Source organism: Sorghum bicolor, chromosome 5, assembly GCF_000003195.3.
Source record: "Sorghum bicolor cultivar BTx623 chromosome 5, Sorghum_bicolor_NCBIv3, whole genome shotgun sequence".
NCBI classification, from domain to species: Eukaryota; Viridiplantae; Streptophyta; class Magnoliopsida; order Poales; family Poaceae; genus Sorghum; species Sorghum bicolor.
Genome location: NC_012874.2, coordinates 69,659,593 through 69,785,605, shown reverse-complemented (window position 1 = coordinate 69,785,605; position 126,013 = coordinate 69,659,593). Strand labels below are relative to the sequence as shown.

Here is a 126,013-nt window from a genome sequence, read left to right as displayed (position 1 = left end):
GGGTTATTCTCTAGTAGTGATGGTATGGATGTCAGTTTTGAGTAATATAATATTTATTGGCAATAGTATCTAAACTTTGTGGCGTCGGAGTTCTAACTCTTTTGATCTTCTATATTTGACTCTTTGAACTTGTATGCGGTGTTACTTGGATCCTTAACTCTTAAATTTTGCTATTTGGATCTCCAAACTTGTGTGTTGGTGTCACTCGGGTTCCTAAAGTTGCATGTCAACACACAAAAGATGCTAAAGTGGCATGCTAATAGTGTGTCAACGTGCAACTCAAGTGATCCAGATGATACCGGTGTACAAGTTTGGGGTCACTGGCGTAGCGAGGGCCATAGTGGGCCATGCCCTCCAACCCAAGCTAGATCAATTTTTAGGCATTGTTTAGATTGGAGATGAAAAATTTTTGGATGTCACATCGGATGTGTCGGAAGGATGTCGGAAGGGGTTTTTAGAAACTAATAAAAAACAAATTATATAGCTCGTCTGAAAATTGCAAGACAAATCTGTTAAGCATAATTAATCTATCATTAGCACACGTAGGTTACTGTAGCACTTCAGGCCAATCATGGACTAACTATTGGCTTAAAAGATTCGTCTCGCGATTTTCTACCAAACTATGCAAACTATGTAATTAGTCCTAGATTTATTTTATCTAGAAACTAGACCTGTTTGAAAGGCTTTTCTAGATAAAATAAAATTATTGTAGTTTCTGGGGAATATTTTGAACCTTGCAGAAATAAACTAGGAGTTGATGAAACCAGTATTTCTGCCTGCTTGAAACTCTACCAAGGTCTTGGACCTTGTTTACTTCCTCACCGAAAAACTTTTTACCCATCATATCGAATCTTTGGACACATACATGGAGCATTATATGTAGACGAAAACAAAAACTAATTACATAACTTGTCTGTAAATCATAAGACGAATTTTTTAAGCCTAACTAGTCTATAATTAGATACTAGTTGTCAAATAAAACGAAAATGTTACAGTAGCTAGATCCAAAAACTTTTCGAAACTAAACAAGGTCGGTGCGCCGCGAGTAAAGTTCTTCTTTTGGCTTGCACTGCATCGACGCCTGTGGACAGCGGAGCGGAGAAAGCGCCATGGTTTACAGGACGATGATGCATGCGTCTTATGTTGCCAGGAACCTGAGGACGCAGATCACCTTCTGTTGGGCTGCGTCGTTGCCAGGCAGCTCTGGTTTGCTCTCCTGTCGCCTCTTGGGCTGGCCTCGCTCCAAGCTTCTAGAGAAGACACTTTGATTTATTGGTGGCTACGCTCCAGAAGCTCGTTGCCCACTGATTCTAGGCCAACGTTCGACGTCGTGACACTTCTCGTCTCTTGGTCCATCTAGAAAGAACGGAACAGCAGAACGTTCAGCGGAGTTCTTCGAAGCTTTCGCGACATGGTGCTCACTGTCCTACACGAGACTGAGGATTGGGTCTCGGCTGGGTTTCTACCGGTTGGAGAGGCCTTTGTACGCTGGTCGCATCTCAGTGCTGCTCTGTAATAGCAACTTAATGTAATTCAGTTCCTTCTTTGTTTTTCTTGTTGGTGCTTTGCTTTGAGTGGCTACTCGCCGCTGTCTCCCGGGCACCCTTTGTTGTTTTAAAAAAACTCCCTTTCTCTTAATGAAAAACGGGTGTTTTCACCCGGTCGAGAAAAAAAAATGATATTCCCAAATTTAAAGTATGGGCCAGGCTTGGGATGTGCTTCAATCTGCCTTGGGCCGAACTGCTGGAGTCGATGTGGGCCTAAATTTATTAACAAGGCCCATCAGCTCGGATGAGCTTAACCTGAGGTTGATGGTGTCTGCACTCTGCACCAAGGAACGTCCGTCACCTTTTTCTCCAATCAAATTGCTCCGTATGTATTTGTACCAATTAAGCTGAAGATACACGTATATATGTGTGATGATTTACCAGAAAGACGTTTCTCTCAGCTCTCTCTATCTATTCCCAAATGAATTTTTTTTTTCGCGGCTATGTTTGTGTCTGTTTTTCATTAAGAGGAAGATATATTCCCAAATGATTGAGACCTTCATTCACACAAGCAGCGGCGACAGGCAGGCAAGGTAGCAGAAGGTCAAGGCCGGAGGAGCCGTGAACACGAATACATACACGTCGATCCATTCCTCATTCGTCACTGAACGCTGATAGATGATAGAGAGAGCAGCCAATGATGTGTGTTTGTGAATATGTCATGTCACCACCGGTCTGCATGGCATGGCATAGCAGATATGGATATTGTCCTCCGTCACATCAAATGTTTAGACATATACATAAAGTACTAAATGTAGAATATTTACAAAACTAAGGATATGACTAAAGAGTAATTTGCGAGACGAATCTTTTAAACCTAATTAGTCCATGATTGGACACTAATTACTAAATAAAACGAAAATGCTAACAATCCCAACAAACGCCCCCTAAGCAATACGTATACGTACAGAGCCCGATACGTACCGCTATGTCCTATTCGCTTGAACTTATATATCGAATCTGCCAGCTATTCAACGATATTTTTCTTTTATAATAAATTAGCAAATAGTGTTTGCAGCTATGTCTTTTCTGCTGTGGTCTGGATGAGTCTACTTCACTCAACTCGTCGTGGATCGATCTCCTCCGCTCCCTTCATCAGTCGTCACCCACACCAACTGCAAGCCCTGTACGTACGTACGTACGTACGTATGGACCATGGAGGCGTAGGGTAGCACAGTACCATCTTATCGTCTAGCATCTGTCTGTTTTGATTGGCTCAGCAGTGGGCCCACAGGTCAGCGTCATATGGGCTGTGTGCTATTGTAGCTACAGCGACAGCAGGTATAGGCTGAGGCCTTGTTTAGTTATGAAAAAATTTCGGATTTCGCTACTGTAGCACTTTCGTTTTTATTTGATAAATATTGTCTAATCATAAACTAACTAGGATCAAAAGATTCGTCTCGTGACTTACAGACAAACTGTGTAATTAGTTTTTGTTTTCGTCTATATTTAATGCTTCAGGCATGTGCCGCAAGATTTGATGTGACAGGAAATCTTGAAAACTTTTTGGATTTCAGTGTGAACTAAACAAGGCCTGAGTCATAAGCCGGTGCCAACTGCCAACCTCTTGGCTTCACAATCACAGGTACAGGCTACACACCCGGCCGCTACAGCGAAATTCCATGAGATGAAGCAATCCAATTCCCCCAGTTGGGTCATGGAAGAGATCACGACACATCAGGGTGGAATGATCGAATAGGTGATGCACGAACGCATGGAAGAATGCAAGTTCCCAGTTTGTATGGCGTTGATGAGGGCTTTATGAGACGTTGGCCGTTGGGAATTGATCGATAACGGCAGGTGATGACGTGGAAACAGAATACCCTCAAGAGTAGTAGTATAGATTATACTTTACTCTACAATGTGCTCCAATGCAACAACCAGCAGGCAACACCATGCTGATGTTCAGATAACAGAGTGTCATGACTCATGAGTCAAAACAATATATAGGATGGTAGCCCGCCGTGCCCTATGTTTTAGCAATTAGCACCTGCTTAAGAGTAGTAGCTAACTGCAGTTATTTATCACAAATCCAATTCCACGATCGTTCATCACTAAGGAATCCAGCGAACCATCAGCTACTCCCACAACTTTCCTTATTTGGAAATGATAATTTCCGCAACTTTCCATTTTTAGAAGGTAACTAAGTTATACATATATGTTATAGAACATAACTTATTTCTATAAATTATACTAAGAACTTGGTATAACACTTTGCAAAACTTATCACCATATGACTTATACCATATAACTTACAACTTATGCCAAAACTTTAAAACACAGAATTATAAAACATTTTTTTAATTTTTCTTTTGTCTTTTTTTCTCTTTTTATTTTTTATATAAGTCTATCAATTTTTTCTTTTTATATATGCTGTCAACCCTTATTTTATTTGGGCGATCGTTCACTTAGATTTGATGTAACAAAGATTCAAACTACCTCTCCTTCTAGCTGGTCTTTCCATAACCACCGCTGATGTCATAAAAAAGTAAAATATTTATTTTAAAATGCTAGATGTAAATTTTAACCATATAATTTGTAATTATTAACTTTCTGCACGTAACTTTTATGTCTAACTTTCTGTACGCAACTTTTATATCTAACTTTATACGTGTAAGTGTGTAACTAGTAGATATTAACTTATAATTATTATCTTTTATGTCTAACTTTTTGCAAAGCTATTTGATTTATTATGTTTTGTGCTTAACTTTCAGTTATTAACTTATATGTTAAAATTGGTTTAATTAAACTATATGCTTAAGTTTTAATTGTAACTTTTTTGAACGTTCGCTAAATTGTCTCGTCATAAATTATGTTGATAAACTTGTTCCATAAAATATTATAGATAAAAGTTATGCGTATAACTTTATCATGTAGTAAGTTATATGTATAAGTTATGTGTGTAACTTTGTCACAATGAAGGTATATGTTAAAGTCACGTATATGAGTTATACGTAAAAGTTTGTTCCATAAGTTATACGTAAAAGTTGTGAGAACAATTTTTCAAAAAAGAAAAGTAGCGAATTTTTTTTGCCTAAAATAGAAAACTTTCCAAAAATAGAAAATTGCGGGATTTTTTTTTGCCAAAAAAGGAAAGTCGTGGGAGCTGTCTGATCGTTCGCTAGATTCAAATCTACTGAACGTTCACTATTTAGTGAGTCCGTTTATCTATTCGTGCACTGAAAACCAAATTCCACTCATCTTTCAGGGGAAAAAAAAAGAACAAAGCTAAATTCCACTGGTCTTTCAGGGGGGGGGGGGGGGGGGAGGAACAAAGCCAAACACATGCAGGACAGGCCATTTAGCAGCTAGACATATATCTCGTTGTTCAGCAGTGTAGGAGTCGTGTTACATATGTGCAGGATATCTTATATCTTCCTTTAACAAGTAACAATGCAGCAGCGGTCCATAAGTACAGGTCAACCCCATCCGCCCTTGGATGTAACTTCTGTCCTATGCGTAGAGCAGTTGATACTGCAAACTGTAGCTAGTGCACCAAGGGACCCTTAACTTAAAGGGCGCATGCCCCATGCCATTAGCATCACCTGTGACCTGTGGTCCATTTTCTCCCCTTTGTAGTTGTAGCTGAAAAGGTAGAGACTAGAGCACTGTCAGAGAAGATAACAGAACAGAGCATATGCTGATATGCACGTTGAAAGGCAGCAAGAATTTAGGGACACAACCCCAGTGGTGACTGGTGAGCACATGATGAAGCAAAGGAAGCAAGGACGGAGGATTGACATGTTTGGTTTCAGAAAGAAAAAAAAACAACAGAATTGGCACGTTGCCATCCCAGGAGGAGGAGGGGACCTGTTTGGATGAGGGACCTGAAAACTTGTTTTGCTGCCTGGCGATTAATTGGTTGGTTTTCTTTGACAGGGCGACTATAGTTTGGATGACAGCACTACGTACGAATATTATCTTTGAACAAATTCTGCTGATACTTTGCTTTTCAGTTTTCACAAGCCTGCAAGTGTAAAGAAGCCTGTAAGGAGATAAGCTAAGAGGTGATCAGGTGAAACATTAGTCGGCACACAAGCAGAGACTTCCAAGGCACGTTACTAACCTCGGCAAGAAAAGAAAAAAAAAATGACGAATCAATCAATTTAACCCTGCTGCCACTGGTTTCGCTGCCGGCATCTGAAATCGTTTTCACCTGCCCGATTCGCTTGCCATTTTAGTCACCCGATCGATGTTGACAACGAGACACGCTCTCCTTCCCTTTTCTGTATCTGTCCCCTTCTTCTCCCTCCTGTTGGTCGTCCCTGCTTTCGTCCCATGGATGGATCATCGTCAGGAAACCGAGGACAGCAGCAGAGACCGACCGTCTGGCCTGGATAAAGAGTAACTGCATGTCTTATTTTTATCCTTTGGGTTGGTTGGTCTAATCGGCGAGTAATTCTTCTACTAAAAGCCACTGTCAATCTATTCAACCTAGCTATTACTGCTCTGAATTGTCTAAGCAAGTAGTAAGCAGGATTGCTTTTTTTGTTTTCAACTCCCTGCTGAGGTGCTGGCTCTTTTTCTGCAGGTTACACCAATCTTCAGAGTAGAGACAAAAACCATTTGGCGGCTGGATGAACTTGTTTAATCACGTGATTAGCATCTTCTTATAGAGTCCTAGACCCCTGTTAAGATCAACAAAACCTAAACTAGGTTGTTGTAATTTGCAGGACAAGTTGTGTGCTAACTGCAATCCATCCTGAATGAACCGCTGTTGTAAAGGCGTTAGGTGACATGAAAAGAAGACATTTTTCATCCACATGTTGCAGTGTTTGGTAGTAGTTAAGTATACGAGTACACCGAACGAACAGGTGCTGGAGAAAACCGTACGCCGTAGAAGGTTTGCTGCCCGATAAATCTGACCATAAAAGGACGGAATTACCAACCCACACGCAAAGATCAACGGTGATTGCACATTAGTCGTACGTAGTACGTTTAATTCGTGAGATGAACGAGTAAAGAAATGCTTTTTTTTCTATTTCACCATTCATTAACCACTCCCTTTGCTTTTACTTGCCATGGAAATTTCCCGGCCTGCCCTAGCTACCCTGCAGAGAATTTGAATTGCTTCGTGAAAAAAAATCACCAAAATCCATCACATATAACCATCACTGACTGAGCCACTGTAGTGTACCACGACCACTGTTTTCATCATCTCTCAAATGCACGAACGAGAGAGACAGAACCACTAGCCGCTCACCTAGCATGGTCATAGGATACAGTTACTTGCATCGGTTTGCCATGCATGGTTATGTGCAACTGTTTAGCGGTGACAATTTCAATCTTGCTTACGTGCCATGTTGCAGAGAGACATGTTCTTGTCTCCGATGGTTTACATTGTTTGGAAAGCAAACTTAGAACTTTGGCAGATTCGCCTTTGTCAAGCATAAAACTACGGTCAGTGCCTTGTCATTAGTTATTGTTTGATCTGATCTTGTAAATGGTTAGCACAAAAAAAAAATCAAACGATAACAGAAACAGCCCAGCCACAGTCAGCCTCATATTAGTTAGTGAGCCTGCCACACAGCGCTCTCTCTGATTATGTTAATTTCGCGGATTTTACTTTTTGAATGTCATTTTAAAGTTGGTGCTTAATTTGACTGTAATGTTATCTTATCATGTGATCCGTATGTTTTTAGTATAAAAGTTTAGTTATCCCGTAGCAACGCACGGACATCCTACCTAATTTTTTTTAAAAAAATAAAAACATGCAATTTTGCTGTAAGTATATATACAGGTACGTACACGTACAGGTTGTTGCAGGTACGTACGAGCACATTTTGAGCTCAGATGATGGCGCCGTTTGCGGCTGTAGGGCAAGAGTGGTTGCATGCTTCCTACGTACGTCTCCTTCCGGTGACATGTTTTGGATAGGGAAATATCCATTTGGTCTTCCAAGTGGTCCTTCATTTCACGCCATGAATATCTCCTCCCCTCTCTTTTTCAAACAAAGAAAAGTGCTGCGAATAAACGGCTAAAGTCGACAGTCTCTTTTTGACAGTACATCAACAACCCAAAAGGTAAAGGCGATCTTTTTTTTTATCAAACCCATTTACAACTTGGTGGTTGGTCATTGTGTGCATGATAGCTCCTCCGGAAAGTGTTCAACGCGCCCTGAGGCAAAAACCATAGATTTTGTGTGGTTAGTTGATCTAAAAGGTGGTTTGGAATGCACCAATTTGACATGTCTAGTTCATTTTTACGGTCAATTTTGCATAAGTCGTGTATAAATTATAAAAGTAGTTCTAATAACTAGAAAGAGAAAGAGGTGCTTTTGGATGGATGAATGAATGAATGGAGATTGGGAAAAGTGAGAACAAGGTGCTCTCCATGCTGGAAAGATGTTGTAATTTCGTACTACGAGTAGTCGGCCATAAAGATCCTAGCTATGTCCTCGCAACAAAAGATACTCTATGGTAACTAACATCAGCCACAAACCTCAGAGTAGTTTATGTGTGATCCTCCCACTAATGCACATGTTCATTGGTCACCCGTTAAATCATTACTGCCTTTGGAGATTGCAAGACCAATAGCAAGGCAGTCACTGATCGATTATGCCGTGCTCTGTCCTTGGCACACACATTTACCAGAGTTTAGTCAGTTTGTTTCACCTGCCTTTCGCACGAATTCAATTCCTCATCAAGACATAAATAAATATATCACCAAAATCCATCACCTATGCTGCAATATCTGAATAATACTCTGTTTTCATCTCTCACATGCACGAACGAGAGAGAGAGAAACCCCGGGAACTGCACACACCGCAGTTACAGTCTTGCGAGTCCACCATTTTTCCTCCCCTTGTAAAAATACACATTAAATTATTAATAATCAAACACACACAAAAAAAATAGTTTTCAGAACTTCAGAAGTCAGTCTTGATGGTTTTCAATTTTTTTTCCCTATCCTAAAAAAATAAGGAAAAAAAAAGAGAAGAGATTCTTTTCGTTTCCTTGCACGACCATCTTCCTCCTCCCGTGCGTGCTGCGGTGGTTGCAACTTGCACAGATGTGCATCAGAGCAGCGCTGCCGCCTGCCTGCCGGTGGCGTTAGCGTGCGTTATATATAACCACACTCCCCCTCCCCCTCACCACCATCTCCACAACCACACACCGCCATTGCCTTCCACCGCACCACCAGCCCGCCGCCGGCATCAGCCATGCGGCGCCGCCCCTTCCTCTCCATCCTCCTCCTCCTCCTCCTCGCCGCGTCGGCGACGACACCAACGCCGGCAGCATCATCATCAGCGCGGGCGGCGTTCGCGTGCGCGCCGGGCGGACCGGCGACGACGCTGCCGTTCTGCCGGCAGTCGCTGCCGCTGCACGCCCGCGCGCGGGACTTGGTGTCGCGGCTGACCCGCGCCGAGAAGGTGCGGCTGCTGGTGAACAACGCGGCGGGCGTGGCGCGGCTTGGCGTGGGCGGGTACGAGTGGTGGTCCGAGGCGCTGCACGGCGTGTCGGACACGGGTCCCGGGGTGAAGTTCGGCGGCGCGTTCCCGGGCGCCACCGCGTTCCCGCAGGTCATCGGCGCCGCCGCCGCGCTCAACGCCACGCTCTGGGAGCTCATCGGACGGGTACGTACTCCTATGACATATGATACGGACGGACTTTTGCTTGCCGCCGCCGCTCACCTCTGGCGGTCTCTGGCGTCGTCGTCCTCGGCTGTCGCGTGTCGCTGGGTGTGCCTGTGCTATGGTTGTCGCGGCCTCCAATGAGAGAGCACTAGTGTTACGTACTAGTACTACTGTACGGGGCTGGTACTGTGCTGCACCAGTGGAGTGGCCCAGCGAGCGTCGCAGTGCGGGCGATCTGCGTTGAATGCTTACGGTCCCTTTTTTTTTTTTGTTGTTGTTGTTGCAAGTGGCTGCTGCTTTTTATTAACCTTTTTGATTGATTTGATTTTAATTCGAGTGGTGCTTTGCATTTTGCATACTTATTTACATACATCCTTTGATTCACTGGCATTTTTTTAGCCGTGGTGGTTTGCTGCAGCTAGCTTTTCTGTCCTCACTGTCAAAAACCGGCACGGTTGTTCGTTAGTGCAGCCGCGTGTTGGCGCCGTCCATGCCATGGCATGGAATGGGACGCCGTGTTTGTACAAATTGGGGTACATGTTTGGTTGTTCCGAAAGGCCTCCAAACCAATGCAGTGCACATGCTATACACGACCTTCGTGACTAGGGTAGTGGCGTCAGTCAGTGTCATAATAGACTCGACTTAGGGAAAAGATTCATGCCTAACGTCGGTTGATTTGCTAAGGCTTTGTTCACTTGACAAAAATTTTGAATTTTGAGGACTAGCACTTTCGTTTGTACTTGGTAAGCTCAAACTGTTTAATTAGTTTTTGTTCTTGCCTATATTTAATACTCTATGCATGTGCCGAAAGATTCGATGTGACAGGAATTTTCTTGGGAACTAAACAAGGCCTAACTTCATTTAAACATGGCCTTGTTTACTTCCAAAACTTTTTGCAAAATATGAATAGTGAAACTTTCGTTTGTATTTGACAAATATTATATAATCATAGACTAACTAGGGTCAAAATATTCGTCTCGTCAATTTCGACCAAACTATGCAATTAGTTTTTATTTTCGTCTATATTTAATACTCGATGCATGCGTCTAAATATTTGATGTGACGGGGAATCTGAAGACTTTTGCAAAATTTTTTAGGAACTAAACAAGGCCATCACTCTTACCGCTTCAACCAGTTGGGTGTTTGTCAGGTACTAGGGCCTTGTTTAGTTTCAAAAAATTTTGCAAAATATGAATAGTAGCACTTTCGTTTGTATTTGAAAAATATTGTCCAATCATGAACTAATTGGGCTCAAAAGATTCGTCTCGTCAATTCCGACCAAACTGTGCAATTAGTTTTTATTTTCGTCCATATTTAATACTCCATGTATGCGTTTAAAGATTTGATGTGACGGATAATCTAAATAATTTTGCAAAATTTTTTCGAGAGCGTTGATGAGTGCGTTAAAATTCACGTTGCGTGCAGAGATTTCAACAGTATTCTTTTTTTTTAAAAAAAAAGTTATCTAGTGTCTAGGCTCTGAAAGTTCGGTACTAGTGGAATGAATTCCTAGTGCAACAGATTGCAATGCTGACGGGAAGGAATTCCCTGCTGGGCGGCTGGGCCAATGGCGAGGGGTGCAGCCATGTGCAAGCCAGCCTAGCCAAATCCAAATCTAACCACCTCTCTTTGAAGCCCACATCCCTCATCATCTCTTATCCTAATCCTAACACACCCCGACAAAAAAAACAAAAATATCCCGGATAATAAAGTAACTAAAAAGTTGACGCATCTGATCTGATCTGAGAAAGACATCATGTGTGGAAAAAAAAGGTACCGTACTAGTAATGCGATGATGAAAGGTTGCCTTGTTTAGTTCTAAAAATTTTGCAAAATTTTTTAAATTTCTGTCACATCAAATCTTTAGACGTATGCATGGAGTATTAAATATAGATGAAAATAAAAATAATTATACAGTTTAGTCGAAATTGACGAGACAAATCTTTTAAGTCTAGTTAGTCCATAATTAGACAATATTTATTAAATACAAACGAAAGTACTACTATTTCTATTTTGCAAAATTTTTTAGAAGTGAACAATTGGTATGGTAACCCATGGACGGACCATAACGACACTAGCAGAACACATCTGCAGCAGAGCAAGTGGTGACCAACATGTCTGCATTTGAGGTTGATGAGGCGCAGAGCAAAGTGGTTTGCAGAAGATAACCAATGTCTGCTAGACTGCTACAGAAGAACTCCATCACGAGCAGCACCACCAATGGCGATGAGCATCGTAACTTGTAGGTTGGGTCATCACGACACCAGCTAGCCCGGTCGCGTGACACCACAGTGCTGCCCTGCACGAACAGCCACGTGATTGGCCAGACCGCCGGGCAGACATGTCAGGCCATCCTGCCTGCCTGCCTCGGCAGCAGTGCACACACCGCCCACTCTCTTCTCCGACCACGGTCCATGGCCATGAAACCATGATCGATGTGGTTGGTGTTCCCCTGGCCTCAGCAGCCGGGTTACGGGAACATGGGCACGTTCCCCGTTCCGAAAACTTCGTCCCGAAACGTAAAACGGGAACATCATGGAACATCGTTCCTAAATGTGGTGGAACACGAATCATATATAGGAACAATCATAGGAACGTCAGTTCTAAACGACTATGGAACTTCGTAGTGTGTGTGCATACTGCGCCGTGTCCGTCCGTGAGCGGTCGGCGAAAAATCAAGATGGTGATTGACTCATTGGCCTAGACCTGCAATGAGTCTTAAGGTTGGAGTTGGACAGCCCTAAATAAAACAAAAATACAATAGTAAACTATATCACGCTAGGAATCGAACTCATTTGATTCAAAACAAAAACTCATTTGATTCAAAACAACACGTAAAACTATCTGAGCCAACCACTACGTCTCAAACACGTTCCTTTAGAAAGTGGAACGCGTTCCGCAACTTAAAGGAACGAGACGAAGCTATATACCCCTACGTTCTATAGTTTATGAAAATGTCGTACCGCGTACCACGTTCCCGTACCACGTACCCTATGTCCCGGAACTTGGCTGCTAAGCCCCTGGCAGCAGTAAAAAAAAAAACTCTCTCTGATGGATCCATTGATCGGTGCAACTGCAGGCGGTGTCGGACGAGGCGCGCGCCATGTACAACGGCGGTCGAGCAGGACTGACCTTCTGGTCCCCGAACGTGAACATCTTCCGTGACCCACGGTGGGGCCGCGGGCAAGAGACCCCCGGCGAGGACCCGGCCATCTCGTCGCGGTACGCCGCCGCGTACGTGCGCGGCCTCCAGCAACCCTACGACCACAACCGGCTGAAGCTCGCCGCCTGCTGCAAGCACTTCACGGCGTACGACCTGGACAGCTGGGGCGGCACGGACCGGTTCCACTTCAACGCCGTCGTGTCCCCGCAGGATCTCGAGGACACCTTCAACGTCCCCTTCCGCGCCTGCGTCGCCGGCGGCCGCGCCGCCAGCGTCATGTGCTCGTATAACCAGGTCAACGGCGTCCCTACCTGCGCCGACCAAGGGTTCCTCCGGGGAACCATCCGGAAGGCGTGGGGCCTGGACGGCTACATCGTCTCCGACTGCGACTCCGTCGACGTCTTCTTCCGCGACCAGCACTACACCCGCACCGCCGAGGACGCCGTCGCCGCCACGCTTCGCGCCGGGCTGGACCTCGACTGCGGGCCTTTCCTCGCGCTCTACACCGAGAACGCCGTCGCGAGGAAGAAGGTCTCCGACGCCGACGTCGACGCCGCGCTGCTCAACACCGTCACCGTCCAGATGCGGCTCGGCATGTTCGACGGCGACCCGGCGTCGGGCCCGTTCGGTCACCTCGGCGCCGCCGACGTGTGCACCAAGGCGCACCAGGACCTGGCCCTCGACGCCGCGCGACAGAGCGTCGTGCTCCTCAAGAACCAGCGCGGGAGGAAGCACCGGGACCGGGACGTCCTCCCGCTCCGCCCCGCCGCGCACCGCGTGGTGGCCGTCGTCGGCCCGCACGCCGACGCCACCGTCGCCATGATCGGGAACTACGCCGGGAAGCCCTGCAGGTACACCACGCCGCTGCAGGGCGTGGCGGCGTACGCGGCGCGGGTCGTGCACCAGGCCGGGTGCGCCGACGTCGCGTGCCAGGGGAAGAACCAGCCCATCGCCGCGGCGGTGGACGCGGCGCGCCAGGCTGACGCCACCGTCGTCGTCGCCGGGCTTGACCAGAAGGTGGAGGCTGAGGGACTCGACCGGACCAGCCTTCTCCTCCCTGGGCGACAGGCCGAGCTCATCTCCGCCGTCGCTAAGGCGGCCAAGGGCCCCGTCATCCTCGTCCTCATGTCCGGCGGACCCATCGACATCGCGTTCGCGCAGAACGACCCCAGGATCGACGGCATCCTCTGGGTGGGATACCCTGGCCAGGCCGGCGGCCAGGCCATCGCCGACGTCATCTTTGGACAACATAACCCAGGTTCAAATTTTGGATTCAACATTCACAAAGTTCACTTTTTGATTGTTTGCACAAGATGCAAACAGAGTCTGACTGAATTCGTGAAAACTTGTATGAACAGGCGGGAAGCTGCCGGTGACATGGTACCCTCAAGACTACCTGGAGAAGGTGCCGATGACGAACATGGCGATGCGGGCGAACCCGGCGCGCGGGTACCCGGGGCGGACGTACCGGTTCTACACGGGGCCGACGATCCACGCGTTCGGGCACGGGCTGAGCTACACGCAGTTCACGCACACGCTGGCGCACGCGCCGGCGCAGCTCACCGTGCGGCTGTCCACCTCGTCGGCGTCCGCGTCCGCGTCCGCGTCCGCCGCCTCCCTCCTGAACGCGACACGGCCGTCGCGCGCCGTGCGGGTGGCGCACGCGCGGTGCGAGGGGCTGACGGTGCCCGTGCACGTGGACGTCAGGAACGTCGGCGACCGCGACGGCGCGCACGCCGTGCTCGTGTACCACGTGGCGCCCTCGTCGTCGTCGTCGTCCGCCCCTGCCGGCACGGACGCGCCGGCGCGGCAGCTGGTGGCGTTCGAGAAGGTGCACGTGCCCGCCGGCGGCGTGGCGCGCGTGGAGATGGGCATCGACGTGTGCGACCGGCTCAGCGTCGCGGACCGGGACGGCGTGCGGCGGATCCCCGTCGGCGAGCACAGGCTGATGATCGGCGAGCTCACGCACTCGGTCACGCTCGGCGTCGAGCAGCTCGGGGCATAGCCGTATACGAGAACGGAAGCAGATCCAGAGGGGTTCTTGAATAATTGTGCTGTGCTGTGTTGTGTTGTTTCTGGTGGGGATTGCCAGGGTGCTTGCTTCTGTCTCTGCAAAGGTGGAGATGGAGATGTACTAGAAGGCACCGGATTACTGAAAAATTGTTGGATTGAAAATCAAAAAACGATTGAAATGGAAGGAAGACAGAAGAATGTCGTTTCTTCCTCAACACTAATGTTTTTAAACACATTCCCAAATGTTCTCTGATGTCAAGATTTGTGTATTTCATGGAGATTACTGTACTACTATGGCTTGTTTAGTTGGTGAAAAATTTTGGCTTTGGCTACTGAAACACTTTCGTTTGTATTCGACAAATAGTATTCAATCATAGACTAATTAGCTTAAAAGATTCGTCTAGCAAATTACAAATAAATTGTGCAATTAGTTTTTATTTCTATCTATATTTAGTGCTCTATACATGTGTCCAAAGATTTAATGTGACGGAGAATCTTGAATTTTTTTGAACTAAACAAGGCCTATGTGATGGGTCATGGGAGCATAAAGCTAGTGAGATCAAGCACTCAAGTCTCTGTATAAAGCCTCAGCTAAAAAGTGGTCATCTGAGCTTGATTCTGAAAAAATGGCATAGGGATTAGCTGGGCATTCCTGAACACTGGTTTCTTTCCTCGTCAGCTAAAAAGTGGTCATCTGCTCTTTCGGTCTCCAAAAAAACAAAAACCATGTGCTCTTCCTCCATTTGTCTTGGGCTCTTGGCCCCAACTGCCCACTGATTTTGACACGCAAAGTTTCAGCTTTGCAAGAAAAATCTCTGCTGCGCCCAGTTAGAATAACATACAATTTAGAACCGAGGAACTCAGCTTATTACGATTTAAAAAAACGTACGAAAGATGTACATGATGACGAGGTTACCCAAAATCCACTGTGAGGTTACTTTCATATGTGATCTCACTGAGAAGACCATGGCTTAGCTACCAAATGCAAGGTCGTCTTGAGCCGCACCGAAAGCTCGTCCTTTGGTGCTGCTGGTGGCCTGCCGGCCGGCAGCTCCCAGCCAAAGTGGTACAGTAGGCTTGCCAGTGCCAGCTCCAGCTCCATGGCCGGCGCGGCAAACCCAACACCAGAGCATCCTCTCCTCCATGATGCTCCAAACGGCACGAACTCGTCAAAGTCCTGCCACAGCAAGTACTCCGTCGTCGTCTTCTTCATGTCGTCGTCGGCGAACCGCTCCGGCATGAACTCGTCCGCGCTGCGCCACACCGTGGGGCCCCGTGAGATGGCCCAGGCGTTGAAGAAGATGTGGGTGCGCGCCGGAACATGGTAGCCGAGGTGCTCCGTGTGCTCCATCGTCTCACGGGGAAGGAGGAGTGGCACTGGCGTGCACAGCCGGAGCATCTCCTTGATCACCTGCTTGTTGTAGGGCAGCAGCTCGAGGTCGTCCTCCGTGACGTCGTCGTCGTCGTTGCCGGCGGCGGCGACGGCCGCCCTGATCTCGGCTTGGACCCTGCGCATCTCGTGTGGGTGGTTGATGAGCTCCGCCATGGCCCAAACCAGCCGCCTTGTGTACGTCGAGTCAGCGGCGGCGGCAGAAAACATGTTCTGTACACGCAATCCATCCTCAGATTTGTAGCAGTTGTTAAGAACATGTATGCACGCGTGGATCATCTTCGTCTCAGTCGACGTCGAATTGGACAGCGAGAGGAGCTGCAGGAAGCTGCTCCTGTTCGTCGCTTCTCTTGCGGTAGCCACATCCATGGCTTCTTCTCGTATGTACCTACTGCACATTGATGACACTTATTATTGGTTGTTAAAAACCTTGATAATTGTCAAATCAAATGTTGTAAGTAATGTCAACTGGACTGCCGCATCAGGGTCAGGGATGATGTACTGTAGTACCTTGTGCCAGCCTCAGGATCTCCCGTCGGCATCGTCAAGTAGCGTAGCTGGTAGAGGGATGTGACATTGTCAGCAATTGCGCCACCGACCATCTTCCCCTCGCGCCATAGCTCCGCATAGTTCTCATAGAAAATGGTGACTATTTTCTTGTCCTTCGCGAGCTGACGAACGCTTATGAGATTCTCTTGGAGTCCAAGGACTAGGTACACATCTTGGATTTTGATGCATTGTGTCAGTATGTCGCCAATTTTATGGACGAGCAGCCGGACGCCATCTGCTGCTCTGACGGCTGTTCCGGCAGGTGGATCCCGAAGGTTACAAAGAATTCTAGCATCGCCCACAGCATGGTGGGTGGCGCCTGAATCCAACCAGAGAATCAGCAGCAGGGGAGGCATTGGTTGTTCGGACAGCACATAAATTTTAGAGACACCCTGCTCTTCACTGGAACCACGGGAGCTTAGAGGCCTTCCACTGTCCACACTGGCCATGGTAAAAAAAACTAGACTTAATAATCAGTAGAAATGTTGTCAAGTCTCGATTCAAACAAGTTCCTTTCTACGACACTGTTACATTTTTAGCAAAAGTTGAAGACGAGCTGTGAATTTCACTAGTTATCAGCTAGTTCTACAAAATGCACTGGCAGATCAGTTTATGCATGACAGCATGTTTTTTTTTGGTTGCACTCGCAGTACAATATATCGCTGATCTTCACTAACTTAAAAATTTCAGACAAGGTGCAGTAGGTGCTGTATTTTTGTGGCGCTTTATTTTTGTAATAACTTAAGAATATACTGCGGATCCTCAGTAACCAAATGACGCTTTATTTTCTAATTTGATATATTAATTAGTTTCGCTGTAATCCTCCTTATTGTAGTAGTAATAGAATCTAATTGCTAAATATTGGTTTTAACTGAAATAAGTGCACAGAATAGATGAATCTGAGTCTCTTATGCAAATGGCTCTGGAAAATTGAAAGAGAACTATGGGAACAGATCATTACACATAAATACCTAAGGAAAGATACTTTTGCTCTGTTAAACACAAGCAGACTGACTCCCCTATTTGGGCTGATGTGTTAAAGGTTAGAGAGATATACTTGGAGGGGAGGAAATTCATCATTGGGGATGGAAAGAAATTCTATTATGGAAAGATAGATGGTTGTATCAACAACCCCTTGCACAGCTCTACCCTGATTTATTTAAGATGGCTCAACAACAGGATATTACTCTTGCTGATGTAAAACATTATAACCACCTTGGTCTCACCTTTTCTAGATGGTTGATTGATGATTGGAATGTTCAGTTGGATACCATCATAGCTGATATGGCTAATATATATAATAATTTGGAAATTTAGTCCTAAAGGCCATTTACAGTCAAATAATGATTCTGGCCCATATCACAAGAAAATCTGGAAGTGTAAGATTCCTGCTAAGATCAAAAATTTTCTCTGGATGGTTTTTGAACAATACAATTCTCACTAAAGATAATATTATCAAAAGAAAGTGGCAAGGTGATCCTACCTGTTATTTCTGTCTTATGGATGAATCTGCTTCTCACTTGTTATTCTATTGTAATATTGCCAAAACAGTTTGGGCAACCTTTGCAACTTGCATCGGTGCTGATGATATTCCTAGCTCTTTGGCCAGTGTTGGTTGTGGGGTGAGATATGGCTCCCTGGTGGTAAGAAATTTCATACTCGGCAAGCTAATTCAGAATCCCATTTCTATTGTTTGTCACGCTTGCTGAACATAAAGCTGAAGCTGAACAAGACTCTGCTGCTGAAGGATGATACTGACAGCCATCAGGAGGAATGAGCATGGCTTGCTGTTCGGATGGCAGTTCTCTTTTGTGACGTTTGACTGGAAGCTTAGTTTCAATAGCCGTGTCATTTAAACTTCTGTAATAAGTCCATTCTAGTGTTTGGTACTTTGGTTCTGAAGGATGCGTGCGCCACTGATGATAGGCAGTTTAGGCACGTGGTGGTAATCATAGATAGTGTTCATTCTCTTAGATGTCTTTACTTACTCTGAAAACTCTTGTTACTCTACATGGTCGTTGTATTTCTGTTATGATGGTAATGGAAATTGGGGAAACCGCCAGTTCAAAAAAGTGCACAGAATAGCAGGGTACATCATAAATAATGACTACAGTATTTGGCAGCAACTACTAAGTTCAGCCAATTCCAAAGATGGCTGCATACAAAGTGTTTTTCATTATTCATCATTGCTTTTGGAGTGAATTGATTAGTCTATGATGTGCAACTAATGTAATGCAATGAATTTCAGCTCCTTCCCTGACAGCATCTACTGTTTGCCAACAATATATAAAAGAAGGGAAAAAAAAGAAAAGAAGATACAGTACTCTTTTTCCGGCATCTGTTGAACTGAACTTTAAGGATTTTGGCCACCAAATGGACTAATGATGCGCAATGCATAAAGCTAACTTATTTCGATGATAAATTTTCAAGGGTTTGACCAATCTAACTCGTGGAACTCAGTGCATGGGGCAGGGCTAATCCCCATCTGCTAACCGCTGGAACAGAGGGAGGGAGAGGGATCATCTGGTGCAAACCTCAGGAACATGTGGATCCTCGACATAGCCATATGCATCAATCGATGCAGAAGCAGACATATCAATATATTCACTTGTCTGAAAAATGTGTGCATCCTCGACAGCGACAGCGACCACCAGTAGTCCCCCTCATCTCCCAATCCATCCTTGCTTGTCATGGTCATCCTGAAACGGGATAGACGGTGGTGAAGGCTGAATTGTGAGGAAGACGTTATCAAGTCCCCTCCTTTCCCCCACAGATGATGCTGCTACCCTCGTTTCTTTTCTAGACGAAGAAAAGATGATCAGCTGGCCAGCTGGGTAAAAAGAAAAAAAAACAAAAACGAACCTGTACTCGCGGAGCTGAGCCATGGCGCGACGCTTGAACGGAAGGTCCCGCCGCCGCGAGGTGAGCCCGCACCCGGAGACGGCACCGGCGCTTTAGGGTTCGAATTTTCCAGACAAAGAAGAGAAGAGAGGAGCAGTGAGCAGAGCAGGTAAAAATATGTGAAGAGAAGGTCAATGGCGTGGGTGTGGGCCCCCGCAGAGCGAGCGAGACACGCAGGTGGTATAGTTACTGGAATGCCCCCCGCCGCGCAAGCATCTCTCGAATCGAACAAGAGAGAGAGGAGAGGAGACAAGAAGAGACTGGAACGCCGGTGGTGGTGCGTCACCTGTGACCTCATGCCGCAGCCCTCCACGGCGCCGTTGCCGGTCGTCGATGCCCCTCCCTCCAGGTACTCCACGGCGCACGGCCCCTCAATCCCCTTTCTTCAGCTTCCCCCTCTTCTTCCTAAATCCTGAGAAAACTGACTCGATTGCATCTCCATCGACGAAGCGGGGTCGACGGGAGGTCGTCGTCGCCCGAGGTCATCCTCGACTCCGGCGCCGCCATGCACGTCACGGGCTGCGGGGAGCTGCTCTCCGGGCCGACGACGAGGCCCGCGCCCCAAGGAAGCAGGTCGTTCCGCACGCGCGGCGGCGAGGTCATGGACGCCGTCGCCGTCGGGTCCGTGGCCACGCGGCGGTTCCTCGTGCATCAGGTCTATCAGGTCCCTGGGCTGCCGCTGGGCCGGGGGCAGCGCGCCGTCGTCGTCCTGTCCGTGCGCCAGCTCACGCGGCTGGGCCTCGCCGTCACCTTCGGCTGCGAGGCCTGTGACGTCAGGGACCGCGGCACCGGCGCCCTCGTCGGGGAGGGCCACCTGCGGGAGGAGGATGGCTTCTACTACCTTGATTACCTCAGGGTCCCTCTCCCTTAAAGCTAGCTGAGCCCTTTTTGCCTCGCCTCGCCTCGCCTCCATGGTCGCTGGCGTCTGCCAGCAGCCAGCAGGGGAAGGCCATTCTCTGAGGAAAAAAAAAAATATTGTTGGCTGATTTCTTGCGAGAGAAAAGTTCCATGGAGAAAAGTTCCTTGGCTAGCTTCTTATGAGAGAAAACTTCCTTGGCTAGCTATGCATGCAGTAGAATGGGTGATGTTTAGAGATGGGGGTGGTGTTTCAAATGGATATCCGCGGTTCTTCTCTAGTGTAATTTAATGAACTAAATGAAAAAAAATGAGAGAAGAAATTATTAGTTCGTTAAGTTGGACTAGATAAGAACCGTGGGTATGCATTTGGAGCACCATTCCCATCCTTAGTGATGTTATATTTGTTTGGTGTCGTATTTCCTTCCCGATTCCCAATTTGTTCACCCCTTGCAAATAAGCACGCTTGTATCGGTGTTGATTACTTTAGGATATGTCTAATACAGGTTAGATTCTCATGCTTGAGAGTTTGATTTCTTCCTCTAGACTAGATTAATGTTAAACCCTTTAGCTAATTAACACTATCGGAGTTCTGAACTGGAACTTCTCCATTGTACAAATCATGACCTTTTAGGTCCAGTTCATTAGGTCACATGTCGAGTCTGCTCTATCTACCCGCCTCTTATCTAATGTTAATATCATTCTCTTGCTGTTTATCTCTTAATAATCTGTACTTAATATTATTTCCTTGAAGTTGAGCTCTATCATTCATACTGATTGATGAAGTAAATATTTTGGATGGGTTGTTTCTTATCTGTTATGAACTCATATGATCAGTGTCGCATTGCTGTTATGAACTCAGATGATCAGTGTTGCATTGGGATTTGGGATTGGTATTTCATTCCAATTTCCCAATTTAGGTATCTTCCCAGCGATCCTGCACATGTAATCTTTAGGATAACGATTTATGGGACCAGACCATTGGAATACTTCACCAATGATTTTAATATGTTGCACTATATTTTGAAGTTGAAGCTAATTTCCTGTATTACTTGAAAGTCATGTTATTTTCTTTTTTTTTCCTCCTGTTGATTAATTCATGAGCTGTATATGTTGTTTCAATTTGTCATCTTGTATATTCAGCTCTGCTCTGAATGTGCTATAATTCACACGGTACTTCTTTGCTCATATATTGTGGAACCTGAATAGCATTTGTGATTTTGGGCTTTGTTTAACGTTTACAATGATTATTATTCTCTTGGTTATATCACCCAAAGTTTCATTTCTTCTTTGCAAGGAACATTACTTAAAGTTTTTTTTATAAACATTACTTAAAGTTCATTATTATACTTGATTTATTCCCGACATGTTCAGCTTTCAACATGTTTACACCTCTGTTCAATTTTATTTGGTTTTATTGCTGGACAAGCTCATGTAATTAGGCTAGTCACTACCACTTATGTGCTTAGTATTTACGAATCTAATATATTATCATGCAAAAACAACTTTATCAAAAGGGACGTATATACAACTTACAAACAAATCTTCCTTTGCGACGATTTGTGGCAAATTGAGTAATTCAGAAACAGTACCGGAAGCAACCACTAGTCTCATGTACCATAAGGAGTACCAAGGCTTGCCTGAAGATCACTGCATTTTGAAACATCAGGCTTGTGGTCCAGGAAGCCATGCACCAGCTTTCTGGAACAACTCAATTCGAGCCTATGCTCCTCGACGAGGTGGCCGATGAAGATGCACAGGACCATCCTGCTTGGCCACTCTCTGTCTCTGAAATTGGCAATTGTCATTTCCATCAGGATCTGCAGCTAACAATCTTCAACCGTTTTCTTTGCATCTCCCCATGCCTGCCCATGATCACTACTGCAAGAATGAAGGGCTTGTCTGCTCAAAGAAAGGGCGGCTGCATTTTTTTTTCTTTATATCGGGATGAAATGAAACTACAACTTTCCTAAACAATGATTGGGACCTCACCTGTATGGTCCTTAAAACATTGTGGCCTTGTTTAGTTCATAAGATATTTTGCAAAAATTTTCATATTTTCCATCACATCGAATCTTGCGGCACATACATAGAGCACTAAATATAGATAAAAGAAATAACTAATTGCACAGTTTACCTGTAATTTGCGAGACGAGTCTTTTGAGCCTAGTTAATCCATGATTGGATAATATTTGTCAAATACAAACGGAAGTGCTACTATTCCTATTTTGTAAAATTGTTTGGAAGTAAACAAGGCCTTGGTTATGACCGAACCTTGGCAAGTGTCCAATCACCTTGATCTTTATAAGTGAGGACGATCTACTAGGCATCAGATATATATCCTTAGCTGCCAAATCTCTGATTTCCCAATTCACTAACCCTTTGCTAGCCGCTGAGCTCAAGGGCAATCCCCACAACACATTTGCATGCCATCGGTAGATGCAGTCACGCAGAAGCTTTTGGTGAGGAGCTAGGTCTGGGTGAAATCAGTCCTCTCTATAGTACCAATATGGCAATATACGCCTTGCATTGCTCACTGTCACTGACAACCTACCTCTCGGTTCCTCCAAATGAGCAAGGAAAGGTTCAGTCTAGCAAGGCAAATGTATGGTGTTATGGCCTACTATTGTTTGCGACCAAACAAGCTAGGTGGACTCGATGTCACCAATCTTTAGGCTCGTTAGGATCGTCCTGCAGACACAGTGGCTTTGGCTCCAACAAACTGATGCAGATAGAACATGGGCAGAGCTCCCAATCAAGCCCTCTTCTCCAGAGTTCTAAGCTTTTTTTTTTCCGCACCATGACATCCATGGGCAGTATATGGATACCTTGTTATCTGTAATATAGATTCTAAACCTACCTAGAATAATCCAAATTCTTTAAATCTCTTAGGGGTTCAAACGACACCAAATTAAAGTCGTATGCATTCTTGATCTCCAAGAGCAGTTTCTTTTCTTTGGTCTACCACTAGTTCGTTTGCCGTCGTTGTCTTGGCCTATTGGCCCCACTGCCCACAGATTGTGATTTTGGTGCACACAGCTTGTGCTTGCGGCTCCACCAAAATTCACTAGTTGTTTCTCTCAGTCCCAGGTCTTCTTTGCTGACCCATTAAAAAGAAGTCTTCTTTACTGATGACCGCCACTTTGAAGTATCTGATAAATCTAGCTGAAAATAAAATGATTTAATTTATTAGTCATTTAACATTGTTTTTCTTTTATAATAAATTAGTGAATAATACTTTTAACTATGGTTTTTCAGTTAAACGATCAATCAAAATCAAAACAAAGGGAAAAAGAAAAAAAAAAGAAAAGATGTCACTGTCATGTGTTTCTCTTGGAGAAAAAGAAAAGAAAAGAGCAGGCATCAAAACAAAAGAAAAGAGATGTCAACGGTCAACGGAGCAGTGCGTCCTTGAAAATCAGAGCTCACAAGCTCGAGAGCTCCCCGGCATTTCAACAGTTTGAGGCTCCCACGCGCGACCTCACCGTCACCGCCGTCGTCCTCCCCGCTGTCCAGTCTCCACCACTCCCAGTCCCAGCCCAGGCCAAGGCAGGCGTCAACCGTCCGGCGGTCGCTCCCCGGGCCGCGCGGCGCGATGGGGTGGGCGGCGCGGTTCCTGACGGCGGTGTCGTTCCTGGCCGCGGGGGTCCTCTTCGCGCCCGACGCGCTGCCCCTCGGCGGCTCCGGATCCGGCGCCGCGGCCGCCGCGAGGCTGGTCCACGTCCTCGCCTTCGCCACCGCCTGGGGCGCCGGGCTCTGGGTCACCTTCATCGGCGGCATCGTCATGTTCAAGTAAGCAAAAGCACTAACCAAACAAACGCCGCCGCGTCGGCGTCGATTCGCTGGGACTTGGGGACTTTGGGTTTGATTGGCTGCTAGCTTCATTCGAGGAGGAAGCGAAGCATGATCACTCCCGCGCCAAACCCTCCTCTACCACGCCGTCGGCGTGCGCCAGCATTCGTTTCGGCCGCCGCCAGCGGCGAGAGGTCAAGTCCAAAACACTAGGGGCTTTTCTGTAAATCAGGGGCTTATCTGCAAAACCACCGCGGCGACGACGGTGAGTCGGCGATGCCTTCCGCCCGATTGGGAGGTCTTCCCCCCCACGGCCACACCGTGTCGTCCCTCCCTCTCCGGCATCGGCTTCACCGGCCACAGCACTCGCACCGCACCGTACCAAAGTCAGAGGAAAGTTGGGAGACAGGGAGACATGCGTTCCACCTGTCTTCCTTGCCGATGCCACTTCAGTACTTCACCCAAGCCTCAAAAACCCAAGATAAGCCCCTGATTTTGATGTGCTGATGCTGTCAGCAGCAATTCAAAATCAATTTCATAATTTCAGTGCACAGCACACATTCTTGCAAGAACCTTGAGGGAAACTCTTCAGAAGTTCTATGCTGATTTTGAAATTTGAATTATGGTTGTAAGATGAGAAGCAGCAGAAATCTTTCTTTAGAATTCTATGACTTTTAGTTGCATGGGTCTTTGCTCCTCACTAATTCACTGGATCAGCGTCTTAATTTGGTAACTATTAGTCCTGAAAAATCACATTGCAAAAATAGGACTTACACCTTGAAGATATGTTGGGAAGGAGAATTGGGATGTCTGAAGTACTCTTATGTCATGCGACAGCTGTTACTCATAGGTGCGAACATTAGATATAAGCTTGTGGACATTATGATGACTTTGTTCACCGTTCTCCCATTAAACATTCTGAAAGTTCTGCCTCCATTGCTGCCATTTTTCAAGGAAGTGGGGTGGTTTTTTTTGCTCAGCTGTTCAAATATACCTTCAATAATTTTTGTCTTTACAGTGCTAATATGACACCTTGTTATAGTGAGAACTAAGAAGTCCACCCAAAAAGTAAGGACTAGCATATATGTTCTTGTTGCAATAGCACCATGTGCGGGTTAATTATTCCCTTACTATTAGAACAGAGTGTAAACCTTGATGATGCTTTCATAAAATCCTTTTTGAATCCGGAAGGTACTTGCCGAGACACCAGTTTGGGAGTCTGCAGGGGAAAATGTTCCCGGCATACTTCATGTTGATATCATCATGTTCAGCGATATCCGTGGCAGCATTCGCGTACCTGCACCCCTGGAAAACAGCGTCAACCATCGAGCGCTACCAGCTTGGCTTCCTGATTTCAGCCCTTGGCTGTAACCTGTCCAACCTTCTGGTTTTCACGCCCATGACTGTTGAGGTGATATACTTTGTTCATGCTCTTCAGCTTTTTATTTACCTCTCTTTGAATTTTCCAAATGACACACTATATTATAGTTTGGGTATGCTGTATTCAGTAATCTCAGGACTAATGACAGTGACTGCATATTTTTTACTGTTTATTTTCAATTTCGAGATTAACTACACTGGTATTTGAGGTATGTAAGGCAAAGGGAAGACACTTTGATGAAGATTTATATTGTTATATAGGTCATGGCTGCACTTTCCGTGGCGCATACAGGAACCTATAGATTTGTTTTTATTTTCATTTTGGGAATCAGGGATAGACAACTTGTCTAATCACAGGAATTTGGATATTTGCCATTTCCAACAAATGGCTTCACAAACTTGGCACCACCAAGATGGGTTTTGCAAATTTGCACTCAGCTTGTTGACACTTTGATTTCCCTGCCATTTTTTTTTTCTATTTTTATTTTTCGTACAGGATCCACTATGTTTTGTTTTTTCAGTGAGCAATCCATTGTTGGGATTTGAGAGGCAAGAATCTAGCTTTGTTTTATTTAGAAGCACAGAGGTTTGTCTGGCCATGTGTATGAACCTTCAGTTTACAATGCAGTTGAGAAGGTCACCTTTTTCTGTGCTTTTAGATAACAAACGTGACAAATGAGATATCTTGATCGCTGAAATCTACACTGAGCACAACTCATTGTACTATTCAAGTAGACAAGTAGGGGGGAAAACAGAGAATATGCCCTTTGGTTGGTTAAGCAGTACTGGTCTTTCTATCTTCAGTATCGCTTGTTCCTATATAAATAGTGCTCTGCTTGCGCAGATGATGATGAAGAGGCACAAGATGGAGAAGGACCTCGGCATCGGCACTGAGGTCGGGTACTCGAAGAACGCGGAGACTGCAAAGAGGAGCCCCACCCTGGCAGCGATGAACCGGAAGTTCGGGATGATCCACGGGCTATCGTCGCTGGCCAACATCATGGCCTTCGGCAGCCTGGCCATGCACTCCTGGTATCTCTCCAGCAAGCTCGACCTGTGACTGATCAGGGCTTCCCCATTTCGTGATCAGTGCTCTCTGCGACGTAGCTGCTGGTGGCCACAAACTCTGAGCTTAACTTAGGTCTATGGATGGAGACACGGATGGTCTTGTGATAGAGAACTTTGAGACGAGATGTATTATGAATTTGAATAACGTACAGAATGTAGGTATATGATCTGGTGTTTGATATTATTTACAGGAAAACTCCTGCTTTGCTTACAATATCAGTTTTTTAGCAAGCTTACAATAGCTGTGGATGTGCAGTCGTGCACACTTCCGACTTCCGAGTTTCAGGTAGTCCCCGCGCCTCGATTAATATGACTGGCCTACTCCCTCTGTCTGTTAACGTTCTAGGAATTATCACAAAGATCAATGCCGATCGAAGCAAAAAAAACACTGCCACCCCTGTATAGGAATCTTGCAGCTGATGATCACATCCAGCAGCGTGGAGTCTGTGAGCAGCACCCCGGTTGGGAAATGTTTTTTATTCATCTCTCCACGCTTTAGAGGGCATTAGTACATCGTTTTTTTTGCTTTTTAGGGTGTGTTTAGTTACCCTTGAAATATAAAATACTAAATACTAAATACTTTTTGGAATAATAAAATGCAAAATCCTAAATTTTTCATAGGTGTTTTTAGTTTTGTCCAAAATACCAATTTTTTTCTAGTGTTGGTGGGGGTGGGCACGGGCTCCCAGTAGTTTTTGGGCCTTTTTTGGCCTCTTAAGTCTAAAATCTAAAAGAAAGAATAGTCACATTTTTGCTAAAAATATTGTAATGTGTTTAATTCCATTATGCAAAATGATGGACTAAAACCCAATTAGATGAAAGGGGAACAAACACCCTCTTAATTCCTCTTTTCATCCAAAAAAGTTATAGGTTTTAGTCCACCATTTCGTATAATGGAACTAAACATCATATAATTTTTTTTGGCAAAAAGGTGGCTATTCTCAATACTACAAAAAAAACTTAACCGCTACCTTTTCGAAACCCTCTCGGAGACGGGCACAATTTTAAACCACCTCGGTTAATGTCTCGAATTAACCGAGACGGTTACTTTTTATTAACCGAGGCGGTTACCTAAAATCTATTAACCGAGGCGGGCAATATAATATAACCACCTCAGTTAATTCCTATTAACCAAGGCGGGCATTATAATACAACCATCTCGGTAAATTATTAACCGAGGCAGTTATTTTATAAGGCCCGCCTCCTATAATTTGGCCTAGCCCGCTAACATTTCCAAACCCATACCAGCCACTACTACTCTAGCATATCAAAGCAAACACAAACCCTAAAATCACTCCACTCTCTCCCTCACACCCGCAGCCATCGGTCTCTCTCCCTCTCCCTTTGCACCCGAGCGCTCCTCTCTCTCTCTCTCTCTCTCTCTCTCTCTCTCTCTCTCTCTCTCTCTCTCTCTCTCTCTCCCATCGACGTCTCTTCCCCTCTCCCGCTGACGCCACCTCACCTCCCCTCTCTCCCACTCTCCCACCGACGCCGCCTCACCCCCCGTCTCTCCCACTCTCCTGTGCCTCTCTCCTAGTGGATCTGGAAGAGCCAGTGGCCTGGCGGAGCAGTGGCCCCAAATTGCGGCGATTTAGCAGCTGGTGGCCATGGCCCTCCATCGGCCGAGCTCCTCCACCGGCCATGGCCCTCCGTCGGCCGAGCTCCTCCACCGACCGAAGCCCTCCATCGGCCAAGCTCCTCGACCTCCCAAGCTCCTCCACAACTTCGATGGCGGCACCCCTCCTTCCAGATCCGGTACGGCACGTCGCGGAGAGCACAAATCCGGTGGTCAGGGGGCTGGATCTGTGTGGGGGCGACACGGATGCCTCCTCTTCCTCTTCCGGCGTGGCGACGTGGGCGAGGAGAACCCGAATCTGGGTGTGGGCCAGGATAGCAACGCCATGGGCGAGTTACAGCGGTGCTCCTCCCTCTACCCCCTCTTGCTCGCAGATACGGTGGTCGGAGGTTGGATCTGGCGACGGGCGGCCAAATCCTGGCAGTCCGGTGAACTGCGGTGGCAGCAGCCCATGGATGGGCTTTGGCGGGCCTGTGGGTTTTGTTTTTTTATTCGATTAAGCGAGGCACGCAGGCAACCACCTCGGAAAAGTTCTCATTTACCGTGGCCTTTAGTCCGAGGTGGTTGGCCTGCCCGCCTCGGTTAACCATTTCTATCCGCCTCGATTAAAAATATTGTAGTAGTGTCTGCATTTTGAATTTTGGTCTCGAGAGGCCAAAAAAGCCAAAAAGCGCCTAGGAGCCCATGCCCACCCCCATCATCACCAAATTTTTTTTGGCATTTTGGATGGAACTAAACACATCCATAAAAAAAATGGCATTTTGTATTTTATCATTCTAAAGTACTTGATATTTTGTATTTTGCATTCTATGGGAAAGTAAATACACCCTTAATTCATGTTTCTGGCGAGTGGATGACAGGAACTGACTTTTTAATGATAGATTGAGTTGGATCAGACACATACACAGAGCTATAACATCAAGTACTCTAAGACGATTTTTGAATCCAAGAATGAGTTGTATTTTGGGATAGAGGGAATAAGAAGTTATTAAAACCCACTTGAGTTTGCTGCCACCACATAATTTGGGGCATTGGTGGCTCTTTTATATATTGGCATGTGTCGCTCTATGTTTTGCAAAAAAGACTCCTCTATATTTCCAAAAAACAACCCTCAGTCCAGAGACATTCCAACAATCGTGCTCCTCCCGCACCTTGGCTTGGTCATGAGTGGCTTGGGGACAATCGAAACCCTAGCCGCCGTCGCCTCCTCCCTTCTCTTGGTCCTGCCTAGTCGGCGTCGTCTCTTCCCTCCTCCCTCCTCCCCTAGCCATCGATTTCAATGTTTCTTAAGCAACATTTCCATCAATTATAACCTAGAGCAGCTATTTTCCCACATCATCAAAACTAATTTATGATTCAAAATCTACAATTTTAGTTACTTATCTGCTTCTTGTTTGCAGGTTCAAACACATGCCATGCACTTTTTTCAGAATGCTATGGTTCAAACGAAGATATCTAAGTAAAATAGCTACGTAGTACATCTAATTAAGCAATATGATGAAAAAAGGGGCAGCCCGCAGCCACAACCTCCCATTTGGCTACGAAGTTCACAATACAAGCTCCCATTCTAAAAGTAAAACACAAGAAAATGCACTAGTTTTTTTTTTTTTCAGTTACCCCTTCGTTGCAACAAATGGAAGCTTTGGCCTAATCCAAAGCCACTTTTGCCTAGACTATATAAACCTATTGACACTCGACGAGGGCTTGGGTAAGATAACGGCCAGAGAGACACCAAGGACGACAAAGAGTCGCTTGAGGTCAGATATTGGTCCTGCGCGGCAAGGCTACTTTCATACCAATCCGCCACCTTTCTTCTTCTTCTCTCTCTCTTTTAAAGAAAGTACCATCCGACACCGGTTCCATTATCCCATGCTCTAGGAAGTTAGTCTCTCTGTTTTCAAATAAATCAATTTATAGAATCTGTGTCAATAATTTTTTTAAAATTTAACTAATTTTATAAAAAAAGAAATAATATTTATATAAAATAAGCATATTATAAAGATATATTCTATTATTCATGTAGTGATACTAGTTTGATATTATAAATTTTAATGCTTTTTCTAAATGTTTGATCAAAATTATAATAGTTTGATATTATAATTTTTTTCTAAAAGTTCAATCAAAATTTAAAAATTTAACTTGCAACTTTAAGAATTTAGATCCACTGAGCATCTCCAAGAGTTTGCTAAATGAGGTTGTCATTCTTGAAAATTTGGCAAAACAAGAAATTTTACTCTCTAACATATTGGCAAATCAACTTGGCAATTTTGGAAACTTGACATCCTTCCCCTCCGCATGCGCATATATGCGCACGTGCATCCACTACACATCAGAGTTTCCTGCACGCGCGAGTGATGCCTTGATACATGAAAGCGACGGTTGTTTGCTCCTCCTCGTGACGCTTAATTTAATCCAAGCCGCCTGCAATTGCTGATGATCCGTAAACTGAATGCTACTAGCTTATGTCCGTCACAATAAAGGCTTTGTTTAGTTTCAAAAAAGTTTTGCAAAAAATTTTAGATTCCTAGTGAATGCACCTGTTGTTGCACGAAACACTAGAGAAGATCAGGGTTCAGCTTAGAATGTGAGCCTGCCATTGTGTTCATTGGGTGGCTTTGTGGTAACTAACGATTAACTGAAGAACAGCTCAGAATGTGAGCCTGTAAGTTTGGTAGAGTAAACGGCTTTTATGTGTTCAGTTTGACTACCCTCTTTGCAAATAAATCATGCCAATTATTTTTCTTGAACTTTTAACAGTAGACTTTCTGTTCACAAGGTAATGGTATTGAAGCGTGTTTCTTTTGTTGCTCCGGGCCATTCTAACTACTTGCATGGTTTCCATGTGTTAAGGTCGATTCTTTGACACATTGTTATGAAATATATTGTTAGTTATATTTTTTATGCTAAGGAAACTACAAATATGTAGACCATGCTAATCAATTGGTGAATTCGATCACTGCATAATGTTCTGAAGGCCTGTGGAAGTGTCAGGATCTCATTTTCTACTAGGGCCTCTGAACATTCTTTTTCTTTATTTGTATATGAAGTGTTTCCACTTAATTTCTAAACTATTTATTGGCATATGTCTGATGTAATATGATTTGGTGCTCTCCTGCTCCTCCTAGGGGTGTTTGGATCAGGGAGCTAATAACTAGACGTGGATGCTTGCCTTGCCAATGACTGTTTGGATCAGGGAGCTAATAACTAGCCCATGATGTGGATGCTTGCCTTGCCAATGACGTTGGCTATATGTGAAATCAAAGGAATGGGCACATCGTTCCTACCATCGGAAGCTCTACATGAGTGGTGTGATCATTTCTTTGTCCATTATTTTTCTATCAATATCAAATAATATACAAGAAAATTCAGAGATTGTTGTAGTTCTGTTAGCATCATGGAATCATCCATTCTATTTTCTTTAGATCTTGATGTTTCTTTGTCATTTCCAGGCAAAGTACAAGCAGATTTTGTGTGGGCACATGCACCAAAAAACTCTGTTCTTAGCTATTCGTTAGAAAATGTTCCTCGTGAAAATCATGTGCATGCCGATTAACACAATGTATGAATTAAATCAGAAGTTCAAAGAATGAAGCCAGTGGATCAGAAATAATTAGGAGATGAGAACAAAATACTTGCCAGTGAGGCAGCTTGCTAGCAGTCGAAGGTGAATAGTACAATGATAGGCATGATATTGTGACAGCTTGAGCCACTGGGATCGATAGAGAGGGCAGAGCTCCAACATAAAAGATGAAGGGTTCAACACGAAGACAGGGCATAAATAAGTTGAATTTTCTTTTGTTGTTGGACATTGTGGACAAGTAGAAAAAATTACACATCACTCTATGCATGTTCTAGAGTCAAAACATTGACTATCAGTTTGGTTCATATTGGATGATATTATCTCATTTTTTTATAGTTGCAAAATCTCAACAATGGTTGTTAGCAGTATCCTTGATATTCTTTCTTCCAAAAAAAGAATGGAGATTAGTCTTTATTTGATAAAAAATTTGCATCTAAAATAAATTGTCCCAGAGTAATGATTTCTTTTGCTTCACTTAGCACTTTGTATTGCTATCATTGTGTATGATTGAACTTCAGTCCTTAGCCTACCTAAAAAATGACACAATTTTAAACTTAGTATGGGTCATTAGCTATATATAGCATCAGTTTAATGTCTATTTAATTTCATAATATTGTTATCTTATTATGCGATTTGTATATTTATAGCATAATAGTTTATTTGTCCCGTAGCAACACACGGGCATGAACCTAACTAGTAATGAAAAAGAGGACGGGCGTCAGTGTGCCTGTGCAACATGTTGCCATGTCGGGCAGAAGCCAAAATTTTTGCTTGGGTCTTGTTTAGTTTCAAATTTTTTTGAATTTTGATACTGTAGCTTTTTCGCTTTTATTTAACAAATATTATTCAATTATGAAATAAGTAGGCTTAAATAATTCGTCTCGTGATTTACAGGCAATCTGTGCAATTAGTTTTTGTTTTTATCTATATTTAATGCTCTATGTATGTGCCGCAAGATTTAATGTGACGAAAAAGTTTAAAAAGTTTTTGGTTTTGGAGGTGAAACAAAGCTGGAAATGTCTGAGTTGACCTGCACGAATCATGGAGGCAGCTAGACCGTTGGATTAGTGGTGGGCGCACACATGGTTGTGGAAAATACAAGTTGGGCGTTAAGTCTCACGCGGACAGGTAGTAATATTTATTTGTACTCAAAAAAAGTATTAGCTGATGTTACATGTATTAATATTTTTTGTATATTTGTTAAATCCAAGATTGGTTTTCTCTTTGAAGAGACGAGGACCTTTTTTTCGCGCATTTCCGCTTCCTCCGCCCCCTGCCCGTTGCAGCTGCTCTGGTTTTGGTTCTCTTCCCCAGCCAGCCACCGCAACCGCAAAGCGGACAGCTCCGCTCCTCCAACTGCAGCGCATATCAAAGTATTGGGGGAGATGACAGAGGAGCTGCAGCCAGAGTCCGCCGGCGCCGAGCTTGTCGTGACCGAGGCGGCGCTGGTAGAGGCGGAGGTGCCTGCGGCGGCGAAAGCCGAAGCCGAGGCCGAGGCGGAGAAGACAGCTGATGAGGCCGCAGTCACCGCCGATGACTCGGGGGAGGAGACCGGATCGTTCAAGGAGGAGAGCAACCTGGTGGACGACCTGCCCGACCCGCAGAAGCAGCAGGCGCTCGACGAGTTCAAGCAGCTGATCGCTGCCGCCCTCGCCGCCGGTGAGTTCAACCTGCCTCCCCCGCTGCCGCCGCCGAAGGCCAAGGAGGAACCTAACGCCGAGGAGACGAAGACGGAGGAACCCAAGAACGAGGAGCCAGCCAAAGAAGAGCCCAAGGCCGAGGCCGAGGCTGCGGATGCCCCGGTTGATGAGGTCAAGACGGAGGTGCCGCCGGCCGAGGAGGCCAAGGCTGAGACGGTGGCCGAGGAAGCCAAGCCTTCCGAGCCCGAGGCGCAGGAGAAGACCGTCGTGTTCGCTGTGGAGGAGATCGAGGAAACCGTCGTGTCCGCCGCCGCCGCCGCCACCTCGGAGGAGGCAGCGGCGCCGGAGGTGGTGGCCGAGACTCAGGCGGCCGCGCCTGAGCCCGTGCTGATCTGGGGCGTGCCGCTGGTGGGCGACGATGAGCGCACGGACACGGTTCTGCTCAAGTTCCTGCGAGCGCGGGAGTTCAAGGTGAAGGAGGCCATGGCGATGCTCAAGTCCACAGTGCTGTGGCGCGAGCGCTTTGGTATCACCTCGCTCCTCGACGACGACCTCGGCCTGCCGGAGCTGGAGAACGTGGTGTTCTACCGCGGCACGGACCGCGAGGGCCACCCTGTCTGCTACAACGTCTACGGCGAATTCCAGGACAAGGATCTCTACGAGAGGACCTTCGGCGACGATGAGAAGCGGGAGCGCTTCCTCAAGTGGCGCATCCAGCTGCTGGAGCGCGGCATCCTGTCGAAGCTGGATTTCTCGCCCGGCGGCATCTGCTCCATGGTTCAGGTTACCGACCTCAAGAACTCGCCGCCCATGCTCCGCAAGCACCGGTCCGTCACCCGCCAGGCCGTCGCGCTGCTCCAAGACAACTATCCCGAGTTCATTGCCAAGAAGGTAGCGGTTCGGTTCTCATCGTCAGTTGAATTGCCGATTTGGAACTTTATAGCTGCATGATTATTATAGCTGCATGATTAGTACTCAATCCATCTCAAATTACAAGACGTTTGACTTTTTTGACATTAAATTTGACCACTTTGTCTTATTCAAAAGTTTGTATAAAATATCACTTTTTTGTTGTTGTTGTGGCTTGGTTTATTAATAAAAGTTCTACAACAATGACTTAAGTTTGACTATATTTGTATAATTTGTTTTTTTAACAAGACGAGTGGTTACACTTGGGTTAAAAAAAAGTCGGACGTTTTATAATATTTAGAATGGAGTGAGTATTCGACATGGTCATATTGATTCGAAAATTTAGTTCTGTAGTCAGTCTAAAAGATTCCAATTTCGGGTGATTGTAGTTTAACGTTGGGAGTGAATGATTGGGTCAAAGCTTATTCATTGAGTGCAGAGCTAAAGATTGGACCTTGATGGTATCATGGAGTTTTTTTACCGTGATCCGGCTGGTTTCCCTTATTTGGTTTTTTTTTTTCACATGATCAGGCTTGGGTATCTAGTGTGCTGCAGTTTTGTTTATTGTTACTGATCCGAATAGCAGACAACTTGTAAATTTGTTTGGTTCATCTTGTACAGGTGTTCATCAATGTGCCGTGGTGGTATTTCGCTGCCAACAAGATGATGAGCCCGTTCCTCACACAGCGCACCAAGAGCAAGTTTGTCTTTGCTACCCCAGCCAAGTCAGCAGAGACTCTATTAAGGTTTGGCGCAGAAAATTTTACGCTTGCTTTCCTTGTTTAGATTTCAAGCATTATGTTCATTGATCATGTCCATCAAACATCAGATACATCGCACCGGAACAAGTTCCTGTCCAATTTGGAGGCCTCTTCAAGGAGAACGATCCTGAGTTCACCACCTCCGACACTGTCACTGAGCTCACTGTCGAACCCTCATCGAAAGAAACCATTGAGATCCCTGTCACCGAGGTTGTCCTCGCTAAACATCCCAATTCACTTCTCATGAACCTTGCAGACTGCTCTTAATTAGATCGTTGTTACTAGTTACGTACTGTGTACAATGTGCAATCTTTGCAGAACTCCACAATTACATGGGAACTCCAGGTGCTCGGTTGGGAGGTGAGCTATGGCGCCGAGTTCACCCCTGACACTGTGGGTGGGTATGCTGTCATTGTCCAAAAAACAAGGAAGGTCCGATCATGAAGGGAAGCTTCAAGGCAGGCGAGCCCGGGAAACTCGTGCTAACTGTGAATAACCCTGCATCCAAGAAGAAGAAGCTCCTTTACAGATCAAAGACGAAGCGCGCTCCACCGCGCCCGCCCCTGCTATGCTCTCCTGCTATACGCTCTACTGGGTTAGCTTCTTTTTACTTCTGGTGCCCTGAATAAGTGGCCGTTCTGACCTACTTTGAACTATGATAACTATGAATATCAATCTGTGATCTTAGTACGTGCTAGAATTTTACAATTATAAGTATTAGTTATTGTTCATTTCATCTAACTAATAAATAATTATTTGTATTAAATTATATGTTTTCTCCATGTTTATTTTCTAACACAACAGACATAATAGATACTCTATAGACTATATCCAGTTATCATAAACTTATTGTTTTATTTTGCAAGGGACTGCTCTATATGTTTTTTATCCATATTCTTCCTTTGCATGCCATCTCTATAATTTTAAATATGCAATTAGTTTGAAACTTTACCATTAACTATGGTGACCCGTTTTGCATCACATAAGAATATCTTATGAAGTCATGAATCTAAATTTGATTCTTTTAGTTCTTATTGACTGCTATAGATATTTTCTTTCATCAAGTTAACTTTAAACTCTTGTGCTTATTTTATTTTTTATTAAATCCTCTTTTTTCACTTTTAAAATAAGGAAGTTAGTTAATATATATAAATGTATCTAAAGTAACATGCAAATTATATATCCTAGTTACTAATACGGTTTTAAGCAATGATAATATCAATAGTATATGAGTTGGGAAGCAAATTTATTTTATGAGATGAAATATAACATATATATTTATTGCTCACGCAAAGCTGGCATGGCGTGTATGTTTACTTTAACTAAATCTTAATATATTAATATGGATAGAAGTGGGTAATATAGAACGTATACATGCTCTATGCTAACATGTAAAACCATAGAGTTCATATTACCCACTTCTATATTAACATGTAAAAACAATAGAGTTTAGCTATCAACTTTCAATCGAGTTGTTAAATTTTTTCACATCTTAAGTAGAAACTCTAGTGTTTTTATCTTCTATTCAAAATTTACCCTTTTTTATTAAAGTGACTTTATGAATTTATAGTTTAGCTATCAGCTTTTAATCAAATTGTTAAATTTCTTTCACATGTCAAGTGTTTATATCTTCTATTCAAAGTTCACAATTTATTAAAAAAAGTTAGGGTCCAAGTAGTATTATTTTCTACATGTTAAGTTGAAAATCATCTTGCACCCTGGCACGAACCATATTGAATTTGTTATATCACCAGATTACATGTGTGTGGTATTGTTTTGTACATCATAGAGTATAAAAATTAAATTACATAATGATACATTCAAAATGTATAAATTTATTAAAAGTAACAACTTATGTAATTTATTATCATGAAGTATTCATATAAATTAAAGTGCATTGCCAGTGTTATTGCTATGTGGTTTGTTAAGTGAACAGTTTCATGGTTCCTAAGATACTAAAACAAATATTTATCCTGATATATACATGTTTACTTGGTATTCATGGTGGAAGAAAACATTATCATTATTTAGTTACATACTTGTAGAAGTTTGTAATTTTGAAATATGCAATAGTTTTATGAATATTTTTGAATGGATTTACATTTGAGGGATATTTTTGTTTATTCTTTATAATGTCTGAGGCAGATACAAAAATAAAGGTACTACTTTGTATTGTCTTTCATAATAGCATAAATGGGTAAGTTGAATACAAACTTAGGAGGTCACTTTACATTATCTTTCTGAATGACAAAGGTGCATTATATATAAAATGATTAGAGAGTGTTTTAAATTATCTTTCGTAATGACATATGTGGTAATTTAGATACAAAGTTAGAGGGTTATCTGAAACTATATTTCATAATGATAAAGGTATAAATTTAGATGCAATGTTAGGGTGTTATTTTGCATTTTCATAATGGTAAAGATATTTAGGAGGTTATTTTGAATTTTCATAATGGTAAAGATATTTAGGAGGTTATTTTGAATTTTTCATAATCTCATATATGGGTAGTCTATATATAAAAGTAGGGGTTATTTTAAATTATCTTTTGTAATGACATAGGTGAGTAATTTAGATGCAAAATAAGGGGTTACTCTATGTATTGTTTATAATGACATATGTGGGTATTTTTTATAAATTACAATAGATACAATAGCTATTATTAATAATGATGATTAAACTCTATCAAATTAAAGGCCTGATGTCTCTGATTATTTTTTAAAAAAATAGAATTTGTTCTTTTTTTCTTGGCGTATGCTGTGGTGAGAATTAATGTGGTGTCTTCGTTTGGGCCTTAATTAATAATAGTATAGTAAGATGTAAGACAACAAAATTTGAATTTTGAAATACACTAGCAAATACGTCCGTACGTTGCAACGACAGAAAAACATCAAATGGATGTTACATATCTATTTATATTTATTTATTCTTTTTATAAAGTTTGAAGTCTATAATTTATTTTATTGATAACCATGATATCTATGGTATTAGATAGTTAATATTTACAATAATATGTAGCTCGGAGACATATTTATTTAATAATAATAGAAATTAGTCAAATCTTATCTTACTCTAATATTACCTGTTAATATACCTTATTATTATATTAAAACATGAGAAGTTTGTTGCTAGCTTTATTTTTTATTTAGATTAGGATTCCTATAAAATATAATATATCAGTTAAATGTATATAGATTATGCACACATGAGCTTATAAAGTGTTCATATGACATAACAACACATCGTGCAAAGGTAGTGGAAGCATCCTCAAGAATAAATTTAGGTAAATTGGTAAATCAATGAGATATACATGAATGGTGCTAAAACTTTTACCATAAATCAAGCATCACATTAAATAGGCTACCATAAAATTTTCATAATAATTGGAGCAGGTAAATTGGTAATTACAATTTGCATAAACAAGCATCTCCAGCAAAAAAAAATGTAATACAATTTGTGATATTTTTTTACTACATGGATCTACATATGTGGAGCCGAACAAAATTTGTTTTGTAATTTTTAGATTTTCTATTAATTACTACGTATTTATCAATTTTCAACCGATCAATTTTACACTAAGGTCTTGTTTAGTTCACCCCAAAAACCAAAAACTTTTTAAGATTCCCCGTCACATGAATTTTATGGCACCTGCATGGAACATTAAATATAGACGAAAACAAAAACTAATTGCACAGTTTGTCTGTAAATCACGAGATGAATCTTTTGAGCCTAATTAGTCTATGATTGGATAATATTTGTCAAATAAAAACAAAAATGCTACAGTACCGAAATCTAAAATATTTTCAGAATTAAACAAGTACTAAAAAGCATAGGCAAGCATCTCTAGCAAAAAAAGATATACTAAAATTTGTGATATTTTTTGTTTACTGCATGGATCTACATATGTGGAGCTGAACAAAATTTGTTTTATAATTTTTAGATTTTTTTTATAAATTACTACGCATTTATTAATTTTTAACCAATTTAAAGAATAAAATAAAAGTAAACACAAACACTTTGCACTTAGGCCCTTATACTTTCCTTTTCTTACTTTTAATGTGTTTTGTGTACAAGATATTTTGTATTGGGAACCCTAGAAAACTTTCTATTTTATTTTCCTCTTCACTATTTCCGAACGGACTCGGCGAACAGATTTATTTTTAGGAAGACTGAAATTTTCATGATTAAGTATTAGGAAAAATGTAGGCCTATATTTGGTATATCTGTCCACATGCATATATGTAATAAAATCAAGATCCACACAATAATCATGTGCCTATTTGTACTTTTATAATCATGTTCCTATTTGTACTTTTATACCTACTTTAAACAAGAATCATAGCAGGAATAGATACAAAAAAAAAAGGCTTCCTGACGAATATAACAATGTAGCTAGGGATCTAATTTTGTTTTTGAGCAGGGTCTGGGAATTATTGTTACGACCACTTGGTAGCCTCTGGAAGTTATTTCAACGTCTGCGCGCAAGGTCAATCTATTCCGATGATCAGGGGCCTCCCAACGAGTGGGTTTTGGACTCTGGCGCGTGGATCCACCATACCTCCAATCTGGAGCTGCTGCTTGAAGGCGGCGATTTCCACCAGTTTCAGGAGATGGACAACAACGATGCTCCGTCGAGTGGGGATGACGCCGCCGCTGGCCTGCATGCCCAGGGGCGTGGGTCTGTCCGGACAGACTGCTTTCACTTCCCAGGCGTCCACTACGTTGTTGGGGACGACACAAGAAATGTTGTTTCGGTGTCTCAGCTGGCTCGTTATCATGGCTAGCTTGGTCACGGTCTTTGAGCCGACGTGCTGCCATGTCAAGGATAAGAAGACAGGGCAGATCGTTGGCAAGGGCCACTTACGCAACGGCATGTACATTCTTGATTCTTTGCACATAGTCGGTCAGGTAAGTATATATATATATATATATATATATATATATATATATATATATATATATATATATATATATATATAGGACTGCGCTAATGGGTACCCAGGGTACTGATTATTATTCAGTACCCGAGCACCCAAGCCAGCCCGACGCTTCCCACTGCCGCGCTAGCACAATGACTGAGCTTTTTCAATTTTCTTACGGCAGATTTTTTCCCTCCATTTTTTTTGCATTCAATTCCCAATTTTTTTCTCCCAGTTGACTTGGGGTCGATTTTTTTTCTTTTTTTCTGGGAGTAGCAGTCGGTTTTATTTGTCTGATGCTGTTTTCTCCTTTTTTTCTTGGGGTCCATTTTGTTTCCTTTTCTCTATGTCATGGAGTAGTGGTCGGTACATAGCTTGATTGTGTATTATTTACTTATAAATTTTTGGAAGGTAGATTTTATATTGAGATAGTTGAGGCAATAAAAAAAAGTCTCCAACAATAAATGAATCATACAAAGCATATTTCAATCCATATAAACCTTTTTTCACCAATAACATATCTTGTTCAAGTAAATGAACTGTGAAAAAACGCAATACACTTTGCACTTTGAATACACATAGTTTTGTAGCTCTGTCTATGTTATTCCACAAGATCATGGTACAAATTTATGACAGCTAAATAACCTTTCATTAGGATCATAAATATTGGGGTTCCAACAACTCACACCAAATTGTATTACTGAATGAAAGAAAAAAAAACTAATGCATCCCTCTCTTCTCACACCCCTCTCTAATGTGGGCCAATTGCTTCACCTGTCTAAAAGAGTGGAACAAAAGAAAACATTATAAAGGAACGATTAATAACAGAGTATATATGTCATGCATAGATGGGAAATAAGTATGGGACCTTCAAGATGACATAAATGGGAAATAAGTATGCAAAAATAATTCAGTAAGCCAAGAATACATTATAGATGCTCCAGAAAATGGTGAAAATAGACATAGTTACTGAGTTAAGGTATTATACTTATATACCAAAACCAGATGTTGCTGCATAATTATAATTTGAACTACAGCTGAATGTACTAAAAGACTAACCCAGCCATGAATTCCACATTATTTAGGATCACTTCTTTCATTTAAGACAATGACGTGTGTGTTGAAGGAAAAAATAAACTGCAGCTTGACGGAACTCATGCTGAAATATTTGTTGAATGCAAAACCAAATGAATCATGCTCATTTTAGATCTACAACATATACACATTTCTATCTTTTCCCTTATCACCTCTTGTTCACTCGCTCTCTCCATCGCATATCCCTCTCTCAGCCCTCCATCACTCTCTATGTTCCCCATCATTCCCTCCCAACGAACTTTAGAATAATATTTAGAGTTTTGAAACAGGGATCCCAAAATCAGTCAACATTCAAATATATGTCCAAGCAAAGATGTCCAATGATATAATATACCATGGCAATAATAAAAAGAACTTCAATGTATAGCCAAGTTAAGATGTCAATTTGTCAACCTTACAAAGCAAAAGCCTTGGTCAATCTTACAACATTCTTAATTGCACATATTGCATTAACATGACATTGTTGTTCGAAGTTTCATCACCAACCAATTACAAAACCCTTATGATATCATTTTACAAGAAAAATTTGATTATTTAGATTTGATAGCGGGCAGTCATGATAATCCCACGAAAGCCTTTTATAAAAAAAACTGCACTGGACCAATAGGGGGAGAACCGCCGGTATGGCATTGAACTGAGGAGATCCAGGCAACCGGCCTAGAAAACCTCCCGAACGCTGGCCCATGCCCAGAGAGCCAAACTGACTCGGCCAGCAACACTGTAACCTGGCCGACGAAGCGCCACAGCCTGGCCAGCGCGCACTGCAGCTGAAGCTAGTGATGGGAGTTTTTTGTGCGAGACCGGGGTTCGAACCCCGGCTAGTGGACACGACCACAACCAGCCACACCACCTGAGCTATCGCTCAATTTGCATGAAAGCCTTTTATACATTTGCATGACAATGTTTAGCAGAGGAAGGGAAAAATAGCGGAAGAAAATTGCACCCATTGTTATACGTCCAAAGTCGTAGAGAACTTTGGCCGACTTTCAAACATAGGAATCCACACACATGAAGTCAACAGAATTTTACTGTCACCTATAATTAATTTAACATTAGCACTAAAAGAATGGGGGTTCTAAAGTACCCAAATCTAAGCTCATCTATATATTAAACTTAAAAAAATACCAAAAAACCTATACCCAAGGAAAACAAACAAGATAACAGTGAAACACACTTTCCACACAATCAAAGGGAGAAGCTTGCACAAGTGCTTTCAATTGACTTCTGTCAGGAAGAAGAGCTTCCATAATCAGCACAAGCACAAGCAATAACAGCAGGGAGAAGACAAAAAAATTTAGAAGTAATGACATCAAATAAAATTGTGACTCAGTAAGCTTCATAAATGGAGCTCCTAGTTCAAAATATTTCTAGAGGGATGCATATCAAATGGTTTTGGAAGGGTTATGCGGAATTTGTTCCTAGATAGTTATATTATATGGATTTGTGGTAATCCTACCATTTGTTTAGCCAAACACAATAAATTGCAACTTCAGAATTTATATATGTCTCTTGTAGCATATATGTCCATATGACAGCATGTATATCCAAAACCCAACAAACTATTCCAGCACTCTAGATCATGTTCCTTGCATTTTGACTTAATTGCTTGCTCTCAATGTCACAATTTTATTTAACTTATTAAGAGACAATGACCTGTCAATGCTTTCATCACTGTGATCAAGAATCAGGATTCAGGACCAGGTCTACTGTATAATATGTATGTGCAAATACATATTTTGACAAAGTTAGTATCCTCTAGTCTCTAATGGAACAGATTGTGCCACTCAGCCATGAGTGTGAAATGATGATGCGCTACTACTAAAGCTAAATATGCTCTGCAATTAAAAGTTTTTTTTGACATGCTTTGCTATAATATATTATTACTGAGTCGAAAGCAACAGTCTTAATAATCAATTATCATTTACTTTGGCTTTTAGATTCGACATGGCTAACTGGGCTTTCTCTATGGTCCTTGCTAGGTAAATAAGACATATTAGTGTAAATTCAATTTAAAAGGGGATTTTTACCTAGGTAGAAATGAAATGACTCAATTTACATAAGGAGAAAGAGCCAGTGATGTGCTATGGAAAGTGGGAGCTATTTTCAGAGGTAGAATACAATGTGGTCTTTTTTCGAGCGCACTATATGACTTTGTTTCATTACTAATGCAGCTAGTTTAGTTGTTCAGTTCAAAAGGGAAATTGTTACCTAGGTAGAAATCAAAATAGAGAGCACAAACAACTGAACATATTATTGTAGCAAAGATGTGAGAAGGCAGTAAATGAATGGAACCTCTCTTTTTCCCTAAAGCAAGTACCAGTTCAAACAGAAGCCTCTCCTGCTGCCAAGTTCTGCTACATCCTGCTGCCTGCAACAAGAAATGTGTAAGAAATCTCATGAAATCATTCTACAAAAGAAGAGATTTCCTTAAATCAGAACATAACATTACTGGACTAGGGAGCTGCCGGACCTGATATTGTGCACGTAAATGTGATCGTTGGAACCATAAAACAATTTTTTCTCAAACTATGAGGAAGAGCATTGTTTCATTTCATTAAGAGGAAAAAAGATACAAAAGGGAGAGAAGTAAGAAACCCCCCTCCTAGGTACCCTCAGGCACCCCCATGGGTTTACTAGTCAATACAACATACTAGAAAATCCTTTGAATCACAAACAAGTAAATCCAATGATATAAGCTTTAAGTGTTGGAACCATAGGTATGTTCACAATGGTAGGAAAATTGGCATACAGAGAACTACAATGGTCTAGAGAGCATCAGCTGGCCAAGGCTAAGTTATGAAAAAGCCATCTCTTTTATATTCTTTCCCTGCCATTTTAATTAGCTACTGAAATCAAAATTCACTCAAACTTGGCAGGGACCGATGAAAAATAGGATGTAGATGTTCATTATAATCACATAGAAAAACATGAATTGTATGTAATCTATCAAGTTAGGTTCCTAGTTGCAAATAATGTCAAATGGACTTCTAAAACCATTGATATCTTCCAAATGAAGTGAATGAATGAAGCATAAAAACATAGCAAAGCAATAATCTAATTAACTAATGTAATTATTAGTCACCCAAACCAGAATTGAAATTACACAAATTGTGAATGCCATGGTTGCCACAAAATTTCACTTAGTGTGTGTAAGCTCATTATACTTTGTAGCGTTATAATCACTTCGAGAATGACACCTCCAAATTCAGCAAGACAATATTATACTACTAGTTTAAGACCTGCAATTCTTAGTAGCTGCATATCATGGCGCTCATCGTTCATTAAAGTTAATTTGATAAGCACTAGGCAGTTCAACATGACTCGTATTGTTAAACTAAGAACTCACATACATCACTAATTACCTCATTTACGAATCACATTGATTCGTGAGTTCGATCCACAAATAGTTGTGCCCAAATTTATTCTTAACATAGAATAGAATTTCATTTGTCAAACCACAAATATAGATTCCATCCCAAGGAGTACTTTGATGACTAGGTAAAAACTCAAGCATCATAAAAAAGGTAAGACTAGGCCGGATACCAAAAAAGTCATATTTGATCAAAAAGCATTTAGCTAAATCCAAGGATCATTATCAGAACAAATTCTGTATCACCTCAACTCTTGGCTTGCAGGCAACAAAACAGTGCAGGTGTACATGCAGGGGATAATAAAGACTCTGTAAAAGACAAGGATAAGAACTACTCTAGGCTACGCTTAGTTTTAAATAGTGCATGCTTAGTGGCTACTTAGCAGAGGCAGCGGCCTGTCCAAGCAAGCAACTCCGTGTGGAGGTCTGGATGCTAAGGATGGCTAGTATTTCTGAAGATTAAGATGTTATTGTATAAGCATGGACACAGAGATTTACATGATTTGCATGCGTGTAAGATGGTTTACCTCAGAAAAGTCAGAACAAATCTGTCTTCTCCATGTATCAAATGAACCTTCTGCAAGAAATCATGTCAGGCAATATAGGATTATAGCTGAGGTGGTTGATCTGTCCCGCATCATGGACACCATCATACATCATTATCATTACAATGAATAGCATATCTATTATTGCCTCCCTACATGGATCCTGTAGACGCCATGCAATTTTTTTTGGTTGTAATATGTAAGAAAATCACAAACTCTCTCTCCACAGATCAAGCCAAGATTTAAGAAAAAATTAAAACAAATCATGTGGTTATGATACCTGCGAGGAGGGGGTTGACCACGCCAAGGAGAGCAAAGTCCCTCTTCCCCGCACAACCAGCTCTCCAGCCACCCATCACTTGGACATCTTGGCCTCGGCACGAGGCGGCGGCAGCGATGGCCGATCTATGCTTGCGACGACAGCGGATCGAAGAAATCGGCGACCCACGGCGCCACCGACAAAGGCCGCCACCGGAGCTGCATTCGAAGGTTTCGGAGGCGTCGGAGGCCACGGAAACCGCCTCGGAGGCTGTGGACGCGAGGGGGAGGGGGCGAACTGGGTTCGTGCGGCGAAGGCCCCGCAGCGCCATAGCCAAGGCCGCCGCCGGGACTGCAGAAGCAGCGGTCAAGGGCTGTGGAGGCGTCGGAGGAGGCGAGGGGGAGGCGATGAGCTGGGCGCGTGGGGCGGGGGCGGCCAGTTGAGCTCGTACGACAGTGGGAGCGGCGAGCTGGGCAAAACCGTCGTCTCCTCCCCACGTTCTGGAGATTGGAACGGGAAAAGATTTTCTCATCGGGAGAAAAAAAACCAGGAATGGATAAAGAGGAGGCGGGTGCGGCAGGAAAAAACACAGGGAGTCGAGGAACCGTGTGAGGTGGCTCGGGTCATCGGGTGCGATGATTTTAACTCGGGTACCGATTATTATTCAGTACCCAGGGTATAATATAGAGAAGATATATATATATATATATATATATATATATATATATATATATATATATATATATATATATATATATATATATAGACTATTGGAAACTAGAAACTCCCGAAAATACCGATAAGAAAATTAAAACTAATTCCGTTTCATTGTAATTGTTTGAAAAAAAAAAATCAATACCGTCTAGAAAGTTTATTGTTGAGTATTATGCGAGCACATTTATTCTTGATTTACAGCCATCTATCCATTAGTGCATGGAGTAACACACTTCAATCTATTGGTTCTAATTTTTCATATAGGCACAGTATATGGGAGATGTAGGAGCAAGTGGAGGCGATCGACGTGATGGAGCAGATGGAGGTGGTGGAGGTCGAGGCCACGAAGAACAAAGTAATGGAGAAGGTGATAGCGCAACTGAAGGGCGCGGAGGAGGTGGAAGAGATGGTAGGGGAGGAGGAGGAGGGACCGGAGCTAGAAACCAGGAAGAAGGCAGTGGAAGTGAAGCCGCTGGAGATGTTAACAAAATAAATGAGAAGGAGGGCGACAGCGAAAAAGAGATTGAAGAAATGAATGAGAATGTTGAAGACAACATAAAGGAGATTGGAGAAATAAATGGCAAAGGGGAAAAGGAAGAAGATGAGAAAAGAGGACAAAATTTTGGCCAATTATCGTCCCGACCATACATGGGTTTGTTTGGCCTGTCACGATTTGGTACGAACATAATTACTGCACTGTACTATAATTGTATATTTGAAATGAACTAATCCATCAACCCGTGTCATATAAATGTTAGTTACTATTCAATATATATGACTAATAAATAATTACTTATGTTAGATTATATGTTTTTTCTATTTGTTTAGTTTTTAATATACTAAAAAAATAGACACTCGTAGTCTAAATCCAATTATCATAAATTTATTAATATATTTATACATGCTTTCATTCATATTTGTTTTTTTCTTTGCATGTCACCTTTGTATTGTTTAAATATGCAATTAGTTTAAAACCTTGCCATTAAGTATGGTGGCTCTTACTACATCACATACCTTACAAAGTCATGAATGAATTTAAATTTTCGAAATTTTGTTATTTTTTCCTGCTATAGATTTTTTATCCTCAAGTTAAGTTAAAAATATTGTCCTTATTGTATCTTTTATTAACTCTATTTTTTGCACTTTTTAAAATAAGGATTTTGGATGGTGGAGTATGTTCTTATGAACTACAAAACCACAATCAATCATTTGAAGTAGGCACCATGTCGTTTATTAGCATAAGTGCTAAATCTTTAAGTGACACATATCGGTGGGTAGCAGTGCTAACCTCAATACAATTATAATACTTAAGCCTTATAATAATCGACTCTTTACTCTAAAGTAATCTTTAGGAGCAATGAAAATATAGCACCGGTCACCTACACTTCTCAAGATAATTAAATTTTCCTATCAAGGAACTATATGTGTAGTTATAGCTATGCTATCTTTATAGACGCGCCAAATATTTTAGTTAAAATGTATAAATATATCAACAACCAATGTAAATTATATGCCATAGTTACTAGCAATATGGTTTTAAACAATTTCTTAGCATCATTAGTATAAGGATTAACCTAGAGGCACCATTAATTAGGGGCCTCTAGGCAGAATTTATAGTAGTTATAATTTTCTTGCGTGATAGTATTTAATTGAAACCTAATCTTAAGATAAATAAACTCTTGTTGTATCTCTTTTCGTGACTTAATGAATTGTAGTTTGGTTCTTAACTTTTCATATGTTAAGTACAAACTCTAGTATTTGTTACCTTCTTATTCAATTTTTTAGTTATTATTAAACATATTTTAGGTACTAGTAGTATTATTTTCCATATGTTAAGTTGAAACTCAACTTGCACCTCAACATTGGACATGTTAAATTTATTATATCACATGATTATATGTGTGTAATATTGTTCTGTATATCATACAATGCTTAAAATTAAATTACCAATATATTGATATGACATAATGTTTTAGTCAAAATATGTAAACTCATTTAAAATAACAACTTATGAAATTTATTATTGTGTTGTTAATATATAAATTAAAGTGAGTTGCTAGTGTTATTTCTATGTGGTTTGTTAAATGAACATTTTTTTCATTCTTCATAAGCTATAAAAACAAATGTTTTATTGTAATGCATGCATGTTTACTTGGTTTATATGGTGAAACATAGCGCTATGGCTATTTAATTCACAGTTATAGAAGTCTATAATTTAGAAATACATATACATACCATGCATCTATAAAAAACTAGGAGGTTTTCCGCGCGTTGCCGCGGGTATGGAGAAAAAAAAGGATATAATGTTAATCTCTAAAAATCAGAAGATGTATATGTAAGGTATTGGTAATACAATAATATATGTTAATAAATGATGTGGTTTGCTAATGTGAATAGCTTGAATGAAGACAGATGTGTTAGTTGATGTGTTAGTGGACGTTGATGTGGAAACTTTGCATGGTGAGATAGTTAAATGTGCTAGTGGGATGTTCTAGTGGATGCTGATGTAGACACTTTGCATGACAAGAGAAATAGCTAGTGGAGTTTATCTTTATAAGAGATATAGATAGTTTGTGTTTAGAAATACATATACATACCATATGTTATGTTTTTTTAACTGCGGTTGTAGATATAGGTATAAAAGTATTGTTTTATATTATTATGCATAATGATATATGGGTAGATTGAATGCAAACTTAGGAGGTTACTTTGCATTATTTTTTACAATGATAAAGATGGGTAGATGTTTGTAATTATTGTGAGAATTTCTCTTTTTCCGTAGCGCGTCGTGTGGGAATTTACATGGTGCCTCTTTTGGACTTTTAATTAGTAATAGTAACATATTCATTTCATTATAAAGCTCTATTTGCTTTTAACTTACTGACTGTGAATTATTGTAGCTTGCATATTGTGGATTGTTTGCATATTGTGCATCGCAGCTTCCATATCGCTACCATATACACGGTGGGGGGCAGGAGTAACAATCTTGGCTATGGATTTTCACAGTCTCGCTGGATTCTGGGTCCTGTTAATGTTAGGGTTGCAACTTTTGAAAACCTGCATGATGCAATCCACAATCTGCAAGCTCAAACAGATAAGGTCTCTGTTTGGAGGAACAAGTGGAGACCGAGTGAGTACAGAAGAAGCAAAAACACGGGGAGCTTATCTCCAAGAATTATCTCATCAAGAGCATAACAAGCGATTGTTTGGGCTATCACGGTTTGATGCGTATGTACCTGCTGCACTATATCTCAAAGAAATATATATAAGGAATGTGTTCTTGACAAATTTGTTATATATTACATGTGTCTTGCAGGACTACGGACCCGACTGGGTACTGGCGCCGCCAGCTTCCCGCGAGAGCCTTTTCTTCGTCGACAACGGCAGCACGACAGGAAGACTTTTTTGTGGACTCAGGTGCATCCTTCCACACGACATGGAAAGAGCCGATTCTATTTTCCTACCCTCGGCATCTAGAGAATCATACGAAGCCACCGACGCTCTCTTTAGGAGGGATTGCTGCTGGCTCTATCGCTGTCACAAGAAGTGGCTACTTGAACGGCAACAAGATCATGCTCGACGGCGTGCTTCTCGCTCCCGAGGCGCAGGCGAACCTTGTCTCGGTTGGCCAGCTCTCGATCTACTACGGGGTGCAATTGGAAATGGACGAGGTGGGGGTGGTGATCAAGAAGAGGCAGGACGGGGTCCAGATTGGGGGAGGCAGAATGCTCAACAATCTGTACGTGCTGGAGTATTTCCTACCAGGAGGTTTATTTGCTCACGGCCACACGCCCCACCCCTAAGAAGATCTTCGGTACAAGACATCCAGCTCAGTAACAATTTTGCTTCCAGAACAGTAGAGCTGGTTCACTGTTGTGTTGTGTGCTCTCAGGATCCGGCCGGCCGGTCAGCACCTCCTGTTTTGCTGCTGAGTGCTGATTACAAACTGTTGTGCTGTTTCGTCAGAGATATCATTGGGTATCAGTTTGGTTATTATATATGCCGTGAAATTAAATCTCCAGTTTTTATATAAATTATCACCGGGACTAGTATATGTACAACTGTCGGGCACCATTGCCTCTTGACCTTTGTTAAGTGATTTGTTGCCGGCATTGCTGTGTTTTCTTTTGTGACGACCCGGGTCATTAACACTTTAAATAATAACCCTAGCCTATGATTTATCACCCAGCAGATACAAGATTTGTCGAATAATAAACCATAACAAAGTTGGCAACAGAGAATAGCTAGAGGGTACCAATAATTATTACAATACCATTCTACGCACTTAAGTCTTTGAATAAGCGTCACAAGTTTGCGCATTATTACAAGCTCGTCATATAGAAGTCCAAACTACATTACTAGACGACATATCGCCTTTGACACACATAACTGAACTAAGGGAATTATTTATTCATCCCATCCTCCATAAGAGGTGGCAGCAACTCGACTAGCTTCCTCATAGTCATCCCAATCTGCATAGGCATAACCATCATCTAGAGACCCTTGAGCACACTCTTGTGGATCCTCTGAAGAGGGAGAGTTAACAAGAGTGAGTACAACGTACTCAGCAAGTATATAAATATCAAATAAATGCAATGGATCTAGTCATCTCAAATGATCAATAATATATCAGTTTGTAATCCAAAATAACATTCGTAGGAAAAGTTAAGTTTAATTTATAAACACTACTATCACTTGTATATTGAGAAAGAGCCACCCATAGGTTCCCGTAGCCTCTAATCCAAGAGACAGGACATGAATTCATGATTTAACCCTGCGCAGGTTTGTATCACTTTAGCCATAATTATCATGACCAATTTTCCATCGCACTTCCTTTGGTGCGACTCATGGTCAAGATACCGAACTTTCCCCATGTTGTATAATTATACATCCACATCTATCCACGTGCGCTAATATAGGCGCCTGGGTGTACTTCATCGACACCTGATTGGGGATTTCATCACCCAACCCTCTCCTCACTTACCATAGGGATTATACAACAACTCCATGGGTAATAGAATCGGCTCGTCCCAAACGAGTTCATGGTTGACACGAATTTATACGGCCCAATAACACAAGTGAGAGTTGGTTATTAGCCCTATCGAAATTTCCCATCCAAATAATAGTAGGAAATTAGCTGCTCCATCAGCTAACCCCATGTCATCAAATTCACATATCATCCATCCATAGCCAATTTCAGAAAATAATATTTAATGCAGGTTATTTTTATTTTCACAAACTTTATATAAAAACTCAAGGAGAGAATGATCAAGGATTCTTGCCTGAGTTGTTAAGATCCAACTCGGGCTCAGATTGGTTCGCTAGATGATCCTGCGACTGACTTTGCTCGCTTCCTTAATCTTTGAGTTTTCAGCTCCAGGCTTAGGCTTGTGCTTCCCCTCCAGCACTCCTTCTATTTGCAGATCTTGACTACACTACTTCTTCTTTTACTTGGTTGATCCTCACCTGACTACTTCTCTTGACTTTCTTTTCTCTCAACCCCTGTCGCTCTCCATGGGTGCTTAAGTCACCATTCTGCTGGTGTGGAAAGCTGGTGATTTTTCTCAGTCAAGGATTGGGCTAGGTGCTCTTGGTAGGCTGTAACTTTGAGTGTAGACTGAAAGCTACTACGATGGGGAATGCTCCTCTCACTTTCACTCCTGGTTCTTGTACTAGTACTCATTTCCAACCTCTCGGAGATATTTACCCTCACATCTCTCAGTTTGGTCAAGGTCTGTACAGTGATGTTCTCCAGCTGCTGCCATTTGATTGGTTGAATGCCTTCTAGAAGGGCATGGCAGCTCACTGTTGAATAAACTAGTACAAGAGTAGGTGAAATAGTTGCCACAGTGGTGTGTACTAGAAAATGTAAAGAATGGTGAGTGTGTGCGTGTGGGACCTGAGAGGCTAGTGGCTTAACCATGTAATGAAAATTCCAAGGATTAATATATGATCTGTGCATTTTGTTGCCAAAGTGTATCAATTATCTTGCTGATGTAATTAAGGGAGCTGATGTGATTACGGTTAGTTATCTACTAAAAATGTGGGTCGTTACACCTTTGCTGAACCAGATTAATTGTGCGTATCCTTGTTCTGAATAAGTATGTTATATGTACGGTAGGTGATCTGTGAACAACAAACCACACTGTATTTGTATATGCTTTGTAACAGTAACTGTAGACCATGTACACTGGTAGTACTGGCCTTCTGTCATCAGTCATCTCTGGTAAGTACCTACCAATATTCAAGATATTCTCTGTATTGGAATATCACCTAAAATTTGGGGAAAATGTCAGTATTTCCAATGTTTTTGCGAGGAACAACAGAAAACCCTATATAATCTAGCTAGATATGGTTTAATTAATTTGAAATTCTTTGGGTCTGAAAAAAAAACATCCTCTAATTGTCACTCATAACCCAATTTTATGGTAAATGCATGTATATCTGACTATATGCGCTGTTTGTTTAGGTGTATAGCCAGAAATTAAGTTATTTTAGGACGAATAATCAAAGATGATTTGCAAGAGCTGTGGATATGCCTACTACATTGTCCAGACACTAGAGACTGCATGGACTGAGCTAGCTCAATTAATTAGGTTATTTGTGGTGGAATTTGTCAACTGGGTTCAAGTCCACACAACATGCTGCACGCGGTTGTATTATTCCAGGGTGCGTTTTTCAATTATGGTAAAGGGCATGGCAATTAGTAGTGACATTGATGGAGTAAATTAAGATGTGAATTTGATTTTTAGTTACACTTTTTTTGGTTCGTAGAGAGAATTAAGTGAGGGCATTGAAGAGGGAATTGATATCACTTTTGGCGTTTGAGGTGGGGGTTGACTAAATTATAGGACAAGTCAAAATGGACGGTGATTATGTATTTATCTTTCATTAAAAGTACAATTTCTACTCCCCCTATGGGGAACTAATTAGTGAGATGAGAGTAAGCCCTCTAAACTCTCGTTCTTCTTTTCATGAAAACTCCCACCACTATAAAACAAACAAAAGATTTGCCGAGTGCCAAATATCGTGCACTCGCAAAGACAAAATTCGCCGAGTGTGCACTCGGCAAAATAAGGCAACTCTTATTCTCTCTTCTGAACTATCCCCAACCAAATATGTTGTTAGTGCTAGGACTAGGAGACATATCCGCCAACGAGGCACCTGTAGTGTTTTCGTCAATCTCGAGATTTAGTGACCCAGTATTTTGAAGACGATTGGTTGGAGATATTTTTTTTAAGCAACGGTAGGGGAGGCCCCTGCCTAATTTTTTTTTTATATAATGGTAATATGTACAGGGTATAAAGCTTATAAAACTCAAAGACAAAAAGGTACTCCGTACAATCGTTAAGAATAACTCTCTCGCCACAAATCTAGAGCTAATTTGATATTGCGCTTGGCCTTGAGAGGTAATTGAAAGGAGGGAGAGTTTAGAGTTAGGAATTTATAAACCCTTTTTTTTGTTGGAGTGGAAGTTCTGTGTTGAGAAGGAGCATGTGAGCTTAGAGAGCAAACTAATCAATTCTTTGTGGGAGGGGTAATTGGGTTGGGGGCTTTGTTCTTTTAGTGTAAATCGAGTTCATCATCACTGTTTATGATGACTTTGTTATATATTTTCACACTAAAAAACCTAACACATCAAACTGAGGATATGAATTCCCTCTTCAACTCCTATTTTTATTTCTCTCCACAAACCAAGTAAAGAATTATGATTAAAAGTTAAACAATAATGACACGAAGCGGTACATCCCGCACATTCGGACGCTTCTTCTCGACGACGTGCGTCTCATTTTCTCCCGCACATGACCAACAAGAGGCAAGGAGGACCTCTGCGTGCTGCCACCGACCTTCGTGCCTTCCTTGCTCCAGTGAGCTTCACGCACTGTTTACCGCACCGACGAGCTCAACACAGCTGCTGTCCGTTATGAGATCCACCACATGGTTGGGAGCAATATTCACACACACCGGTGTCGGACGTCCGGGCGCTAGTCTCACCTAAAATTTAAATTTTCACGTTTAAATTTTCAATCTCTCACCAGTGGTTCCCATGTTTCTTCCATGGAGTTTCCAAATGCACACAAACTGTGGCCTTGTTTACTTCCACCAAAAACCCAAAATTTTTCAAGATTCCCCGTCACATCGAATCTTTAGACGCATGTATGGAGTATTAAATATAGACAAAAACAAAAACTAATTGCACAGTTTAGTCAAAATGTACGAGAAGAATCTTTTGAGGCTACTTAGTTTATGGTTGGATAATAATTACCACAAACAAACGAAAGTGCTACAGTGTCGTAAAATTTTTCGCTTCGAGAAGTAAACAAGGCCTGTGTAGAAACGGCCCAGATGATTGCATGAACGCACAAAGGAAAATGATGCATATGATGCATGATGGACCCCCTCGCTATGATGCACAAGCCCAATGGGCTTGGCCCATTTCATACCACCGCCCACCGTTTGCGCGATTCCAGCGCCCGCGCAACTGGAAACGGCCATTGCCAACCAACCGTCTCGCCGATGCCGCCCGCCGCCGGCGATCCCTCGCCTCCCCCGTCCTTCGCCCCCGCCGCCATGACCACCCCAGACGGGTGGCACCCGCGCACGGCGGAGCGACGACTGCTTCACCTCCTCCACCACAGCCCACTCGCCCGCGGCCGCCCGCTCGAGCTCCTCGCGTTCGCCGTCCGCCACGCGCTCCCCTGCTCCCCGGCGTCGCCGCACCACCACGCCCTCGCGGCGCTGCTGCTTCTCTCCTCCCCTCCGCCGCCCGCGCTGCCGCTCCTCCGCCTCCTCCCTCCCGATCCTGCACCCCCGCTGACGCTCCTCAACGCTGCCGTCAAGGCACTCTCCGCCTCCTCATCGCCGGACGATGCCTTCCGCCTCCTCTCTACGCTCCGCCGATTCCACGCGCCTGACCGCCTGACCTTCTTGCCCCTCCTCGGTTGCGCTTCCTCCTTTCCAGTCCTCTCCGCGCTGCACTCGCTCCTCCTCCGCCTCGGCTTCCTCTCACACCACCCCATCACCCTCGCTCTCCTCAAGCCATACCCGATGCCGCACGTCCGCGCCTTGTTCGACGATATGCCCCAAAAGAACAAGTGCACCGTCGCCTACAACACCCTCATCACGGCGTGCCTCAAGGCAAGGGACATCCGCGCCGCACGCCACCTGTTCGACGAAATGCAGCGGCACAGGCGATCTAGGAGGAGCGTCGTTTCCTGGAACCTTATAATCACCGGATGTGCACGCAGTGGACGAGATGACATGGCAGTGCAGTGTTTCGAGAGGATGGTCAGGGAAGGAGAGGTGGCGCCAGATGATGGGACCTTGGTGGCAGTGCTCCCAGCTTGTGGGAAGACGGGGAATGCTGGGGCAGGGAGGTGGGCACATGAGTATGCGAAGAAGAGTGGCTTGTTGGAGGGTACAGTGCATGTTGCAAATGCAGTGATGGATATGTACTGCAAGTGCGGTGATGTTGATAGTGCACGGGAGGTGTTTATGACGACGCCGCAGCGCAGTGTGGTGAGCTGGAACGCCATGATCACTGGATTCTCACTGAATGGTCATGGAGTTGAGGGGATTGATCTGTTCCAGAAGATGATGAGGCATGGAGTGGAGCCTAATGCTGTGACCTTCTTGGCAGTGCTTGGATGCTGTGCGCATGCTGGGGCAGTGGATATTGGGCGGGAGATCTTCCAGAGCATGGTTTCGGAGCATGGCATTGAACCAGCAATTGAACACTATGGGTGTATGGTGGATTTATTTGGAAGGTGTGGTCTCCTTGAGGAGGCACACGCACTGATTCAGGGGATGCCAATGAAGCCTAATGCTGCCATATGGGGAGCACTTTTAAGTGCATGTCGTGCTCATGCTGGGCTTGGCACTGCTGAGGTGGCTCTGAAGGAGCTTATCAATCTTGAACCATGGAACTCAGGGAACTATGTGTTGTTGGCCAATCTTTATGCGGAAACAGAGCGGTGGGAGGAGGCAGGAGAGGTGAGGAGATTAATGAGGAGGATGAGTGTGAATAAGGCTCCAGGGCAGAGCGTAATGGAAGAAGCTCAGTTTCAGTTGACAAATTCATACCAATAACTATGTGGAAATAACTTTAGTTTGGAATGGAAATTTCATAGAAGGGCTGTAAATGAAAAGATCCATGCATGATGTAGATGATATTTGCAGGTAAACATACCAACTGTTTTTCACTATGTTCCATTTGCTGTAGCTGACTAGCAGTGGTGTGCCGAATAGGCGATTGCTTTTTTTGATTTTCTTTCAACACAAACTTACATACATTCATGGCAAAATAGGCACTAAATACCTCGATTGCTATAATAGCTAAGATAGAAAGATGTAATATTTGTCTTCAGCTGTGTATTAATATTAATATATTTAATATTGATGGGTATATGGAGATCCCATATCATTTTACAATTACCAACAATAAATGCACCTTAGAGTTCTAATTTATCATGCATTCAAGTTTGAAATGTACAGATTTAGTCTGCAGCCATCAAGGTGCTGCAAGATGTTTTCCTAATAATAGGTTGACAAATTCACAAAATCATTCTTTGAATATGTGGCGCATTATTGGTTGTACACTATGATCAATTGATCATGCTGGAGCTTGTATTAGATATGGTAGAGAGTGAATTATCTGACAAACTTGGAATGGAAAGCTTGATAGAAGTTTCTATGCTCTTTGACCACGAGGAGCCTATTTGGATAAGTGTTAGTATGTAATGATATGCATCACATATGTTAGACTATTTCCAACAATCCTCACCCAAAATACAAGACCCATTTGTCCTTAAGGTAGCGCTACAGTCCAAAGGTTCAATACCTATTTTTAGTCTTCTCCAACAACAAAACCTAAAAGATAACACTCTCTGCAAATGGGTCTCGAGGAGAGGATACCCAAATTTGGGTTATGCCTCTCTTGATACCCAAAATGAGTCTTCCATATGTTGGTGGTATTGTGTTGGAGACCCATTTTGGGTTTGGGTTGCCAAATGGGTCTTCTATTGGAGACAGCCTTAGGTGTCAAATGTTGACATCTAGAATTTCTGCAAAAGCTTTCTTTTGTTATTTGACATTCACACTGGCCAATGGAGCTTTGATGTACTTCTAACTAACTTTTGCCATGTCAGCAATATACATTAACCTTACAAGCCATATATAATGGTGGAAGATTTAAGTGTTCCTTAAAAGATGACTCTCTCATTAGCACGACAAGCTATTTTTCCTTTCTCTCCCTTACAAGCTATGCATGTTAGCTGGAGCTTTACAAATTCTCATAATCGTTTGGATGTGGAGATTTCTAGTTTCTTGCCAACTTGAACAGTGCCTTGCTTCCCTTCTTTGATTTTTCAGTGTCTCAGAACATGACACAATTTTCGTATTCGTCTTTTAAAAAATCATATTAGTCATAATGTTCTTGTATCAAGGCATCTTGAGTGAAGAAGTGGAAAATGCTTGAACAATGACTAACTTTATAGCAAACTCACTGCTGACCTCTCTTAGTCTATCTTAATAGTCATGAGGTTCTCTGACATGGGGATAGATATAATAATTAATCCTAAACTGTCAAAACATACATCTTGAGAACACAGTTCATGGACATTTTGCATAACTGCCAATTTTACCGTTACTCCCCTGACCAGTAGTTTCATGGTTCATGGACATGTATGTAGAACTAAAAAAACAAAAAAAAAAACAATGTACCCTTTCCTCAATAGCAGATAATACATGTGCAGGACGTCCTCCGAGTTCTGAATTTACAGTTTGTGTTGTCTGTGCAGACACAGCAGAAGATAGAAGACTGCCACTCTACCAGGATTATTATGGGCTGATGAGGGCACAAAATGGGGTCCTGAAAGCAGCAGCCTGTGGCACTCACAGACTGAAAAATCTGATGCTGCACCTGTGGCACTCATCACAGGATGGCCAACACTAGGCACCGAATATTCACACAGACACATGCAGGGCCCAGCGAAAACCTTGGCATTTTCCTTTTGTGGGCTCCCTAACATGGACAGCTCAAGACGATTTGAAGCTCCCAACGAAAAGAGGACCAAACAAATCGAAAAGATGCCCCCTAAATTCATGGGAAATTTCCGGTGTTGGGCCTTGTGACCCTTGTCCTGTCCTCCTTTTTTTCCCCCTCCTCAGCGGACTCCAAGTAATTTTGCTTTGCTTTGTCGCCCGACCCTGATCTTAATAACCGCGAAAAAGTGGGTTGAAGCATGTGACAAAGTGAGGAGGCCGACGTTTCGAGCTGCTTGGCTTTTTTTCCATGGAAGCTGCGTCAGGGTTCATTTGTGCATGTTTTGTGCATCGTGCTGCTAAACCTGGAGCCTTTTGTGGGTTGGAGTTGTTTGTATCTATCTGGTGCCTTGGTGCTGCTGACATGTGGATCCATGTCGTCTTGGAAACCAGGTACAGCGATCTCTTAAAAGCATGTGCACGTCAGGGTTAAGATTTTGCACTTAGAAGTTAGATCTACTAATCGTTCTGATTAAAGCAACTGACACAAGGATCTGGTGGGGAAATGCTACTTCCGAAAAAATGTAGATGGGTCATTTGTACACGAATGTTGGTTCTGCTATGGATTGGCAATTGGCTGATGGAATAATTTAGCCAACTTTCAGGGTTCTTTCCCCCATCATATTTCTTGTTTTGAATGCAGCGGCATAGGTCCTGATTTGTATGCATACTTAGCTCCTTTTCTTTTGGTAAAAATATTTAAAAGATCAAAAAAGCTTGTTGATTGCTCTGCACAGGCTAAATCACAATGGCCCCGCCCACTGCATAATTCCTTCCCAGTTGGTGCCAAACTTGTTTCAATTACTAGTACACAAGGTACTTTGTTTGTTTTTTATGAGTGGGAAGGAAGATACTCCTTGTTTGCTGCAGGATGAGAGGCACAGCACATGCAACCCACCTTTGGATTCTGCTCTCATTTTGTCCCCACGACTGCGTTAGCAGAAGGCACATTTCTTTTCTTCCCATGGTGCATCCGCACTTTGTACTGCATTATATCTACTGCTCCCTGAATTAATTCGTTTAGGACAAGATTATGATAATCAAGAAGCACTGCCCATCATCAATTCAGCGTTTTTTCTTCTTTTTGGAAAAGAGAGTGGCATTTGTTTACGCCCAGGCCAGCAGCTGAGCGTGTGGGGTGGTCGTGTGCAGCTCCCCCGCCCCAGGGCAGCGCAGGCGACTGGGGATCACCGCGGCCGGCCATCGGAGGCGGGGGCGACAGGCGTTGACCTCGGCACACCGAACGCCGGCGGTCCAGGTGCCCCCCGGGATACGGCCTCTGCTCTGCTGCATCACAGGCACAGCACCCGGAGGACAGAGGATACGATGCACCAAAATGTGTTTTGCATGCAAGTGCAATCCACGGCCACGGTGAATTCTTAATCCGTCACAGGTATCATTGGCGGCATAAAAATAGCGCCAATCATGAACTGGTGCTGTGCTAGCGCTGCGAATGTTTATATATATACATATATAAATAAATATAAATTCGCGAGCTCCAAAAAGAAGAATGTGATCAGTGGGCAGTGGTGTGCCACGCGCGCTGTATTCTACTGTTTCTTTAGCGCCATGGGCGATCGCGTCGGATCTCTTCTCACCGCACCGCACAGGGCGCTCGCCATTGGAGGTCAGCGAACCTTCTGCTTGCTTTTTTTTTTTCTCAAGATGGATGAAAGCTGGAGCCTTTTCGAATTCTTTTGTGACATGGCAATCATAGGGAGTGTTTTTGTGCATCTCTGCAATGATAGGAGGAATCTATGTGATGTGCGCTTTGGATTGGATTGGTTCCTTTTCTTTCGCAGGTCTGCGTGGAGATGGAGGGGCATACTACAGCATACTACAAAGGTTGGTGGTTGACAGTGTGGCAAGCGAGGATGAATGGAAGTGAGTCACACCACTCGGCTACTAAGGCCAGTGGTCCGTTTCAGGAATTGTAAAAAAAGCAAAAAAAAAAAACAAACCGTGAGTGATGGGCACGTCGAGATTCCCGGTGCACGAGTGCGATTGCGGGAGCAGCCGATGGGACATGCAGGCATGGAGGGAGGGAGATGCAGATGCAGGCATGGACAGTGCCCTGCACGACATTCTTGATTGAATTCCCCCACCCACACGAGCACTACCACCAGCTGCACCGCACGGTCCCGCGGCAAAACGGCATGGCGCCCCTGCCCGCTGCACGGCATGCGTTCCCGTGCCCCCGCTGGAGACGAGAGGAGAGGAGAGGAGAGGAGAAAGGGACGGCGACACGACGGCGCTGACGCTGCGTCGTCATCCCATCCATCGCAGTCAGGCTGGCACGAGGTGAGGTGATGGAGCAGCGGCGTCGCACTGCTGCTGACGGTGGAGTGGAGGGAGCTGCCGTGTGATATCTCTTTTGTGGATCTTTACCAAGGCGTCAGCTCGTCCTCTCTCCTCCATCTTTCCCCCGTACTGTACTCTCTCGCCCTTTTGGTTACTGCCTCTATAGGCCAAAATAATTACCCCTACTTCAAAAAAAAATTTTTGGAAAATAAAAATAGTAGCAATTTTAGGGCCTGTTTAGATTGGGAACGAAAATTTTTTGGGTGTCACATCGGATGTGTCGGAAGGATGTCGGGAGGGGTTTTTAGAAACTAATAAAAAAACAAATTACATAGCTCGTCAGGAAACTGCAAGACAAATTTATTAAGCATAATTATTCTGTCATTAGCATATGTGGGTTACTGTAGCACTTAAGGCTAATCATGGAGTAACTAGGCTTAAAAGATTCGTCTCGCGATTCTTAACTAAACTGTGTAATTAGTTTATTTTTTTATCTACATTTAATGTTCCATGCATGTGTCCAAAGATTCGATGGGATGGATGAAAAAATTTTTGGTAGGGAACTAAACAGGGCCTATTATTTGAATTTGACAAATATTATTCAATTATAGACTAATAAGGCTTAAAATATTCGTCTCGTCAATTCTGATCAAACTGTGCAATTGGTTTTTATTTTCATCTATATTTAATACTCCATGCATACGTCTAAAGAGTCGATGTGACAGATAATCTAATAAATTTTGCAAAATTTTTGAGCAACTAAACAAGGCCCTGGTTCAGTTCGCAAAATTTTTTGGTTTTCACTACTGTAGCAAACTTACGTCAATTATTATCAAATTATAGAGTAACTAGAGCTCAAAAAATTCGTCTCGTAAATTACAAACAAACTGTGTAATTAGTTTATATTTTCATTTATATTTAATACTTCATGTATGTGTACAGAAATTCGATGTGACAAAAAATCTTTAAAAAATTTGGAAGTAAACAAGGGAGCGTGATGCGCTACTAGTACCCCCTAGTTGTGTTGTGGCGTCTGCAATAGTCCAGCTGTGGTCGCCACATCTTCACTTGTCGCTCCCACAGCACACAGCACACCGACGCAGGAGCAGGAGGCTAGCATTGCCGCCCACAAGGAACTTGCACGACAAATATACTTGGGCATCACGCTCGGGCCCATGAGCCCGGCCCGAGGACCGGTATTTTGGCCTGGCGCAAACCTGGCCTGGCCCAATGGCTAGCGGGCTCGGATAAGTAGGCCGTGCCTGGGCCACATCCTGAGTCCATGAGTTGGCACGGCACGGCCCGATAGTGGCCCTAGATTGGCAACCCTAAAGGCCTAATCCACTATGCAACTCTAAGCATGATGGCCTGGCCCAAGGCACAACATTTTGGCCCGACCCGGTAACTTACGGGCCCATGCTGACACGGCCCGACCCGAGTTTGAGGGGTCGGCTCGGCAACGGCTTGGTGCCACTGCCATCCCCCGCTCGGCCTAGTTGGCCTGCCAACGGCGAGGCCGAGCAACGCCATATAAAAGAGGCGAGCGAGGGTGAGGTGAGGGCTCCCTGAACCCTAATCCATTACCTGCGCCACGGAGGATCTGGAGGATCTAATGTTTTTGGACCTTCCCCCGCTACCACTCTATTTGTATCTGCTTTCTGCTGCTGGTTATGAGCTATCACCTTATCTGGACAGTGGCAATGTCACTGCATATGAGGAAGATTTTGAATTACTTCTCTCGTGGCGTGACCACAAGCTAACCTTTCTCGTACTTTCTATCATGGCTAGAGATATTCTGTTTGCTTCAGTTTCTACTGTGTCTTCAGAATCTTGTTTCTCCTTGTCAAAAATGATCATTGAAGAGCGACGGCGACGCTTGTTGCCTAAACATGTGGAGATGCTAGCTTGCATAAAGGACTGGGAGCCGGGAGAAAGAAGATTGCAACATTTTGTTGATATTGACAACCAAGAGCTAGAAGAATCCTTCAAGAACCTCTACCTTGATGAAGATGCAACTGGGCCTCCTTCTGCTAGCACATCTGTATCTGCATCTACATATGTGGCTTCTACTTCTTGTATTTAATATCTTTGTGAGAGTTGAGAGACTTGAGAGTGATCTCTTATTATCTGTATCTGTATCTGAGATGTTTAAACCTTTGAACCATTAAGACTTAATATTAAGAGTTGTGCTGCACTTTTTTCCTTTCTAGGATTTCTCACAAGAGTGAGTTTTACCTAGAAAGGTTTTAATGAGGCAGCATTGCACAAACATTTTATTTTTATGTTATATGTCTTTTGATGTCATTTCTGTGATTCTTATTATTCTATATTTCTTTGTGAATTTGAAATATGATTGTGATCTGAGAATGAGAATGAGAATATGGTTGTGAATATGAGAAGTTGAGAGTTGCAATAAATTGATTGTGGCATTGTGCTGATGTTGTGATCATTGAGACATTGGCATTGTCATTGTGTGGTCAAGTTGAATTTTTTTACAAAACCAGGCTATGGGCCGGCCCGACCTGCAATTTTGTCAGGCTACGCGGGCCGGCATGGCACGAATTCAGCCCCGCAGGGCGTGCTTTGGACTGGCAGCCAGGCATGAGGCACGATGGGGCCGGGGCGGGGCCGGCCCGTAGGCCATCTATAGTCCCCAGCACGTCGCACTCCACCTTTGAGGCTCTGACTTGCGAGCCGCCGAGCCTCGAAGCCGTGTCGACATACCTTTTCATTTGTCACACCGTAACAGTGGCCAACCTCGACTCTGAAGGAGCAGTGACGGCGATGGGCAGCCTCGAGAAGCAGTGGTGGCAGTGGCCGGCCTACTCCTGCTACGACCAGATCTCCGACGAGCGCGGCACCCTCCGCCTAAGAACTACGACATCCCCATGGAAGATGGTGGATCTAACCTCGAGCGCCTTGAGGCGACATACGAGCATGGCGGCGAGGTGGCCACAGCCACAGCCACCACCCGCATGCGCCTCCACCGGTCCTTCCTCTCTCTCTCTTTCCTAGTTTTTGGTAGGCCTTGGGGCGGTCCTGACTAGTTAAAAAGGTCATGATTATCGGGCCGGTCCAGCACGAAAAGTGACCCAATGGGCTGTGCTTGGGACAAAGGCCATGCCCGCGTGCCACATAAGCACGACCCGCAGGGGACGGCGCGCAAGCATCCATCCAAGGCGAACAGCACTGGCGGAGCCACCACCCGGCCACCCCGGGCGCCCCGGCCGGACTTCTCCCCAAAATTTAAACAGAGTTTTATTTATATTCATATAGAATTCTATAATTTTATAGTTTTTATTTAATGAGAATTGCCCGGGCTCTTAAAAGTTTCTAGCTTCGCCACCGGCGAACAGGACACACAGTACTGTACTGTACTCCGATTTCACCACTCTACTAGTAGTTGCCAGTGTTGGCCTATTAACTAATTGATTAACTAATAATCACCGCGTTTGGCTGGTGGCTGCCTGCGCTGCGAGTCTTGTAGCTCAAGCATGCAAGCGAGCGGCAGGCGTAGGAGTCCCAATGCGGCCGGGGGCCGGGGCGGTGAAAGGCGGAGCCGGATTTCAGTGACTTTGCTCTGTAACGTCACGTTGTAACTTTCTGTTGATCTGGTGCCTCCACTCCATTCAAAATCCAACGCACAAAGTGATTTTAAACATAAACAATTACCAAAGTTGGCCATTTCAGCCTGGGCAACTGCCGCTGGGCGCTCGCGCGTTCTGGCGGCGGCAGAGCACGACGCGGCGGATGTGGACGCGGATAGCATGGCCGACGTTGTTGGCGCTTTGGTGATGTTCCCAACCCATGCGTTCGCCGGCGCCTGGATCCTAGTGGGCTGACTTTCTCACGCAAGCGCACATCTCCTCGCCGTGTGTGTCGTGGCGCGAGAGGGCTGCACGACGAGCGTGCGTGGCCGAGGCAGAGGCACGGTGGCTGTTACCCGCTCGTACACGCGTGGGCCGCCGTCTACCCGCCCGCTCTCGCGTGGTCACTGGCAATGTCCTTGCTCTCACCGGCGCTCTTCTCCCGACTTCCGAGCTCGCGGTCGCTGCTCCGTGGTGCTCGCGCTCGCCGTTGGCGCTGTCCTCCGCGTGCGGTGCCTAGCGCCAGCTCGGAGAGTCATACTGCAGGCGGGTTTGCGAGCGTTGCAAGTAGCATACGCTCAGAGTCCCACAATACAAGCACACATTGCAAATGGTCGTACGCATAATGGATTAAACCAATTACTCGATTTGTATAATAGACTCAAGGTGTATCAAGTGCACAAGCAACGCGAATGTCTGTGTCTCTAAGTTCGTCAGCGCAACCACTTCCCTCTCCTCCAGGGCCTTGCGGCGTGGGTCTTCTTCTCCAAGGGCGGCTCGGCCAAGCAGCACAGGAGGCGGCGCCGGAGGGCAGCATGGCGGCCCGGGAGGCCGGTGCGCTGGAAAGGCCCCGTCGGCGTCATAACCTTGGAGTGTTCTCGCGACCGGCGGCTCCAGCTTCTGCAGCTCTGCCTCTGCCTGCCTCGTTAAAAAAATATTGAGATTGTGCTTTGATTGGTCGCAAGCCACGAGAGCCCTATCCATAACTTCCTTGAGTAAAGTCACCGAATCCACGTCCGTGAAAGGCCGTTTATTCGGTTACCTTGGGCGGGTAAAAGTAAACAAACGCGCACGCATCTGCATGCTCGTCTCGTCTGCACTGTATGCACACCACCACCACCACCACCACCACCGGTACAGAAAAGCAGCAGCAGGCCTGGGGTAAATTACGGCGTCAGGCTGATTACGGAGGCTGTGCCATGCCATGCCGGGCTGCCGCACGTCCGTCTCTCCACATTTTGGCCTTGTTTAGTTCCAAAAAATTTTGCAAAACAGGTACCGTAGCATTTTCGTTGTATTTGACAAATATTGTCCAATTATGTACTAACTAGGCTCAAAAGATTCGTCTCGTCAATTTCGACCAAACTGTGCAATTAGTTTTTATTTTCGTCTATATTTAATACTCCATGCATGCGTCTAAAGATTCGATGCGACGGAGAATCTGAAACATTTTGTAAAATATTTTGGAAACTAAACAAGACCAAGACCTCGATAGATAAATTTGAGTGATAAGTTTAAGTTTGCAGATTCAATAGATAAGCTTGAGTGAACGCAAATGTCTCTGCCTGAAGCGTACTATAGAACACACTGAACAAACGAAATGTGCATGTTGATGAAGGTTGGGGAGGATCTGGTGTATGAATAGCAGCTGAATCTGTTCCTCTACCGGATGCAGCTGCAACCGTTTTCACCTGCCGCTTCTACTGTGACTGCAACAGAAGCCGCGGTACGGTAACACCACGAGTGACGAGTCTGGAACACCTCCCCCCAACAAGGAAACTGGTAAAACCTGCTGAGAGAAGAGATGGGGCTCCAAAAAATCCTGACGAAATTCCAATCCTGTCTCTGGAGTCTGGAACAAACTGGTTAACAAAACAGAGCAGAGCAACTCTCAAGATAGAAACAACTCTGCACCGAACCGAACCAAGCATTCTTGATTTTACTCCTACAGGACATTAGTCTTCGTTCAAGCTGAACAACCTTGCTGAATGAATGAACACAAGCATTCTTCAGGTAAAAAAGGTCTCAGTTTTTCAGGTAATCGAGAAACGATTGCGTACTACGTCAGTTTCAGTTTCTCTGGTTTCTTCCTCAACTCATCAGACGAACTTTAAAAAAAGTTTCGAAATTTTCAGGTAACCGAAAACCGATGGCGTATTACTACGTCAGTTTCAGTTTCTCTGGTTTCTGAGAAAACAGAGAAGAAAGATTAGCTCACATGAACAAGCATTTTAACAGTACTCACTAATCTCTGTGGGATAAACAAGCTTGACCCCCAAAATCCATACAATAGGCTATATTATACGAGCAGACAGATTCAACCACAAAAGAACCATCATCTCCTAATAATCTACTAGTACTTCTACTACATTCTTTGCAGATTTTGCACTTGTTCACAGTGGATTGATTAGCCACTGAACACTACCACCACCACACTGACAGAGCACCCTCAGCCGGCCAGCAATGCCGCCGCCTACGGACGCTTGCGCCGGTGCCGGTCGCGAGTCACGACCTGGAGGAGACGGCGGCGGCGGCGTTGAGTCCCCTGGCGAGGCCGTGCACAGCGCCGTAGCTGCTGCGGTTGCCGAGCCCGATGCAGCCGAAGAGTAGCAGGCCCTGACGGTACGGCAGCGACGTCCGGCGACGCATCTCCTCGGCCTCGGCGCGCCGCGCCTCGTACAGCCGCTCGTGCGCCGACCTCCTCCTGCCGCCGCCGCCGCCGCGGTGCCCCGGCGTCCCACCCCTAGTCCCCTTCGCCGCCGCGGGTGACGGAGACGGACGAGTGCTCGTCTTGGACTGCGCGGTTGGCGAAGCTGGAGCAGCAGCGTGGTGGGAATGCTGGGCGTGGTGTGTGGTCTTGCCGCCGTCCGACTTGCTCCGGTGGAGCAGGTCCTTGAGGAACCCACCCCATCGGCGGGATCCGCGGGAGGACGAGGAGGACGCGGACGAGGCGGAGGAGGCGGTGGACGAGGACGACGACGAGCGCGACGCCGCAGGGGTCGCAGTCTGCCGCGCCTCATCTGCAGACTCGTGCTCCGGGACGGGCACCGTCGGTGCTGCAGGCACGTGGGACGCGGTCCGCCAGTGCGTGCGGAACGGAGACATGGAGCGCGCCTTCCGGCGCACGGAGCGGGTCCGGACGCGGCCACGCTCGTCCGCCTCCACCTCCACCTCCTCCCGCACCGCGTCCGTGTCCGCGGCGGCGTCGTGGGGGAAGTCGAGAAGCACGGCGGGGTCCGGGTGGGGCTGGAGCAGCGCGGCGGCGAGGCGGACGGGGCGGATCTGGCCGTTGTGGAAGAGCTCGTCGGCGGAGGACATGGCCGCAGCAGAGGGCGACGGGAACCGCGAGGAGAAGTCGAAGTCGAAGTCGAGGACGCCGGGAACGGCGGCGTCCTTCCCCCCGCCGCCGCGGGTGGGGCTGGTCGGCGCGCTGAAGAAGAAGTGGGACGGGTAAGGGTCCCGGTCCCGGTCGCGGGTCGGGCTGGACGGCGCGCTGACGAAGGGCGTGGAGCAGGCGCTGTCGTCGCAGGCGACCGCCGGCTCGTCCGCCGCGCCGCTGGCTGTCGCGGCCATCATATCGCCGGGGTGGTGGTGGTGGAGGTGGGTTGGTGCCAGTGCCTTGGTGGTGGCGCCGGTGGGATGGGTGGGAAGGGAGGTGGGAAGTGGGAAATGGGGGGGTGGTGGGAGAACGGGAAGCGTGGGAGAGCGTGGAGGTGGGAGTTTTTAACTCGCGGGGCCGTTTCACAGATCAGCCCCCCGCGGTTTAGCTGAATAGCGGTTGTGTCTGTGTCCTTGAGTTCCCCAGGGGCCGTAGTGTAATATCGGGACTCGACGTGTGTCCTCGTGGGAGGATATTATTCTTCCCTGTGCTGTGCCTGCCGGATATCCAGATCTGACCCTGACGAACCGCGTAACCGCAGGGCGGTCCCTGGCCTCTCGCCTGCCCGCCAGCCGGTAGGACCCTGACGAACTGGTCCGTGCCGGTCCCGTTCGTTTCGGCTTCAGATCGAGGGGGAGTGTCGCTGTTGGAGGAGCTCTGGAAGGAATGGGATAGCGCCGCCGCCGCGTGCCGCGTGCCGGGGCAGGTCCAGCACACTCGTGTGCGGCGACGGCGAGAGCCTTGGAAGACGGTGGTGGCTGCTGTGCTGTAGTAGGCGGGGCGGGTAGTAGTAGGTACCGGCCGGCCCACGTGGGCTGCGCATGCGGGTCCGTCATCATCCGCCGTCCAGCGATGAGGATTGCGAGGTCCGAGGCGGTGCAGCGCCGGCGACGGCAGGCAGGCAGCCAGCCAGCCATCCGTGACTCCACAGTGCCCCGGGGTGACAGAACGGACGGGGGGCAGCGCTGCCGCTGCGTGGGCGGGACCACCCCACCACCAGGGGTCCGTTCCGTCCGTGGTGGAGGTGGCCGGGGGCGAGTGAGCGAGCGACGGAGGGACGGACAGCTGGCCGTGCGGAGGTGGTGGGGATCCGAACCGAACCGTACGTGCAGGTGACGCGGCGCACAGTTGAGCTACCCGTCGCTGCTACGTACAGTAGGCTTCGCTTTTCCTGTGTCCCGGGACGTGGATCGGCGTCGGCACCGCCACCCGTACCGCCGCCGTGCCAACACAACACGAGTTGCCGCCCATCATCACCGGCACCGCCCATCATTACGACGGTGGAGGACAATGGCGAGACTCGGGCCCTTGCCTTGCCTAGTTGCCTCTCCTCTCCTCCTCCGTGCTGGTGCTGGTGCTGGTTGGTTGCGTTGCGTGCGTCTACGGACCACTGCTGCCGTTCCGTCACGTTACTCACGTCGCGCGTGCCGCGCCCCGGCCGTGCATGCCCTTACAAATGCTCCCCGCCCCGCGCGCTGTGGGCTCCTCCTCCGATCCATACCCCAATTCTGCACCTGCAACGTCAACTGATGATTTGTATTTGCACATGAAAAGGATCAAGGAAAAAAAAACAAATGACACGAGGAATAAATAACTCCTTGGTTTGTTGCGGAACCCTTTTTTAAAAAAAGAAAGGCCTTACGGAAACTTGTCATGTCAAATATATATATTAACAAGCAAAAAAAATTGCTATAAATTGCACCAAAAAAATTAACTTGGATTTAGAAAAAATAAAAGAATTTTGGTCATGAACCAATCTACTCAAAATTTGAGAAGATTTTCGCTCCAAAACTCGTGGATAGCTAAATCTCGTAGCCTATAACAAATCGCATGGTATAGGTATGCAAGTACGAATTTAAATAAAAAAACAAAATTGAAAAATAAGGGAGAATCCATTCGCAAGCACTGGAGAGTGGAGACTTCCGTTCCACACGGGCCCAGAGCCCATCCCTAAGGTCCCTTTAGGCCCAGCCTTCTTCTTTCTACTGGGCTTTCTCCACGCCGACCCACCATCCAGCCAGCCAGCCATTCCAGTTTCCGCCGCGCGCCATTGATCCCGCCAAGGAGGAAGGGAAGAGAGATTCGCATCCACGGCCGCCGTCCCGTCCCCGCCATTTTTTCCTCTCCGGCGCGGCGGCGATGGACCAGCGCGCGCGGAGGGCGCGGGAGAGGGAGCAGCGCCGCCTGCTCGACCTCGCCGTCGAGTCCGGCTTCGACCGCGACCTCGCCGCCAGCTGCCTCGCCCGCCTCCTCGAGGTCTACGGTACGTACCTACTGCGCCACCTCCGCCGCCGCGGCTTCCTCTCCTCTCTCTCAGGTCGGCTGGTCCGGCCCGCTGGGATGGACGCGCCCGTTCTTCTTCCGATTTTGGCCTTGTGTGCCCGTTGGTGGACTGGGCGGGGGGGCACTGGGTGGGCAGTCTCTAACTGAAAAAGGGTGGGGAATTAGCTACTGCTTTGGATGTTCAGATCCCAAGTTTTTACCTGTTATGCACTTTCTCATGGACAGGTGGTATGCATTGTTACCAGGTTTGGATAGTGTGCTTTGTGGTTCAGATGCTCATGCTCACGCCTTATTGGTGTGGTGGTATGTATTAGCTGTGAGAGCAAGGGTAGGGTACCCATGGAAAATCCTCTACGTATCCCTTCTTGTTGGAAAACGTGTGTCACTCCTGGGGCTCATTGTGCCATCTTGTCTCTTGAATGTGTGGTGGCTACCAGAGTATGGAATCCTGTGTCTCAGTTTCTAGTGGCTTCAGAGTTGTTACAAATTGTCAACATTGCTAGTAAAGGGTTGAGTCTGAAATAAAAGAGTATGATGTGTTGAATATTTTGCTGCTGGAACTTTTTGGGGGGAGACCAAGGCTACCTATCTGCACTCTTTGGTTTTTGAGGTGCCAAGACTCTAACATTCCTTTGTTATTGGAAAACCTGTGTCCCTCCAGTGACTTATGCTTGTGAGGCTGATTTCTTAGGGCACTCACAATACAAGACTCTATCACAGAGTCCAAGACAATTAATTACATATTATTTATGGTATTTTGCTGATGTGACACCATATTTATTGAAGAAAGAGGTAGAAAAACTAAGACTCCAAGTCCACATTGTTCGAGGTAATAAATAACTTTAGACTCCATGATAGAGTCTGCATTGTGAGTGGCCTTATAACAAAATAATGACTGCTGATAGTTTGGTGAAAAGAGGAGCGTCGTTCTAAAAAAAGCAGACAACCTTGGGACTTCGACCAATGCACATGCTGCTGGTCTGCTGGAAAAATAAATACACTTTTTCCAATTTTCCTGCTATTAAACATGTGATTTTGCTTAAATCCTTTTGCCTGTTTTGGCAAGAGTGGTTTAGGGGTATTCAGAAATGTGGATGCATGTTTACATTGTCTTTTTTTTAAGCAAATGTTACATTGTCAAATCCGTGCACCTGCTCCTAGGAGGTAATAGCTCATCCTAACCATTTAAATTCAAACATCAAAATAAATGGATGGTCTAAATTGAGTTTGGAGTACCGTAGAAATTGACATATCTGTTGGACCTGGACTGGGCAATCTCCACAACTTGGGATTCTGGGACCTGGTGCTCTATTGATAATGATGAAGGGGAAAGTTTGGCTATTGTTTGGGATTATGTTTCTCAGTTTCTATTGTTGCAAATTGTGAAGATATTGCTAGTAAATGGCTCGGTGCATTAAAGTACTGTATGATGTTTTGCATATTATTGCTGCTGGGACTGTTTTGGGGGTATTTGTCTAACTAGAGAATGGCATTATCTTCACAACGTGGCCTGTCACCCTAAAGGAAAAAGGAGCAAATGGAGGGCTTCGACCAATACACATGCTGCTCTGCTGGGAAAATAAAAAAACACCTTGTACTGCTAGTAATTTAGTGAACATATAATTCTGCTTAATATTTTTATGTTGTTTGCTTGTGCTGGCAAGAGTGCAAGGTTGAGTTTCACACAAAAAGGGCCATACTGTAGGTATTCAGAAATGTGGATGCATGCTTACGTTGTCTTCCTTTCTTAAAGCGAACATTTACATTGTCATATCTGCTAACCTGCTCTTGGTGTAGGTCACCCAGGTTTTTCTTTTACTACTGTTTATTGGGATTGCCATTGCCTGATCACTTGATATATGGTTCCTTATTCTGGTACAGGGGAGGATGGCCTGGCTTTGGTTACTGTCGAGAACTGTGGCAATGATTTCCTTGCGTCGCTGGCTGATGCCACACAACCTACCGATGACTGGGACGATCTCAAAGGGATTGAGACCGAAGCATGTGGCAACCTGAATGATATGATGATGAAGAATGTGACTGACTGTACTGGAGGAGTTGCTATGGACAACAGTCATACGTCCAGAGAGCCAAATTTGTCCTCTGATGCTCTGGATCATTCTGAAGATTTCGATTTTGCCTCTGATGATTCAGATTTTGAAATGGGTGATGGAATGGACAACCTTCATGACAACTCTTTCAATATGCAAAGGCAGACACAATCTAGAAACTCTGGAATGCAGAGCCGAAGCTCAGCAAAATCCACAGTAAGCCACTTACTCTGATCTTCCACTAATAGACAATTCCATTGTCGTTATTCTAGTTTGTGTAAGGTGATGTTATAACATAATGTTTGCATACAGACAACATATGAAACATGCTATTCTGTTCTTTCTGTGCTTTCAAACAAGTGTAGCTTGCTTTTGTCTTTCTTCTGTTACTTTTTAGTTAATATTTTATCTTCCACAATTTTTAATTTTGAAGGTGACTAGGGCTACCAACAGATATGAGTCAATGACTCCCACTTCAAATAGAGAGATGCCTCCAGCTGCATTTCATCAAAGGAGAGAAGTTCTGAGCTATGAACAACTTTGTGGCCTTGATGATGTCAATTTTGCCAATGTTGTCATCTTTGGCAACAAAAGCTTTAGGCCCCTGCAGTATGAAGCTTGCAGGGCTGCAATGAATAATCAAGACTGTTTCATACTTATGCCAACTGGTGGTGGGAAGAGTTTGTGTTACCAGGTCTGTAAATTCTGTATTCTTGTTCAACATTGTTCTTTTTATTGCTTGGTATCATGATCTGGAACAGTTCATCAACATTTATATTCTTGCAGCTCCCTGCAACATTGCACCCAGGTGTCACTGTTGTTGTAAGCCCACTACTGTCGCTGATCCAGGATCAGATTGTGGCATTAACTTACAAGTTTGCGATACCAGCAGCATTTTTAAATTCCCAGCAAACTCCTGCTCAGGCATCTGCAGTAATCCAAGAGCTAAGGTATGTAATATTGTTTGGTGTCTGTAACCTTTGTGATCAGATTAAATAATGAACCTTACGTTATATGCATATGACATATTTCCATTTGATTGATCATCCCATTGCAGATATGGCACACCATCCTTCAAACTTCTGTATGTTACTCCTGAAAGAATTGCTGCGAACTATTCATTTATGGAGATGTTAAGAGGCTTAGATCAGAGGGTATTAGTCTTGAATTTCATTGCTTAAATTTTCAATGCTCTTTATTTCAAGTTTAACTCACAAGCTGCATTCTAAAATTGAACCTTTAATTAGGGACTGTTAGCAAGATTTGTGATTGATGAAGCACATTGTGTAAGGTAACACATTTTGATCCTAAATCTGTGATGATTGTTTCAGAAGCAACTATTTCCTGAATGCTGCCACTACCTGATTTTCATTTCTAAAAAAACAGTCAGTGGGGGCACGATTTCCGTCCAGATTATCGTGGTCTAGGGTGCCTCAAGCAGAACTTTCCTAGGGTCCCAATTATGGCTTTAACTGCAACAGCAACTGAATCTGTCCGTAAGGTAATTAAGAGCTTTCCCACACTACAGCTTCGAGCACAATTACACAAACCGCTTACTGTTAACTGGATGGAATCTGCAGGACGTCCTTAGTGCCTTGAGGATCCCTAATGCTGTGATACTGAAGAGGAGCTTTGATAGACTGAATCTCAATTATGAGGTGATTGGCAAGACGAAAACTCCCCAGAAGCAGCTGGGTGATCTCCTGAAAGAGCGCTTCATGAACAAATCTGGTATCGTGTACTGCCTCTCGAAGAACGAATGTGCAGACACTGCCAAGTTTTTGAGGGAGAAATACAAGATCAAATGTGCACACTACCATGCTGGCTTGGCAGCTCGTCAGCGAACCAGCGTCCAAGAGAAATGGCACAGCGGGGAGGTTAAAGTCATCTGCGCCACCATAGCCTTCGGCATGGGGATCGACAAACCTGATGTGGTAAGTGGTTTCAGCTTTTGTTAGCATACTTCTGTCTACAGTTTGTCAATCTCTGCAAGTTTTCCTTTGCTAATATCTTCACTGTGCAGCGTTTTGTTATCCACAACACAATGTCAAAATCAATAGAAAGCTACTATCAGGAGTCCGGGAGGGCAGGGAGAGATGACCTCCCAGCACATTGTATTGTCTTATACCAGAAGAAAGACTTCAGCCGTATCGTGTGCATGTTGAGGAACGCTGACAACTTCAAGAGTGAGAGCTTCAAGGTTGCGATGGAGCAAGCTAAGAAGATGCAAACATACTGCGAGCTGAAGGTAATTCTACGATTCACTGTGTCATTGAAATGCTGCATGAAACCGAATAATATCGGAGTGATCATTTTCCTTTTTCCCTGAAGACCGAGTGTCGGAGACAGGCACTTCTAGAGCACTTCGGCGAACAGTACAACAGGCAAAGGTGCAGAGACGGCCCTAGCCCCTGCGACAACTGCCTGAAGACATAGTTTAGGGTAAATTATGGCGATAAATCCCATAATGTTTGTTGACACTCTGAACTTGTGGGGTGTGTATTCCACAGTACCTGTACGAACTTGTGATATAATGTCAAACATTTGTCTGTGTATATATATAGCATCCAGAGCACAAACAACTGGCCGCAGCTAAGTGTAATGATGCCTTTGTTTTACTGGGCACTCACAATGCAAGACTCTATCACAGAGTCCAAGACAATTAACTACATATTATTTATGATATTTTGCTGATGTTCTTGAGGTGGATGCTTTACTGGGCACTCACAATGCAAGACTCTATCACAGAGTCCAAGACAATTAACTACATATTATTTATGATATTTTGCTGATGTGGCAGCATATTTATTGAAGAAAGAGATAGAAAAAATAAGACTCCAAGTCCATATTGTTCGAGGTAATAAATAACTTTAGACTTTATGATAGAGTCTGCATTGTGAGTGCCCTAACCACACTATAAGAAGATATCAAGAGATTGCCTGCGGCACCTTTTGAGTTCTTGAACGTCAAATCTTTTTACGACAGAATGTACACCTGGAAATCTGGCACCTAATTTTGCCACGTCTTCAATACCTCAATCGGCCACGTCGACACTCTTTCTAGTCTAGAATCCAAAACTAGCTATTTGGGCCATGGATCCAAGCTGGACTATGTGCCTGGGAAAGCGTTTCCGATTCCTTGTCTATCAGCCGTTGGACCCGTTCACGCATCGTAATTCGTAACCGAGACAGAGAGGCCCCCCACCACCCTCGTAAAACCCTGCATCCGCCCTCCCCATGGAATCCCCATACCCTAGCATAACCCGAGGAATCCGCCGATCGCCATGGCGCCGTTCCCGCGCTGGGCTGACCTGCTGCCAGATCTCCTCTGCCGCATCGGAGACCGCCTGGACCTCAAGTGGTACGCGAGCGCGCGGGGCGCCTGCACGGCGTGGCGCTGCGCGCTCGCGCCGCCGTCGCCGACGCTCCTCGTGGTCGCCGCCGACGACAACTCCCGCTGGTGCCCCTACGCCGCTTCCCTCCCGACGCGGAGGTCCTTCGAGCTCACCGCCGTCGTCTCGGGAAGCCGCTGCGTTGGCTCCAGCAGCAACGGCTGGCTCGCGCTCTCCGTCGCCCTCTCCAGCTACGAGACCGTTCTGGTGCTCCTCAACCCCGTCGCCGCCGTGGAGATCCTCCTCCCGCCGCTGATCTACGACAGCCGCTGGGTTTCCAAGGTCGTCTTCACCCCGAACCCCACCAAGGACGACTTCGCCGCCGCGACGATATGCGAAAATAACAGTATCGCGTACGTCACCGCCGGTGCCAGGAGGTGGGCCGTCGTGGACCTCGACTGCCTCACCAGCGGGGACCATCTCGTCGACGTCGTCTACACCGACAAAGGTAGTAAGGTCTACTGCCTCACCAAGTGCGGCGACGTGTATGTGCTCCGTCTCCCTGAGCGCCGGCACCGCCGGAAGCCTGCCAACGTCGTCGATGAAGAAGCAGGCGGGCCCTCATCGGAGCCAGCAGAGTTCTCTGTTCTCCGGCCATCCTACTATAAGGAACTTCTTGCACCTTCACCTGATCAATCGCAAGGACCACACCTGAATCCGCCAGCCATTGTTGAGCCCTTGTTGTCTGAGGCCAACCTCCCATTCAACCCTGCAACTGTCTTTCCACCATCCTATGACATTGTGTCATCCTTCACTAGTGCCAAGAATTTGGTGTTGTGTGAGGGAAATCTGTACCAAGTTTGGAGGAACCAGAGCTGCACTGTTACTCTGCAGCTGCCTGCAGCTGCAGGAGGTCATCAGCGTCGCCGCCGCGTCGCGGAGAATGAGATATTGGTGCTTAGGTACTATCCTCGACGGCAGCAGCCTTGCTGGGATGTGGTGAAGGATCTGGGAGGTCACTCGTTTTTTGTGGGGAGGAACAATGCAGTGTCAGTGTATGCAAAGGGAAAGGGTGTGCCAGGACTGAGGGGCAACTGTGTTTACTGGATTGGTGGGCGTGGTAAGGATGAAGGCATGGTTTTTGACATGAAATCTGGGATGTCCACGCCGTGCGGGGCTCCTCCGGTTGGCTTTTTACATGGGCATCCACATAGCACAATCTGCTGGTACTTCTTGAGCGATATGTAATGACTAATGGGCATCAACAACAACTGCAACAATAGCGTCAGCTCATATGGAGATGTGCCAGTTGTAGGTTGGTGTATTGCACGCTGATAATTGGACTATGTTGATAATTGGACTATATTGAGTTAGAAGCAATCACTAAACCAATTATTTTATACAATGGTATAAAAGTTAGTCATAAGAATTTTTTTTTATCAATAAGATCAAAGGGATAAAATTTGATGTGCTTTGTGTCATAAAAATGGTAGTAGGCAGTTAGCTGTGACTAAAACACTCTATTTTTTTTTCTTTTTAACCATGCTTATGTCCTGTTCGTATTCTTACCATCGTCATGACAGGTCAAACAAGGATAATGATGAATGAAGGGCACTGATTGTGTCCGCGCCTAGCATATGACCTGGTACTAGTACATTTTTGTTATTTCCTTTGATCCTATTGCTTAAGGAGCTTATGGTATGAGTTTTGTTTTAATCAAATACACGTATTGTATATATTTGATAGGTAATATTTCATCTTTGGTACTTGTCTCAGGATTTCATTTGTATTCTTGTATATTCATTGATCACTTGCCACGTCGGTATATCACTCTACACTTGCTTTGCATTTACCTTCATATTTATCTTGTGTAAAGCTTGTGATAGTCTTGTTAGTTGATTCCTTATGTTAGAGAATAGCTCTGTTTGTCTGTAGCACGGTAAAATATGCCAATCCTGAGTCAAGGATATATCAGTGCTGATTTCAGAAGTATTATTATTATTTATATGTATATATGTGTAGACAGTAGACGGTGAACTGTAGAAGTAGCAGTAGGTGATACTTGATTCAAATGCGGAACCAGAAGATGTAGTACAAGATAATGATAATGCTGGAAATGCCATCTAATACCGTGGGTCTGAGCAATGAGTTGATGTAAAAAGGTTCTGTATCATGTTTTTATACAGAAATAACAAATTTCATGTGCATAAATTTTTTCTCTGCATATGCACAAATAATGTTTTTTTAATAATAAATTATAGATTGATGTCTGTTTTTTGAATTCATGCTTGAGTTTTAGTATCACACTAGCCGACGACGACCGTGAGGCAAGAATATTCATCGAGTGTTTAGTTTCCCATGGAATATAAAATGCAAAGATAGAACATTAATAATAGCTTTAAGTGGTTCTGATAAATTTATACGAATACAAAATGCCAAGGAAAGAATCAACTGGATGTACTTTCAAGAATCTGTACAGTACGGATGAACACCAAAGGCTACCATCAGCAGCGGAGAGGGAGAGGCTTCCGGGAATCCGTGATGCCACTGCTGGCAGCGTCCATGAAGCAGGGGCGGCAACAGCAGAGGCCGGGTGAGCAGAGGTGCAGGAAAAACACATTATGTTGAACTACTGCACCATCATACTCAAACATTTAAAAGAAACAGGGGAGTAATTCATATAGACTCAATCAACCAGCAGAGAATATTTACCCATGTTCGGTTTCGAACTCGAGAAACTAATGCATTCTAGTGGTCTTGCCTTGAAACTATTTAACATGCAAACTTTTACACATTCATCCTGTTGGAAGCAAGAACAACAGAACATGATAATAATAATATTGTTATTTTAGTAAACACAGTATCTGTAGACCCATAACAGCTTCATGATACTTTCCTAAAAGCATCAAACTTCCATAGTGACATCTTGTTACCACAATGAACTTAAAAAACAAAACTGAAACAAGGAACAGCAGCAAGCGCCAGTGCAGACAATTAGGAGTTCATGTGTTTTACAAAGTGAGCAAATCCAACCAGTATGTGCCGCATAGATATATACAATAAACGACTAAAATTAGTGAACTTGACGCTCAAGTGCACACTAACAGGACAGCAACTATGTTGTCAAAAAAAAAAAAACAGGACAGCAGCTATCCAGAGAGTTTCTCCAAAAAACAAAGGAGAGACCCTACGGAACATCATGGCCAGTAAATCAGATAGAGCAGGAGATGGATACAACCACCGAAACAAAATTACATGTCAGTAGTAGTAGTAGTATGTCGCAAGAACATGCTCAGTAAATTTAGTGTGTGAACACAGCGAGACGGTAGAAGGCGTTATAACCGAGGCAGGGCCTGACATGGGTGAAGCAAGTCGCCGAACAGCTCGCGTGCACGTGGACGAGGCTCAGGGCCTGCCAACCTCTGGCGCAGCAGCTGTTCGACGAATTGCTTCCCCACGGCAGGCCAGCTCCGGGAGCATGGGTCGCCGGTGGCGCTCGCTCGCTCGCTCTCTCTCGCGGCGGGACATGTCCACGGCGCCGCCAGATGCTGGTGGGATCTGGATCTGGATCGGCGGTGCGTGTCATCGACAGAAAAAGAAAAGCTAACTACGTAGCTGACGACGGCGGCGGGTGAGAGGATTGGAATGCTTGTTTGGTTTAGGTTAGGGTTTAGGAGTTGCGTGGCGTCCGTATAAATAGAGTAGCGGATCTCTCTGGAAGCCGTGTACAACTTGGGCTGCAAGTCTTTAACTCCTTGGGCTGGGCCCAATTGAATTGACGGCCCAGGTATGGATGAGCCCAGGCCCAAGGAGCCCAACATATCGTGCTGTTCTCAAGAAAGTGAAACTATTCTCTCCGTCGTGCAATATATATAACCAATATAACACGTTCTTGAATAAAAAAATATAACACATTCTAACATTCAAAATTTGTCTCAAATATAAGGCATTCTAAAAGCCAAAAACCAGTTTTGCATTTAAAACTTTTTATTTATCAAACAATCACCACTAATCTTGTTGATGATGGCGTCTTATTTGAAAATAAAGTGATGGCACACGCATCTAATAGTATTAGTTTGGTACTATAAATATTAATACTTTTTTCTAGAAATTCAGTCAAAGTTTTAAAAGTTTTTACTTAGGACAACTATATAAGTTTTAGCTTTCAGGGACAGAGAGAGTGTATTAGAGGACGGATGGAGTAATTACTTTTTAGTGAAACCACTTTTTTATAACCAATTTAGTGAAACCACTCTTTTCTTATAACCAATTTAGTGAAACCACTTGTGATAACTAAAAAGGGCAGTTTAGGATACTCCAGCTTCTCTTAACCATTAAAACTCTATACAGGATGATAATCAAATCTCTACCCAAGGGGACTAAGGAGAGGTGTTTGAAGCCAGGGGAATCAAATCTTTTATACTAAGTATGTTATATATTAAGCATTTGTCTTTTAATATTATTTTTATTGTGGCTATATACGAGATTTAACTTACCGGACTCATATGCGTTGTGTATTTGATTTTGTTCTAATCGGGTGCTACAGATTGGGACATGGTGCTAACGACCAAGCTGCTCCAACTACAATATATTATCTCACCGGTGTTGTCGCCATTGTAGTTATTTTTTCAAGGAGCCTAAAATTAGTGTGAAGCAGACAAGATCCAGCGTAATTGGTGTACGAGTAGTTCAAGGAGCCTAAAATTAGTGTGAAGCAGACAAGATCCAGCGTAATTGGTGTACGAGTAGTTCACATGCGCTCTGACTGCTTGCGGAATGATGGAATTTCATGAAAATTTACTGCATACATATCATTTTCAGAACTCAGAAGAGACTTTGAACACACTTGGCAAAAAAGTGCTTTTACCATTAGTAATCATTATCTATAACTCTTATAAAGCTAAACCCACTAGATGAATTCTTTCTTCATGCTAGGTGTCCACATCATTCCCCACTAAGTGACTCACTAAATCTTTTATCTCTTTATGCAGAGTGTCCACATCATTCCCCACTAAGTCTATGTCATTCTATATTAATTATAAAAAATAATCATGTCATCTATATCATATGAAATACTTTAAATCTTTAATATATTTACATACAAGTCATGTACATACACTATTTGTACATAATAGACTAAATATCATATAGTAATGCTATGTATATAATTATTTATTTTTAAAAAAATCACGCAGCAACGCGCGCGGGAAATTCAGCTAGTATCATTACATGCTAAATGCACAATTGAAACTGAAACTAATATTGAAAATGCACATCCTGCTCAAGATCTGTTGCTGCTGGTCGCTCTAGTCCTGGCCTGGCAGTGGCCTCGTGCCATCAGCCCATCATGCACATTCTCTAGCTACGTTTTCTTCCAGAGATCTTTCCACTTTCAGGACTTCATGGAAACCATGGCAAGAGAAGGGTACTGCAGAAATTTTCCACTTTCAGGACTGCATGGAAACCAATATCGTGGCAAAAGAAGGGCATTGCAGAGATCTTTCAGTCTCAGGACTGCATGGAAACCAATATCATGGCAAGAGAAGGGCATTGCAGACTTGCAGTATATCCCTGTGTTCCAATGTCCCGCACTCAGATTTAGCTGTCAGAAAGCTCAGCTCCGCTGTGTCAAACTGCCCAGTATTTTGCAAAGATAACAAAGCAACAATAATAGCTTCAAGTAGCCCTGATAAATTCATATGAATTTTAAAAAAAAAACTGAAAAAGGAAAGAACCATTTGAACTCTCAAGAAAACCATTTATTGGAATCATTGGCTACCATCAGCAGCAGTGCAGATAGGCAGAGGCTTCCGGGAGCATAAATCCGTGATGCGGCAGCATCCAGTAGGCAGGGAGAGCCACAGAAGAGGGGTTGAACTCCCAACACCTATGGCATAGTTCAGAGGTAGTAGCTCATATATTTTTTGATGAAAGAGTAGTTCATATGTTGGAGGACATTTGCGTTAAACTACAGAGTTATCATACTAGACATTAAAAAACAGAGTAGTTCATATACATTCAATAAACCAGGAGAGAGATTCACACTGAAAATATGTTTAGATTAACCATAACTGCATTCTAGTGGCCTTGTTTTCAAACTATTTAACACAAAAACTTTTACAAATTCATCCTGTTGGAAGCAAGAGCACCAGAACACAATAAACATATCTGTAGAACTGTAACATTCTCACGATAATACATTTCTAAAAGCATCAAACTCCCATAGTGACATCTTATTACCACAATGAACTGAAAAAACAAACACTACAAGAAGAAAGCAACAGGCAAATGCTAGTTCAAACAATAGAAGTTCATGTGTTTTACATGTGAGCAAATCCATCCAGCCAGTATATATGACGCATACATATGCACTATAAATGGTTGTCAAAAAAATATGCACACGGTGACACCGAACACAGATAACTTTACCTGGTAATAATGAACTTCACACTAACAGGACAGAATTTGTAAGATAGTATCTTCAAAGTTAACAATTTTGTCCAGAGAGTTTCTTCAAAGTTTAAACAAAGCAGACCTAGTATCATGGCCAGTAAATCAGATAGAGCAGGAGAGACGGATATAATCACTCAAACAAAATTACACGTCACATCAAGATGGGTCAGCAAATTAGTAGCTAGCTGGTTGAAGGCCGTATAATATAACCGAGGCAGGGCCTGACATGGGTAAAGCAATTCGCCAAACAGCTCGCGTGCGCGTGGTCGAGGCTGAGGGCCTACCACCGTCTCGCGCTGCAGCTGTTCGACGAATTGCTTCCCAGGACAGGCCAGCTCCGGAACCGGAAGCATCGGTCGCTCTCGCGGCGGGGACATGCGTGTCCACGGCGGCGCCGGATACGGGATCTGGATCGGTGGGATTTGTCGGCGAGACAAAAGCTCAACCACCGGACGGTGGCGGCGGCGGCGGCTGCGGAGAGGAATGGAATTGTGGTTTAGGTTAGGTTAGGGTTACGGAGTGGTGTTGCGTCGGTATATATATATATATATAGAAGAAGAGGAGCAACGGGATCTGGCTGGGTGGGCCCACTGCTGCCCCGCTTGGGCCGTGGGCCGGAAGTGTTGAACTCTTTGGGCTGGGCCGGATCTCTGGCGGGCGACCTCGCACCGTCGCAACTAGGCACCAGTACTACTGCGGGCCGGGCAAGGCCATCTCCAACTCCAAGCGTCTCGCTGGCCTGTGACATGGAACGGAGTCGCTTGGTTGAGATGTTAAAGTTTAATATATTGTCCTTTTGTTTTATTTAGTGATTAATGTTTAATTATGAACTAACTAAATTTAAAAGTTTCATCAATAATCTATATTTAGTACATACATGTATCTAAATATTTGATGTGATAGGTGTCAATAATCTATATTTAGTACACGCATCTTTAATCAAAATTTTGAACTATAATATTATAAACTTTGTAGAGCAAGGTTCAAAACTCAAACGCAAAATTCAACTGATATAAAGCCAACAAAACTGTCAATAGATTTATATTTTGTATTGTCTGTTAGATTTTCTTTTGGTGAGCTGTCTTCTTTTTTATTGGCGAAAAATCTGACAAATTTGTTGGTGTCAAATAAGAAAAAAAAAAACAAAGCACAGGAAAATTCTCCTTTTATGTTGCAATCCGGTGTCTGCCATTATAAAAAGATACATAAATGAAGTATAAAAGAGATATGACCTCCAAACTGATCCAATTCATGACCAACAGATTACAGGGCCCAAGGCAGCAGGAGACCTGGAGATGTTCAAAGAAACAAGAATCTTGCTTCCCAGACCAGAGAACCTGATATTTGGAAACTAAACAAGGCCTGAGGGAAAATGAGCTTCCTGTCAGGATCTGCGACCAGGAGCGCCACCAAGGCTCTTGCAGGAAATCAGAGCAGTGAAAACATCAATATTGACTGATACAAAACTGGTCTGACAGTACATACACACCGGTTATTGCCAACAACAAACAGATGCTGCAGAGACCCTAACCAAAATTTTCTATTTCAGGGTGTTGCCATGCTACAGTACGAGCATCACCCTGAAGGTTATGGTATTTGTACAGTGTCATCCATGGTTGCCTCTTCAGCGAACCTGGATGGCATGTAACAAGCTTCCCCCAAGTTACCAAAACCAGATATGCTATGAATGTGTGCGCACCATTTCAGCAGCCCTGAGGTAAGCTGGATGCTGAGGTGTAGGAAGCACAAATTTGTGGCACCTTAACATCAGAACAACCTCCTGCATGGTAGGCCGGTTTGCAGGGTTCTCTTCCACACACAGCAGTGCTATCTGGATGCACCTTAGTACCTCCATCCTTTCAGATTCATCGCCTGGGGGAGAATCGACAAACTTAATCAATCCGCCTGCTCTCCATAACTTCCACGCCTGAGGTGAGGGAACAAAAATAAAATAAAAATGGCATCATAGATTGCCATTTTAGTGGAAGTTAGTGGTGCAATTAACTAAAAGGTCCATGCTGGATTTTTGTTATTGAAAATGTAGAGATAGTTTGGAAGTTCTACGCACCCTCTTATTCAGAAATCCATGATCACCTCCAGATTCTCCACTTGCAAGAGAAAAGCACCTGTGACCACTTATTATCTCGAGAAGCAATGCTCCAAAGCCATACACATCAGACTTGACGGAGAAAACACGTCTTTCCTGACATTCGGGAGCAGTAAAACCACTACAACAGGGAAACAGAAATGTAAGTTCTCAAAAAATGAGAAGGAAAGAGCCTCTTGTGCTGGCCTATCACAATCGTGATAACAATCTGACAACGTCTTACATTGAGCCCACTATGCGGTCAGCAAACTCTTCATCTACTCCCGGATTATATGTTCTAGATAAGCCAAAATCAGAAATCTTGGGCTTCATGTTGGTATCCAAGAGAATGTTACTTGGCTTTAAATCTCCATGTATAATATGTAGTCCACAAAGCTTATGAAGATAAAGCATCCCTTCAGCTATTCCTTTAATTATCTGAAAGCGCGTAGGCCAGTCCAGATGCAACCTGCTTGTCCTTGCACCTAAGCACAGAATGTTTACTCTAGTGAGCTCACTATAGCACATTATATTTTGTATAAAATTGAGATGAGCTAAAAAATAGAGAACACATGCCAAAGATGAAGGAGTCAAGGCTTCCATTTGGCATATATTCATAGACCAAAATCCTCTTTCTTTCCTGCGTAGTGTCACCCAGAAGCTTAATTATATTGGTATGCTGAAGCCTTGGAAGAAAGCAAATCTCATTTTGAAATTCATAATCTTGGACATCCAGTTGATTAGGTGAAGAAGGTAACTCGAAACATCTTTTGACAGCAACCTCAAGTCCATCATGTAGTTGACCCTGAATGCAAACATAATATTCAAATGATGATCAATATTTTTGCACAAACTCTTTGGGTTACTCAATGAAGAGTTCTAGTGTTTTTTTTTTCTCAAACGTACATGAGAGCTGCATATCATTTGATTATGAAGAGAGCGTACCAAAGAGTACAATACTGCACCCACACACCTACAATGCACCCCACCACACCTTTCTATAGTGATGAAAGAGTTTCATTGTGGCACCTAATAAAGAGTTTGATTACATGATAGTGGAGTTTTTAATCAAATGTAAAATTGCAGTGCTATTTGATATTTATGTTATGACCTTTTCCACTTTATTGCAAATTAGCACAGTTGAAATATAATAGAAAATTATAGAAGACACCTCAATAGCAGTGCTGCAGCGGGATGACCGTATCAAAGTCTAGAAGGCCAAACTTATATCCGTAAGTGATGACCATATCAAAGTGTAGGGGGGCAAACTTATATCCATAATTTAATATGACACCTTTTTGACTTTTCAATGTTTTTAGGTTGATATATGATCGTATGTATTTAGTTGAAATCTGATACCACTTTGGTGACTGACTTTCTTTGTCATATATTCATCAATGAAGTAGATGAAAGAAATTCATCTGAAAAATTTAGTCATGCTATTTACATGTATCCAAATTATATATTGTACCTATTACCTTGGTCAAAATTCAATGAGAGTTTGTTAAATGCATTCTAGGGCGTCATTTCGTATACCCTGTTTCGGCATGTGTTGGGGTGTTGGGGACACCTACCTTGTAAACACAGCCAAAGCTACCTTTGCCAATTAGATTCCTGTCAGAGAAATTGTTTGTAGCATCAACCAACTGGGACAAACTGAACTTAAGTGCCTCTGTTATGACAGGAGAAAGATCTTTGAGACCCTTAAAATCAATCTATTTGGCACTCCAAAACTCTGCTACTTTCCACGAGCATACTGATGTAGTTTCTGATCACCATTTCTCTATTTAATGGGCCATACCTGCGCAATTCAATTGGAGGGAGCACCTTTTAACTTGACCGTACACTTCAGTCCTGCCACTAACAAGGTGAGTAGATTCTATCATGCTATCTAAGGTAGAAGAAAAAAATGTTATGCTTGAATCTTACATATCAGTATAAAAAAGGTTCAAAATTCTAGATTGTGTACAGGACTTTTCACAAAACTCTCTCTCTAAAGTAGAAAACCACTTAACAAAACCATGTAGACAGATTCTTGTGGTAGTGTGCAAGAACATAACCAAATAACTATGAATGATGAAAGCACAAGGGCGCCCAAATGTTAAGCCAACAAATGGGGTTATTTTGTGAAGTCACCGGAATGTGCAACAAAAATTAGGCAGGGAAATATGTTGTTAACATTTTTGGAACTTATCCATTATGTATTTTGAGCATATACATATAGATTGACACCATTGTCTAAAAATTTAAATGAGACTCAAATCTCTCTGTTTTTTTTTACCTGACATCGGGCACGGGTCAGGTTCGAGCTAGCCAAAAAAGTATGGGCACACTTAAATAAATGCACATTCTAACCTGGTGTCACAAGACGAGCAACCTGCAAGCAGTCTTGGCACATCTCTTACAACCTGAAAGAATAAAAAGGTGTCTGAGCACCAAGAATCTGGAAAGAGGATGTTTCTCAAAATAAATTATTTTGTGACATGGATAATTTGAATCCTCCTATACTACTGCATGATCTTCATTAGAAGTCTACAAAAATGAGAAAAAATTACCATGTAAATGTGGTCATGCCATATTTATACAAAAAAAAATTATATATCTTGCCAATTACCATACCTGTGAGCATGGAGGCCGTATGATTTCAAGAATTTTGTCCAACCGGTCTGTGGTGTCGATGTGGCTGATGAGTGGGAAAACTTGGAGACACGAGTTCATCCTATTCTGCAGAATACGGAACTGATCTGCCTGCTTCTTCCCTGTGAAGAGGTGGTATACATAGTTGTTGTTTTGGCAGGATGTGACAAGCATGTAAGCCTCACGAAGAATCTCTTCAAGATTGTTAAGACCGTTCCTAGTCTCTGGATGTTCCATCATCTCTGGAGTCTGCAGCTTTTTCAGGAGGTCACCGATTATCTGCACATGGTGGACAAGCTGCTGGCAGGTCTTCTTGTTATGGCGAACAGTCTGAGCTGCCTGCACAATCATGATGACAAGCTTGACGGTATCAACCCCTGCAAGCTTTGCGATGTCCATTTTCTCTCGGCTTTACTGGTTGCTTCTGCTACAGAGTTATCATCCAAATAGAACAAGAACAATCTTTTTGCAAAAAGCTCTGGCGAACTAGGTAGGTAGATGAAACAAGCTCTGACGAAGCAAGGTAGATGGCAACAACCATTGTCTAATGGTGGCTAGTCCCGTGAAAGACAGAGAAAAGCAATAATGTCGTCATGTACACCAGTCATGGACAGGTAAGTAGAGTGGTCATACGCGTAGCAGCAGTTGTCGGCAACAGGTCCCACATGGGCAAGATTTTCCAACTTCCATACTACTACGGTGACCCTTTCGGAACTAGTATACAAACCATGGATACATCCGCGGTGGGAGTGTGAGTGACACTGCACTCGAAAGTGAGTGTGTTTTGACTCATTCAATGATGGTACAATTACCTGAATATCTTACATGCAATGCAACTTGGATGTTTGATACCTGAGAGACCTTGTCTTTGATCCTTGCTGCATGAACTGTCCTTTCTGAACCAAGCCTGCGTGGCATTTCCACGAACACCTTGTGCTCGCCCTGCACGCACACGGATGATTGTGATGAACACCGCCGGAAAACCCCCACAAAATCTTCAGGATCAGATAGTTGGGCCCGCAACAGACAGCGGAAAGACATGACAGAAAATCTTCCCTTTCCTCGATTTCCATGGAGAAGGAGCTCTGCGGCGATGGCAAGAGGAGTCAACGCCTGACAGCTGGCTGACACGTCCCGCTCAACCTCTCCAGGTGCCGTGCCGACGCCGACGCCGATCCGTTACCGGAGAAGAGACGGGACGCTTCCCAGCATTTCCACGAACAACTTGGTCACAGTCTCACAGAGTTAGAGGAGCGCGCCTTCCGCTCTACCGCCTTTCCGTGGTTCCCGGAATGACCGGATCCCATCGTGGGGACCTGCTCGTCGTGGCTGCCTGAGCCTGACTGGCGAGCTCACGCCCTGGATCGCTACGGTGCGGCGCGACCAAGGGAACTGCTTGCACGGTGGCTGCTCCTGCTCGCCGGACGCCGCGCGGCGAGACGGCGAGGTCCGTTCGGCTGGCACCTGCGACTTTGAACAGTCAACACGAGCCCAACAGAATATTTTTTTTGCCTTTTTGAGAGGAGCCCAGGACAAGCCCACTAGGCCGATAAATTGTGGGCTGGAAGGGAGCGAGAGTTTATTGGCCCAGACACAGTCCGCCATCCAGCTGGCACGAGCATGACCAATGAGTGATTTTCTAAAAAAAAAAAAAACTGCTCAAGAATGAATTTTTAGTAAATCAGATTTTTGTATTTTTAAATGCACATAAATTTTTTTAAAAAATATTTGGATGCTTTTGAAAATTATTTTAGAATTAATTTTATAAAATCTAATTGACCTTCTAAACTATTTACGAAAGTACTACTTTACCTCACTTGTGTCTAATGTGATGCCTTGTAAGATGCTGTCATGGTTCCATATCACCTAAAACTGTTTAGAGGGCTAAACCGGACGGTTTTAGAGTCTAAAAATCTGAATGTAGGCAATAGTTGAAGCAAGAACTTCTACAGATTTTTTTTATACTTTTTTTCTGCAGATTTTTCTGTACCCATTAACTGATAAGCTCATGATGCCCATAAATAGTGGGCTGAAATGGAGTGCTGAGTTGAAAGAAGGAAACAAATTGGAACGAAGTTTATAGACCCAAACACAGTCCAGCGCCCACATCCAGCGCGCATGGGCAATGAGTTCATGTGTAAAATCACCCCTTTTATCAGTATTACTACTATTAATTTTCGACCTCAATGGTCCATGAAAACTCCGGCCTAGATAGGTTCAGGCCAACCCTGGATGTCGTAATGCCTAGATCCTCTATTGTCTTGTTTCTGAATCCGCCATGATCAGATTGAAGGTTGTACCTTCAATGGTTGAAAACCTAAGTAGGGCCATCCATGCTCTCTAACTGAGTGCTTCATGCATTTGTATATATGTACTTAGCTCGAATTCACATGCAAAACATGTAGCTGTTACAAAAACAAAGATAATGGAAAAAGGTATTAATTAGATCTTTAGAAGAGTCTCTTGTATATATGTCATCCGGTGTCTGACACTCTACAAATGAAGGGAAAAAAAGGTGACAGACCCTGAATTAAAGTTTTTTTAGTAAATAGGAGGGGCAAAGCCCCTACTGACATTGATTAAAAAAAAAGACTGCAAAGGGCAACCATCAGTTACAGATTACAAAGTGGATGAGAAAGGGCCTACAAAATTCAGGAAACAAAAAAGGAAGCGAAGAAAATGCTCCACACCGTGAATAGGAACCAAGCTAAGCTAGATTTGCAATCCATTGGTTGATCAGTGGAGAAAACTCTGCTTTGCTCTTAGCAGCAAAAGCCCAAACTCTTTTCTGAAGTTTTCCTTTGCCCTGAAGTAAAGTTTCAAAAAAGTGCATACGAACCACCGAGTAAAAACTGGGCTCTGTTAGTGCCTTTCTAATTAGCACACATCAGCAGCAGCTAGTGCGTTAAACAACCTTCTCCTAAGTTCCTAATCAGTGGATGCATGGCCCCACTTAATGCACTTTGGCTTTAAACAATCATGTCATGTACGTTCTCTCGAGAACACGCGCTTGTTCAGGAGAGCCAATACAAATGTCATTTCCAGCTGATATAAACTGATATAAACAATCATGTCATATACAGGAATTTTCTCAAGCTGATATAAACTGAATGTGAATGGTTGGGGGGGCAATACAAATGGGTGGTCTCTATCATTTCCAGTTCCTTCGATCTCCTATATTATTACTGTACTGCTATTAAAATGCAGTTAGTAGGATTAGATCTTGTTTAGTTTCATCCAAAATCCAAAAACTTTTCAAGATTCTTCATCACATCGAATCTTGCGACACATGCATGAAATATTAAATATAGATAAAAAAAGTAACTAATTATATAATTTGTCTGTAATTTGCGAGACGAATCTTTTGAACTTAGTTAGTCCATAATTGAATAATATTTATCAAATAAAAACAAAGATGTTACAACATCGAAATCAAAAAAAAATCTAAACAAGGCCTAGTTCATGCTGGCTCATCACCCTCCTGCCCCCCGGCCCCACTGAATCTGCAACAGCAAAATGCTGTACAACTCCCCTGTGATTCAGCAACCAACCAACCAACCAACCAATAATTGAGCTCACGTCAAACGTTTGCTCTGGATCACGGAGTTCAGCAGCAAGTCTTTGGCTAGCTACTCCTGAAAGAGATGCAATTGTAGGCGAGTTGGAGACAAATGATGAAATGTGTTTGCAGGCAGGAGACGGCAGTGCACATACAAGTATTGCTGAGGTTGAGGGCCCCTGCATGTTTGACGCTGTGGATGTACATGCTCCTACGTTCTAGATACTCCTATGGGTCATAACAACAGGGGGTCAACTCATATCATACGTAAAGGAGCGTCAGCAAATTGAAGGTTTATCTGAACTTAAATATATATTTCATGGCGGAGGTTCAGAGAAATTCAGGTCTGTTGGGACGCGTCTAGTAGATGCATTTGGAACGCTGCTTTAGGATTCATTAGCACTTTCGTGCCACAAACAGAAATCCGTTTATATATACCGGGCTGTGTTTAGTTACTCAACAAAATTTTTATGGAACACTAGCATTTTTATTTGTATTTGATAAATATTGTTCAATCATAGACTAACTAGGCTCAAAAGATTTGTCTTGCAAATTACAGACCAACTGTGTAATTAGTTTTTAATTTCGTTTATATTTAATACTCCATGTATGTATCTAAAGATTCGATGTGACAGGAAATCTTGAAAAATTTTAGATTTTGGGAGGAAGTAAACAAGGCCCTAGTGAACCTTTTAACTTTGTTTTGCTAAGAGCTTTTCATTTCACAATCAATAATGCTCTGATTCGAGTGTATTACTACTATCTTCTTTGAAAAAAAAAGTCTCGTTTGTTAGAGTCGTGCCACAAACAGTGCATGAACAGCCCCTGCGCGGTCTCCATTTTAGGTTGTCTCTAAACTCATTTGAGAACCCAAGTCTAAAATAGGTCTCCAACACAATACCTATAGCCTCCAACAGAGTATCCATACAGAAGACTCATTTTGGGTATCAAGAGAGGCATAACCCAAATTTGGGTATCATCTCTTCTCAAGACCCATTTGCAGAGATTGTTGTCTTTTAGGTCTTGTTGTTGGAGAAGACTTGTCGGCGTCTATACTCGGGGTCTAGACACTAACGAGTAATAAGTCTGCGTGTCCTCCTAAACCCGAATGGTGATGCAAAGGAAACACAGGGAGTTATACTGGTTCGGGCTATGAATGCCCTACGTCCAGTGAGAGAGTCAGTGTTTGTATTGCCTTGCACCCGAGAGTGCTTGTAGTAGGGGTGTACAAGCTGGTTGCGAGAGAGGGCTAGGTCCCAAGTCTCGGCTTTGAAAAATAGACAGAGTGATATTCACTACTCAGATGTGGAGTGCTATCTGTGGCTTGAGTGTGTGTGTTGCCGTGAGCTGATCCCTTGTCGGGTGTTCTATGATCTCTAAGGGGTACCCTGCCTCCCCTTTTATAGCCGCAAGGGGTGGCAGGGTTTTTACATGTGTTAGTTTGTAAATTGTTTCTGGTAGAAGGTGGAGTTGCAGTGCCGATCATGTGGAGATCGGCCACCTCGTCCTTAAGGCATGGTTGACGGCGTGGTCGTCTTCTGTAGAGCGTTGCCGAGCCCTGTTTGGATCGTGGAGGTCGGATCGAGGATATTGCAGCGTGTCCTGCGATAGTGGGGAAATGACAGTCCAGATATATGGTTACAATAGCTGGGATTAACCCTCCCATACCTCCCTTCATTGTAGGGTGAAGTCCCACAGTGAAAGAGGTAAGGTGCCACAGTGACTGGAGTAGTTGGAATAGTAGCTGTCATGCCCTGCTGCAACGTGGGAGACGTGGTGCGCGTCACATCCGGGGTACGACCACCGTGTGTTGGAAGCTTGATTCCGAGACTGAGGTTCGGGCGAGGCGATGATTGCGCCCGAGCCTAGGGGGGGTCGGGCGAGACGGAACTTGAGTCCGAGCCCAAGAGGTTGGGCGAGACGGAGACCGTGCCCGAGCCCAAGGGGTCGGGCGAGACGGAGCTTGCGCCCGAGCCCGGGAAGTTTGAGCGTTTGCCTAATTCCTTTTTGCGATTTTTTATCGCCTTAATTTGGGTATCCCATTTTATGGTACCCAACAAGACTAAAAATAGGTATAGAAGTATAGAACCTTTTACCTGTAGCGCTATCCAAAGGACAAATGGGTCTTGTATTTTGGATGACGATTGTTGGAGATAGTCTTATTCGCGTTATTTGCATCTCCGGATCCACAGACTGGTGTATAGTTATTTTGTTATGTTTAGCAAAGAAAATGAGTTTTCTTTTTAAAAAATGGAAAAAGGAGTTCGTTTAGTTTTTGAGTGAGCAAAAATGAGCATTCTCAAATATATGTGGGAAAAACACCAATGTGCAGCATATACCTGGTATCTTTATTCTTGCTATTATTAACTAGAAATCTTAGTGGAGCCTCCACGTTAATTTTTATGAGATACACTAAAATAAGATAAATTCTAGGATTTTCACGTAAATCTTCATAAGATGTGCTACAAATTCTTGAAAAGAAACATAAATACATGGCTACCAATTTTGTATACTGTAATTACCATTGATAATAATAATTGGCAATAATTTATAATAATTGTGTATAAGTAGGTCAGTTTTAATGGAGTTTCATGCACATTAAATATACTGATGTGGCGTTGTAGTAATAAAGAAAGAGATAATAAGAGTTTTATAGAAGTAGAGAGACATAAAACTTTAATACATTGTTTATAAAATATGAATATATTGGAAACTAAACTTTCGGGATGGTCTTAGGTGGCATGGCTTGCAAACTTCAAGGAGGAAGCTGCTCCTCAACCCCACCGCACAGGAGATTCAGATAGAGAGTCAGTCTCCTCGATCCCACCGTACATACAGTTATACTCTCGAGTATAAACATGCTACGTCATCGAGTCGTCGCGCGTGACATCTCGCTACAAAACAATCATCACACTGACCAATGCAACAGCGACAAGCTGGCATACATCACACTCGCCCCGCTCGTGTGCATTTTCCTACACTACGCTCCCGTGATGCACGTAACGTCAGTATAGCGTACGTGACGCCCGCGCCGCACCGCCCAGTCCGTGCATTTTTTTTTTTTTATATAGCGGCACGTCTCGAACCTCTCTGTAGACACTGCATCTCGCCTACCGCACGTACATACACGACGACACCATCACGCTCCAGACGCTTCTGTGTTTCAAAAAGAAGAAAAAAAAAAAAGGGCCCGCCACCTTCGTCCTCACCGCTCCCACTCGCGCCTATATATATCGCCATGGAACCTCCTCCGTCCTTCTCAGCGAGCTTGGGCAGCCAGCTAGCATAGACCCCCTCTGATCGTTCTTGACCATCGCGTCGTTGCCCAATGGCGCCGCCGCCTAACGAGTCCAAGCCCACGCCCAAGGTGGCCGCCACGGCCGTGCCCAAACTCGCCACCACTACCACCAGCCCGTCGTCGTCGTCATCCGCGTCGTCGCCATGCATCTTCTCGCTGCGGGACGGCGAGCTCACCGTCGGCGTCGGCAAGGGCGCCGCGGCCGCGCTGCTCACGGGCGTGCCGGGGAACGTCACGCTGACCCCGTTCGCGGAGGCCTTCGACCCCACCACCACCACCTCGTCGTCGTCGGACGCGCCGCGGGAGCTGGCCAGTCAGGCCGCCGGGAACGCGAGGCGGGGCGCGTTCCTGGGCTTCACGCTGCCGTCTCCGGCGAGCCGCGCGCCGTGCCGCGTCGGGAGCCTGCCTGGCCCGCGGCGGTTCCTCAGCGTGTTCCGGTTCAAGACGTGGTGGAGCACGGCGTGGGCGGGGCGGCGAGGCCGGGACCTCCAGATGGAGACGCAGTGGGTGCTCCTCGAGGTCCCCGAGCTCGCCGGCGCCGGCGGCCCAGGGTACGTCTTCGTCTTGCCTCTCGTGCAGGGGAGCTTCCGGTCGGCCATCTTCCCTGGGGAGGAGGAGGACGGCGTCGTCCTCTGCGCCGAGAGCGGCTCTGCCGCCGTGACGGCCACCGATTTCCGCCGCATCGCCTACGTGCACGCCGGCGATGACCCCTACAGGGTCATGCAGGAGGCTTACCTCGCCGCCAGGGTGCACCTCGGCACGTTCAGGTGGGTACAAAATTTCCGGCCCTTGATTTCGCGATCGGACGGCTGTGATTAACTCTGGACTTGGAACGCGCCCCGCGCCCGCGCCGCAGGTTGGTCCAGGAGAAGGCGTTGCCGGCGATGGCGGACCGGTTCGGGTGGTGCACGTGGGACGCCTTCTACCTCACCGTCGACCCGGTGGGGGTGTGGCAGGGCGTGTCGGAGTTCGCCGACGCCGGCGTGCCGCCGCGGTTCCTCATCATCGACGACGGCTGGCAGAGCGTGAACCGCGACGACGACGACCCGCCGCACGAGGACGCGCGGGGGCTCGTCCTCGGCGGCGACCAGATGACGGCGCGCCTCTACCGCTTCGACGAGTGCGCGCGCTTCCGTGGGTACAGGGAGGGCGCCCTGATCCGCCGCCCGCCGGAGCTTTTCTACGATACGACCATGTCCAAGGCCGTCGTGCGCAAGGCCGCGGAGATCGAGAACGCCGGGAAGGCGAAGAAGAAGGCGGCGCAGGGCGGCGCCACCGATCTCTCGAGCTTTGACGCCAGGATCGCGCAGCGGCGGCGAGAGCTCGACCAGCTGCTCGTGCAGAGGGACGCCATGCTCGCGAAGCTCGGCGACGACGACGGGAGCACCGGCGATGGCGAGGTGGGGTTGAAGGCGTTCCTGAAGGACATGAGGCGCAGGTTCCCGGAGCTGGACGACGTGTACGTGTGGCAGGCGCTGTGCGGCGGGTGGGGCGGGGTGCGCCCCGGCGCGACGCACCTGGACGCGCGCGTCGTGCCGGCGCGGCCGTCGCCGGGGCTGGCCGGCACCATGGAGGACCTCGCCGTGGACCGCATCGTCGAGGGCGGGATCGGGCTGGTGCGTCCGGACCAGGCCGGCGACCTCTACGAGTCCATGCACTCGTACCTCGCCGGCGCGGGCGTCACCGGCGTCAAAGTCGACGTCGTGCACACGCTGGAGTACGTGTGCGAGGACCACGGCGGGCGCGTGGAGCTCGCCAAGGCGTACTACGACGGGCTCTCCAAGTCCGTCGCCAAGAACTTCGCCGGGACGGGCATCATCGCCAGCATGCAGCAGTGCAACGACTTCTTCTTCCTCGGGACACGGCAGGTGGCCATGGGCCGCGCCGGCGACGACTTCTGGTTCGAGGACCCCAACGGCGACCCCATGGGCGTGTTCTGGCTGCAGGGCGCGCACATGGTGAACTGCGCCTACAACAGCCTGTGGATGGGGCAGTTCATCCGGCCGGACTGGGACATGTTCCAGTCCGACCATGCCTGCGCCGCCTTCCACGCCGCCTCCAGGGCCATCTCCGGCGGCCCCGTCTACGTCAGCGACTCCCTCGGCGGCCATGACTTCGCCCTGCTCAGGAGGCTCGTCTTCCCCGATGGCACCGTGCCCAGGTGCCTGCACTATGCTCTGCCCACTAGAGACTGCCTCTTCAAGAATCCGCTCTTTGATCAGCAGACTGTCCTCAAGATTTGGAACCTGAACAAGGTCAGTTTTTTTTTTTAATGTACCCTACCATCTGTTACTGTATTGCTCGTTGCTCGCAGATGGTTGTCATTCATCGCCAATAGTTGATCAAAGTATTTCCAAATATCTCGATCAGTTACTAATTGCGATGAAAATCTAATAGGGATGGGGTGGTATCTACTGCTGTCAACTTTTATTGCATTTCACATAGACTTGTCAGTTACCTACCATGCTTTCAGTTTCAGAGACTTAACTAAGATATTTGATTGTTTGTGTAAAACTTAAATGTCTCCTTCAGTTCTTGAATTGTTGGTCTTGACTACTAGGATCCCATGCATGTGGCATATGCAATACCATCAGAATTCTGAAACTGTCCAAATTAATTTTTGCAGTTTGGAGGGGTGATTGGGGCATTCAACTGCCAGGGAGCAGGGTGGGACCCCGTGGAGCACCGCGTCCGAGGCTACTCACACTGCTACAAGCCGGTCTCCGGCGAAGTCCGGCCTGCCGACGTTGAGTGGAGCCAGCGGGAAGACACATCCGCCATGGCGAAAGCTGCATCATACGCAGTCTACCGATGCCAAACCGAGGAGCTCCTCCTGATGACACCAAGTTCAGAACCCATCCAGTTCACCCTCCAGCCATCCTCCTTTGAGCTCTTCACATTTGCTCCGGTCACAACCATCGGCGGCGCTGGTGCCGCCAAAGCGCGCTTTGCGCCGATCGGGCTGGTTGACTTGCTGAACTGTGGCGGCGCCATTCTTGAGGTTGAGCACGGCAGTGGAGGCGAGGTGAGGATGAAGGTGAAAGGGGGAGGACGGCTACTGGTGTACTCTGACGTGGCACCGAAGAAGAGCCTGGTGGATGGATGTGAGGCTGGATTTGAATGGGAAAATGGCGGGAAGCTGATGGTCGACGTGACGTGGAAGGAGGAGAAGGGTGGTGTCTCTGATGTGGTCCTCTGTTTCTAGGAGAAGAGCGATGCCGTGCTGTTAGGCTCATGGAAGCAACAATGCTTGCAAGTTGCAGCTGTTAATTCTTTTCCACCTTTTGTCTTCCTGATTTTGTATATGGTGTGAGTGTGATAAACTTAGTTTATTATTCGTGATGTGTGGAATTCTGTACTGTTTCAAAAAAAAATAAGTGAATTTAATTTGAAGAAATTTTGTAACAGCTTTGCTCGGCAATGGGAACGTTCTAGTATACCTGGATATTGTTCATAGTTGTAGTGGTCAGGGCCGGAAGTTTCTCCTTATTCTAGAAGGAAACTAGCAGTGGTCAACGAAACCAAGTAGATAAAAATGGTTTATAGTTTAAAATTGCTCAGTTTCCTTCACTCGAGAAGAACTATGGTCCCAAATAATCATAAACCAAGTAGACGTGAGATAAAAAAAAACCGCATTCCCTGTGACTTGCATCTTGTCCAAATTTGACCATATTATTCTAATTTTATCCAAAAGCCTATCCACTAGAGATCTCTTATGGTAGCACTGGAGCTTACCACCTAAGTTCTCCAAATGGTCACAGAGAAATTAACCATTGATGTGCTCGAAGCTCTGTTGCTCCTCTCCCGTGAGCGCTAGATAGCTCTAATGCGTTCTATCTTTCTGTGCACATAGTTAAACACCCTTTCTAGAATTAAACTCCGGTACACTACCAGAGCTTCCCGGTGCGCTCTAGAGATCTCCTCTTAGGCCATCAGTACTCTCCAGCGTCCCTGATCGGAGAGATCTATTAAGCCATGGTCCTCTATGTAGAAGGGTTAAACCCTTATCTTTACTCTCCAGTGCACCAAAAGAGCTCAGTCATCTCTTTGAAAACTCTAGCATGCCTCTGATTACTGACATGTGTCCCAACCTTAGAGCCTAAGCTTTGGTGGTTGAACTTTGGTGCCCACGGAGAGTCAGGCCTCACATAGAAGTATAGAACACTCTCATTGTACAACATTGTGCAGGGCCATGTGCTTTAAACTCTAGTGGACGCTTTTTTCGGTGAGTGTAAAAACTCTCCATTAAGCACTCTTCTCAAACCTTTTTCATCAAGATGCAAGCGGGGCGCGCCTATCCGCAAGCCCGCTTTGCCCGCCCCGCAAAAATCCCCTTTTAGACAATGCAAATAGCCCGCTATGCTATTGCGGTTTAAAGCAGGCCAACCTGCTAAGTCCAATGGACATTAGCAGGACCTGCAAACACCTGCTAGGACCCACAAATCCTCTTTGTTCACGCTTCGACGCTGGATGTCGCGACGACCTCCCGCCTGGCCTCGCTCTCCACATCTCGGTGGACGCGTCACGGTTCCCCTACACGCACCCACACGGACTCCCCTCGACCCTTGGTCATCCGTGTCGTGCACTCGTGCACATCGTCAGGGAGCTCGTCTCCGCGCTTAAGCAGGACTGCAGGTTCGACTCCTACTATGCAGACTCCACAAGTACGGACCACCACGAGCACTTTATCGCAGGCGCGTGATAAGACTCCGTGGCGCAAAACGCATAGCATGGCTTCTTTCTGGGCTACGACGGTGGCGGCGATGGCATCGTCATCAGTTGGACGCTCGCACGTCGCGTCGCACCGTGCGTTCAGCTCATACGTCCTCAGGTACGCCGTACCTCTACGCCGGGTCAGGCTTAATTTCATAGGTGTCTGTTTTTTCTTCATGCTTGCGGGTCCTGCTAGGCCTAGCAGGTTTTACCGCCAAGCCCAGTGGGTATTTTGCGGCTAGCATGTTTAAGCTGGTGGACATCCACATAATCTGTAAATTAGCGTTGCGGCTAGTGCGGCAGCTTGCAGGACGTCTGCAGAGCAGCCCGCTTGCATGATGACTTTTTTCAAATGGCTAACTCCTTAGGGTCTGCCAAAGGATGATGGACACCCTAGCACTGTTTAGCATTTTCAAAACATTTTTTAAAGGTTTTTCACCCATGTATCAAATCACCGCTTTGTACCTAAATGCAACACAAGTTAGATCTCATGAGTGACACTAGATAACTGTTATGTAAAACACTTCTGACCCTTTTGATACTACGACTATCTATCCTAAACATGGGCAATCCACTTCTCTAAACACCTAGGTTGGTGAAATGAAATGTCCTTATTTGACACCTTTGCTCCAACTCGGGTTTATCACAACACAACCTATGTGATGCTTTGTTTTTGACAAATAGAATTTTGTCACTAAATCTTCACGAAATTGTTCTTTATCACAAATATCATTCCTACAGTGATGAAAGTTGTTTGTCATGTATGTTCACATCCCTACTGGTGATATCTCTAAAATAAAGTGAAGGATATAGCATTCTTATGCCATTTTATTTCAAATAAAGTCCATACTATGTTATTTCATTTCACGCTATAAGTATTATCTATAATTCCCCTACGCCCTCACTGATATTTTTTTTAAGGTGGTACTAAACCAAACCAACTATGCCACACATGGCCATAGGTATTTACTTTCACCCACCTTAAGGTGCTATTGAAATCTTACATGTATAGCTAAGGGTTCGATAAGATCATGTGTCTAAGGTATGGTGGACACTCCTACATGTAAGAATGTTATCATTCCTACATGTGCATTCCCTTTTCCTAGATTCGGCAACACCTTCTCGAGGGCCTATGGCAAAAACTAATGGTGGACACTCGCAAGCTCACTATATTTGGGATTTTCCTTGGAATACTTTGGCATGGCTTGTTCTATGGAGGTCTCATCGGAGGTGTTTTTTTATAAGCCCCAACAGATGGGTAGGTGGACCAAATGGCTGGAAAACAACACTCTCTAGTATCACTATCACAAGAGGGGCAGTGGTGATGGGAAGATTAAGCAGCTTGAATTCCCTGAGACCCTACATTCTTATCCTTAATAGGCCATCATGATGAGCAAAATCCACAAGATTGCATAATACATCTTTAGTGGCCATAACCAACGAGTTGAGTGGATGACTGTCTTATCATGACTTTTGGGGCTATTGTCGTTATACTAGGCCAAGGTACCCTTTTGCCGCAAGGAAAACAACTCAACTGGGATGGGGTGGGTCGAGCGTGCAGAATGAGAAGACCAAACCAGATGGGTTGTGGTACCTTGACCACTTGAAGGACATGGCATAAACTAGATGCACATAGAAGTCAATCAATTTGTAGAGATCCACTCGGATAGGACTCCTATTTCCTTGTACCAAACTAGAAAACTGCCAGATACAATTGGAGTTTCTCTCAGTAAGCCCTGCCCCTTGAACCGTATAAGGAGAAGGGCCTCGTTGTATCAGCAATCATCCCTCCTCGTATTCTAGGCTCTAGCAAACATCAGCACCCTTGCAAACTTGCGCTTAGAGAAGCTTTCCCCACTAGACGTAGGGCACTATGTACCTCAACCAGTACAAATTTGCGTCCCTTATACTACCCCTCTAATTGCCTAAGCACAAAATGTTGATCTATTGTCGAGGGCTAAATCCTATGGCACCATGCTCAGAAAGTCGTGGTGGAGATGCAATTGAGGTGATGGACAATTAAGCCGAGTTGAAATTGGATCTCTTAATGCAATTTAATGTCACCTTTACTCAAGCTCATATGCTTTCTTTATTTACTTATTTTCTTAAGAAAATTCTATTAAATACTTTTCTAGAATATTGTTAGAAGAATTAATTTTCTATAGAATAGGGAAAAAGGAAATATAATAAAGTTATAAAAAGAGAAGTGAGGCTAACACTAACAACATGCACATTTCATAGCTCATCTGCAACTTCCAAGAAGGTGGTGTGCATTAAGCGTGTCCTAAACTAGCAACTTAGCTAGTGCTTTTGCATAGAAACGTGGGGAATTTGCTAGACGATTCCCAATCTTTGATAGGCGATTAAAGACTTTTGTGAAGAAACATGAGAAATTTGCACATCTCTAGCTCCCAACTCAATACAATATATTAACTACTGGATAACATAGATTTGTTAATAAACTCTTAGTCCATTTTGTAACACTATACAACGACTATTGTTTAAAATTATCAATTGATGATTAAAAGATAAACAATAAGAAACATCTTAAATCCTCATGTCAGTGTAATCCCTCATTAACCCTCTCTACTTTCCCTAGGCATGCTGCCCAGGCTCTGTAACCCAATCTTCCCTTGCATCATCATCATTACCTAATTCTGTATCGACCATCTGAGGCAGTGGTTGTTGTTGGGGCTGCATTTGATGCATATGTTGCTGTTGATGCCTTAGTTGTTGTATTTGTTGTATCAGTTGTTGTTGATGTTGTATTTGTTGTTGTAGGTGTTGATGGTATTGAGGTTGTTGTTGCTGCATATGTTGTATTAGTTGTTGTTGTAAATGTAGTTGTTCTTGGTGTTGAAGCTGTTGCTGGTGCAGCTTCTGTTGCTGCATTGGCAGATTTTGAGTTGACGCCTGTGATTTGAACACCATCATGTTCCAAGCAAAAGGGACAAGATTTAGCAATTGGAAACGAGCATGTATAAATATATACTTTTTTGACTATAATTAAGATTACCCGCATATGTTGTCGTTGATGCAACATTTGTTGCATCTGCTGTTTTTGTTGTTGTTGTAGCTGTATTTGTTGATGGTGTAGAAGTTCTTGCGGTTGTTGTAGCTTTTCCTGCCGCACTAGTGATGGCTGAGTTACGACCTCTGGTTTGAATATCACCATATTCTAAGGAAAAGAGCAATATTTCATTAAATTCATATAAGTATGTATACATTTAATTGCAATTAAGATTACCTCAGGGAAGAGCATGCCAATCATACGACCTGCTTTGTCAGACATTGAAAGTAGTAGAGTTTGCGATGGTAACTGTATCACAGCACACTAAATTGATGGTACTTAAAGATTAGCACTATATGAAATAATTTCGAAAAGTTGTATCAGAAGACTATAGATGAACCACAACCGAATATAGAAGGTACTAAATAATTAAAATCGGGCACTAACCAGCTTCCTCTCTTGTAGTTGTCCAAGAAACCCATGCTGATTTAAAGTCCGAAATATTAGAAAGTCTGCCTTTCCAACATATTGTCTTCAGAATATCCAAGGAAAGATATCACCAACAACAGATTATAAGGAAATGTGATAATGAACTAAGTTTAACATTCAAAAGAATGAGAATGAGTTGAGAAACAAACTTGTTGTTCATATGCTCCTGTGCTATGAGACGAACAATCTGCATAGTTTCTGGCCAGTCTGCTGCAACTCTGCATATGGAAAACAATGGTTTCATTTTCCTACTTAGTCTAGAAGCAAAACAAAAAATAGCATAAAAGTGGTTCCACTAGAGGGGTGGGAGGTGACATTGTGTGTTACATAAGCATCGGCACGTACATACTACTAAGAGAAGTGAACGATTCTAATGGAACTCATTCCTGATAAGACAAGGGCAACAATAACATCACCTAACTAGGAGCATCGTTCTCAACCATTGTAATCAACATAAAACACTAATGGCATAGAGGTGCAAGAAAATGGATACTTACGTTTTGGACACTATTCCACTCCAACCCTGTCAGAAATTAGTGAGTGAGAACTATGAGTTGCAACAATAAATGTCTTGATACTATAAATAAATAATTAGTAAAAGGAAACATAGCAAGATTGCAAGACCCTAAAAGCACATGGCTAAAGGTCCCAGGTTTGAGGGTGAACACGACCACGTGGCTGAAAATGAGCTTGACAGCAACTAATCAGTGCATTTTTAAGGGATTTAAATTACTTACTAGAAGCATAAGCAATCAGAATTATACATTCAGGAGTTCATTCCAAACTAGTTTTTAGCAAGAAAGTTGGTCAAAGATAACACAAGATTCATTTGAACAAGCTTTTCATGAGAAAAAAAAAGATATTTTTCTTTCAATTTCATACAGACCTAGAAAGAGCATAAAAGTGTCACCATGTCTCTGTAATCAATCATTCAGATAGTAATACTACAAATTCAAAAAGATATTGGAATCTTTTATAGTTGTTTTAGAAAATAACACATAATGTTCGGAAGTACAAATAATGCAAATAGGCACTTACTTCGAGTCTACTAATAAATACAGGCCGTCCTTGCCTTTGCCCAGATAAGGTTCCCTGTAATATAAATAGACAGAAAACATCAGTTGTTGAAAACCTCTATGGCAACGCAATACAAATCAGAATTTACATTGTGGGTCAGTGTTACAAAAACTGATAGTGGAATTTGGAGGCTAAGGAAAGAGTTTATCCACTGTTGATATATGCCACAATGTTTTGACTAATATGGAATGAAATGCATAACAGCTGATACAGCATAGAATATTTTTAAGATACCAATATGATATACTGAAATGTATCATAAAAACCAGCACAATTAAATTATCATAGATTCTATGCTTTATTATATTAATACAAGTACAAGCTTCTGTAGTGAACAAATCTATGTGCCCTTCCAATAAGCCAGAAGAGGGCCAAATTTTGTACTGCACAGAAACATATGGTCACAGGAGGGCCTAATAAGGCTCCTATTTATGAGTCAAGTGCTCTGCACTGCACTTAGCATTTCTATGTCACTGGAAAGTTTGGGATGTTGTCTATATAGTACATATAAATGCTAAAGACATAGAACCCCTTACCTCCCAAATTTTGACATATTTCGGTGGCGGTTGTTGGGCATTGTGATGCATTCCAATAGGCGCGTTCATGGCAGAACTGAGGGGATTGATTCCTGCTTGTCGATTCATGGCCATGCTGTTAGGCTGAGAGGATGATTCAGCTATATCTGAATTGTCCCATGCAGTAGAAGTGTTTGAGCCAAAGGAGCCAAGAGCTGTGCTCTGTACCATGTCTTGATTACCAATTGGTTGTCCAGGTGCAGACATCGAGAAGGTGACAAGGGGCGTCGATGTCGCGCCACTTGATATCATGTTTGACATGTTGAATTGTAATGGTGTTATTGCCCCTATGTTCGGCGGTCCCATCGAGGTCGTAGCTTCTCCGAAAAAAGTTGAGTGAATCGGTTGAAACTGTGACGGATTGCTGAGGAGGCCGCCATGCCTACCAGGACGAACTGGATGCTGAACAGGGCTTCTTATAGGTCTGTGTTCTTGCACACTATCATTTGCGATATTTGCTTCTTGTGAAATAAGAGATGACGATGAAGGCTGCTGCAGTGCTGAGTGCCAGAAACCAGCAGATCCGGAGACCATCGGTTCCATGGCTGGTTGTTCCTATAAAAATTTTAATTGTAAAGGCATTATTGTTAGAATAAAAAAAAAAGACAAATTCCAATGATAGTAGTTTAGTATACCAGTGTAACAGTTGCAGTAGAAATAATGCCTCCAACACCAGCTGTTTGGCTGCCCATGGTTGGTCCATTCACTGGAACATTCGAGTGTGGAATTAGTCAGCAATCAGCATGTCAATGTCAAGGTAGGCAGCAACTTTAGAATATACGGACTACTACTGTGTGTGTATAACAAAACTTTGTTTGTTCCATGGAACAAATGATGCAAACCACCCAGCAAGAATTTCATATGCACAAGAGCAAGCAATCCATTGCATTTACCTATGTGATCGAAATCGAATGCCGCCGGCGTCACCACCACTTCCGGCAGGTTGGTCTTGAACGCTTTCACAAGGTTCCCCATGAATTTCCGCGTCACTCCGGTGAGGTTGGCGACCTTCTCCTTGTACGCCCTGAACGCCTCGACGGCGACGACGGTGCTGGGCTCGCCGTCACCATTGGCACCACCACCGAAGAGCTCCTTCCTCTCCAGCTCGGCGCAGCTGTGCAGGCACTCGAGCCACCGGTTGGCCTGGCTCTGCAGGTCGTCGAACAGGTCGCGCTTGGCGCCGTCGCGCTCCGGGTCCAGGAACAGGAAGTAGGCGTAGGCGTGCGCCCACCGCAGCACGCGCCGGCCGTCGGCGATCTGGCGGTACGCCTCGGTGACGAACCCGAGCTCCATCGCCGGGACGTCCACCATCCTGGCCATCCTCTCGAGCTCCGACCGCTCCAGCTCGTCCGCGTCCGCGAGCGCCTTGTGCAGCGACTTGCCGTTGCCCGCCCACCGCTCGTAGTGGTAGAGGTACCTTTCCAGCGACTCCTTGGCGTGCCTCCGCCGCGCCTCCTCCTCGTCCGCGGCGGCGGCCTCCACCTGCTGCCGCTGGCGGTAGTCGTAGCGCGTGCAGCCTCGGTGGTTGTCCCAGGGGTCGAAGCAGAGCCAGCAGAACTGGTGGCGGCAGGGCGCGCCGCACGTCATGTGGTTGCAGCCGTGGTTCTTCTCGATGGGCCGCCGGCACTTGGGGCACCGCTTGGTGTGCGCCACCACCCAGTTGGCCGTCTCCGAGTCGGAGGCGTTCTTGGCCAGCCACGCGCGCACCGTGCCGCACGACACCGGCCGGTGCGCCTCCTCGCCGCAGGCCCAGCAGAAGCCGTGCCTACACCCAGAGTCGCAGAACACGTCCGTCGCCGCCGCCGCGTCAGCGGCATCCCCGAGGACCTCCACGGAGCGATTGCACCCGGCGCCGCCGCACCACTTGATCCGCCCGCCGCTCTCCTCCACGTACGACCGGAGCCAGAACCGCGCGTACCGGGCCCTTTCCTTGGCGCCCGCCGCCAACACCTTGTCGACGAGCTCCCGGACGACGGGCGCCGAGCAGGACGGGTCCGGGCACCGCATCGAAAGGCACCGCGGACCATCCCCCACCGCCGCGGCGACGTACCCGGCCCAGCACCCGTCGCAGTAGTAGTGTCCGCACCCCGCCGACCTCGTCCGCCCGGCCGGGTACGGATCGAAGCAGATGCCGCAGACCTCAGCCCGCGCGCTGCGCGTACAGGGGACTAGCTCGTCGCCGTGTTCCGGTGCCGGCAGGCCGACGGCGGCGCGGACGCGCCGCTCGTCCGTGAACCACTCCTCCTGGACCCGCCCCACACGCCACTTGAAGTGGCGCAGCAGGACCGCCGCGAAGCCCGACGGGATGGAGAGCACCTCGGCGACCTTGGCCGTGTCCGCCTCCTGCCGCGCGCGGACGTCGGACTCGGTGAGGACCACGTACCTCTGCTCCGTGTCGTCGCTCGCCGAGGCGTCGGCGGCGTCGCCCTCTGCTGATTGATCGGCTTCGTCCTCATCCTCGTCGTACCCGTACATGTAATCCTCGCCGCCGCCGGCGCCGTCGTCGTCAGCAGCATGCCAACCGTCGAAGAAGTCGCCGCTCTCGCCGTCGTCGTTGGGCCCCGAGCTTGGGCCGACGCCGCATCTCTTGTTGCGGCCGCTCGTCTCGCCGTCGTCGTCGTCGCCGTCCGATCGTCGGTATCTCTTGTTGCACACACCAACACCGCCGCCGCCGCCTGATGCCATGCCGCGCCGCCGCCGCCGCCCCGGGCTGCACTAGGCCAGGCTAGTGGACTCTTGGAGAGCGCTTTGGGCTAATCACTAATCGTAGGCTGTAGCCGCGTTCGATTGGGATCCTTTTGTCCTAATTAACCGGACGGCCATTCCTAAAAGCCACTTTTTTTTTATCAAATTATTAAATAATTATAATAATAAAATACTAGTTAATAATAGAGGGATTTGATTTTGTTGTCCGATTTGTCAACAAATTGACGTCAGCAGGCTAGCAATCGATTCGATCGATTAAAAAAAAGCACGAGAAGTATCGAAACTTAGCTACGAAGCATGGTATATTATGAGCACTTGGATGGATATATTCGGGGGAAAAAAGAAATTAAAAACAAGAAAGACTTTTTTTTTTTGCGAGAAGAAAGACTTGGTTCAGTCGGTCAACGGTCATGCTTTGGTGTTGCGGGCGTGGCTGCTGACGTCGCGCGTCCACTCGTCAGCTCGCGCAGTTCTCGCTTGCATTGCACGATCTGTGTCCGAAATAAAATACAAATAATTCTTGTTCTTTTTCTCACTTCTTTTTTGGTGGGTGAAGACTGACGAGGCAGTGTGCTCTTGGTTTAGTGGCCAGAGCTTCATCATCAAGTTGGAGAGATATATTTTTTAATCTTTGTTTAGGCCTTGTTTAGTTCACCCAAAAACTCAAAAGCTTTTCAAGATTCTCGTCACATCAAATTTTACAGCACATATATGGAACAATAAATATAGATAAAAAAACAACCAATTGTACAATTTATCTGTAATTTATAAGACGAATCTTTTGAGTCTAGTTAGTCCATTATTAAATAATAATTATCAAATAAAAACGAAAATGCTATAGGAAAAGAAAACTTTTCATCTCCTCCCCTAAACAAGGCCTTAGAGCATCTCCAACAGTTGGCCATTTGGGTTATGCATTCTAGGAATTTGCTAAAAACCATAAAAATTGCTCTCCAACAGTTGGCCATTTGACTTATGCATTTTGCCAAACTTGGCATTTGATGGACCAAACTAGGCATTTTTGCATAGGCTCTTTGGTTTGGCAAATTTAGAATCCCGGGAATCCAGGACTTCTTGTCCACGCTCGGTCGCCTCCTACCCCCTCCCGGCCGCGACTCTTTTTTTTTTCCCGCCCGCGCGCGACTATTTCCTTTTCTTCGCGTCCTTTTCATCGTGACTATTTCCTTTTCTTCACGTCCTTTTCATCGCGACTATTTCCTTTTCTTCGCGTCCTTTTCATCGGCCGAGACGACGGTACGACGAGACGATGGGGCGATGCGCCTTCGGCCGAGATGACGGATCGAGACGACGGGGCGAGACGACAGAGCGCCGCCGCGATGTACACCGGCGATCGATGGCAATCTCCGATGAAATCCTCGATGGAATTGGCGGTAGAATTTCCCGCGCGCGCGAAGGATAGGAATCGCGGCAAGAGCGCGAAAAAAAGGAATATCCCGGTGGGTCCACAATTTAGGAGAATGGCAACTCAAAAAATGACCAACTGTTGGAGATCTCCTCTTTTTCTCTTTGGCAAATGGTTCTGAGACTTGGCATTTTCCAACAAATGGCAAAGTACAAATGGCCAACTGTTGGAGATGCTCTTAGTGGTTCACGTTACAAGAGTTGTTTATTATTTATTATTTTTTGTTTTATTTAGGTTATCCGGTGTCTTAGCTATATGTCTTTTTGGTTATGTGCTTTTCTTGGCTATGATGATGCTCTTTTTTAAAAATAAATTGTGGTCCGATGTATTCTCGATAACGATCGAGCACATAAAATCATATTCTAAATAAATTAAAGATATATATTTGGTATCTTTAATATTTAATATATTTTTTTGTTGCAGCCACCAGGGCTGTCCTCATCGCCGCCATGTGCCACCTACCTGATGACTTGGCATGAGGTCAGGCAGTGGGTTCTTGGCGAGGGCTTGGACCAATCCTGGCCAGCCCACAGATAGCCGAAGGTGTTTTTTTTGTCCTTAAGGCATACGTCATCACTTTATTATTTATTGAATTCGTTTTGACAAGTGTGCAAACACACATCTTAAAACAGTTTCATATTGAGATATATGTTTACACATTTCTTAAAACGAATTTAATGGATAGGAGAGTGAGAGCACATACCTCCGGTGCAAAATAAACTTTACCACAGATAGCTACCCGATATCTTTATTAATTGCATGTTTATTTTAGAAATGACTCTAAAAGTCCACTAAAAATAAGTTTCAAATTATATGATTAGTCATCATTTAAAATAGCAAATCGCTCAAAAATAGTATAATAATCTAGGTAATTTTTTCTTCGTCCATGTTTAAAACTGGTGCATGGTTCGTTACTCAAACGGTAAGGACACTTCTAACTAAGAAGCTAGATGATTTCTATGTTCGTCGACGTCTTGTTCGTTTGGCTGATAAGCCATGGCAGAAAGTACTATTGACTGATTTATTGTGAGAGAAAAACACTGCTGAATGGTTGATAGATTTGGCTTTTTGATAGAGGTAACCTCTAGGAAACCGAATTACCTCCTGAAAACTACCTGGGACCTTAGTCCCATCCTAAAGCTTCTTTGAAGCAGAACCGAATTACCCTAGCAACATAACACTGAAAGAAAATATGATCCATCATTTCTACCACCCTACAAGCAGCAATTTTTCATCCCCCTTCCATCTCCTCTTTTTAAGATTCACCTTGTTTGCAGCTTGTCCTGAAAGACCAACCACATAAAAACTTTCAATTTTTTCGTGGTAGTTTACTCTTCCACATCTTAACCATCCTCTTGTTATTAATTCGCCTAAAAGTTAGACGCATATACATGGATCTTGTGGTATAAGTTCCAGATTTATCCCAAATCCAGTAAAAGCTATCTTCTTCATCATTCTATCTATATTCGTCTAACAAATCTATCAGTCTCTCCCATTCTATCATGTTCCACCATTCATCCATCTCCCTCCCAATAATCTGCCACCGAACAATTGCTATCCATACAAATCTTATATAGAGAAGGAAATCTATAACTCTTATAATCCTAAACCCCACTAAATATTTCTCTAAGCATGCAAGCTATCCACCTAAGCAATGCACTACCATATTCAATTAAAATCCACTAAGTAAAACCTCAATAACTATTTATCTCAACATACAATAATGCACTACCACATATACAATTAAAATCCAATAGCACACATGGCAACTGTGATTGTCCACGTCAGCAAGACAAATAAGTATAGCCCGTATCATCATACACACAATCTACTAATCTGCAATTTCCGCAGCAACGCGCGGGGTATGCTCCTAGTTACTCTAATTTCAAAGGAAACTGACCCACTCATATCTTCCTAGAACCTAGTGCTTTGACCATTACTGACATTCACCTAGCATCCCCACTTTAGTATATCTCTAATCTTTAAAGCCCCCTTCCAAAATTGTGATCCAGCATCAGGGGAGCTTGGAAGAATTGATGTCTACTTAGATATTCCTTCCTTAGTATACACAGATCATCTTTATCCGCCCTGATCAATATCCTCCACCCCATTTACCAATCAGAGCCTCATTCATCAATCTAGTGTCAATGATCCCTACACCCCCAAAGTATTTTGTATTCATCAGTGTATAAACACAAAACAACAATAAAATAATATACTTAAAAAGAGAATGAAAGATCAAGGAGTTCCTTGGTGGCTATAATTCGTTCTTCTTCTGTTTTTTTTTTTGCAATCACGCCGTGTAGGCGCGTTTTTCATCAAGCAGAATAGAGTTTGTTTAAAACACTAGCAGGGTAGGGAACAGTAACAGTGGTTACCGAATCTGAGCAAAGAAAAGCAAAAAAAAAACAGCAACAAAGAGGTGCTCTCGCGATTACATCTGAAACTAAAAATGCACCCAAACTAGAGTTTCGGGCAGTGAGCAGTTCAGAAACCTTCCAACAGGCCTACAAGGTGTCTGAACCTCACCTTGCACCAAGCATTCGCCACCTCTTGGATCAGCAGCACTAGTTGAGAGGCTAGCGTCACGATGCCACTAAAAGTCTAAGCATTACACTCCTTCCATAAAGTCCAGCCCATCAGGAAGAAGAACGAATCAAAACCTCTTCTGAGTGGCTTCGGTATCATCTCCTTGACCCGCAACCACCAAGCAATGGCATGGTCATCATCTAAGGGAGCAACACCAAGCAGTTGGAGCCTAGCAAGCCAGTTGTGCAACACCTCATGACTATAACAGCAAAAGAGCAAAATGTGGTCGATGGACTCTACATCTTGGTCACACTATCATCTTGCTGAAGGCCATGGCGGCATCTCCTCTCCACCATCCAAAAGTGACCATGCAAAACTAACCAGAAGAAGAATCGTACCCGCAGTGGTGCCGCCGTCCTCTAGATTTCCTTAGCACCGAGAGGTTGCGATGAGCCAAGGAATATAGCACCATAGGCGGACGCTGCCGAGTAATTTAGGTCCTCCGCCAGGTGCCAGGAGAAGTTATCTCTGGCTGTGGCAGGAGCTGAACATGCTCGAGGAGGTCACACAACCTGCTAAACTCGACCACCATTTGCATTGTCACTGGACCATTGATGTGTCACACCCAAAGTGAGGTCGACCATTGCCTCTACCACCGTTGCTCTCCGGTTGCGTGGCCGCACTGCCATGTATACTGTCGGGGTGATGGGCTGTATACTTGCTCTATCGAGCCACCTATCTGTCCAAAAGAAGACAAATTCCCCGTTGCCTAGGTTGAACACGGTGGCCGTCTGGAAGAGGGCTAGAGCAGCCCGTTCTATGGTCCTCGGTGCACGACCTTCACCTATCCTTCTAGATCCAACGCACCCTCAAGGTTATCCCGGTGCGTCTCAGATCGTCTTCTTCAAACAAATTGTTTTTGTTGGTGGCCGGCCGGATTATACATACAAATCTAACTGCAAAAGTAGTTATATATATGCATAGAAAGATACAGTTTGTATATTGATATTGGGCAGCATTTTGAAGCTGTAAATTGAATACAACGTTATTTGTCAGGTGTACAAATTGAATACAACATTACTAACAACTAGAAAACCAGAGTAATTATTCAGGTCTCACAAAGAAGAAAAAAACAACATCATGTTTTTCATATCTAGCCAGAAACATCTTGCGCGCGCGTATGCAGAACGTTTGCATTGGCTAGTGGTGTGCAATGGCGTCTGGATCTCCTGTCGATAGCCGCACACATGCAATGAAATTGTACTCCACCGGCCTGCTGGTGATGCCGGCGTGCAGCAGCAGCGCCCACAGGAGCGTGATGAGCTCGCCGCCGCGCTGGAGGGCTTCGATATGGACCTTGACATTGTCGGAAGGCGCGAGGTAGAGCACCATCTCCGACCAGAAGTCGGAGAGGAGCTCCCACACCTCGTCTTCAGCTTGGGCTCCGGCCTCTGCTCCTCGTCCTCCTCCTTGTGATCTCTGCCGCCGCCTTATTTCAGCCTCCTCCACCAGCTGCTTTCCAAGCCTCACGCCGTTGATGAGCACGTCGTGGGAGTTCCCGCCGCCGCCGCTGAAAGTGTCGACCAGGTGTTGGTACACGGACGACTCATCGCCGCTGCACTTTGGTGCCTCCTCGATGCGCTTCTTCACGGCCTCGTAGCGGCGTGTGATCCAGGCAGGCTTGTCCGGCAGCAGCTCCGGAGCCTCTGCCACCAGGTGCATGCAGTAGCGCGACAAGCAACAGGCGACGACGGCCTTGCTGCTGTCGTTAGCCACCACGGGCGGCGTTGCCGGAGAAGGAGAAGAAGCAGGAGATGAGGAGCGGCATTTCATGTCGAAGAGGGTGGTGGCGATGTGCCAGACAAGGATAGCATCGGTGATGGTGACGACGCCATCGTCGCGGCACGCCCATGTGATGTCGTTGCCAGTTGCGAAGGCATGTCGCTTTATCGCCGCCGTGCCGTCGCTCAGCTGGCCGCCGCTGCTCCTCAGTGACTCGAGGATGGCCTTCTTCACCACGAGGGGAACCTTGATCTTGTCATGGTGGTTCCTCCCCCATCCGAGGGAGAGCAGCTGCCTACTGAGCCTACTGCTGGCTCTCAAGCGGCGGCGGCTCCACGCACATGGCCGCTGCTGCACGACGAAGAGGTCTGTCTTTAGCATCTGCGTCTGCTGGATCTTGTCGTGCCAAAACTTGGGGGTCTTGCATCGTCTGAGCAGCCAGGCCAAGAACCTGCGTGTGCAGTGGTGTTTGGACCGAACGATGTGCCCGATTATGCTGATCTTGGTCCAGTTGGAGCGCACGCTAGCGACCATCTCTGAGATCTCGAGGCCGGCGTTCGTCAGCGTCAGAATCAGAGCAAGCAGCTCCAATGGGTAGCAGTAGTGCTTGGAAGAGGAGCCTACTATCTCTACGTAGATCACGAGAAGGACGAATGCTAGCAACAGAAGCGAGGGCAAGATGATGAGGGAGAAGACGAAGTGGAGTGCCGCGGCCGTGGTGCCCAAGGACGCGACGGGGAGAGGCGAGTGGAAGAAGTCGCTGGCGAACGAGAGCTCGGTGGCGATCACCCTGAAGACCCTCTCGTAGTCGTCTTTGTTTCTGCTCCGGTCGAGCAGCAGCCCGTCGCAGACGAAACGGAACGCCCAGGTAGAGCCGGCCTCGGCGGCGAGCCGGTAACCGGCGAACCGCCGGCGCAGGCACTTGAATAGAGCGAAGGATAGGCAGAGATCCTTGTCCTCCGGCTGGAGGGGACGACGGTTGTCGTCGTCACTGTCTGATTTCCAGACACGGTCCAAGGTGACCAGCCTACTACTCTTCTTCCTCCATGCTTCAGCACCTTGCTGCTGCTTCAGTGACGAAGGCTTGACATGGTACCCTAGCGGGCTCTCTTCCACGTCCTTCTTGCTTTCCCCGGTCACGATGAGAGGGGGTACTTGTACTTCATCAGGGAGTCGGTGCTGGGGCTGCTGGCCCGCCGCCGCCATCTCGCCGCCGTCAACGAACCAGCCGCCTTCTTCCCGGAGCTGCAGCATGTAGCCGTCGATGAGCTGCACGTTGCGGCCGAGCGCGAAGGAGTCCGTCGCCCTCTGGAAGGCGGCGAACCTGAGCACCGTCCGGCAAGCACCAAGTGCCCACAGCGGGGAGATGAGCACCATCACCTCGATCATCAACCAGGCGTTTTCCAAGTCGTCTGCGTTGGAATCCCTGGACTTGAGGTCCTTCAGGGCGGTGCTGATGATGTTGTAGATGACAAGGCCAGCCACCCAGAAGGTGTTGATGAAGCTCTCCGTGGACGGCCGGATCTTGAGGCTGTTGACGTCGTCGTCGCCGGACGCCGGCGAGGCCACCGCAGCCACGGCCATGGCCGCCATGTCGGCCTTGGCCCTGAGGAACTGGACGAGGATGACGAGCACGAGTACGCCGGTGGCCTGGGCGCCGGCGGACGGGATGTAGGTGGTCAGGTAGGACAGGACGGACGTCATCAGCGGGAAGTAGGCCGCCGACACGCTCCAGAGCAAGAAGCGGCCCACCGGATTGGCGCCGCGTCGCTGCCGCGAGCTCAGCACCAGCAGCAGTGGGGCATGGAAGGCCACCGCTGCAAGAAGAATGGTGGCTCTGATTTCTCGTTTGCCAGGCTTACTACTAATTGCAGCCGTCGTATCCATGATGAACAGATTATTTTTATATATATTGGCCTGAAGAAGATGAAGTGATGGATGGATGGATGGATGGAGAGGAATTGTTGCCTAATGCACAACGCGTTTCTATGTACTTATATACTGATGAGGCGCGCATGCAGTCTCTTGCCTGTCACCAGCATTCTTAAAAATGACGACAATATAAAGTTAAAGAGGCGACAATGCCCGTCTTCAAGGAAAGAATATCGCATCAACAGCCTTTGTTCTTGACTTCTTGCTAAAAAAAAGGAAAAAACACAGCTTTATTCTTTATTCCAGAAGAAGGCCCCTAGTTTTTAGTTGAGAGTTGAGACACCGCAGATGAACACGGAATATATTACCTAGATCACCAATTCACCATCATACAGTCATGGCGATTATAATCTTATTAGGAGACCAATAGTAGAACTTCATGTAATACCTACACAATCAATAAAAAGTATAAATCTCTAGTATTAGTACATTGCAAAACGTCTGGTGATAAGGATGCATCCAGTGTGGGTGGGCACAAGCCAACTGTTAAAGGAAGGTGTTTACTCAAAAAAACTGTTAAAGGAAGGAGTCCACTTTGGTCCCTCAACTTTCGTAAAAGTCTGTTTTTCATCCCTGAACTTCAAAACTGGGTAAAATACATCCCTCAATTTTTGAAACCATGCATATTATGTCCCTAACATGGTTATGAGCGGTTTTGAAGGTAGTTTTGTCTTTTTTATTTTTATTTATTTTGGCTGAATATTTGTAAAATTATAGTAAATCACATAAAATTCATAAAATAGTAAATCTGATTTTGTTGGACTCTAGATAAGTAGATCTACATAGTGAACATATAATATAGTATGCTTTAGTACAAAATTTTTATTGTAGCTTTAGATCTGTGTTTTTCTATAATTAATTAGAATAATTCATAGCTATAGTTTGTATGGTCCAACTGTGGTGATTTTTTTTATGTTAGACTAATTATTATATGTTTAAACTACGATACAAATTTCATACTCATTAGATCATGTATAACTTAGTTATAGATTTATTATAATTTAACAAGCATAAACCTAAATAAATCTATAACTAAGTAATACGTGATTCAATGAGTATACAATTTTTACTATATCTCAAACATAGAATAATTAGCTCACCATATAAATTTCATCACAATTAGACCATAGAAAATGTAGCTATAATTAGTCTAATTAATTACAAAAAAATATAGATCTAAAGATGCATCAAAAAAATTTATACTAGAACATACTATATTATATATTCAATGTGTAGATCTACTGTTCTGAAGTCCAACAAAATTGAGTTTTCTATTTTATAATTTTTATGTGATTTACTATGATTTTTTAAAAAATTCAGCCAAAATAAATATAAAGAAAAAGGCAAAACCACTTTCAAAACCAGGTCAAGGACGTAATGTGCACGATTTTAAAAGTTGAGGGATGTATTTTGTTCGGTTTTAGAGTTCAGGGATGAAAATTAAACTTTTGCGAAAGTTGAGGGACGTAAAGTAGACTTTTTCCACTGTTAAATGATTCCACTAACCGTGGGCTGGCGTCGTGGCCCACCAACGGGCCGGCGTCTGATCTCAAGCTGCTCGTAGTAAGGGCACTCACAATGCAAGACTCTATCACAGAGTCCAAGACACTTAATTACATATTATTTATGGTATTTTGCTGATGTGGCAACATATTTATTGAAGAAAGAGGTAGAAAAAATAAGACTCCAAGTCTTATTTAGACTCCAAGTCCACAATGTTCGAGGTAATAAATAACTTTAGACTCTATGATAAAGTCTGCATTGTGAGTGTCCTAATAGAACAACAAAGCGGTAACTCTGCCCTACCCTCGTAACAAAGAAGGGGAGAGCTCCATGCCGCCATCCCTTGTTGGCGCCCCCTCGGCCCCCCATACGCCCCCCTCGAAGAAGTATGCAAGGCAGCACACAAGGCAAGGATAAGACACAACACGAGGGAGCAGAAGGCGAGAAGAGAGATGCAACACCCGATCTACTTTTGAAATATTCAGATGCAACATTCGATCTACTTTTGAAATATTCAAATGCAACACTTGCAACATACAAATGAAGACAAATGAAAACACTTAAACATGCGTTTGAAACACTTCCAAAAACATCTGAAAAAACACTTGAAACCATATGTACAACATAATGATTTATTTCAGTCTCCGACAACGTCTTGAGCCCATCAAATTTACCCACTTCACTAGTCTTTTTTTAAAGTTTTCATTCACATAGCAGTGCATGCTTGCCACATGCATGGGACGTCTCTATCTCTCTCTGTGTGTGTTCTTTCCTTGAGTGTATACTGTTTCACTTTATTCTCGAGAAGTATTACCGAAGACGCGGAGTAATATTGTGTGCCTCAAATTCTTTTAAACCACAACACAATGCACCAAAGGAAAGAATAAAAAAGGACCGATGTCCTTATCCAGATGGAAAAAAAGAGAAAAGGATCGATGTGAGGAGGCTAACTTTGATGCATGCATGGATGCATGCAGTGCAGTGAGGCTGAGGGTTTGTCCAGCTGCCGGTGGTCCAACAAAGAGCGTGTAGCAGTCATGATCGTTTCCTATATATCTTTAAGAGGCGTGTGATGGATGTGATGCAAATGCTATCGGATGTGTGCAGCGTGCACTATACTGAATCTCGCTTTCTTTACATTTAGGCCTTGTTTAGTTTTGAAATTTTTTTTGTTTTGGGTACTGCAGCATTTTTGTTTTTATTTAATAATTATTGTCTAATTATGAACTAACTAGACTCAAAAAATTCATCTCGTGATTTACAGGTAAACTGTGCAATTAGTTTTTATTTCGTCTATATTTAGTGTTTCATGCATATGTGCCGTAAAATTTGATGTGACGTGAAATCTTGAAAAGTTTTTGTTTTTTGGTGTGAACTAAACAAGGCCTTCATGCAAATATTATGCATGACCGTTTCATATATATATATATATATATATATATATATATATATATATATATATATATATATATATATATATATATATATATATATATGGGGTGTGATGCAAATGCTATCAGAAAGTGCACCTCAGGTGTGCGGCGTGCACTATACGGAATCTCGCTTTTTCTTGTCATTTAGTGCAAACATTATGCGGTATGAGTATCCAAGAATAAAAGACGCACATGTGTACTTTCCTTCAAACCACATGCATCTCTTGGCTGTTACCACATGCATGGTACTTTACTGAAGCATTTTGCAGTATCTGCTTCGTGAACTGGAGAAGTGGTTCACATGCCGTCTGTCCACCATTTTTTCCTGAATTCTTGAACGATCTAAAAAATCGATCGGCCAAACAAGAAAAAAAAAGCATGAGGAGAGATGTCTCCCTCTCTCCTTGCTGAGCTGTTGTAAGTCTTATAGTAGGCGGGGTCTTTTTTTAGCTAAGCGCTGATTAATCGTCTTTGCATTGTTGACTGAGCAAATGTCTAACCACAGGTTAAGAAATACATTGGTTAAATTTAGGGCTATCCATGTGTGGCAAAAATATTATGGGCTTGTTTGGTTCCCCTTGCTAAATTTTGGGGGTGTTTAGCTCCCCATAAAATACAAAATGCAAAATGTAAACTACTTTGGAATGATGGAATACAAAAATACCAAAATTTTTAGGGTTATGTTCAGTTTCATCCAAAATATAAAATTTATTACCCTCATGAGGGTCTCTTGAGGCTCTTTTGGTCTTTTTTTTGTCTCTTGAGGCCAAAATCCAAAATGGAGAATAACCACACCTTTTTGCAAAATCCAACATGGTGTTTAGTTCTATTATGCAAAATGATAGACCAACAATGAGACTGCACCAAGGGGATGACCACTGTTTGCCACCAGGACATGCAAAATTGTAAAGATAGTGTCACGTGGATGTGTAGACGTACCATGGAAGCTCCCAATCGTCCAGCAGTCAACAACAATGGCCATTGATGCCTATGACTTTCTTAGGGTAGAAGAATAAGTCCCTTACTCCTCAAAACCCTCATCCTCACTATTGCACCCCCAAAAGCAAGAAACCCCTCCATCGCCTCTTCTCGTCCAGCCATCCTTCCCTAGGCACGAGACAAGTTTAGACGACATCCAGCTACTGTTTGGGCATTCTTCCACAACGACAGAGTCGCACATTTAGCAGACATTTAGTTTATTTTGGCTTCTCCCGATTTGTTGTTAGTCTTGCTAATGTGCAAGCTTGTCGCTCACAAGCAAGCTTATGTAGCAGGCCTAACATCATTTTGTAACAAAAAACCTCCTTTCGTCTTAATGAAACACGACCCGTAAGACCCGTTCATGAAAAAAAAAGTTTAGACAACATCGGCTATGAGGTGGAGGCGAGATCTATCTAGACGCAGCGTTGTGCAAGGCAACTCTTTGTGAATTCAAGTGACAACAACTACTTATCAATGGCGGCTAGATGACCCAGGTGGCGGCAGCAAGGTCAGAGGCCGAGGCCATATGAGCGAGACAAGGGGCAATAGTGATGAGACCAATTTTCCCTAGATTATTTCCTCGATCTCATTCAGTCGTCCAATCTTGCTCACAAGAAACAAAGGTGTGAATTGCTTACCTTTCTTCTTGTTTGTCATCGGATCAAAATGTTTTAGGGCCCTCATCGGCATCTTTTGTTTTGGGTGCTACCATGTCCAGACTCTAGAGTGACGGTGTTAAATTCTCCATTGGGATGTAGCGAGCGACCAATGACCATGGACCTCATCGTTGGCGCATCAAAAGATGCCACAAAATTTGCTAATTAGTGGACGCATAAATAGACTACGAGTACCTACTAATTTGTGGACACACAAAATTGGCCCCCAAAGAACACATGTCTTCGTGTGCATCACCATTGAATGCACATAGGATGCATGTGTCTCGCTCTTACTGCACACGCATCCGCATATGCATCCAACAATATATGCACATAGGGGCATATGCCCTTAGGGGTAAAAACAACATTCACATCCATAAAGATATCCAATACATAAATGATCAATTCTCCAACATGTAGGCATTTCTCAACGAACTCTAGTGAGCAACAGAAGCCCACAATGCTATGACCTTGATGGCGAGCCCCGTGGAAGCGGCAAGCCGGTGTACTTTTGGTGTTTATGGAACTTGGTGTGCACGCTGCCCGCACGGCACCGCATTGCCCCATGGTAGCGACCAATGAAATTCATCACAATGTATGTAGAAAAACTTAGTTATAGATCTCACCCAACACTAAAAATTTTGCACTTTTCCTATATTTTAGGTGCCTAAATTTTTAAGATAATTTCAGGCAATACTCTTGCAAGTAGTACACGTAAATTGTTACTTTTGTGTTTTTTTTATTCATCTTCGTGTCATAACGTATCAAATTTTTGTCCTTGTCTAACTATAGAAATAATTATAAATTGTTAAATTATCTTGTGTCAGCACATATCAGATTCTGTTAGGTTTGTGGTTTTGTTGAACGCGTTTTTTTATTCACGGCACCAAAAATTGCAGATTGTGTCTACTGAAATTACAACAAACTAAAACTGAAATTTTAGTATAAAATATATGCACTAATTGTTGCCTAGAAAAATAAAATTCAGGCACATGAGATTTAGCAAAACTCTAATTTTTATATTTATAAGTATCTTTGTCCGCATACAAGAAAGATATGACTTTCCTAAGGCGAAAAGCCCCGATACGCGATCAAAATGTTGCCAAAACTTTATTTTTCTGACCATCTTAACGATATGGAATGAGAAACTTTAAAATTTAAAAGTTGTACATTTCATTGTGCGCTGCAACTTTCGTATAAAAAGTATCTTTACCCGACCCCATATAGGAAAATATGATTTTTTTTTTCTAAGACAACAAGTTTGTACGCGATTATTATGTTCCTGAAACTTATAATACTTTTTTCCAGCTTAATGGTATTAAATAAAAAAAAATTAAAACTATAAAGTTATACTCCCTCCGTCCCACAAATAATTGCATTTCTTTAACTTCTATGATTCATATTTGACCGTTCGTCTTATTCAAAAAAATTATTAAATATTATTTATTTTTCATGACTTATGTTATTGTTAGATATAATTTTATAATTATATATTTATTTTATTATTTGCACAAAAGATTAAATAAGATGAATGGCCAAATATAAATTGTAGCAGTCAAAAAAATACATTTATTTGTGGGACGGAGGAAGTAGATCTCATCAAAAACTATAATTTTTATACATGAAAACATCTTTATTTGATGTCGAATGAAAAAATACAATCTTTTTAAAATTAAGCCTTGCCGCTAACATGTGGGTCTCATATGTTACATCTATGTTGGCGCTGAGCCAGTAATACCACATCGGACACTGCATCGGGTAAACACCCACCTATACCTATACCTGCATGGCTGCATGAGACGTGAACTATTCAGGGACCTAAAAATACATTTAAAGACTTTAGGGACCTGTGGGCTATATGACACTCGCAGACAACTTAAGTGACCTGTGATGAATGACTCTAGTAAGCAAATCGGGTCATGATGTCTTGATCATGTCTAAATTTCAATATTTGACTACAAAAGGTTCTAGTAGTCTTTTAAACGGAATTCAACCAATTTGAACAAAGTTTGTGGCATTGTCAGTAAAAAAAGTATTGGCAGTACCTGATGTAGGAGATTAGGTACTGAGGCATTGTTTAGTTCACCCCAAAAATAAAAAACTTTTATATGAAGCACTAAATATAAATAAAAATAAAAACACATAGTTTATATGTAAATCGCAAGATGAATTTTTGAAGCCTAGTTACTCTATGATTAAACAATATTTATCAAATAAAAACGAAAATACTACAGATATGAAAACCAAAAAATTTTCGGAACAAACAACACCTGAAAACTGATCTCCTACATCACCTCACTTCCCCGGACGTACACTCGACCAAAGCAAGTATAGTACTGAAGCTTTGACCCAGTCAACACAAACACTAGTCATCTCGTTGACCTCCGTTCACTCGACCTCCACGGCCCTCCTCGCTTGGCCGCTGCTCCGCCGCCGACCGGCCACCATCAGCCGGCGACGACGACTCCACCACAACTCCGTCCCTGAACTTGGCGTATATGTCACCCCTGTAGAAGTCCCTGGTCCTCCACACGAGCACCAGCGACACGAGCGCGCCGCCCACCGTGGCGGCCGTGATGACGAGGAACGACGTCCGGAAGCACTCCACGCCGAAGCACGCCTTGTCTCCACCGGCGGCGCCCAGCGAGCCTCCGCCGTGCTGCCTCGCGGCCTCGGCGTCATAGAGCCGTCCGGCGACGCGCACGTTGAGCACGTAGGCGCCGACGGGGCTGGCGACGGCGCCGAGGTTGTAGAGCGTCGGGTAGCGTCTGAGCCCGAACAGCTCGGAGATGACGGCGTACAGCAGCGGCCACTGCGCGCCGAAGCAGAAGCCGACGAGCACCGACGCCGCGTAGAGCGCGCGCGGGACGCCGAAGGCGATGAGGAGGTGGCCGGCGCAGGACGCGAGGAGGACGAGCGTGAGCGCCAGCGGCCGCGGGAACCCGTACCGGGACAGGAGCGCCTCCGAGGCGTACCCGGCGGCGACGCGGCCGGCGTAGTTCCAGACGCTGATGAGGGAGACGAAGGCGTCCACGCTCTTGGGCGGGTAGCCCAGCGCCTCCCCGATCTGCCCCATGTTGTCGATCGCCGTCAGCGTGCCGCCGGCGCCGCAGGCGATGGCCACGAACAGGATCAGCATGTCCACGCTCACCAGCGCCTGCGGGATGGAGTAGTCCTCGCCGTGCGCCGGCGGGCTGAACGTGTGCCGCAAGAAGGAGCCCAGGCAAGAGGAAGCCGGTGGAGTATCGGTAGTAGTGCTCGCCGCCGCCGGCTCGGCCAATGGCATGGCGGCGGCGGATTTCTGAACGACCGTCGTCACCATCACCTTCACCGACACGGGCACGTCGTCACTCGGAGAGTCATCCCCATCGAGCTCCTTCTTGATGCGGTACTCCTGCCTGACGACGACGGCGAGGGGGAGGAAGAGGAGGACGAGGAGCCCGGTCGCCGACGCGGCGTAGGCGGCGCGCGAGAAGCTGGCCTGCCTCTGCACGACGATCATGACGAGGATGTACGCGGCGAGCGCGACGGAGATGTAGAGCAAGCAGAGGAACACGTCGCCGTCGCCGTCTCCGCCTCCGCCACGGCTGCCCGTGCTCCTCTTGGGCTGCCGGTCGTTATCCCCCCGAGGCATGACGCGGACGGTGCCAAGGAACACGACGGAGACGGCGGCGGGGAGCCAGGCGATGAGGAGGACCAGCGAGCGAGCGTCGCCGCCGCCGTAGAGGGCGAGGTAGATCTGCGCGAGGATGGCGCTGCTGAGGCCGACGTATCCCTTGAGCAGGCCGAGCACGGCGCCACGGGCGTCGGGGAAGTTCCGGACGCACGTGACCAGCGCGCCGGTGCCGGCGAACGCCTGCGAGTTGGCGCCCGCGCAGACGTAGGCGGACATGAGCCAGAGCGGCGGCGGCGGAGCGGGGACGCGGCCGGCGAGCGAGAGGTAGACCATGAGGTAGCCCGCGAGGTTCATGGCGGCGCCGACGGCGAGCACGGCCCACGGCGGGGCCACCTCGCTGAGCAGCCCCGCCGGGACGCCGACGTTGCTGCCCAGGTCCTTGAAGAAGGCGAGCGTGGCGACGGCGCGCTGGTCGTAGCCCAGCGACGACTTGAGCGCCCGCGAGTAGATGCCGAACGCGTACGTCGCGCCCGACGCCGACAGGATCAGCAGGCACGCCAGCAGCGTGAACCATCGCCCGGTGAGCACCTGACAGGCGAACCGCGCCGTCGTCAGCACCTCCGCCGCCGCCACACTGCCGCTGCCGGCCACGAACGCCAACACCATGCCGGCCGGTCGGTGGGCGTGAACGAAGGAAGTGCAAAGCTGCTGCAGACTGCTGTGTCAAGTGCATAGAAAGAGTAATTTGACTGTCAGTTGCTGTTATTGGCCGTATCATTCCATATATATTATGCATGCATGGTGGTGTCTATATATGGTGTATTATAGACATGGGCCTGCAGCAACCCATTTCTCTGGCCGTCGCTGCCACGTCGTCGCCAATAATAGCATTTTTGCCGGCGGCTGACGCTGCCGTTCGAGTGTATTATTATTTTTTCTTTGGAAGCTGGAGCTCATCGTTTCCAGATCATTAGTCCCAGAACAAGATCAACACAGCAAAGCTTAACTAGATATATTTGTGTCTGGATACTGAAATTCCTGCTGCTAAAACACCTCAAATTAATTAGTACCGACGACCCACCACAAACAAATAAGGGCCACCTCAGTCTCATTTTTAACCCTGAACTACGTGTAACAGAGCACCACTAACTGTCGAAAGCAGACAAATTGGGTTCAGTAGCTGTTTCCAATAGTTGGTTTTCTATTTTCCAAACATTATAAAATTTATAATTACTTTATTTTACATAGAAAAAAAATATGAAACTAGTGGTTTTCTCCTACAATGTTACCTATCTGTTGTCTAGTTTTGTCTAGTTTTGACTGTTGAAGGGTGTCCATTACTCAGTTTCATAGTTAAAGGCTGAAAGCAAACAATCTTACAAGTTGGAGGTTCAAAAATGTAGTTTACCTAGAAAATAAAGGAGATTTTTTTTACTATAACAATACATCACAATCACAGCCCACCAAAAGCTGTTCCAAGGGAACATTCCCAAAATGTATTGGTTCCAAGTATTGGTGCCCCACCAAATGCCAAATTCTCCATTTGACACTATACATCAGTCCTAAAAACTATACAATTTTATATTTGTCCTAAGTTAAAGTGTTTAACTAAGTTTATAGGGAATTGAAGATTGGATGATACCCCATATAAATATACTTTGAAAATATGTTCCATGATGAATTTAATAATACATAAGGTAATATAAGTATATTTTTTGTATAAATTTGGTTGGATTTAACACAATTTGAGTTGAGATAAAACTATAATGTCAAGGTTTTTGTGTGGTAGGTGTGTAGGCACTACAGGAATTCGCAGGTTTGCCGACAGCTGAAAGCTGTCGGCGAAGCCCCTTTTACAGTCGGTGAACAGTTTGCCGACAGGATTTCCCTATTCCTGTCGGCAAACCCCTGTCGGAAAAAATCCTGTCGGCAAACAGGACTTTGCCGACAGGAATTAGGGCGCAGTCGGCGTCCTTTCGCCGACAGCCACGTGGTCTGTCGGCGAAGGAACAGCGCCGTCAACTCGGCTGCCGTTCGCTTCGCCGACAGCCAGGGCTGTCGGCAAACCCTCATTTTACCGACAACCAGGGCTGTTGGCAAAGCAAGGTTTGCCGACAGCCAGGGCTGTTGGCAAAATGAGGGTTTGCCGACAGCCAGGCCAACATAGCTGTCGGCAAACTCAAATTTTTTCCCGACAGCCAGGTAAACAAGGCTGTCGGCAAAGTCCCTACCAAGGCTGTCGGCAAAAAATACACAGCTTTGCCGACAGCTATGGTCAAAGCTGTCGGCAAAGCTAGGATTTTTTTTTGCTGTTTCATTGCATTCGAATCACATTTATAGCATATATATATATATACCACAGATCACGTTTATAATAACAATATAGCATATAAACCGCATTTCATCATCGGATTCGATCTCAACATGAATCCACACATGAACATCATCAAATCCATCGATACATGTCCGAAATACACATAACGTCGCGTAACAAGTGCATACATGTCCAACATACATGTCCAACAAGTCCTACAAGTCCAACATGAGGGCAAAAGGGTCTAACATGCGTTCTAGTCGAGAAGATGGAGGCAAAGGTACTTTGCTCGTCACCGAGTACCCCCCACAGGTCCTCCTCCTACAAAAGGAGAGAAAAAGATTAGTATCCACTCAAAAATTCGGCAGCACCTCCCCTGCACGGGGAGGTTCCAAGACCTGCAAAAAACATGGCACGAAGGCCAACAACGACCACTGCACGAAGGCCGATAACCACAGCGGCACAAAGGCCGACAACCATCGCGGCACGAAGGCCAACAAGTAGTTAAGGGAGGCAAACGTAACTAGCTCGTGGCGCCGTCCCCAGGGGTCCCATCGCCCCACGAACCCCACCCTGCCTGTGGTGGTGCCTGAGTCCACCCTGACGGCGCGGCGTCGTAGCGCCATAGTCCTGCGCTAGGCCCCTGCTGCGTCTGCGCCCCCGGCCATGAGGAGTAGCCCTGCGACTGTGGAGGAGGAGGCCCCCACGTGAACGGCTGCGTGGGGTAGGTCGGGTAGGTCGGGTACCCTGGCCAGCCTTGCTGTGTAGGGCTGGCACCCAGTGGAGGGCTGGGAGTCGGGTTCGAACCCGCCGACGGAGCCTGCACAAAGGACAAGTGAGGTAATTAGTAATGTACCTGCAGGATGGCCGCACAAGCTAAAGCAAGTGAGGCAATTAGTATTATACTCACCGGACGCTGAACAGGAGCAGGCACTAGGACTGGTGCTGGAGCAAAGAGCGAGGGAGGAAGATCCTGCTGGTGCTGGGTCCGGAGGAAGCTCGCCAGGTCCGCCATCTGACGCTGGTGGTGCTCCGTCAGTGCCGCCAGGTGCGCCTGGTGGGCCGCCTCCACCGCCGCCAGCTGCATCTTGTGGGCCAAGTCCTGGGCCGCCTGGTTGGCCTCCAGCTCTTCCATCCTAGCCTGCAATATTACACCCGCACATGGTTGATGGTATGTGAAGCGAAGGTGGATCGTGTGTGAACGATGAATGGAACCACACTTACCTCCATCTGCGTGTACATCTGGGTGGTGCTCGGCTGTCGTGGCGCTATGGGGATGCCGGAGGAGCTGCTGGAGTTGGCTTTTCGAATCTCTCTCAGCGTGGGAGTAGTGGTCGGGTCGATGGCGCTGTTGGCCATCCAGTAGGAGCCGTGCTGCTTCCCTCCTCCCAACCTCATCACGAGCTCTGGGTCCAGGGGCTCCGTGGTGGGGTCCTTGTCGTCCCCATGGCGCTGGCGAAACGCGGCGCTGTACTCGATGAGCTTGGGGTGGACGCCGGCGTTGGTGTACGCCTCCGGCCCGTCCTGCGGGTCGAACCTGTTGTTCGGGTCCTTCGCCTTGCCCTTTTTAGAAAGGGCGTACCCCACCACCACGTTGATCTCCTCCCCATCATGGGAGTCCCTCTGCGAGAGGAAAACACAAACATGGTTAGAGGTAAATAGATTGAGCGCTATATGAGTCCATGTGTACCAAAAGGAGCATACCCAGGCGTCCATGAACTGCGGGAGGGACCGATTCCCTTGGTGGTGTGCTACCCCCTTGTTCTTGAGCCGGCGCTGCCGACGCTCGTTTTTCACCTCTCACCGTGCCCGGGTGTCGAACGCCGTCGATGGTGACCATGCCCAGGTGTCGAATGCTACGTAATCTATAACTACTATAAGGATGAGAGGTGAATTATACCTAGGATAGCGACACAAAGGCGAGTAGCAGGGCGATGGAGAGTCGACGCGGTGTAGGAAGACCCACAGCACCCACGAACACGATCGGAGTCACCAAGTACCTCCCACAGGTGATCCTACAAAAAGGACAAAAAAAGGTTAGTATCCACTCAAAATTTCGGCAGCACCTCCCCTAAACGGGGAGGTTCCAAAACCTGCAAAAAACAATGGCGCGAAGGCCGATAACCACAACGGCACGAAGGCCAATAACCATAGTGGCACGAAGGCCGACATCACAATGGCACGAAGGCCAACAATTAGAAGGATTAATTACCACACCTGCTCAAATGCAACATGGATAGATAAACTTTTTTCAGAGAGCTTGTCATACTTTATTATTATTATTACAGTATAAACAGCTGCTAATTCAAACTTTACTGGTTTTGTTAGGATTCTTGCATTTTAATACGTACAAAACGCAACATTTCAGCGTGTGGATAAACTTTACTGGTTTTGTCTACCTATCACCTTATCCATGCTAGTTTTCATTTCATAAACTATTTTCCATAATCCAGCATACACCATACAAAAATGCATACTGAAAATGGTTTGATTCAGAGATTCCAAATGGTTTAAAAAGGTTTGATAATCCGGCATACACCAGTCCGCCCGCTCCCTTCTCCTCTCCCACTGCCGAGCGGGCCCGGCCACTAGTACATCGGCACACTATACAGGCGGTTGGTAACATATTTCTACAGGCGTTTTCCGGATCCGCCTGCGCTGGAG

At 45.0% G+C, this 126,013-nt stretch overlaps 15 protein-coding genes, 1 long non-coding RNA gene and 1 pseudogene across 21 annotated transcripts; 9 read left to right on the top strand and 8 right to left on the bottom strand.

The window, feature by feature from the left end:
* On the top strand, nucleotides 8,444-14,568 carry LOC8070217 (beta-D-xylosidase 1). Its single transcript, XM_021461283.1, has 3 exons — nucleotides 8,444-9,123; nucleotides 12,203-13,544; nucleotides 13,645-14,568. Exons 1-3 carry the CDS (start codon nucleotides 8,710-8,712, stop codon nucleotides 14,289-14,291), a joined length of 2,403 nt encoding a protein of 800 aa, XP_021316958.1. The 5' UTR covers nucleotides 8,444-8,709; the 3' UTR covers nucleotides 14,292-14,568.
* LOC8082088 (cytochrome P450 71A8) lies at nucleotides 14,880-19,269 on the bottom strand. 2 transcript variants are annotated; one of them, XM_021461284.1, is made up of 4 exons: nucleotides 19,101-19,269; nucleotides 18,773-18,937; nucleotides 16,200-16,679; nucleotides 14,880-16,080 (listed from the first exon to the last, which is right to left on the bottom strand). In XM_021461284.1, the coding sequence occupies exons 1-4, from the start codon at nucleotides 19,121-19,123 to the stop codon at nucleotides 15,252-15,254; spliced, it is 1,497 nt and encodes a 498-aa protein (XP_021316959.1). In that variant the 5' UTR covers nucleotides 19,124-19,269; the 3' UTR covers nucleotides 14,880-15,251. The 2 variants fall into 2 exon arrangements, with proteins under 2 accessions (XP_021316959.1, XP_002449972.2); XM_002449927.2 differs by having other exon boundaries at nucleotides 14,880-16,077.
* On the top strand, nucleotides 19,238-20,587 carry LOC110435590. The gene is made up of 2 exons (XM_021461285.1): nucleotides 19,238-19,488; nucleotides 19,590-20,587. The coding sequence occupies exons 1-2, from the start codon at nucleotides 19,274-19,276 to the stop codon at nucleotides 20,008-20,010; spliced, it is 636 nt and encodes a 211-aa protein (XP_021316960.1). The 5' UTR covers nucleotides 19,238-19,273; the 3' UTR covers nucleotides 20,011-20,587.
* On the top strand, nucleotides 23,401-26,473 carry LOC8082087 (transmembrane protein 205). The gene is made up of 3 exons (XM_002451198.2): nucleotides 23,401-23,786; nucleotides 24,978-25,197; nucleotides 26,011-26,473. Exons 1-3 carry the CDS (start codon nucleotides 23,590-23,592, stop codon nucleotides 26,224-26,226), a joined length of 633 nt encoding a protein of 210 aa, XP_002451243.1. The 5' UTR covers nucleotides 23,401-23,589; the 3' UTR covers nucleotides 26,227-26,473.
* Nucleotides 32,776-35,329, top strand: LOC8082086 (annotated as a pseudogene).
* Nucleotides 40,127-45,479, bottom strand: LOC110435459. Of its 2 annotated transcripts, XM_021461006.1 has the most exons (4): nucleotides 44,911-45,479; nucleotides 44,613-44,662; nucleotides 43,008-43,083; nucleotides 40,127-40,398 (listed from the first exon to the last, which is right to left on the bottom strand). In XM_021461006.1, the coding sequence occupies exons 1-4, from the start codon at nucleotides 45,419-45,421 to the stop codon at nucleotides 40,391-40,393; spliced, it is 645 nt and encodes a 214-aa protein (XP_021316681.1). In that variant the 5' UTR covers nucleotides 45,422-45,479; the 3' UTR covers nucleotides 40,127-40,390. The 2 variants fall into 2 exon arrangements, with proteins under 2 accessions (XP_021316681.1, XP_021316680.1); XM_021461005.1 differs by having other exon boundaries at nucleotides 40,321-43,083.
* LOC8070216 (pentatricopeptide repeat-containing protein At1g09190) lies at nucleotides 53,896-58,309 on the top strand. The gene is made up of 2 exons (XM_002451196.2): nucleotides 53,896-55,782; nucleotides 57,402-58,309. Exon 1 carries the CDS (start codon nucleotides 53,992-53,994, stop codon nucleotides 55,690-55,692), a length of 1,701 nt encoding a protein of 566 aa, XP_002451241.2. The 5' UTR covers nucleotides 53,896-53,991; the 3' UTR covers nucleotides 55,693-55,782; nucleotides 57,402-58,309.
* LOC8082085 lies at nucleotides 65,743-67,276 on the bottom strand. The gene has a single exon (XM_002449926.2). It carries the CDS (start codon nucleotides 67,107-67,109, stop codon nucleotides 66,039-66,041), a length of 1,071 nt encoding a protein of 356 aa, XP_002449971.1. The 5' UTR covers nucleotides 67,110-67,276; the 3' UTR covers nucleotides 65,743-66,038.
* On the top strand, nucleotides 68,600-73,929 carry LOC8082084 (ATP-dependent DNA helicase Q-like 1). The gene is made up of 10 exons (XM_002451195.2): nucleotides 68,600-69,175; nucleotides 71,077-71,462; nucleotides 71,680-71,940; nucleotides 72,033-72,196; nucleotides 72,304-72,400; nucleotides 72,494-72,537; nucleotides 72,633-72,747; nucleotides 72,827-73,180; nucleotides 73,270-73,494; nucleotides 73,578-73,929. The coding sequence occupies exons 1-10, from the start codon at nucleotides 69,052-69,054 to the stop codon at nucleotides 73,680-73,682; spliced, it is 1,875 nt and encodes a 624-aa protein (XP_002451240.1). The 5' UTR covers nucleotides 68,600-69,051; the 3' UTR covers nucleotides 73,683-73,929.
* LOC8070215 lies at nucleotides 74,530-76,443 on the top strand. Of its 3 annotated transcripts, none has more exons than XM_021460889.1 (3): nucleotides 74,530-75,892; nucleotides 76,161-76,222; nucleotides 76,354-76,443. In XM_021460889.1, exon 1 carries the CDS (start codon nucleotides 74,530-74,532, stop codon nucleotides 75,823-75,825), a length of 1,296 nt encoding a protein of 431 aa, XP_021316564.1. In that variant the 3' UTR covers nucleotides 75,826-75,892; nucleotides 76,161-76,222; nucleotides 76,354-76,443. The 3 variants fall into 3 exon arrangements, with proteins under 3 accessions (XP_021316564.1, XP_021316565.1, XP_002451239.1); XM_021460890.1 differs by having other exon boundaries at nucleotides 76,324-76,413; XM_002451194.2 differs by lacking the exon at nucleotides 76,354-76,443 and having other exon boundaries at nucleotides 76,161-76,253.
* On the top strand, nucleotides 78,927-79,400 carry LOC110435494. The gene is made up of 2 exons (XR_002453204.1): nucleotides 78,927-79,003; nucleotides 79,124-79,400. It is a non-coding gene; the product is annotated as an uncharacterized LOC110435494 (long non-coding RNA).
* Nucleotides 82,246-87,221, bottom strand: LOC8082083 (cysteine-rich receptor-like protein kinase 15). Of its 2 annotated transcripts, none has more exons than XM_021461855.1 (8): nucleotides 85,736-87,221; nucleotides 85,472-85,524; nucleotides 84,918-84,976; nucleotides 84,691-84,788; nucleotides 83,693-83,921; nucleotides 83,361-83,601; nucleotides 83,099-83,258; nucleotides 82,246-82,957 (listed from the first exon to the last, which is right to left on the bottom strand). In XM_021461855.1, the coding sequence occupies exons 1-8, from the start codon at nucleotides 86,150-86,152 to the stop codon at nucleotides 82,712-82,714; spliced, it is 1,503 nt and encodes a 500-aa protein (XP_021317530.1). In that variant the 5' UTR covers nucleotides 86,153-87,221; the 3' UTR covers nucleotides 82,246-82,711. The 2 variants fall into 2 exon arrangements, with proteins under 2 accessions (XP_021317530.1, XP_021317531.1); XM_021461856.1 differs by having other exon boundaries at nucleotides 84,918-84,970.
* Nucleotides 92,281-96,032, top strand: LOC8070214 (stachyose synthase). The gene is made up of 3 exons (XM_002451193.2): nucleotides 92,281-93,377; nucleotides 93,467-94,865; nucleotides 95,237-96,032. Exons 1-3 carry the CDS (start codon nucleotides 92,641-92,643, stop codon nucleotides 95,813-95,815), a joined length of 2,715 nt encoding a protein of 904 aa, XP_002451238.1. The 5' UTR covers nucleotides 92,281-92,640; the 3' UTR covers nucleotides 95,816-96,032.
* Nucleotides 99,727-105,269, bottom strand: LOC8070213. Its single transcript, XM_002449924.2, has 10 exons — nucleotides 103,368-105,269; nucleotides 103,110-103,180; nucleotides 102,436-103,029; nucleotides 101,861-101,914; nucleotides 101,320-101,345; nucleotides 100,972-101,040; nucleotides 100,781-100,865; nucleotides 100,571-100,657; nucleotides 100,340-100,501; nucleotides 99,727-100,236 (listed from the first exon to the last, which is right to left on the bottom strand). Exons 1-10 carry the CDS (start codon nucleotides 105,157-105,159, stop codon nucleotides 99,919-99,921), a joined length of 3,258 nt encoding a protein of 1,085 aa, XP_002449969.2. The 5' UTR covers nucleotides 105,160-105,269; the 3' UTR covers nucleotides 99,727-99,918.
* On the bottom strand, nucleotides 110,117-112,861 carry LOC8070211. Its single transcript, XM_002449922.2, has one exon. It carries the CDS (start codon nucleotides 112,799-112,801, stop codon nucleotides 110,333-110,335), a length of 2,469 nt encoding a protein of 822 aa, XP_002449967.1. The 5' UTR covers nucleotides 112,802-112,861; the 3' UTR covers nucleotides 110,117-110,332.
* Nucleotides 119,662-121,768, bottom strand: LOC8070210. The gene has a single exon (XM_002449921.2). It carries the CDS (start codon nucleotides 121,699-121,701, stop codon nucleotides 119,785-119,787), a length of 1,917 nt encoding a protein of 638 aa, XP_002449966.1. The 5' UTR covers nucleotides 121,702-121,768; the 3' UTR covers nucleotides 119,662-119,784.
* LOC110435703 (peptidoglycan endopeptidase RipA-like) lies at nucleotides 123,591-125,140 on the bottom strand. Its single transcript, XM_021461644.1, has 5 exons — nucleotides 125,054-125,140; nucleotides 124,574-124,972; nucleotides 124,260-124,490; nucleotides 123,873-124,169; nucleotides 123,591-123,667 (listed from the first exon to the last, which is right to left on the bottom strand). The coding sequence occupies exons 1-4, from the start codon at nucleotides 125,063-125,065 to the stop codon at nucleotides 123,873-123,875; spliced, it is 939 nt and encodes a 312-aa protein (XP_021317319.1). The 5' UTR covers nucleotides 125,066-125,140; the 3' UTR covers nucleotides 123,591-123,667.

Coding starts and splice junctions, on each gene's coding strand:
- LOC8070215 (XM_021460889.1), top strand. CDS start 74,530: ATGGCGCCGTTCCCGCGCTGGGCTGACCTGCTGCCAGATCTCCTCTGC.
- LOC8070214 (XM_002451193.2), top strand. CDS start 92,641: ATGGCGCCGCCGCCTAACGAGTCCAAGCCCACGCCCAAGGTGGCCGCC. Junction 93,378..93,466: donor GTGCACCTCGGCACGTTCAG/GTGGGTACAAAA, acceptor CCCGCGCCGCAG/GTTGGTCCAGGAGAAGGCGT. Junction 94,866..95,236: donor AGATTTGGAACCTGAACAAG/GTCAGTTTTTTT, acceptor TAATTTTTGCAG/TTTGGAGGGGTGATTGGGGC.
- LOC8070217 (XM_021461283.1), top strand. CDS start 8,710: ATGCGGCGCCGCCCCTTCCTCTCCATCCTCCTCCTCCTCCTCCTCGCC. Junction 9,124..12,202: donor TCTGGGAGCTCATCGGACGG/GTACGTACTCCT, acceptor GTGCAACTGCAG/GCGGTGTCGGACGAGGCGCG. Junction 13,545..13,644: donor CTTTGGACAACATAACCCAG/GTTCAAATTTTG, acceptor TTGTATGAACAG/GCGGGAAGCTGCCGGTGACA.
- LOC8082088 (XM_021461284.1), bottom strand. CDS start 19,123: ATGGCTCAGCTCCGCGAGTACAG. Junction 16,680..18,772: donor AGGATCCACATGTTCCTGAG/GTTTGCACCAGA, acceptor TACCATGGCCAG/TGTGGACAGTGGAAGGCCTC. Junction 16,081..16,199: donor GATCCTGAGGCTGGCACAAG/GTACTACAGTAC, acceptor ATCAATGTGCAG/TAGGTACATACGAGAAGAAG.
- LOC8070211 (XM_002449922.2), bottom strand. CDS start 112,801: ATGGATACGACGGCTGCAATTAGTAGTAAGCCTGGCAAACGAGAAATC.
- LOC8082083 (XM_021461855.1), bottom strand. CDS start 86,152: ATGGACATCGCAAAGCTTGCAGGGGTTGATACCGTCAAGCTTGTCATC. Junction 85,525..85,735: donor TACGGCCTCCATGCTCACAG/GTATGGTAATTG, acceptor TTATTCTTTCAG/GTTGTAAGAGATGTGCCAAG. Junction 84,789..84,917: donor CCTCCAATTGAATTGCGCAG/GTATGGCCCATT, acceptor CTGTCATAACAG/AGGCACTTAAGTTCAGTTTG.
- LOC8070213 (XM_002449924.2), bottom strand. CDS start 105,159: ATGGCATCAGGCGGCGGCGGCGGTGTTGGTGTGTGCAACAAGAGATAC. Junction 101,915..102,435: donor AATATGTCAAAATTTGGGAG/GTAAGGGGTTCT, acceptor TTTATATTACAG/GGAACCTTATCTGGGCAAAG. Junction 100,658..100,780: donor AACTACAAGAGAGGAAGCTG/GTTAGTGCCCGA, acceptor CCATCAATTTAG/TGTGCTGTGATACAGTTACC.
- LOC8082087 (XM_002451198.2), top strand. CDS start 23,590: ATGGGGTGGGCGGCGCGGTTCCTGACGGCGGTGTCGTTCCTGGCCGCG. Junction 23,787..24,977: donor GGCGGCATCGTCATGTTCAA/GTAAGCAAAAGC, acceptor TGAATCCGGAAG/GTACTTGCCGAGACACCAGT. Junction 25,198..26,010: donor TCACGCCCATGACTGTTGAG/GTGATATACTTT, acceptor CTGCTTGCGCAG/ATGATGATGAAGAGGCACAA.
- LOC110435459 (XM_021461005.1), bottom strand. CDS start 45,421: ATGAGAAAATCTTTTCCCGTTCCAATCTCCAGAACGTGGGGAGGAGAC. Junction 44,663..44,910: donor GGTCAACCCCCTCCTCGCAG/GTATCATAACCA, acceptor GATTTCTTGCAG/AAGGTTCATTTGATACATGG. Junction 43,084..44,612: donor TTTGTTCTGACTTTTCTGAG/GTAAACCATCTT, acceptor TTCTTGTTGCAG/GCAGCAGGATGTAGCAGAAC.
- LOC8082085 (XM_002449926.2), bottom strand. CDS start 67,109: ATGATGGCCGCGACAGCCAGCGGCGCGGCGGACGAGCCGGCGGTCGCC.
- LOC8070210 (XM_002449921.2), bottom strand. CDS start 121,701: ATGGTGTTGGCGTTCGTGGCCGGCAGCGGCAGTGTGGCGGCGGCGGAG.
- LOC8082084 (XM_002451195.2), top strand. CDS start 69,052: ATGGACCAGCGCGCGCGGAGGGCGCGGGAGAGGGAGCAGCGCCGCCTG. Junction 72,401..72,493: donor TAAGAGGCTTAGATCAGAGG/GTATTAGTCTTG, acceptor ACCTTTAATTAG/GGACTGTTAGCAAGATTTGT. Junction 73,495..73,577: donor AAACATACTGCGAGCTGAAG/GTAATTCTACGA, acceptor TTTTCCCTGAAG/ACCGAGTGTCGGAGACAGGC.
- LOC110435590 (XM_021461285.1), top strand. CDS start 19,274: ATGGCGTGGGTGTGGGCCCCCGCAGAGCGAGCGAGACACGCAGGTGGT. Junction 19,489..19,589: donor GTCGATGCCCCTCCCTCCAG/GTACTCCACGGC, acceptor CCATCGACGAAG/CGGGGTCGACGGGAGGTCGT.
- LOC110435703 (XM_021461644.1), bottom strand. Junction 124,491..124,573: donor AGATGTACACGCAGATGGAG/GTAAGTGTGGTT, acceptor GTAATATTGCAG/GCTAGGATGGAAGAGCTGGA. Junction 124,170..124,259: donor CTGCTCCTGTTCAGCGTCCG/GTGAGTATAATA, acceptor TCCTTTGTGCAG/GCTCCGTCGGCGGGTTCGAA.
- LOC8070216 (XM_002451196.2), top strand. CDS start 53,992: ATGATGGACCCCCTCGCTATGATGCACAAGCCCAATGGGCTTGGCCCA.